The 137,728-nt window shown below is 34.3% G+C and overlaps 1 protein-coding gene across 2 annotated transcripts; it reads left to right on the forward strand.

Annotated features, from left to right (window-relative positions):
• The first annotated feature begins 11,489 nt into the window (after nucleotides 1–11,489).
• Nucleotides 11,490–97,614, forward strand: LOC100875226 (octopamine receptor beta-2R). 2 transcript variants are annotated; one of them, XM_076539940.1, is made up of 5 exons: nucleotides 11,490–11,887; nucleotides 38,903–38,954; nucleotides 92,143–93,390; nucleotides 94,251–94,506; nucleotides 97,508–97,614. In XM_076539940.1, exons 3-4 carry the CDS (start codon nucleotides 92,405–92,407, stop codon nucleotides 94,495–94,497), a joined length of 1,233 nt encoding a protein of 410 aa, XP_076396055.1. In that variant the 5' UTR covers nucleotides 11,490–11,887; nucleotides 38,903–38,954; nucleotides 92,143–92,404; the 3' UTR covers nucleotides 94,498–94,506; nucleotides 97,508–97,614. The 2 variants fall into 2 exon arrangements, with proteins under 2 accessions (XP_076396055.1, XP_076396054.1); XM_076539939.1 differs by having other exon boundaries at nucleotides 94,251–94,481.
• Nucleotides 97,615–137,728: the final 40,114 nt, after the last annotated feature.

The following is a 137,728-nucleotide window of genomic DNA, read 5'->3' on the forward strand; positions in this document are numbered from 1 at the left end:
AATTCATAAAATTCATAAAATTCATAAAATTCATAAAATTCATCAAATTCATAAAATTCATCAAATTCATAAAATTCATAAAATTCATAAAATTCATAAAATTCATAAAATTCATAAAATTCATCAAATTCATCAAATTCATCAAATTCATAAAATTCATAAAATTCATAAAATTCATAAAATTCATAAAATTCATAAAATTCATAAAATTCATCAAATTCATAAAATTCATCAAATTCATAAAATTCATCAAATTCATAAAATTCATCAAATTCATCAAATTCATCAAATTCATCAAATTCATCAAATTCATCAAATTCATCAAATTCATCAAATTCATCAAATTCATCAAATTCATCAAATTCATCAAATTCATCAAATTCATCAAATTCATCAAATTCATCAAATTCATCAAATTCATAATAAACTTAAAGGTGAATATTTAAAATAAACCTAACCTCTCTTTGCAGTAGAAGTCCACAATTAAAAATTAGTACCTTGAATCCGCAGTAGCATGAATATTTAAAATAAACCTAACCTCACTCTGCAGTAAAAGTCCACAATTAAAAATTAGTACCTTGAATCCGCAGTAGCATGAATATTTAAAATAAACCTAACCTCACTTTGCAATAAAAGTCTACAATAAAATATTTGTACCTTGAATCCTCAGTAGCATGAATATTTAAAATAAACCTAATCTCACTTTGCAGCAAAAGTCCACAATAAAATATTTGTAGTTCAAAATTAAATTCCCTCCCAGAATTTCTGATCATATTCGAAACATTCTTTCATTAACCACGCACTTAAATTCGCAATTTTAATTCCTGCATAGTTGAGGCGCAAACGAAATTAATTCCTCTTTTATTTTATTAAAAATTATTCGAACTAAAATGAAAAAGATAATTTTGGAAACTCGCATCTTCCATTAAATTAAACCCTGAATTTCCGTTAAAGGCTCTTTAATTAAGAACGCGTTCGAAATTTTGCTTCTTTCGCTCGGCAGCTTAGAAACAGCTTGTATCTTACTCTAGCTTCGATCCATCAAATAAAGCCGTGTCGACACAACCAATTTTCGCATCAGTGCCACTTCAAGATTCTCGATGCAAGAAGGCAATTTTATACCGGATGTCAGACCATTTCTGTACACACGGTGCGAGCTCACAAGACGGCTGATGAGAAAAAAGACCCTTTAACCCTTTGACACCGAAGCGTTTCTAAACTCAATTTTGCCAATATGCAAAGCAAATTTCACTTTAGGCGATTTATAGAGTAATTTAGCTTCTTTTATATGTTTCATAACTTAACATTTCGACGACCAATATGGCGTATCTGCAATTTTGGTAACGAGGAGTTATGAAATTTGTCTTTGATCCAAAATAAATTCTTTGAGAGAACAATTTTATACTGAAGCATTCTCAAACTTAATTTTGCTAATATGCAATGCAAATTTTACTCGTGATGAATTATAGAATAATTTAGCTTCTTTCAAATGTTTCATAACCTAACATTTCGACGACCAATATGGCGGATCTGCAATTCTGGTAACGAAGAGTTATGAAATTTGTCTTTGATCCAAAATAAATTCCTTGAGAGAATAATTTTATACTGAAGCATTCTCAAACTTAATTTTGCTAATATGCAATGCAAATTTCACTCGTGATGAATTATAGAATAATTTAGCTTCTTTTAAATGTTTCATAACCTAACATTTCGACGACCAATATGGCGTATCCGCAATTTTGGTAACGAAGAGTTATGAAATTTGTCTTTGATCCAAAATAAATTCATTAATAGTGTAATTTTATACTAAAACATTCTCAAACTTAATTTTACCATATTACAATGCAAATTTCATTCGAGGTAAATTACAGAATAATTGATCTCTGAAATATTTCATAACCTAAAATTTCGTCCAGCAACGACGTATCTGAAATTGAAAAAAAATGTAAATATCTACCTACTAAATCTATTTAATCATTTTATTAATAATAATTAGAATGCGATATTTTTCGAATATATAAATTTGCAAAATCTCTGCAATCTCGAAAATCTATTCTTCGTCAAATTAATGGACCATCCGACATATTTCTTTCGCTTTTTCTTCCAGACTTCTCTGCTGCTGTATAAACTTTCCAGATATCTCGCTCGTTTTACAAACTTTTTATTAACCTTTACAGCTGCAAATTTATCTTTCCTCTTCACGTGTTTTAGAACCTCGGTTCCTTTATTCCTTTTTTTCCTTTCATCTTCTATTTTCTCTTTCCTCGTATTTCTTTCTGCTCTACATACGCACGACTATAAATAATAATTTTTGTAGAGGTATCAAGGTTATCTTGCACATTTTTTTTTCGATTAAAAATTTCAGAAAATTGTCGTAAAAAGAGTACTTAACGTTTTGAATTTAATTATACAATTTCAAGAACTTTAACATTTTTTAATATTCCTTTATCATTCTTTAATATTTCAAATTGATCACATTTTTTATATTTTATGTAATTTTATTATATTTCATGTAGTATAGATTCTTTGAATAATTTTAGTTAGAGTGTATGATTTTATTTAGTATGAATTTATTTACATTGGTTGATTATTTCTTTTTCCGGCAAGTGAATTAGTTTTTACGATACTATCGCTTTTCCACCTATAAAATTACTTGGTTTACGCAAAAGTTCAGGCACGCGGCAAGTTGTAACGATAATATGTTAGCTGAAACGATCTTACGTTACTTGGATGCCACGAAACGCCAATAAACCGCCTAAAGACGTGCCTCAACCATAAATTCGCGTTGAACGGGAAAGCAGGAATTTTCGGACGTTCCTGGTGCATATTACTCTACTAGCTATCCCATTTCTTGAAATTTGATAACGCTAAATAACTTCAATGCTTTCTACTTACATTCATCAATTAATTCCACTAATTCGTTTAAATTCTCACAAATAAATTCATTCAAATTTCACAACTATTCTCACATAACCTACAAATCATGCTGCATTATACCTTGAAATCTAGACCTCGGTAGTGATGGGTTTAAGCTATTTCGCCAAATCGTTCTGACTATAAAATAGTCAGATTTTCAAGACAATAGAGAGAAAACAAAGACTCCTCGTTTAAACACGATATAATATACCTATAGCGAAGATTAAACTCTAAGATGGAAGTTTCTTAATACCGGAACCAAAATGGTCGATTTCAGGTTTCGTATTACAAAATTTGTCGCCGTTTGCCCAGATGTCACACTCTGTCGAGATAAAGAATGGTTGTACAATCGATGCATCGGCCTATTCATTTTTCCACTTTATTTTCGATCGAAAAGTAAGCGTTAACGCTGCCAGTGCCAAGATATTTGTTCAAAAGTTTATCAAAACGAGTAGTAACAATTTATACCTTGATCGTTCACGAACGGTGAACTTTGCGAATGCTGATACACATTTCTTTGTAAAAAAACGAATTGTGAAAAGTATACATAAAGCAGGCAGCATAGTTTCTATACTACGATAAAAAGTAACTTATGTTATAAAAGAGCACGTCCCCTTTTATAGCATCTATTCGTTTTACTTCACAGTAAAAAAGTTAAGAGTGAAGAACACGTGGGTCTTAAAGCCTACTTTACATTGCAAGCGTAAATAGCGAAATATACTAGCGCGAGTAACTTGCCTCTCTTTTCAGCAGTTCGAGTATCGCATTATTAATTTGCTCGACTCTACTAAATATACACGATTCAAGTTTCTGAACCTTTCGCATTTTGCTGTTATTAATAACGTCATTTGTTACATCGGAACGGATTAGAAGCTTCAAATCAGTTTTACTTTAACATCAAAAAATCAACACATCTCTTGAAATTGTTATACACTTGAAGTGAAATATTTCCAACGTTTCATATGTCACAGTTTTGTACACATGTGGAAAACGTATACACTTGTGGATTTTAGTATTTACCGATGTAAACTGGTCGTACCGCGATTTACAATTCAATATGCAACTCCCACTCTAACTTGTTAACATTTCACAATACCGACTCCCTGAAACATTAATTTCCCTTAAGAGCAACGACGACAATCACCTTAGAATTTGCGAACCTCTTCCCGTAACTATAGCGAATCCAATCAAACCACAGTCTGACCAAACTTTATCTCCACTTCGATTCCTCTATACAAATTACTGCAATCGGTATACAAAGATTTTGAATATTTTTAAACAGAAAGTTTAAGATAATTTCCTGCTGTTGGGGCTGTATGAGTATTTATAAAAAAAATTCACAATTTTTGCCTTATTAAATTGACAAGTTTGTAAATTTCCAAAACGTAAAATTTTGAAATTGCAAACTTGTTAAAATTGTTTCTAATTTTTAGATTATTTAAGCGTGGAAGATTTTTCTATTAAAAAGATCTTTAATCTTGAAGTTGAAATCTGAAGTCCTGTCATTAAAATCAGAGTTAAAATCTCCTTCGATAAAATCGAAGTTAAAAACTTCAAATTCCGCCAAGATAATTTAAGTTGAAAGAGTTCTAGATAAAATTGAAGTTAAAAATCCTGTTTGAACAAAATTAGTTACATTTTAGTCACAAATACAGTTTTGTAACTCTTGACCCGAAATCCAATTAATTTTTCAATACTGTATTAACATTGCCTCATTTAAAAGTGCGTTAAAATTCCGCAATATTTCTTTAGCATTCGGTTCTTGCAAACAGGAGGGAAAAATAAACTCGTTTAATTTCGAACGAAGGGTAAATGGAGTTCGCAACGAGGTTAATCACTCTCGAATAATTTTATTTAAACAATGCAAGTGGAGTTCGGTTTTCGATCGAATTGGTCGAATGACGCACGCGAACCCCGCGGTTTTTTTTCTTTCTTCGAAAGCAATTAACGTGTCAGAGTCACACAGCCGATATCTTCGAGCATGACACGCGATTATGCAAAACGATTATCATCGGTTCCCGTTTTTCCATCGTTTCCGGACCAGTTTGATCGCGCTCGTTAAAATTACTCGGAGACCGACTTAAGGACGATCACATAATCCAAAGCCGGCTGACGTATTTATTAATGTCAATAGGCCTCGGTTTTGCCGTGTCATGGCCGGCGAAAATGTTTCGCGAGCAAAAAGCTACAAGCTCGTAAATATTCATACGCCGCGAACGGAAAACGACAATGTATAGACTGGCCGTAAAGTGTACTTCTGCGGCTTTTTCGCGAGAAAAAAAATCAATAACTCGCTGCCAACGATGTTCCGATGAGAAAAGTAGATTTTGTTGCTACAGCTTTTTTCCGGCTTTGATATTAACCTTTTGCAAATGAACCACTCTGAGGCTTCACGCGGTAAAAGCACCTTTTATTTTGACATTTATTCTTTTCCGTTATGGCGTACATGGATTATGATTCACTCAATTTTTAATAACTTTTATGTATTTCAAAAATATTTACATAGTTTCGTATTTTAATAATTCATTAAATTTAATCTAGTCAATATTTCATCAAGTTTAATATTTAATTTAATGTCATGTTGAGAATCCTAACCTCATCAGTCAAAATTAGTGTACGTTCTTTGTATGAAAAAGTATACCTTTGAGAATATGTGTCCTATGAAGTTTATATACAGTCGAGTTGCTAAAATTCTGAGTTTTCATGAAAATAAATGTATAAAGTGGCACACTTTCAGAAAATCGTTGCTGGACGCCATTTGTTATCCAAGAGACCGTTTATGATGCAGTCAATTTCTTCCACGCTTCTGCGTTGAAGGTTATTTCCATATATTTTGTTTATTTTTAAAATACAAGTGTTTGGTGTTATACAAGATATTTCGATAAATTGTGTGCTGTCTTCGAGTATTGATATCAAACGTTTGTTACCAAAAATGGTGGACGCCATTATTTATTGGTGCCATTTCTCGTATTTGTGATCAACTTAATTTTTGGGTAATTTAGTGCAAAAGAATTGAGAAAATACTAATGCTGAAATTAAAGGAGTGGAATTTTTTAATTTTAGAAATTTTCATTTTAGAGATCTATGAATTCTATGACTTTGGAATTTTCAAATTCCTCAATTTCAAAATCCCCAAATTGCTAATTTCTCCAACCTCTAAACGCTCAAAAATATGACGCCAACTTGTCCGAACATAGGAAAGGTATTGTACCAACAATACTGTGAATAGCGTCTAATCCAACTTAACTTAATCCAGCATAACTCAACTTAATCCAGAATCCGGTATACCTTGTATACAGATCTAAAATAACATTTCTTGCGAATATCTAGAACTAACCGAGTCCGACTACCCCACGGAAAAAATGGTTCCATCCACGGTATTTTCAGGTCATGAACCTCGGAGGTATTCAACAGAATTACCATATGAACTTCTTGGAAATCCATTGAATTTGTCGTCCTCAACAATTGAAAGCGCCGAAATGATGAACATTTCTAACGGGTCACGATACGTTTCGCATTCACAGCAGCGCGGCCGTTTTATTGATCTAGGAACGGGACAGTACGTGACGATGCCATTATCAATTCGTCGTCGTCGTTAGTTCGATCGGGGGAGCGGTCGTTTATTGGGGATAAAAAAGAACCGACGGTCCGGTCGTTAATTCGGGTCTCGTTGAATGGTAGTCGGCAGAACGGGGAATTGCATCGGTCGCGACGCGATTCAGCTCCTGCCAGAACGCAATTATGCGAAACTTAATTACAATCTGCAGATACGGGATCTATTTACCGGCGTTGACACGCACCCGTCGTTGCTGTCTGATAATTCACTGCGATCGGGGATGAAGGGCGTTTCGATCAAGAAGCGGGAAGATCTGAAGGGTGCAGAGTTTCGAAATTTCGTTGGAAGTTGGAGAGTTTGGGCAATTTCTTTATGCATTTGGATCAGGGTGTCGTGTATCATGAAACCACACGAAAACAATTAATACCGATCGCTACCGTCAACGAATAATCAGTTTGAACCACGTATAGATCGAAAAGCGTCCAGATTGGGCTAGAAGACACGGAAAAGTGATTTTGCAACACAACGCCGCATCACGCACAGAAAACGGTTAAAGGCACAATTCCTGCACTTGGTTGGACTCTTGCCCTACCCGCCATACTCACCAGACTTGGCCCTTTCGTACCACTTGTTTTCATCAATGGCTCACATTTCCAGGAACACTTCAACAATTAAGATGTCGAAAAATGGCGGATGGCTGGTTTCTCTCGAAACGTGAAGAATTTTTTGGGAGGGCACAATTTGAAGGGCTGATGCGAATGTCTAGCGATGGTACTTTGAATAAAGCATTTTTTCCCCGGAAATTCAAATTGTTTTCTTAAAAAAAAATTAGTAGCACGAAGTCAAATGTGATTGCCGTATAATTTATTTATCGGGTGCGTCATATTTGAACTGTGGTGCGTCACGAGTCAAAAATGTATAGCTAGCGATGGTACTTTGAGTAAAGTATTTTTTCTCAAATTTGAATGTTAAGAATTATTAGCTGGTACACCTGGTGGATGAAGTCAAATGTGATTGTTGTATAATTTATTAGGTGCGTCATGCTTGAACTGTAAGTGCGTCACGAGTCAGACTTAAATTTAAATTTTCTTAAAAAATTAGTAGCTTGCAATCAAATATGATTGTCGTATAATTTATCAGGTGCGTCATACTTGAACTGAAAGTGCGTCGTGCTTGAATTATGAGTGCGTCACGACTCAGACTTAAATTAAAATTTTCTTAAAAAATTAGTAGCTTGCAGTCGAATATGATTGTCGTATAATTTATCAGGTGCGTCATACTTGAATTATGAGTGCGTCACGAGTCAGTTAAATTTCAATTTTCTTAAAAAAAAAATTAGTAGCATGAAGTCCAATATGATTACCCTCTAATTTATCAGGTGTGGCATACTTGAATTGAAAGTGCGTCATGCTTGAACTATAAGTGCGTCACGAATTAGATTTAAATTTAAATTTTCTTAAAAAAGAAAATTAGTAGTATGAAGTCAAATATGATCGCCGTATAATTTATCAGGTGCGTCATACTGGAACTATAAGTGCGTCACAAGTCAGACTTAAGTAATGATTTATCAGGTGCGTCATACTTGAACTCTGAGTGCGTCACGAGTCAGACAGAAATTTAAATTTTCTTCCTAAAAAAAAAATTAAGAATTATTAACATCAGCTAATAGTTAATTCCCTGTATAGTTAAAAACAATCAACGCCAGCCATGTCGATCTAATTTTCAACCTTGAACATTTTTATTACACAAGAATGAAACTAACGACATATCTCAGCTATCGTGCAAAGTATCGTATCACCATGCAAACGCTTGATTATTTGTTAAAATCAGAATCATCCAAGTTTGCGTGATTCTGAATAAGCCGCTACGTCTCTCACTGGACGTAATGGCCAGTCAATCAGAAGTCACGAACGTGTTCATTGTTCGCGAGCCACGGATGCCTTCGTTGCAACTGTATCGAGCAAAGATAACACAGCTTGCAACTTCTGGAAATTGGCAATCGGCCGTAGCATCGTGCCAAAACGAACCTGCGATACGTTCGAGTTTCGCGACGATATATCGATCGGTGTTCTCGTTCGAGAAGCATCCCGCGGATTTCGGCGATTTAAGACTCCCTCGAGTTACGGGGTTGTGTCTAGAAGCCATTCGTTCCACTCTTTAATACGGTTCTTTCAAAATGTACGTCGCGTGTTAGAACTTGAAAGCTACTTATAATAAAATGAATTACTTATAGAATGCTACCTATAATAAAATACGTACATACTTTGACGAAATATAAATTTTGTAAAATTTCTCTAATACTGAATATAACTGTAATCTAATTTTGCTTTGTATTCTAACCTAACTTTGCTTCGTATAACTCCAACCTAATTTTACTGTTTATAACTGTAACTCAATTTTACTTTGTACCATAATCTAATTTTGCTTTCTATAACTGTAATTTGATTTTGCTTCGTATAACTCTAACACTCTGTATAACTCTAACCTCTAATACAACTTTCCGTGGGTTCTCAGCTGCATCTAAACAGAATTGCAATTCCAGTTTTAGAGGTATAATTAATGAGAGGTTAGTAAATTTCTGTTCTCCACTTTCCCTGCCTTCATATTAAGTTCGCTGTAAAAGTTTGTTCAATCACGTATGTAAGCACAACTTAATCACGTGTAAACATGTTTACAAAATCACGACCCTGTAAAAACTAATATAAACATTACCTCTCCAGAAATTTTGGACTTTTTACCTCGTTAACCTAACCGTATTCTAGAGCAGATGAATAGCGTACAGCAACACTGAGCCGACATCGTATAATTCTGTCCCGCCATAATAGAGCGAATCAGTTAAAAACTTTCTGTGTGAGATCGGTTTTCAGTCATGCATGAGTATCGATGTCGTGGGCTTTCAGGGTGAGCTCGATAGAGCCGCACAATAATGCACGTCGTGGGGGATTGAGTGTCGTTACAAGTACATCTATTATGGGAATCTCGATAATCGAACGTTTTTCTGAAATAAGTAGCTTCCAATGCCTCCTCTGCATAACTTGACGTTTCCAAGACGATTTCAATTTTTCGAGCGTTGGAAACTTCACACGTTTGGAGATCGATGACCTCTGATTAAATTTCTTAGGGGAGTTTTATGTCAAAAGTTTTGTCTCGTTAAATCGGGTTGGACTAAAAAAAGATTTATTGATCAAATAAGCACCCTAATGCTTTGGTGACGGAATGAAGAGGTCCTGATATGTTTTTTTAAATATTTTATAAATAGTTTTAAATATTTTGTTGATATCAAGTATTAAATATTTTGTAGATATCAAGTATTAAATATTTTGTAGATATCAAGTATTAAATATTTTGTGAATATCAAGTATTAAATATTTTGTAGATATCAAGTATTAAATATTTTGTAGATATCAAGTGTTAAATATTTTGTGAATATCAAGTATTAAATATTTTGTAGATATCAAGTATTAAATATTTTGTAGATATCAAGTGTTAAATATTTTGTGAATAACAAGTATTAAATATTTTGTAGATATCAAGTATTAAATATTTTGTAAATATCAAGTTTTAAATATTTTGTAGATATCAAGTGTTAAATATTTTGTGAATATCAAGTATTAAATATTTTGTAGATATCAAGTATTAAATATTTTGTAGAAATCAAGTATTAAATATTTTGTAGATATCAAGTGTTAAATATTTCATAAATATCAAGTATTAAATATTTTGTAAATATCAAGTATTAAATATTTTGTAGATATCAAGTATTAAATATTTTGTAGATATCAAGTTTTAAATATTTTGTAGATATCAAGTATTAAATATTTTGTAGATATCAAGTATTAAATGTTTTATAAATATTAAATATCAAGTATTTTATAAATATTAAATATCAAGTATGTTATAAATATTAAATATCAAGTATTTTATAAATATCAAATATCAAGTATTTTATAAATATTAAATATCAAGTATTTTATAAATATCAAATATCAAGTATATTATAAATATTAAATATCAACTACTTTATAAATATTAAATATCAAGTATTTCATAAATATCAAATATCAAATATTTTATAAATATTAAATATCAAGTATTTTACAAATATTAAATATCAAATATTAAATATTTTAGAAAATAGTTACTCATACAAGACATCACTCAAAATATTGTAACTAAGAAAATTGTCCACTATTAGTGAAAATTATTCGCATTCTGTCAGTTTACCAGAAATTATAGCTGCCTTTACATTTTACCTTAAACTTTATTATTCGCCCCCGGCGTTTAATTCTACGTTTAACTCTCCTTTCTTGGTCTTTTAATTTCTTTTCTAATTTATGTAGACTATTTCAGGTCCTTTATACACATTTTTTGCTATTCCTTGTTACTCCCTTTAAATCCTGATAATCATCTGTATCTTCTGTGACTCACCTGCTCTTTGAGTTACCCTCTTCCCGGGTCAAATTTATTTTCCTTCTTTCCTTCCTCTTAAGGGCGTAATTCTACTTTATCTTCCCGTATTTTAGTTACATTAATTCTATCGATCAATGCTGACATTTCTTGCCGACAATTTCATTTCTTTTGTTCAGTGTTCTAATTTAATTTCTATTTAAACATTCACTATTTTTGCACTGTCTAATTTTTCTTCGCTAATTCTTCCTTTTCAATATTATTTTTATGATAACATCGTTTACTCCGTTGTTTTCACGTACCACTTCCCGTTATTTTTATGGTCACTTTCTCTCCTTAATTATTTCCCTCCCGTAACCCGATATTACATTTTTCCCCATTCGAATTTTACGTCAAAACCAAACAAGAAAGTTGTTCAAGTTTATTCAAAGAATTGACTATTTGAAAAATACATTTTTTGCGATAAGAAACGTAATATTTTTATTTGAAAGTCTCCCTCGCGCGCATTCACCCTTCCCCCACCCCGTCGCCTCACTGGTCGTCTTACTCGCCCCACTTCGTGCGTCTTCGTCCGTCTTCGTCGCGCAGCCACGCTCATTCAAGCCCGACGCGTCCCGAGTCGAGTCGACTCGATTCAGTCTCGGCTGACTCGCCACGCCGCGAGCATTGTCAATCACGTGTATATTTGTTCTGTTCGTTCAAACGTTCTCCTTTTGTCACTGTGATCAACCCTCGAGCCTCTTCGAAATAAAAGAGAGTAACAAAACCGATAATCGGTGTGTCTTGTTCCGTGCTTTTCAACCCCTATCTCGGTGAACCTCGAATGATACGCTGTTTGGGGGACGCGTGTTCCATGGTGAAACAGGTGCAGATGTTTTATCGATGAAGTTTTTGGATAAGTGTGGTGAAATGAGACGTCTGGTCCTAGTCGATAGGGCGACGGTGCTCGTGAAATTGTAACGTGTGAAGTGTGCAGTGAAGTGAACCTCGGTTTGGGACTTGTTCTTGGTAAGTAAATTAAACTTTACTTATCTAAACTTTAGATAATTTCCGAATTTTATATTTTTTTCTATTCTACAATTTTAAATAATCTTTCTTCTGTTCGAACATTGTCAAAGCTAACCTAAAACGAGTCAGACCGGTCGTGAAAAACCAGTTCATTGCGTCAATTAATGCTAATATCAGAATACAAACTGCCAATTAGTCGTGAAATAACTGTGGAATGATCGATCGAAAAATTCGATGAATTTATTCAAAATTTTCGCTTGTCATTTTAACAATTTTCGGCGAATTAATTCGACGCAGGTTTTCCGCGGTTTGATTAACGGCAGGAGTAATTCTCAACGGAATTGTTATTTGAATCTGTACTGTCAACACGCGTGTTATGCATCGTGAATCAGTTATCTGGAAACAGCGGCTTAATGAGATCGGATTCTTGCGATTTGTATCCAGAATTCTGATAATGCGGAATTATATAATTCCATTGTTAGGTTTAAAATAGTTTAATTGTCATTCGAGTCTGATTTTTGAAATGGAGGCGGAGGGAAAATGGCGGAAGGGAAAATTTCTTTAATTTGTGGAAGCAGAAATTCTACTGTGGATTTAAATGATTGATATTGACGATAGTTTAGGACCGTGTACTGTTTGTGTATGTTATTGGAGCTGTGTCAAACTGCTATTTAATTACCGTGTTTAGGATTATGACGTTTGGATTTGAGGCTCACCTTAGATTTTAGGCAGAAACGAATTCTAACCTACAAATTAATTTTTTTGGAAATTTTAAACCCTGTGACACATTTAAGTTGAATTCAAGGTTTAACTAAATTTAATGTAAAATTGATTCTCGACATTCTTCGACTTACCATAATAAAATTTTGAAGTTGAATTCAAGGTTTAACTAAATTTAACGTAAAATTAATTCTCGACATTCTTCGACTTACCATAATAAAATTTCGAAGTTGAATTTAAGGTTTAACTAAATTTAATGTAAAATTAATTCTCGACATTCTTCGACTTACCATAATAAAATTTCGAAGTTGAATTCAAGGTTTGACTAAATTTAATGTAAAATTGATTCTCGACATTCTTCGACTTACCATAATAAAATTTTGAAGTTGAATTCAAGGTTTGACTAAATTTAATGTAAAATTGATTCTCGACATTCTTCGACTTACCATAATAAAATTTTGAAGTTGAATTCAAGGTTTAACTAAATTTAATGTAAAATTGATTCTCGACATTCTTCGACTTACCATAATAAAATTTTGAAGTTGAATTCAAGGTTTGACTAAATTTAATGTAAAATTAATTCTCGACATTCTTCGACTTACCATAATAAAATTTTGAAGTTGAATTCAAGGTTTAACTAAATTTAACGTAAAATTAATTCTCGACTTACCATAATAAAATCTTGAACTTGAAAATCGATTAATTAGCGCAGTAATATGTCTTAGCTGAGATATCTATTTTCCAGTCAACGTGTAATTAGGTGAATGACACATTGATTGCCCTAACGGCAGTGGCTTGAGCGATAGCTCTAATTTACATTAATTATTGATTGGTGTATACAGCTGTAATTTCCGAAGAAACTGAGTTTCAACAGCGGAGATTGTAATCGAAAATTTCTCAACTGTGATTGTGCATAGATTTTTATAACGTTAATGAATGCATTATTCAAATGAAGGTAGTTAGATCATCGTTTGGTTAGCGAATTAATTACTCCGATCATGATTCAGTGTATCTAAGATCTTGATCGAGATATCACACTGGCTAGTGTGTTTCTATGATTTCTAATCAGGTGCTATTTATGCCACGGTCGAAGTGTAAAGTGTGCTGTTACTTTTATGTTTTCAGGCTTTCGTATGAGGAGGAATGTATTTTATCTTCGAGGTTTATTTAATTTTGTAGATATTGTTATCTGTTAATTGGTTGACAATTGACTGGTTGGTAGTTAGTGATTGATTGATGGTGGTTGATAATTTGTAATTGATGGTTGGTTATTTGGTAGTAAAATTTATAAATTGTAATTGGTAATTAGTGTTTCGTTAGGGGTAATTAATAACTGAGAAGTAAGTGTGAATTTGTAGTTTATAATTGGTGATTGATGATTGATTGATTGATGATTGATTGAGTGATTGATTGGTTATTGATGGTGATGATTGATTGATTGATTGGTTATTGATGGTGATGATTCATTGATTTATTAGTTATTGATGGTGATGATTCATTGATGTATTAGTTATTGATGGTGATAATTGATTGATCAGTTTATTGGTTACTGATGGTGCTAATTGATTAATTGATAGTTATTGATTGATTGATTTATTGATGATAACTGATTGACTGATTCATTGATGTTTTTTCGATGATGATAATTGATTGATTGATTGATTAATTGACGGTTTATTGATGGTGATTGATTGATTAATTGATGTTGATTGATTGATTGCTTGATTGATTGACTGACTGATGGTTTATTGATGATGATGATTGATTAATTAATTGATGGTTTATTGATGATGGATTGATTGATTTGTTTTATTGATACTTGATTAGTTGATCCATTAACAGTTGGCTGATGATTATTTGATAGTTTGATGGTTTATTGATGATGGATTGATTGATTTGTTTTATTAATACTTGATTGGTTGATCCATTAACAGTTGGTTGATGAATAATTGATTGTTTGATGGTTTATTGATGATGGATTGATTGATTTGTGTTATTGATACTTGATTGGTTGATCCATTAACAGTTGGCTGATGAATAATTGATTGTTTGATGGTTTATTGATGATGTATTGATTGATTTGTTTTATTGATACTTGATTGGTTGATCCATTAACAGTTGACTGATGATTAATTGATAGTTTGATGGTTTATTGATGATGTATCGATTAATTTATTTGATTGATACTTGATTGGTTGATCCATTAACAGTTGGTTGATGATTAATTGATTGTTTGATGGTTTATTGATGATGTATTGACTGATTTGTTTTATTGATAGTTGATTGGTTGATCCATTAATAGCTGGTTAATGATTAATTGATTGTTTGACGGTTTATTGATGATGTATCGATTAATTTATTTGTTTGATACTTGATTGGTTGATCCATTAACAGTTGGTTGATGATTAATTGATTGTTTGATGGTTTATTGACAACGTATTGATGGATTTGCTTGATTGATAGATGCTTGGTTGATTCATTAATAGTTGATTGATGATTATTTGATTGATAAATTGAACGAATTTATTGGCTATTAATGGTTGATTTATAATCGATTAGTTATTGATGGCTAATTAAAGAAAGCATCCTAAAAGTTTGTCCAGGTCCACACCTCAATCTAAAAAGCCGAATATTAAAATAATAATCAATATTTTAACAGTCAAATTTTCCTCTCCAGTCAAGCATAAATACACGTTCCCAAATTGGAACGTACTTTTCTTTTCTTTTTGTACTATAAGCGCGATATCTCTGCTCCGACCAGCTAAAAATAGGAAAATCGATAGGTTTTTTCTCTTTCTCTCATCTGCTTGTCTCATCTCCGAATAGTCAGATTACCGCGATTAATTGCCGAAGGAACAGAACGGTCGTTACCGGACGATCGATCGACGTCGGTTAGAAAGCATCTTAGCGATTCTACCCGTGAAAATCTGATCCAGGTTTAGCCGGTCGCCAGAATTTAACTGGTTCTAGGAACGTGTTGTAGGCTAGTTTCTATGGAAACACTTTTGTCCATTGAATCAGTGTTACAGTCATTCAGACTGGGCTTTCATTGGAGAATTTCGATACCTTTGATCATAGGATGGATTTCAGAGCAATTACGAGTTAGATCGTTCAATAGATACTAATCAGTGGATCAATCAATTTTATGGGTTTCGATGACATTTGAGTTTTAACATTCGTTGCAAACGATTCTCATATTTTGTAAACGAAAAAATGTCAAAGGTTTGATTATTAAAATTATTTGAATTGATGATTGATTAATGATTGACTGATGATTGCAAATTGACGATTGATTGATGACTGATTGATGATTGCAAATTGATGATTAATTGATGATTGAAAATTGATGATTGATTAGAGTTCAATTAATTAATGGTCGATTGACGATTGATTACTGATTGATCAAGGCATGATCATGATTGATAACTGACTGTCTGATTGATTGATTGATTGATGATTGATTGACGAACAGTCTATTGATAACTGATTGATTGATCGATGGCTAATTGATGATTGGTTGATTGATTGATTGATGAACAGTCTATTGGTAATTGATTGAGTGATTGATGGCGAATTGATGATTGGTTGATTGACTGGTTAATGACCAGTCTATTGGTAACTGATTGATTCATTGATGGCTAATTGATGATTGGTTGATTGATTGATTGAGGAACAGTCTATTGATAATTGATTGATTGATTGATGGCTAATTGATGATTGGTTGGTTGATTGATTGATGAACACTCTATTGATAATTGATTGATTGATTGATGGTTAATTGATGATTGGTTGATTGATTGATGGTTAATTGATGATTGGTTGATTGATTGATAGTTGATTGGTAATTAGCTGGTTGATTGATAGTAGATTGATGATTAAAGAAAATTAGGTTTTGATAAACTGCTTAAATCAACACATATTCATCTGAACAAAAGGAAATATAATTAATCACAGAATTTGTAAAAAATTTATGAACGAAGGTCTTTGGCAAGAATTTCCTCTATTTCATTAAAATTCCGAATACTCGATCGATTTCACGTTAAAAAATCAAACCTCATAATTAATAGATGAAATCAGTCAAAATTGAGAGAATTTTCAAGAATTAAAAATTGAATTAACATCGAGACGATTAAAACGAACGGAATATAATGATATTAATAATCTGTAGGTTTTTAATAACGGCATCATTTCAGTGTTTTTAATATATCCGCGGGAAAAATAATATTTCACGGGCCAGAATTTTCGACACGTTTCGTCGTTATGAAACGAACAGATTGAATTTTATTTCAAATAAGCCGAATGAAATTTATTCAACCGAAATCACGCGAAATTCCGCTGGAAACAACCCATTGATATTTACTTTTTAACGAAACTTCGCCGTTTCCATTCTTCGCGCACTTCTGAATATCATTCCGCTCGTGACGATTCGGAAAATTACGCAAGCCGTTTCGAATAATCGAATTGCAGGAAACTTCTGAAACAGAGGTATTCGACTTTATTTTTATATTATTTTATACCAGAAATTGGGGGTATTTCTAATAATTGTGGGTTGATTGATCAATTATTTTGTATTTGGGATTTTGGGGATTTTGGGGATTTTGGGGATTTTGGGGATTTGGGGACTCGGGTAGTTGGGGAGTTGAGGATTTGGGGATTTAGAAATGGAAGAGTTAGAAATTTGCTGACTTGGGATTATGGGGGTGCAAGGATTGAGAATGCAAGGATTTGCACATGTGGGGTTATGGATATGTGGAGATTGGAATATGTGGGATTTGGACATTGGGGGGTTGACAAATTTGGGGATATAGGGATTTGGATATGTGGAGATTTGGACGTGTGAGGATTTGGATATGTGGAGATCTGGACATATGAGGATTTGGATATGTGGAGATCTGGACATATGAGGATTTGGATATGTGGAGAATTGGACATGGGGAGATCTGGACATGTGGAGGTTTGGATATGTGGGGATTTGAATATGTGGAGATTTGGACATGTGGGGATTTGGATATGTGGAGATTTGGACATGTGAGAATTTGGATATGTGGAGATTTGGATATGTGGGGATTTGGATATGTGGAGATTTGGACATGTGGAGATTTGGATATGTGGAGATATGGACATGTGAGGATTTGGATATGTGGAGATTTGGTCATGTGAGGATTTGGATATGTAGGGATTTGGATATGTGAAGATCTGGACATATGAGGATTTGGATATGTGGAGAATTGGACATGGGGAGATCTGGACATGTGAGGATTAGGACATGTGGAAATCTGAATATGTGAAGATCTGAATATGTGGACATTTAGGTCTGTGGAGATGTGAGAATGTGAGGAGTTAGAAATGTGAAGATTTGATAATGCGGAGATTTAGAAACGTGAGGATTTCTATATGCATATGCAGACTATGTCATGTGTAGATCTGAGCATGTAAGTCTTCACTAATATGAAGATTTGCATATACGTATATATGGATTCAATATATTCATTTGAAAGCACAAGAACTTGCAAATTCATCAATTTCCAAACTTCATCTACAACAACCGAAACTGTCACCTTCACAACTTCAAAAATAAAGAATTCCCAAATTCAAAAACATAAAACCTAAAAATTCCTACTCTTCCACTATCAACTCTCTTAGGAATAAAGCAATCACAAAAATGTAAAATAGTGCATAATTAAAAGAGTTTCAAAAGTCCTCCCACAAATATTATCAAAAAGCTTACGTCGCAGTGTAGAACAGGTGTGCTTGGACAAATATCCGAGAACACTTTACTTCAGCTGTCACGCGAAACGATATCGTGCAGGGTGATACGATCTTATTTGCTAAATAGAATTTTCCTGTGCGGCACACGAGGCCGGTAAACAAAATCGCTTTGTAGGCCCGTCACGACACTCTAACCAATGTCACCATATTTCACTGGAGAAATTGATATCGACTGATTACTAATGCTTCCCGTTACATACAATGGTTGGCCAAATTATTGTACTTCAACGACTGCTCTTGTATGTATTTTATGTTCTTAATCGATGAAGCTGAGGTACTTTCTAAGAAATAGGTCCTTTGGTTGCAATTTTGTATGTGTGCTATTTTTATTAGGTGTTTTTACTATGTCGTTGGTCTTCAGTTATATAGTTTTATGATGGAGGTGCTTTTGGATTATATTTTTGTAGTATGTTTGTTGTTGGAGTGCATTTTTGTGGAGATTTGAATATGTGAGGATTTGGGTATGTGGGGATTTGGATGTGTGGGGATTTGGATATGTGGAGATTTGGACATGTGGAGATTTGGATATGTGAGGATTTGGATATGTGAGAAATTGAATATGTGGAGATTTGGACATGTGAGGATTTGGATATGTGAGAAATTGAATATGTGGAGATTTGGACATGTGAGGATTTGGATATGTGAGAAATTGGATATGTGGACATTTGGATATGTGGAGATTTGGATATGTGGAGATTTGGACATGTGAGAATTTGGATATGTGAGAAATTGGATATGTGAGGATTTGGATATGTGAGAAATTGGATATGTGGATATTTGGATATGTGGAGATTTGGACATGTGAGGATTTGGATATGTGAGAAATTGAATATGTGGAGATTTGGACATGTGGAGATTTGGATATGTGGAGATTTGGACACGTGAGAATTTGGATATGTGAGAAATTGGATATGTGGAGATTTGGATATGTGGGGATTTGGATATGTGGGGATTTGCATATGTGGTGATTTGGACATATGAGGATTTGGGTATGTTGGGGTTTGGGTATGTGAGGATTTGGATATGTGGAGATCTGCACATGTAAGGATTTGCATACGTGGAGACTTGTCATGTGAGGATTTGAATATGTGGGTATGTGGATATCCACAGATATATTCTTCCAACACATTTTCCCAATATATCATCACAATACATTTCCATAACATATTTTTCCAACATAATTATCATTGCATCCCACTAAAAATCATACAAAACACAATACAAATAACTATCTTCCTCTTCCACAACCAAGTTGCACTTGCACACCTGCACAAAAAAAAAAATTCGAAAGTAGAAAAGTAATCAATCTCTACCATCCCGCATAGATAGTTTCCCCAAGGTACAATCGATAGCTTTGTAATATGTTACCGAGCTGGACAAGTAATCTTCCGAACAGAGTAACAAGTTCCAGAAAGGAGCATCATTCAGCTATTCCTTTGTGAAAGTTATTCCCTGTGATGCCGACTGTAAACTGAGAAACAACGGGAACTTCTCTAATTCCATTTGCAAGTTACAGTAATTCGAGTCTGAAGGTGTCAGCTTCCGGTAGTCAACCATCGTCGTTCAACTTCGGTTGATCAATCTTCATCGATCAAACTCTAACGACAATCCAGAAATTGTATCTCCCGAGCAACTTATTCGATGGTCAATAAATTAAGGACGATTTGATTGCGATTGGTTGTTGTTTGAATTGTTTGGGTTCTTGTGTATGATCAATTTGGAGGAGTAATTGCATTGGTGTTTAGTAGAGATTGTTGAGAATATTTTGGGGATTTTGGTTAGGTGAATGTTTTGGGGGTTTTTGGATTTTTTTTTCTACATTTAAATTTGCAAATTTTGGAGATTTGAATATGTGGGGAGTTGGATATGTGGAGATTTGGACATGTGAGGGTTTAGACATGTGGGGATTTGGATATGTAGGGATTTAGGTGTGTTGGGATTTGGACATGTGAGGAGTTGGACGTGTGGAGGCTTGGATATGTGGGGATTTGAACATGTGGAGATTTAGATATGTGGGGATTTGGACATGTGAGGATTTGGATATGTGGGGATTTGGGTGTGTAGAGACTTGGATTTGTGAGGATTTGAATATGTGGAGACTTGGACATGTGAGGATTTGAATATGTGGAGATTTGGATATGTGAGGATTTGGATGTGGGTTGTTTTGGATATGTGAGGATTTGGATATGTGGGGATTTGGATATGTGTGGATCTGGACATGTGAGGAGTTGAATATGTGGAGATTTGGACGTGTGGGGATTTGGATATGTGTGGATCTGGACATGTAAAGATTTGAATATGTGGAGATTTGGACATGTGAGGATTTGTATATGTGGTGATTTGAACATGTGAGGATTTGGATATGTGGGGATGTGGATATGTGAGGATTTGGACATGTGAGGATTTGTATATGTAGGGATCTAGACATGTGAGGCTTTGAACATGTGGAGATCTGAACATATGTGGACCGAGACATGTAGAGATCATTATACAATATTGCACCTGCAAATTTGCAAGCTTTCGATTTTCCAAACATAAAATTTCTAAACCCCAAAATTTTCAAATCTCCAACCCCCAATCACTCAATCAAGCTTCCAACATGTTCACTATTAAACCTAGCAGATACAATTACACCTAGCCTCCCAGTTACACAAATACGCACCAAAAAATGTCACTACACAAACAATATATACAAGCATATTTCGTTTTCCCCACACAAAAACATTTGATCGAGTATAAACCGTAATAGTGCGTTTCAAGTTTTTGTTTGCCTCAATCACTGAAAATTGCGACCATTTATTGATTGGAAGTCTTTAATATTTACTCTACTTTATTTACAAAAAAGAAAATAACCGATTGTTTCATATTTATCGAACATTTTACGTCACTTAAATCTATGCTTCAATTATTTTATATAAATATTGCCATTGCAATTTCCTTATATTTCATATAAATTACAGTAATGTTTCTTATATTAAACGTTTCAATTTACTGTATTGTACAACGAATAATTATTATGTATTTGAAATAGCTATCAGTTCATTAGAGTATTAAGAGTGGAATAGCATTCAAACTTGCTGAAAGTTTTACTTTGTTAATATACTGCAACATGAAACACTTGAGTCTGTGTTGAAGGTTCCTGATAAAATGAAGGTCGAGGAGGAAATAACAGTTTAACTTAACATAATCGTTTTCACTAACTACTACCAATTATTAATGTTATACAATGAACTTGCCAATTAAAAGATAGTGCATTTAGAAAACACGTATATGTAATTTGTTGTGCAATAGTATGTTCTTGCTATTTTTGGAAGCTATTTAGAATAGGCTGGGATCTCGTGTTGGTAGAAGTATTTGTATGGAGTTATTGTGGGGTTGGGAATTGGGAAATTTGAGATTTGGGGATTTGGGGATTTGGGCATTTAGGGATTTGGATATGTGGAGATTTGGACATGTGGAGATTTGGACATGTGAGGATTGGGATATGTGGGGATTTGGATATGTGGAGATTTGGATATGTGGAGATTTGGACATGTGAGGATTGGGATATGTGGGGATTTGGATATGTGGAGATTTGGATATGTAGAGATTTGGACATGTGAGGATTGGGATATGTGGGGATTTGGATATGTGGAGATTTGGACATGTGGAGGTTTGGATATGTGGAGATTTGGACATGTGGAGATTTGGATATGTGGAGATTTGGACATGTGAGGATTTGCACATGTGAGGATTTAGATATGTGGAGATCTAGACATGTGAGGATTTGGATATGTGGAGAGTTGGACATGTGGAGATTTGGATATGTGAGGATTTGAGTATGTGGGGATCTGGATATGTGAGGATTTGGATATATGGAGAGTTGGACATGTGGAGATTTAGACATGTGAGGATTTGGACATGTGGGACCTTGGGTATGTGAGGATTTGAGTATGTGGAGATTTGAATATGTGAGGATTTGGATATGTGATGATTTGGACATGTGAGGATTTGAGTATGTGGAGATTTGGATATGTGGGGATTGTGGTATATGAGGATTTGACTATGTGGAGATTTGAGAATGTTGGAATTTGGGAGTGTAAGAACTAGCATATGTAGGAATTAGGGGATACAAGAACTTGAATATGTGGGAATTTGTATACGTACAGTTTTCATACTGAAGTCTCCATATTGAATTCTTTATGTAACCCTTCAATCATGACATAACTCCATTAACACTATAGCTACCTCTGTCAAATTCACCCGTTTCAAACTACGTAAGTTAATGATTGGTATGTCCTTACCCTACATCCCCATTTTCCTCTACATGTATTATCTACTTAGGTAATAGATCTTGCTATTATTAGTAAATCTTACCTAGCTACCTATCTCCCTATATCTTGCTATTACTAACTTTACTTGCTATTACTACACTTACCACATTTTACTATTAGTAAGACACCCAATTAATATTTAACAGCTATCTTACTGTCAATGAGACATAAGCCAAGCAAGATTTAAAACATCTTTCCCATAATTCACGAAGAAGAACACTGACCACCACATATTTCCCATCAAAAAATCAGCAAAAATCCGCGATATAGAAACGAGAGGTTCGATTATTTGATCGTCCGACAAAAAGGTCGAGTGGTTCGAGTGGTCGATCCATTAGAATTAAAAAGACGTCGTTGAGATCGCCTGGCGAGCGTAACTGGAAATTACCGTAGACGTTGTATTTAAATGAAGATGGCCCAGGTAGCTTGCTAGTAAGCTCAGTTAAGCTCAACGACGCTTTTCTTCTCCCTTTGCCGGCTCGTTTCGCGCTTTCCGGTGCTCGAAGAAATAAATAAAGCAACAGCGAACCAAGGGGATGAAGATTACTTCTTTAAGGGTGTCCTATCGATTCTACAGGCGTCGTTTGCTTCTCTGTAACCGACTAACTTTTTCCCCCTTTTAAATCCTTCTTTTTTGGACAATGATCGTCGGTTGAATAAATTGTACGTTGATCTCTTTAAATTGGGTACTATTAATTATCGGAATTATCAAAACGGTGGCATATTTGTTACTTAATGTTTCTGTTTAAGTGAGTATACTTTGCACAATTGTTCTTTCACATAACCTAAAAATCACGCTACATTGTTCCATACTTGAAAATAACATTAAATAACTTCAATGCTTTCTACTTACATTCATCAATTAATTCCACTAATTTATTTAAATTCTCACAAATAAATTCATTCAAATTCCACAACTATTCTCACATAACCTACAAATCATACGGCATTGTTCCCTGAAATCTAGACGTCGGTAGTGATGGGTTTAAGCTATTTCGCCGAAATCGTTCTGACTATAAAATAGTCAGATTTTCAAGACAATAGAGAGAAAACAAAGACTCGTTTAAACACGATATAATATACCTATAGCGAAGATTAAGCTCTAAGATGGAAGTCTCTTAACACCGGAACTAAAATGGCCGATTTCAGGTTTCGTATTTGTCGCCATTTTCCCCAGATGTCAAACTCTGTCGAGATAAAGAATGGTTGTACAATCGATGCATCGGCTTATTCATTTTTCCACTTTATTTTCGATCGAAAAGTAAGCGTTAACGCAGCCAGTGCCAAGATATTTGTTCAAAAGTTTATCAAAACGAGTAGTAACAATTTATACCTTGATCGTTCACGAACGGTGAACTTTGCGAATGCTGATACACATTTCTTTGTAAAAAAACGAATTGTGAAAAGTATACATAAAGCAGGCAGCATAGTTTCTGTACTACGATAAAAAGTAACTTATGTTATAAAAGAGCACGTCCCCTTTTATAGCATCTATTCGTTTTACTTCACAGTAAAAAAGTTAAGAGTGAAGAACACGTGGGTCTTAAAGCCTACTTTACATTGCAAGCGTAAATAGCGAAATATACTAGCGCGAGTAACTTGCCTCTCTTTTCAGCAGTTCGAGTATCGCATTATTAATTTGCTCGACTCTACTAAATATACACGATTCAAGTTTCTGAACCTTTCGCATTTTGCTGTTATTAATAACGTCATTTGTTACATCGGAATGGATTAGAAGCTTCAAATCAGTTTTACTTTAACATCAAAAAATCAACACATCTCTTGAAATTGTTAAACACTTGAAGTGAAATATTTCCAACGTTTCATATGTCACAGTTTTGTACACATGTGGAAAACGTATACACTTGTGGATTTTAGTATTTACCGATGTAAACTGGTCGTACCGCGATTTACAATTCAGTATGCAATTCCCACTATAACTTGTTAACATTTCACAATACCGACTCCCTGAAACATTAATTTCCCTTAAGTGTAATATTTTATCTATCTCACAATTTTTTTAGCTCACAAGTCCTTAAATTCTAAAATTGTGAATATCTATCTTCGAATTTGTTCAATTCTGAAATCTCCAAATATGAAAATCCGTGATGGCCTAAATTGTTAAATTATCGTTGAATCCCCGGTACTCCACGTGTCAATAAACATGGAAATTGATACGAAGTGAGTCATGCTTTCCGCCGTGCGTTGTCACGGAATAATCGACTGTTAAATAATAGTTGCTATCGCCAGTTGCGAAATGTAATACGCGTCGAAACGGTCGAACGAATCGCGTGCTGCTCGCAACAACGAAAAACAAAGCTCGATTTTTGTCTGGACGACCGACGAGCAACTTTCAGGGGAGAAAATGGGATAATAGAGGGAATAGGGACGGGAAAGTTTCGAGCATCGTGTTTCGAAATGTCGAGAGAGAGGCAAATTTCGAAACCGTTTGCTGTAAGTTGGAGTTCGCCAGTTTCATGATCTGTTTTTAGCGATACCCGGAACGATGGTTAATTGTCCGAATTACCAAATTATTTTGTTATAACGTTACTGAAATACGACGCTGAAAATTTATTTTATTTCATTTCAAACTTTTCGCTTTTTATTGAATGAAGCCCTCGTTGTGCATTATTCTCTTTTATATTTACAAATCGAAAAATATTTAATTTTATTTCTCGAAGTTGAAAAACTCATAATTGAACAATTCACAAATTTGAAGGCTTGCAAATTGAGAAATATTTAATTTTATTTCTCGAACTGCAAAATCTTATAATTAAATAATTTAAAAATTTGAGAACTTGCAAAAATATTTAATTTTTTTTTTAAATTACAAAATTGTCGAATTCATACATTTCAAAGTTTAAAGATAAAAAAATTGAAAAATAATTTATATTTTTCTAAAGAAAAATTGTGAAGCTTGAGAATTAGTAATCTGGTATATTTGTAAAACAAAATTGCAAACTATTGTTAGATTTTAATTACGCAAGCAGCGAAGGAATTCTAAAAGGAAATTTCGCGGTTAGAGGAAGTTTTTAATACGGTGCTTTTATGCGTGGAATAAAATGGCCGATTCGTTCGGCGATAAGTTGTATAAAAATAGGATTTAATCGGTCGTTTCGTTCTTCTTCTCGTATCAGTCTCGACTATGTTCCCGGAAAGAAGAAGCGCGATTTGCATTCTAAAACGCAGCCAAGATTGATGCACCGTGCAAGGTCAAGGCAATTTCGATTATGCAATGCATCGCGCACGAGAAATCCGAAATGAAATTGCAAATCTCGACAAATCTGTTACTCCCTTCTTCATGTATCCAATAATAATAATAATAACGATAGGTTTTGGAAGATTGGATGCTAGTTTAATTTAGGATCTTTTGGATTTTGAGATTTGGGGGGGGGGGTTAGAGTGTAGAAATTTCAGAATTTGAAGATTTGGGCATTCGAGAATTGTGGAATGTGAAGAATTTGGAATTTGGAAATTGTGGGATTTGGGAATTAATGTCAGTTGTATTAATTTTATCAATTTTATCAATTTTATGCTTTTTATCAATTTTATGAATTTTATGAATTTTATCAATATTGTGAATTTTATGAATTTTATCAATTTCACTAATTTCAACAATTGTTTCTGTCTTAATAATTTCATCAAATTTATCAATTTTATCAATTTTATCAATTTTATCAATTTTACCAATTTTACCAATTTTATCAATTTTATCAATTTTATCAATTTTACCAATTTTATCAATTTTATCAATTTTATCAATTTTATCAATTTTATCAATTTTATCAATATTTTGAATTTGATGAATTTTATCAATATTGTGAATTTTATGAATTTTATGAATTTTATAAATTTCACCAATTTCAACAACTTTATCTGTCTTAATAATTTCATCAATTTCAAGAGTTTCATCGATTTTATCAATTTTATCAATTTAATCAATTATGACAATTTTATCAATTCCATAAATTCTGTCAATTTTATCAATTTCATAAATACTGTCAGTTCTATCAACTTCATAAATTTTGTAAATTTTTTCAATTTCATAAATTCTGTCAATTCTATCAATTTCATTAATTCTGTCAATTTTATGAATTTCATCAATTCTGTCAATTTTATGAATGTCAGCAATTCTGTCAATTTTATGAACTTCATAAATTCTGTCAATTTTATCAATTTCATAAATTCTGTCAATTTCATCAATTTCATAAATTTTGTCAATTTTATCAATTTCATAAATTCTGTCAATTTTATCAACTTCATAAATTCTGTCAATTTTATCAACTTCATAAATTCTGTCAGTTCTATCAACTTCATAAATTCTGTCAATTTTATCAACTTCATAAATTCTGTCAATTTTATCAATTTCATAAATTCTGTCAATTTTATCAATTTCATAAATTTTGTCAATTTTATCAATTTCATAAATTCTGTCAGTTCTATCAACTTCATAAATTCTGTCAATTTTATCAACTTCATCAATTCTGTCAAATCTTTCAATTTCATCAATTCTGTCATTTATATCATTTAATCAATTGCACCAATTTTATCAATTCTACAAATAACATCAATTTCACAAATATGTCCAGTTTTACCAATTATATAAACCTCCCAAATTACATAAATTCATCAATTTATCAATTCCCACCTCGCTAATATACCGTCTCTAAAACCTTCTCGCAACCAAGAAATTCCAAATAGCAAAACCGAAGCATTTGTGCACCGACTAATTACACATGCAGCATGTATTACACATGACCGTTTCCACTGCAGTATTTAACGTGTTAATTGCTCGAGAACCATGCGAGTTCGTTGCCTTGTTTTTGCGAAAATTTCTCGTTCCACCAAATCGCCCTCCTCATTCCGCTTCTATGAGACAGCGGATTAATCGAGAGATTAATAAACTTTTAATTAACACGTCGACCTTCCTCGTTGCTAATTGAATCGGAGAGAAAAGAGTCATCGAATTGCTGCAATCAATTGAATCGAAAAAAGGAACTGTAGTAGATTAGTTTCTTCGTACTTTAGGTATTTGCAGCAACAATTTTCTTGAGAATAATATTTTCTTTTTATAAAAATATCAGGTCTGTAATTTTTTATTGTATGTGTACAATAATTTGTACTAGAGTGTATGTGTACAATAATTTATACTAGAGTGTATAATGTACAATAATTTATACTACAGTGTACAATGTGCAGTAATAATAAACATCAATAAATAATTTCACTAAAAAACACAAAGTAATCTCTGGTAATAGTCCACAATATTACATAACATTTTATGTCTGTAAAAAAGGGGAAAGATTAAGTGAGGTCAGAGGTGAGCAGAAAGCTAAGTGATTTTTAAAATAATAAATTAAACCTTGTGATGATGTGTTTTAAAGCAACTGGACTCCTGAAGTTTGCTTTAGTTACTAAAATAACAAATGTTGCACTAAATTTTCTGTACGTTGTTCCAAACCTTCATAAAGCTTTAACTAAATGTCCACATCTCATTCTGGGTACATATGCTTTTTGGTATATTTTATTGTAACGTATAAGTGTCCAATAAAAATGTTAAGGTATTTGGAAGACGTATTAGCTATAATAATAGTCTTGAATCGGTGGTTTTTTTTTAATGTTTGACTTTTCCTGTCATCTTTAAACTGCTTGCAGCTTTCGGACAGATCGTGAAAGGTTTCAGCTGAAGCCCAACTTAACCGTTTTTGCACCTCATTTAAATCACCCTAAGGCTGCAGAAATACTTGTACATCTCTTTTGAGCTCCTTTTTCAAACCGCTGCCCTGCTTTTACATCCCTTCCAGGCCATCTTTCAACTATTTTTGACCCTCTTTTTACGCCACGTTTATGCAAAACAGCACCGAAGGACCTTTCCGATCCCATTTTAAATTCGCATTCTTTTACAGTTATTTTTTAACTAAAGCACTCTTTATGTCCACTTTGAAGTTTAATTCGTTTTTAATTCGCTTTCAACTTTGACCATTAGCAAGTTTATAAATTCACTGCACTTCCTTTAAACAGTGTAATTACCTTTCTGCTGTTTAAAATTCCATTTTGTCAGGTTCTGTTAGACACATTCTCTTTTAAACGCTGCTTTCGACTTTAATATATGGCGAGACTATCTTAAGTATCAAATTTTCTAGCCGCGCAAATTCTAAGGTCGACTGTTCCTTGTGCGAAGTAATCCTTTCATTATGTACGGAATGTTAAATCCTTTATAAAGTTTCAACTAAAGAGGATTAAGCGTTGAGTTATTCAATAACTATGCACCCTGTTTAATAACTTCGGAACATAATTTATAATAATTGGAGTTTAAATTAAAAACAGCCGAGCTCTACATGAACTTCTATTTTAGGGATACAAGAGCTGAGGGCTCTCCGCTCCTCAGATCTTAGGTTAGTCATCTTTCGGTGCTGTTGACAACTTTTCTAGGGGTTTTGGCACATTTTGAGCAACTTTGGTCCTTTGGCAGAATGTCGTATCTCTCACGGTTTGGCCTGTGTGCATATAGGCATGGGTAGATGTGATCTTATAGGACTTTGATTCGCAATCCGTAATTAGGGGTTCTCCGCGTACATTAGTCACTTCTGACAATTTTTCTAGGGGTTTTGGACCATTCTAAACAAGTTTGGTTCTATAACAAAATGTCGTATCTCTCACAGTTTGGCCTGTATGCATGTAGGCATGGATGGTCGGATGTGATTTTATAGGACTTTGATTCACAATCCGTAATTAGGGGTTCTCCGCGTACATTAGTCACTTCTGACAATTTTTCTAGGGGTTTTGGACCATTCTAAACAAGTTTGGTTCTATAACAAAATGTCGTATCTCTCACGGTTTGGCCTGTATGCATATAGGCATAGGCGGTCGTATGGAGTTTATAGGACTTTGACTCCCTTTCACTTGCTATGGGTCCTGCGCCCCCATTAGCGACTTCTGACTGTTTTTCTAGGGGTTCTGGCACATTCTAAGCAAGTTTGGTTCCTTGACAAAATGTCGTATCTCTCACGGTTTGGCTTGTACGTATATAGGCATGTGGTTTGATGGAGTGTCATAGGACTTTGACTTACTTTCGCTCGCTAGGGGTCCTCCGCTCCCATTAGCGACTTCTGACAATTTTTCTAGGGGTTTTGGCCCATTCTAAACAAGTTTGGTTCTATGACAAAAAGTAGTATCTCTCACGGTTTGGCTTGTACGTACATAGGCATGAGTGGTCGTATGGTGTGTCATAGGACTTTGACTTACTTTCGCTCGCTAGGGCTTCTCCACTTACATTAACCAATTCTGACAATTTTTCTAAGGGTTTTGGCCCATTCTAAGCAACTTTGGTCCTCTGACAAAATGTCGTATCTCTCACGCCTTGTCCTATACGTTGACAGGCAAGACCTAAGTATTCACCCACTTACTTAACACAATCTTCCCTATTAATTTTTATCGACCCAATTCTTTGCACACTATTCACACTTAAGCAGTACCACAATTTCCTACCAGTAGATTATACAAACGCTAAAAAGTTACAAGTGAACGATCACGAAACAGGCGAATTCGGATGGTCAACCTTCGACAACGCTGAAAATAACAATAATTCGATGACGACACTTCTCTCCCTTGTGGGTCCGTGCGTTTTCGTGGTGTCTGCCAAAACAAAAACAGCTGAGTGCTATCAATAAACATCGCGATGCTATGCAAATTTAATTCGGGCACTGCTCGGCCCGCTTATGAAGCTTCGAGGCAGACCAAATTGACGGATCGCTCGAGAGGTGTATACGTATCCTAGAATTTCCTCCGCTAGATGTTAAATTTGCGAGAAAGCAGCTGTTCGGAGATGATTGTTTCAAGCTGGATTTAACAGGTTCGAGAAATTAATTGTTGCTTTCCGGGAAAATTTAGGCAGGTTTATAGCGAATGCTAACTGCGAAGCGACTGCATAATTGATTTATGTTCATCTAGCTTTTCTTGTTATTATATCGATATTAATTATATAACATTTTTTTTGGTAACATTTATATTAACTTCACTGAATTTAATTTTATATTAAAGAATGATTGGTAATACACTTATCTTGAAACTGATTCTTTGAACTTTCGTATGTTTGGACACTTTATGATCAAACATATTAAACATTTTGTATGTTTGAAGCATCTTATCGTCGATTTGTGGATCACTCATAATTTTTGTAGTCTTTAATTTAAAATAGTTAACAAAATTTTAACGTGGATGTATAAGTAACATATCAGTATTTTTAAAATTGTTTAAATATCTCTTTCGCTATCTAGACTGAAATGTAGAACACTAAGTGCATTGATCAGGAATTTCGTTTGTACATTTCAGGTTCCGTAGCTTTTCATTCCTAAAATTCGCGACGCGACCGATTTAATGTACGTGGATCGCAGACTTCTCTGTTCTCGTTACATATGCCAGGAATTTGCTGCGATATTATTTAATAAGTACCTACACTACCGTCCATAAGTATCCGGACGAAATATGCATTCGCGTAGCATGAAAGTTATTCAAGTATCTGCAACTAAAATCGATTTTTTTTCTGCGAAGGTCAGAATACTGGAACGTTTTTCGATTGATAATTCTCGTTTGGAACTCGTATCTCGATGGAAAAGAAGCTACAGACGAACTAAACCGAAACTGTCGAGTGCGTAGCGTTACCTCCATTCTTATCTCGATTGAGGGAACCTAAACGTCTACCAACAGTTTACAAACACTTGAAACATATCGAAGAACCCTCTGAATACGTTCTGCACAATAGAAACGAAACACAGTAGAAATGAAAATTTTTTTTAGAATCGAAAGCGTTTCATTAGATTCACAAATTTGGACTTTGTACTTCTGGACATGAATTTTACTTTCACACTATCATTGTATAATTTGTACTTAAAAATTAATTCTATTGCGTTATGGCACCTCAGAAAAGATAATAATAATTATTGCAAATGATATGATAACCCTAAATATCTTTCGTGCAAAGTTCGACTATGTTTTATGTAACGAAACCAAGTGTCCGGATACTTATGGACGGTAGTGTACATAATAATTTTTTAACATAACTTTGAAGTATACAAAGTATTGAAGTATACATGTATAAGAAACGTCCCACTAATTTTTTTGTATTTCATATATGAAAAACATCCCATGCGAAATAACATATCAGACACATTTTCTGTTACGTACAAATCATGGAAATAAAATTTCATAATATTTAATGGGAATAAATGACCAGCTCGGATACGAAATTGACGAAGGGTTGTTCTCCAGAGGGTTGTACCCTTGCTTCGATATCTCGATGATAAATCGCGCCTTTTGCGAGATTTATTCAGTGGTCGGTTGTAATAATTCTTACACTGGTTCAATTTATCACAAACATCTAAATTCGTTGTTCGTGGAACGCGTTCTATCGGTATAACTTGCGATTGATTTATTGTCGTTGTAGATTATTTTTCCATCACCATTTTGGACGCGTTTTGTTCTTTTTTATGTATGTCGCATGTTAATTAGGAATTATTTAAATTGGCAATAAATAATGGGGATGGAAATTAAAGTTGGGGCAAATTTAATTAATTGTGGAATTCATTTTTTTATATATTTTGTGTTATAAATCTTGTGGTTTATTGTAATAAGTTTTAATAAATTTTGATCTTGTGTTTCATTGTAATAATTTTTAATTAATTTTAATTTTGTGTTTTGTTGTAATAATTTTTAAAAGATTTTGAACCTGGGGGTTGTTTGTTATAATTTTTAATAAATTTTGATCTTGGGTTTTATTGTAATATTTTTTAATAAATTTTGATTTTGTGTTTCATTGTAATAATTTTTAATTAATTTTGATCTTGTGTTTCATTGTAATAATTTTTAATAAATTTTAAACCTAGGGGTTGTTTGCAATAATTTTTAATAAATTTTAATCTTGTGTTTCATTGTCATAATTTTTAATAAATTTTAATCTTGGGTTTTATTGTAATATTTTTTAATAAATTTTGATCTTGTGTTTCATTGTAATAATTTTTAATTAATTTTAAACCTAGGGGTTGTTTGTTATAATTTTTAATAAATTTTGATCTTGTGTTTTATTGTAATAATTTTTAATAAATTTTGATCTTGTGTTTCATTGTAATAATTTCTAATAAATTTTAATCTTGTGTTTCATTGTAATAATTTTTAATAAATTTTATACCTAAGGGTTGTTTGCAATAATTTTTAATAAATTTTGATCTTGTGTTTTATTGTAATAATTTTTAATCTGTTATGTATAGTAAAAATTAAAATTATTATGTATATAAGAGAATAAATTTTGTGTACTTACATTGTAAATTCTACATATATAAAATTGTATAATAAAATTAATATAAATGTGGATCATTTATTTTTTGTAATTTTAAAAAGTCACCCTCTGCAGAGATTCAATTATTGTGTTGTTATGGTGTTATTCAAAGCTGTTATTTTTACAATAAAAACATCATAAGTTCTACATTTTGTTTTACTTTCCCAAGTTTCTCTCCTGCATTAAACACCTTATTATTTCACTAAAATAATACATCTCGTGAACGACAATTTATTTTCACATAAATATAAGTATAACGAATAAAATTAGTTGACAATCAATAATATAACAATAGATAATAATTGTAAAAAAAAATTCTACTCTACATTTAAACACATCCAGAATCCAAAAAGCTCGTTTCGCTGGCATTAATCCGCTACCATAAATAACGGTAAACAAACAGAAAGAAAGCTTTTAATAAAAATAAATGACCCAGCAAAACGAGTAGAAAGAAGAAGACACCCTCTGTTTCCTCGATTCTCCACAAATTTACGGGATAAACCGTGGTCTACGCTTAATTAGAACAGTCTGTGCGCCCACAACCCCTAACCTCCGACTGTGACACTCTTAATCCACCCCTAATCCAAGGCACGAAGACAGAGGTAGTTACGCGGCCGCCAGTGGAATCAAATGGAATTGAATTTCATAGATCATCAAAGTTTAGGAAAATTTAGGAACAACGTCATATCTGATATGTTACTACTTCGATGGGTCACAATCCAAGAGCAATAAATCGGTCAATACCGAATCTTCCGTCTCCGTTCCGAATAACGACAGTTCAACTTTCCATCGCTCCAATTTTCGATTCGAACGCTGCCTTACGAAATGAACCCGTTACGACGAACGAACCGTGCGCAGGGAAAGGTACGAATACGAGACGCGGCAGAAATACGAGGCACGAAGGTTTTCATTTACGTGGAGTACTCGAGTCTTCAACGATGACCCAAAATGAAGTACGAAGACTGTAAGGCTCTATCAGGTTGTCGCGCACAAAATGGCCGATCTCGGAGCGTCGAATGTCTGACGCGATTCGATGACACTAAAGCACTATCGGCACTTACGATACATCGAAGCTTAAAGTCTGCTGAAAACGATCGTAAACTTTTCGTAATCTTTTTAGCACGAATTGGCTGTCGGAAAATCCGATTTCTCTGTGCAATGTTTGTCTAACGATTAACAGTTACCGATATTAGATGATTTTGAACGAACCAAGCTTTAAATTGAGCAGGTTACGATAATTTTATATAATCAAATTGTGCAGTACAGGTATTTACGATGGTTTTGTCAAATTGTTTCACATTTTGAAATCGTTGATATTTGATATAAGTTGTGATATAAGACATACTGTGTGGGAGGGCTCCTTGAGTACTAGCGAGAAAGGCAAGTCTCATGCGCCGCCTAGTGGCGAGCGTACTAACCACCGCAACTTTAATCGGTGTTAGAGTAACGTTCTGTAAATCTATTCGTTCTATCTCACAGTAATGATCGTTGTGTTTTGTAGAAGAGGTATACTGTTTTCAGATAACATGTTTTAATAAATGGCGCTATTTCTTTAAACTTAACAATTGTGCAATACAAGTATTTACAATGGTTTTGTTAAATTGTTTCACATTTTGAAATCATTGATATTTGATACGAGTTGGCCTTTGATATAAGGGATTTGATATAAGTTGTACATATTTCAAGTCTAAAAATACTGAATTTCGCTTGGTAAAATTAAAAAATCATTATTTTATCCGAAAATGAGGAAAAACTCTTTTACCTACAACGATGAATATTAAAAGGGATATTATTCGTCACCGGTAGCTTGAATAGATAAAAAAACAATCCATCAAGCCGTTGTTTGTTTTGAAAGCGCAGCAATAACTGAGGCATTGTTATTAACAAGCTGCACGTTCGCTTAAAAATCAACTGCAAAAACGAATTCATCGCGAACTCATTTACAATGCATATAAGACGAATAAGAGACGGACGGAAAATTTAAACAGTATAACGACGATACTGATTATTCACCGGTTCTCTTTTACTATTTAAATTTATGATTCGGCTCGTTTTCCCGAGATGTTCGAATTTGCATTTCTTGCTCTTAACTTTTAAGCCAGCGCTTCGAACTTCGCCAACTATTTCCTCGTTGCTCGTTTATTGGAAAAATTAGGAAAATTATGTGGAAATTGGCGACCGGGAACTTCGGGGTTAAAAGGACAAAGTGGGAATTTGAAAAAGTAATCTTTTCCGATAGCGAAACTTTTCAGATTTAGGTTCATGTAAAAGATTGCAGAAAATTCTTAAAATTTGTAAAAAATAAATTATTTTTATATTAGTAAACTTTCATGCTAATCCACATTTGTTCACATTTTTCTTAAAATATTAAATTTGCTTCAAATTTATTTCTAAACAAGCAACAAAATTTTCTAAAAACAAATTTTACAAATTTCTTTAAAAATTAGTTACAAAATTCTATGAAATTTAGAAACGAATTCAACAAACAGTGAATCGACTGAGTTAAATTTTTCAACTCGCTAATGGAAATCCGACAGTATTGCTTCTTTCAAATTGTATCGATTAAATTCGCTTTCAAACGTGATCGAACTTTTAATACTTCATCTTCGATCGAGCTTCGAAAACATTCTCCAATTTTGATCGAGCCGTTTAAAAATCGCTCGAACGTGCATCGAATTTTTGATCATAGTACGCGTGAAAAATAATGCAACTTGTTGGAATTCAATTTTAAGATCAATAACGTAACATCCATTTTTAACCGAACGTTATTTTTAATTTTACCAAAATTTATATTAATTGTATTTTGTGTAATGAGCAATCGCGATTTTCGGCTGTGCGCTGCCAAAATCGCATTAAAATCAAGCTACATCGTTCACAGGCACTCAAGTCATTAAAATGATGTATGGCTGGCGTCCAAAAACCCGGCACTTGCGGGCACGTACTCAAAATATAATTTTCGCGCTGTTCACTAGCCGAGAAAATTGTACTCTAATTGTCGAATTAATAAATGACGTCGCTTAATTGACATGCGGTGATTTCTGTACGAGTTTCAACAAATATTTATAATATATATTTATGCGGTACATATTTTTGCTGTATATATTGTCTTTCGTTTTTGGTTAGGTTAAAAGATTGATATGGAGTGGTTGTTTAAGTAAAAATGGAGTAGTAGTCTTAATAATGAAGTTTTAGTTCAGGTTTAGTTGAGGTTTAGTTCGGAATATATTCGCGTGGGAAATAATATATTGGCGCGCAGAATTAGTACGCAAGTTTACTGTGCAGGTTTACTACGCACGCTTAGCGCGAATATTTACTACGCAAGTTCACCGCGCAGGATGACTGCGCAGGTTTACTACGCACGCTTAGCGCGCATATTTACTACGCTAGTTCATCGCACAGGTTTACTACGCACGCTTAGCGCGCAGGATTACTGTGCACGATTATCACGTAGGACTATCGCGTAGGACTACTGCGCAAGATTACTGCGCACGACTATCGCATAGGAGCACCGCGTAGGACTACTGCGCAAGATTACTGTGCACGACTATCGCGTAGGACTACTGCGCAAGATTATTGCGCACGACTATCGCATAGGAGCACCGCGTAGGACTACTGCGCAAGACTACTGCGCACGACTATCGCATAGGAGCACCGCGTAAGATTACTACGCAGGATTACCGCGCACGATCAGCGCGCAATTATTTTTCCACTCTCCAACATTAAACTTCCATGAAGCGCCTATTGTATTTGAATCAATCACTGTTTTATCGATACTTATTTCCACGATTTATCGAACTCCCCATCCTCAATTACCGCACCTCTCCACTGTTTTCTCGGATCAGCTGATCGCGCGATAGTCGAACAGCATGAATCGAGCGTAGCAATGACAAAAGGTGTCCGGAACGATGGACGCATGTCCGTGTAATGGATTCCGGTAATTAATCTGAACGCTGTGTGTCAAGCACGGAGAATGCCAGACGGGCAATTAACAATACTGCGGTGTCAGCTCATACGTGATTGAAGAGTGACTCTTGTTACCGAACGTATTGTTCGAGGCAAGATGTTTAAATGTATTTCGGAAATTTGGATGAACTTTTCAAATGTAAAGGCGTTTAATATACTGTTTTGAGTTGATTCAATAATTGGGTCTAGATAGAGTCTGAATGTCATGGAAACCCATGGAAAAGGTCCATCAATCAAATTGCACGTTGTGGTTGCTTCCTCTCCGTGAAATTAACCAACTATTGAATTTTTCTTTCGGGAGAGCGATTGTTTCATTCGGGGTGATGTATGGTGACGTTTTGAATGAGCCATACGTTATCCGTGTTCATATCATTCGATCTGAGACGAAATAGGGGATAACCACAGAGGGATAATTTGATGATCCATAAGTTTCTTGCTGTGTATCGAAATTTGAATTTTAATAACAAATAACAATTTAAAATTAGAAATTAGAAAATTAAAATTAGGTTAAAACTGAGCTTAAACTAGGAGTTGGTAACAAATTCAAATTTGGTATACTGTATTAAAATAATCAGAACTGCTACTTCAATATTAATAGATTTGAATTTTCGCGCCACTCGAGGTTCAATGGAGACCAATATGGCGGACATTTTCTTATCGCTCGAGAAACATTCATTTACATTTTTTAGAAATATCTGTCAGTGACAAATGAAGATGTATATTAAATAATTTGTTAAAAATGAAACACTTTATACCACAATTATTTATATAAACTATTTTAATTTAATATTCAAGTAAAAAGTTTAATAACAATGTTAACACCTGTTAACGTTCTAAAGGAAGATTTTACTGAAATCTTCAGGTTAATTATTTTTAATAAAGTTTCTTTCAGGGCTCCTTCATTATCGCGATTAAACTAATTTGTTTTTCATTATCATTAATCTTAAAGTCAGGAGCGACGAAAAATAAATCAATTTGTCTCATATAAAATTTAGAAGAGAATGCAGTTACTTTAATGAAAACTTGAAAGTTAATTATAGTAATTAATAGTCTATGGGAAGAATGGAGAATGATGGAGGTGGTACCTGATTTTTATATGCAGCTGATTAGAAATCACTGTTTGTGGTTCTTTATTTTTGTTAAAATTTAAACTATTTTTTTTTATGTATTTTTAATGCAATATATCTGATTATTTATTTATTTATTATTGTTATTTTTAAAATTTATTATTATTTATTTTCTTATTTATTTTTATTTGTGTTTTATTTTTTTTATTTTTCAATATATTTTTTTTTTGGTTAATATTAGTTATTGATTAATAAATTATAAACATTATTTAAATAATGATCAGTGACAACGATAAATACATTGTAATAATTATTTAAATAAACAATAAATAAAAGTAGAAAATAGAAGTTCATCGTATCGTAAAGAATTACGAAAATTTTTCCCAACTCATTCAGTTATTATCTATTCACTTCTATTCTAATTTCAACCAAATGTTTTCAACTTGTTTCCTGATAATGTTTCCAACAACAGTTCACATACTGCTTTAAAAACAAATATATGCGAGGAAAAAATCGAAAAAGAAATTGCATTTAGATTTTTAAATTTATAATTTCTCCAATTTTCATATTTGCATTTCTTATTTTACAAAGTAAGCGATATGTAAATTTTAAAATTGATAAGTTTGTACTTGTTAACTGATGAAGTTACACATTTTTAAATTACCTAATTTTTAAATTTTTTAATTTTGCATTTTACTAACTTGCAACAAATTAATTTGCAAATTTGCAAATTTGATATTTTTCTATACTTGTGTGGTTTTAAATTTTGAAATTCTGAATTCTGAAAAATTCCTAAATTTACCTAAGTATATCAGTTCACGTAAAATACATTAATTTTTTTTCTTGTTTGCAGATGCTGTGCGGATAAACAAGAGTAAATGCCGTGCAGATAATGTGCATCATTAGTAAGTTAAAAAGTTTCTATAAAAACTATAAATAAACTTCTTGCTCTATTGACTCACTGTCCATTTTCATCGCCAAACATTTACATACTTATATTTCATACTTAAGAATCTGAAAATATCTTACGTATAAAAATTTGCATAACTATTACATATATTATTTTATGCAAACGAGAGCTATATTTTATCTAACAATAGTCAAAACCTATTGACGCAAAATGAAATTTTTTAACGGAAGGTTTAAATATTTCATCTGAAATATTTTTTTTTAAATTTCATCTTTAACTTCGTCTCATAAAATGGATACAAATAGCAGAAATTCTATGAACGTTTCAGGAAAATAAATGTATTAGATAACGTAACCTCGATAGATAATGTATGGACATAGATCGTGCTAGCTGCAGCCATTGCTTGAGTCATTGACATCGCACATACAGATAATTGATTAGTATAAATAGAAATGATTTTTGTAAGCGTAGATAGAATAATCATTCAACTGCACATTTATTGTGGAAGCATATAAAATAATTTTATTCTGTTAGAATTGATTTCAGTATTGCATTGAAATAACTATTTTATTATGAAAACTATTAATTTTAATGATAAAAAATAAAACCTCTGACAATTAACTAATCATTCTAAAATTAAAGTGAAAGCAAAAATTATTTAAACATTACAATGCAGAATTTAAAAATTGTTCATAAAAATTTACTCAACGAATTAAAAAATAATGACAACATAAAAAATACATGAGAAACAGCTATAAAAGCTTGATACAAACTCCGAAGAAACTAAATTCAAAGAAACCCCGATAAGATTATAAAACGAAATCGTAGAGTAAATAAACGGATCAAATGTTTCTTTCTTCCGAGCGGAAGAAAATCGTTCGATGAAAACCAGGGAAGAATCGCAAATCCATAATTCAATAGTAATTTCTGCAATCCAATAGCTTCGTCGTAATCTTCGCAGGAAATAACTTCGATTTACTGTTTTCCTTGTTAAATGAAAACTGTATTTCCGGAACTCTATTAAGAATCACGTCACGAATCATTTTCCATTTATCTCCGAAAAATTATTAATGGAAGCGTCGGGTGTTATTATTATTATTAAGTAAACACATCGAACGATGGAATTATCGGGAACTGATGATAAACAAGCAGCTTCGATTATGGGTCTCAATTAAGCAAATCATCAGTTCATTGAGCAAATTCATCAGATGTTCAAATTCTTTATCTTTGTTCAAATTGATGGATGTTATTTGGACATTCATGAAAATTTATTTTTGTTTGATTAAGTTTGTTAGGTGAATGCATCCTATGAGAGAGGTGCACTTCCAGGTCTAAGTAATAGATCTAAGTAGTAGGTTCAACTTTTAGGTCTACGTATTAAGTTTAAGTAGTAGGTCTATCTAGTAGGTTTAAGGACTAGGTCTAACTACTAGGTTTAAATGCAAGGTCTAACTACTAGATTTAAGGATTAGCTCTAAGTGCAAGGTCTAACTACCAGGTCTAACTACTAGGTCTAAATGCAAGGTTTAACTAGTTAGTCTACATGCAAGGTCTAACTACTAGATGTAAGTGCAATGTCTAAGTGCAAGGGCTAACTACTACGTCCAAGTGCAAGGTCTAAATGCAAGGTCTAAGTGCAAGGTTTAAGTGCAAGGTCCAAATGCATGGTCTAAGTACGAGGTTTAATTGCAAGGTCTAAGTGCAAGGTTTAAGTGCAAGGTTTAAGTGCAAGGTTAAAATATAAGGTCTAAATGCAATGTTAAAGTGCAAGGTTTAAGTGCAAGGTTTAAGTGCAAGGTTTAAGTGCAAGGTTTAAATGCAAGGTTAAAATACAAGGTCTAAATGCAATGTTAAAGTGCAAGGTTTAAGTGCAAGGTTTAAATGCAAGGTTTAAGTGCAAGGTTTAAATGCAAGGTTAAAATACAAGGTCTAAATGCAATGTTAAAGTGCAAGGTTTAAGTGCAAGGTTTAAGTGCAAGGTTTAAGTGCACGGTTTAAATGCAAGGTTTAAGTGCAAGGTTTGAAAGCAAGGTTTAAGTGCAAGGTCTAAGTGCAAGGTCTAAGTGCATGGTCTAAATGCAAGGTTTAAGTGCAAGGTCTAAGTGCAAGGTCTAAATGCAAGGTCTAAGTGCAAGGTTTAAGTGCAAGGTTCAAATGCAAGGTTTAAGTGCAAGGTCTAAGTGCAAGGTCCAACTACCAGGTCCAACTACCAGGTCCAACTACTAGGTCAAACTACCAGGTCCAACTACTAAGTCCACCTACCAGGTCTACCTACTAGGTCCAAGTACATTCACACAGAGAGACAATGTTAGGTCTTAGAATGCATATTGCAACGAGAGGATTAGACCCCGGTACAAGTTTCCAGCGATACAATAGTATAAAGGTTTTTCGTTCCTTCATTTGTAGTTTCAAATCAATTCCCCGCAGCAGCAACAAGACCCAAGGAGTCACATTCTAGCGAGTATTTTTTTATTGTCAGTCACATCTGGTGAACCCTTAACCTTAGCAGTAGAGTCTTTTGTTTGTGAACTATTCGTGTCGAGGTATCGCTTTTATTACTTGCTTAGGTCACTTTGGGTAAAGACTTCATACGTCACTTGCATTTTCATCTCCAGCCGAATTTTGGCTGAACTGATAGAAAATTGAAAACTGTTTACCTCGGCGGTGTCACAAAAATTGTAGCGAGCTTTTGTGAAACGTAAAACATCGGAGACATAAACTCTAGTTCGAAGAGTTAGTATAGTAAACTCTAGTTTGAAGTGAAATTTATTTCTTAGTTCACTTATCTCTTATTGGGAATCCTATTAATTCCTATTAATCCTATTAAATTAATATTCTGACGCTGCGAGGCACAATTAGTGGAGTATCGAGAACATATGTTATTAAGTAATAATGCGCAGTTGTGTTTGCGCATGTACGTGCTTCGATAATAGTTGCGTATTTTGATAAAGTTACTGTAATTATTGAATCCTGGTAAACTAATGTTGTATGATGTGATGCTTTTGTATCGCGTTGCCAGAGTTTAATAATTGTTTGAACGCTGGTGTTCCAAAAGTTTCGAAAGTTATAAATTAATTAATTTTGGTCATTTGTTACTGAAATGATTCGGTAATTCATAGGGTTTCGTAAATAAAGACTTACAAACTCTGCTTTACTGTTATTCAATATTTTTATATTTTGCGGACTTGAATATTTTTTTCTTCGAATTCACTTTGAGAATTTTTGAAAATTTTCCAAAATACAATTATCCATTTCACCATTATCATATTAAAATCTTTTACTTCAGCATTTTACTAAAGTCACATCAAATGATTAAACACAATTTCTTCTGATACAATAGCTTTTGAAATTCATTGCCTCAGTTTTGTGGTTTATACTGAACCCTGTGTATTAATCCAATATCGATACCAAGAAATTCGATCACTTACCGGCGCAAATCATACTGAATCACCTATAAATCATAATCGTACAGTTATGAGGTACACCCTGTATGTAGGGAAGAGAATGAGTATCCTCAAGTGAATAATGGCCACCCTATAACCATAGATTAGGGTTAGAGGCTCAGAAAAAGTCAATAGTATATCGATTATTATTTATAGCTTTCGTTATTGGAAACCATTAACGACTTTCCGTAATTAATGATATCGATGGTCACATAATTGTCTTCATTTCTTGCGGAATATTGATTGTATCAATTTTTACATATTAAGTTAAGTTTTATATATTGTCGAGTTTCACATATTGTTTTGTTTCACATATTGTCAAGTTTCACATATTGTCAAGTTACACATATTGTTCGGTTTCACATATTGTCAAGTCTCACATATTGTTAGGTTTCACATATTGTCAAGGTTCACATATTGTTAGGTTTCATATATTGTCAAGTGTCACATATTGTCAAGGTTCACATATTGTCAAGTTCCACATATGGTTCAGTGTCACATACTGTCAAGTTTCACATATTGTCAAGTTTCACATATTGTTGGGTTTCACATATTGTCAAGTCTCACATATTGTTAGGTTTCACATATTGTCGAGTTTCACATATTGTTAGGTTTCATATATTGTCAAGTGTCACATATTGTCAAGGTTCACATATTGTCAAGTTTCACATATGGTTCAGTGTCACATACTGTCAAGTTTCATATATTGTCAAGTGTCGCATATTGTCAAGTTTCACATATGGTCAAGTTTCACATATTGTCAATTTTCACATATTGTTAGGTTTCACATACTGTCAAGCCTCACATATTGTCAAGTCTCACATATTGTCAAGTCTCACATATGGTCAAGTTTCACATATTGTCAAGTTTCACATATTGTCAATTTTCACATATTGTCAAGTTTCACATATTGTCAATTTTCACATATTGTTAGGTTTCACATATTGCCAAGCCTCACATATTGTCAAGTCTCACATATTGTCAAGTCTCACATATGATCAAGTTTCATATATTGTCAAGACACACATATTGTCAAGTCTCACATATTGTCAAGTCTCACATATTGTCAAGTTTCACATATTGTCAATTTTCACATATTGTTAGGTTTCACATATTGTCAAGCCTCACATATTGTCAAGTCTCACATATTGTCAAGTCTCACATATGATCAAGTTTCATATATTGTCAAGACACACATATTGTCAAGTCTCACATATTGTCAAGTTTCACATATTGTCAATTTTCACATATTGTTAGGTTTCACATATTGCCAAGCCTCACATATTGTCAAGTCTCACATATTGTCAAGTCTCACATATGATCAAGTTTCATATATTGTCAAGACACACATATTGTCAAGTCTCACATATTGTCAAGTCTCACATATTGTCAAGTTTCACATATTGTCAATTTTCACATATTGTTAGGTTTCACATATTGTCAAGCCTCACATATTGTCAAGTCTCACATATTGTCAAGTCTCACATATGATCAAGTTTCATATATTGTCAAGACACACATATTGTCAAGTCTCACATATTGTCAAGTTTCACATATTGTCAATTTTCACATATTGTTAGGTTTCACATATTGTCAAGCCTCACATATTGTCAAGTCTCACATATTGTCCAGTTTCACATATTATCAAGTTCCAACTTTTTTCCTGTTATCTCTTACGAAACCATTAAAATTCGTCGAAGCAACAAAATTTTAATTAGCAAACCTCACAAATTCTCCGTCAACATTTCCCGGCACCGTTCAAAATTATTACACGAAGCTTACTGGGAACTTAAATTACTATAACAGCACGCTTTTCGTGGTAAGCACTGGCTGTACATCCTTTGAACAACTAAGCGAGATTTTGATCTTTTGAATTGAATTTCTGTCGTGTTTCCTGGACGTCCACGATTGTATATCCTTGCCTGTCCCTTTGTCGAATAAATGGATTTGTTGCGTCTCCGACAGACCGTAATGAATCTGAGTTGCTTAATTTCTGTGTCGGTTACTGCTTCATTTCCAAAATGGATGCTGCGTTTAAAGGAACGTCAAAGGACGAGGGAACGGCATTGATTCATTTTCAGATACCATTGAATGGACAGTTTACTCGGCTTGTAATTAACTTGTTTCTGTGACGTTAGTTGTGACGTTATTTGCTTTGTTATTGTAAAATTTGGAGAATAAATGCGTGGAGATTAAATGTAAGGGGATTTGGTGATGTCGGAAGTTGAGTGTGGGATGATGGAGATTTAGAGGTATGGAAGATTGGAAAATTTTAAGTTATAGAATTTCAAGGTTTGCTCGTGTCGTGTGGAAATTTTGGAAGTGATTGGAAATATCGCAAATTGTGTTTTTGGAAAATTGGAAATTGGAGTATTTTAGATTTGGGGATTTAGGAGGTTGGAAATTTGGAAGGTGGAAAATTTGGAAATTGGGAAATTTAGAAGGTGGAAAATTTGGAAGTTTAGGTACTGGAGAAATTAGGAGGTGGAAAATTTGGAAATTGGGAAATATAGAAGGTGGAAAATTTGGAAATTTAGGTACTGGAAAAATTAGGAGGTGGAAAATTGGGAAATTTAGAAGGTGGCAAATTAGGAAATTGAGAAATTTGGAAAATGGAAAATTTGGGTGCTAGGAAATTTGAAAGGTGGAAAATTAGTAATTTGGGAAATTTAGGAAATGGGACATTTAGAAGGTGGAAAATTAGGAAATTGGGAAACTTAGAAGGTGGAAAATTAGAAAATTGGAAAATTAAGAAGGTGGAAAGTTTGGAAATTTAGGTACTGGAAAAATTAGGAGGTGGAAAATTAGGAAATTTAGAAGGTGGCAAATTAGGAAATTGAGAAATTTAGAAAGTGGAAAATTTGGGTACTACGAAATTTGAAAGGTGGAAAATTAGTAAATTGGAAAATTTAGGAAATGGGAAATTTCGAAGGTGGAAAATTAGGAAATTGGTAAATTTCGAAGGTGAAAAATTAGTAAATTGGGCAATTTAGGAAATGGGAAATTTCGAAGGTGGAAAATTTGGAAATTGGGAAATGTCGAAGGTGGAAAATTTGGAAATTGGGAAACTTAGAAGGTGGAAAATTAGTAAATTGGGAAACTTAGAAGGTGGAAAATTTGGAAATTGGGAAACTTAGAAGGTGGAAAATTAGGAAATTGGGAAATGTCGAAGGTGGAAAATTTGGAAATTGGGAAATGTCGAAGGTGGAAAATTTGGAAATTGGGAAACTTAGAAGGTGAATAATTAGGAAATTGGGAAATGTCGAAGGTGGAAAATTAAGAAGTTGGGAAATTGAGAAACTTGAAAATTTAAAAATTAATGAATTCAGAAAATGGAAAATTAAATTATTAAATTTTAATATCCTAAAACTTGAAATCCTAAATTCAAAAATAGTACAGTCACTTAAACACAGTAACTTTACCTGAATCTCACATGAAATTTTTATGTAACCAACAAGTGACAGTAGGTCATAGATGGTCAGTGTTCGAATCTTTCCGTACATCAATCGTCGAAGGACATAAGTGACACTCGATCGTTTATAGTTGGATATATCTTGAAGACATCTATCTTTATACACGTGCCATCCATCTTCGAATAGATCGATCACCATAGAATGTAAGTGACACGGATCGTTTATGGTCAGACGTAAGTAGCTTGTGCTCGAAAATTCGTGTATACTCTGCGGTATCTATTTACGCCCATTCGGTGTTCTGTTATATTCACTCTGTGAAATATTATTCTGCTATAGAAGATATATTATCGTTTTCTTACTGTGTGTGATGTTGAGGTAGAAAAAGATTTGGAAGAAATTTGAACTACGTTAAATATATGTTGAAATTTAAATTAAAACTGTGCTGTAGAAATGTTGATGTTGTAATACAAATTATAATAAAAAATTATTAATAATAAAATTGCGATATAGAAATGTTCAAATTGAAATTAAAATTGCAGTATAGTAATTTTGAAATTGAAATAAAAATTATAGGAGAAAATGATTAAAAACAAAATTTTAATACAAAAATATTGAAATCAAAATTTTAATACAATGTTAGTAAAATTGAAATTAAAATAGCAATATAGTAATTTTAAAAATAAAATAGAAATTTTAGTAGTGAAATACTGAAAACAAGATTTTAATAGAAAAATATTAAAATGAAAATTTTAATACAATGTTAGTAAAATTGAAATTAAAATTATAATATAAAACTGTTAGCCTTACAACTACAAGTATGTAGAAATTAATATTAAAATTGCAGTACAAGAATATTAAAATTAAAATTAAAATTACAGTACAGAGATATTAAAATTAAAATTGCATTACAACAATTAAAATTAAAATTAGTATTATTAAATGCTTAAATTAAAATTATGGAATTTGGGAAATTTAGGAAGAGGGAAGATTTGGAAATTGATAAATGTTGAAGGGGGAAAATTAGGAAATTGGAAAATTTAGGGAAAGGGAAATTTAGAAGGTGGAAAATTAAGAAATTAGAAATTCAGAAGGTGGAAAACTTGGAAATTGGGAAATGTAGAGGGTGGAAAATTAGGAAATTGGAAAATTTAAGAAGTGGGAAATTTAGGTGGAAAATTTGGAAATTACGAAGTATCGAAGGTGGAAAATTTGGAAATTGGGAAATGTAGAAGGTGGAAAATTGGGAAAATGAGAAATTTAGTGAGTGGGAAATTTAGAAGGTGGAAAATTTGGAAATTGGGAAATGTCGAAGGTGGAAAATTTGGAAATTGGGAAATGTCGAAGGTGGAATATTTGGAAATTAGGAAATGTAGAAGGTGGAAAATTAGGAAATTGGGAAATATAGGGAGTGGGAAATTTAGGAGGTGGAAAATTGGGAAAATGGGAAATGTAGAAGGTGGAAAATTTGGAAATTGGGAAATGTAGAAGGTGGAAAATTTGGAAATTGGGAAATGTAAAAGGTGGAAAATTTGGAAATTCGAAAATTTAGGGAGTGGGAAATTTAGAAGGTGGAAAATTAAGAAATTGGAAATTTAGTAGGTGGGAAATTTGGAAATTGGGAAATGTCGAAGGTGGAATATTTGGAAATTAGGAAATGTAGAAGGTGGAAAATTAGGAAATTGGGAAATATCGGGAGTGGGAAATTTAGGAGGTGGAAAATTGGGAAAATGTGAAATGTAGAAGGTGGAAAATTGGGAAAATGGGAAATGTAGAAGGTGGAAAATTTGGAAATTGGGAAATGTAAAAGGTGGAAAATTTGGAAATTCGAAAATTTAGGGAGTGGGAAATTTAGAATGTGGAAAATTAGGAAGTTGAGAAATTTAGAAGGTGGAAAATTGAGAAAATAGGAAATTTATAATTTAGGAAATTTAAAAGATGGAAAATTTGGAAACTGGGAAAGTGCAAAAATCTTGAAAATAAAATCTCAATAAAATTCCCCTAAAAACAACAAATTTCAAAAATACCAGAAGTCATTAAAATAAATGTAACCAATAAAAAACAAGAATTGCAGTAACAATTGCGATTCAATTCTTCGAATATAATCGCGGAAATCGCTGGCAGCGTTCGTTCCATTTACAATGCTTCTCATTAAACCCGTTCGTCCGGATTTTTGCATTAATTAATGCCAGAAGCGCACGATCCAAAAAATATTTCACGCGGTGCTACAAAACGTTCGAGTGGCCGTTTTTTTTCCAGGGGGAATCTCTGTAAAATTGTAGGCTTAACGATCGTCCAGGATTTAACGTTGACTCGATGTTCAATTTTAATCGACCGATTACCGAGAGGCGAAGCGATTTTCAATGGAACAGCGACAAAAACGGCGTACCTGGATTAATTTTGATTTTTCCAAGAGGAAAAATTCGGACTGACTGCGCGAAAGGCGCTTTTAGAGATTTCAGAGTCGAGGGATTTGTAGAAGCGTCTTTTCGAAAATTGCCTGGCTCCGAAGGAGATTGGTAAGAGTCTCTGAAAAGGGAAAGAATTTTAAAGTATTCGACTTTAGCGGAAGACGAATCGGAGAAAACAGGTCAACCGGGAAATGGAAAAAATTCGGGGAAACAAATTCAATTTTCGACAGATTTTTAGCAATTTTAGGACGAATTTTATTGAGTTTTTATCCTACGGTTTGCTATTTTCTTTCCCGCCATTTTTTCGAGAATTATAATCTTTATAGTTGCAGAGTTTTATGTCTATTTTCTATTTGTAAAGATTCTACTTGTGTTTTCCACTTGTAAAATTATAATATTTTTCATAAAACTTGTAAGTCTTTCTATAAAGTGAATTTTAAAAAAAATTTATTTGTGGATCCACTATTTTTTAAGAATGTATTTTATAGAATATTCAGTTTTGTGAAGAGGAGCCTGACAGTATTGGTATACACTGATCTGAAGTTATTAAGTTATTTATTATTATAAAATTCGTTGAAAAATATTATTAAAATTATTGACACGAATATTAAATAAAAATATCATGTAAACTATGTCAGAATTAATATCATGTACTTTATTTATTTAATTGTCAATCATTTTGTGAAGACCATGTATTTAATTATTAATTTCATTGACATCATGCATTCAATTAATTAATTATATCATATTATGTATTTAATTATTTATTCATATTATTATCATGTGTTTAATTATTTATTCATATTATTAATGTCGTGTGTTTAATTATTAATCATGTAGTTGATATCATGTACTTAATTATTTATTCATGTTACTGATATCATGGTTTTAATTATTAATCACGTGGTTGATATCATGTGTTTAATTATTTATTCACAGTATTAATATCATCTGTTTAAATATTTATTCATGTTATTAATTATTAATTATGTAGTTGATATCATGTGCTTAATTATTTATTCATTTTATTAATATCATTGTTTTAATTATTAATCATATAGTTGATAACATGTACTTAATTATTTATTCATGTCATTAATATCACAGTTTTAATTATTATTCATGTAGTCAATGTTATGTGCTTAATTATTAATCATGTCATTGATACCTTGTATTTAATTATTAATTATGTCGTTAATATTATGCATTTAATTATTGATCATGTCATTGACTCCATATATTTAATTATTTATCATGTTGTTAATAGCATGAATTTAATTGTTCATTCACATTATTAATATCATGTATGTAATTGTTTTTGTTCATATTGTTAATAGTATGAAAGTAATTATTTATTTATGTTAACAATATCATGTATGTAATTGTTTTTGTTCATATTATTAATACTATGCATGTAATTATTTATTCATATTATCAACATCATGTATATAATTGTTTTTGTTCATATTATTAATACCATGCATATAATTATTTATTCATATTATCAACATCATGTATATAATTGTTTTTGTTCATATTGTTAATACTATGCATGTAATTATTTATTCATATTATCAACATCATGTATGTAATTGTTTTTGTTCATATTGTTAATACCATGCATGTAATTATTTATTCATATTATCAACATCACGTATGTAATTGTTTTTGTTCATATTGTTAATACTATGCATGTAATTATTTATTCATATTATCAACATCATGTATGTAATTGTTTCTGTTCATATTTTTAATACCTTGCATGTAATAGTCCCTTCATATAATTAACATTATACATGTATGTTATTGTTAAAATGTTCAATATAAATGTGATGACAAGAGCCCATTTTTCTTTTACTTCTTTCCACCCAACTTGAAAGAGTTTAACAGAGAATTTTGGACAGCCAAGGAATTCGGAAAGTTAGGAGAACAGGATTATGAAATATGAATTGATGTAGAAAATTGATGAGAGAAAGTTGCGGACTGAAACTCGAGAAATAAGAAAAAGTTTGGGGAATTTAATAAGTTCTGCAAATACGAGGACTGGAATGGAAAGCGCTGGGAATCGAAAAATTCTGAAAATTGAAAAACTGCGGAGGAAAGAGAATAAAAGTGAATAAAAATATGCGATTATTGTTGCAAAATATAAAACCTTAATACATAAATTGTAAGCAAAAACGAATGAACTGAATCATTTAATGAACGATCTGACGATGAACCACCTTTTTCAGAAACAATATACTTTTAGAATTATTATTTAATAACAATTGAATATGAAATTCAAGCATGCAAAATTTTAGCAGGATTTATCAAAAGTTCACTATTCAAAGTATGACAAGTTAACATAAAAACAAAATATCTGAAACTGTACTCAATTTAAGACAATAATGGCGGTCATCATTCACAAAAAAGGAACAGTAAAAAAAAGTCTGGAAACAAACAAAAAATGTATAGAAAACCGAGAGAATCACAACAGGTGTTCAGAAGTTGGAATAGTCGGCATAATGCCTTTCAAATCAAGTCGGAAGCGGATTTTCCGCGCGTTCACATGCAAATGCATCCTTCCGATGGACGGATCGCGTGTAAACATCGCGCGCGAGCGGATTATTCGCGTGTTACTTACCTGTCATCGCCGTTAATCGATTTTTCCTGCATCAAGTCGCATCCTTGCATTGCTGATTTCTAGCTGAATTCATTGGCTTCTACTACGAACGTTTGAAAAGAAAAAGAATTAATATAGCATCTTTTAACGTAGGACGCGGTCTGGTAGCATGAGTGGTCTATCATGCCTATGTACGTACAAGCTAAACCGTGGGAGATACGACTTTTTGTCAGAGGACCAAAGTTGCTTAGAATGCGTCAAAACCCCTAGAAAAATTGTCAAAGGTAGTTAATTGGGATGGGGAACTCCTTAGCTAGCGAGAACGAGGCAAAGCACTAGAGAACCTCATAGGACCAACCATGCCTACACACGTTCCGGCCAAACCGTGGCAGATACGACTTTTTGTCAAAGGACCAAACTTTCTTAGAATGGGCCAAAACCCCTAGAAAAATTGTCAATGGTAGCTAATGGGAGCGGAGAACCCCTAACTAGCGAGCGCGAGGTAAAGCACTATAGAACGTTATAGGACCAACCATGCCTACACACGTTCCGGCCAAACCGTGGCAGATACGACTTTTTGTCAAAGGACCAAACTTTCTCAGAATGGGCCAAAACCCCTAGAAAAATTGTCAATGGTAGCTAATGGGAGCGGACAACCCCTAACTAGCGAGCGCGAGGTACAGCACTATAGAACCTTATAGGACCAACCATGCCTACACACGTTCCGGCCAAACCGTGACAGATACGACTTTTTGTCAGAGGACTAAACTTTCTTAGAATGGGCCAAAACCCCCCGAAAAATTGTCAAAAGTGCCGAGAAGTGAATAAGAGACCATCTGGGAGGTGAAATCCCCAGCGAACGGAAATAGTCCATGTGTTCAATATATCAACCTTGTATAATCTTGTGAAATAGGTTTCAAAACTGCTATTGCAGATAATATTAGTAAAGAACGTAATAGTACCGCCCTCCAAGTGTCACCTCAACATATAAAATTCTGTAAAACAAAGGGAGTTATATTTATGCACAGTGAGTGCGTAATGGTGGGATCAAAGCGTTAATAATGATGCCTTTAATTCGGAATCACAGAGAGCGAATAAAAACAAACATTCAACAGAGTATTTTGTACTATATGCAATTAGCATACCATACGCAATTTTGTCCCAAACAGTTCGCAAAAGAAGTATTAAACAAAGAACGGCCATTCGTTTGCACAATGGGTAGTCCACAATGGAAAACAACGTCGCCAATCAATGAATACGCTCGCTCGTAATACAGCAAGAATTCTCCGCCTCATTATTGCCGTCCCGTTCGTGAAATATGTGTCCTCGACCAAGGGAAAAAAATTTAATACCATTCCACACGGGAATTTCATCGCGAACGAAAGCGAGAAAGAAACGAGGTCCACGCACAATGTCGAGGTCCGAATTGAGATCCCATTTCCTTGTTCTCGTATTCTTCATTTTTGATCCGACTTCGAAATGAAGTAGGTTAATCAGTTTAATCATCATACTTCTCTCTTGCGTGCTGGGTGATGTAATGTTCAGTTCTTCCGTATATTATGAGGGATGTTTTAAAAATTTTAACGCACATGAAAATTCATGAGGCGAGAGGTTAACCAGATAGCTGGTTTCACAAAAGACTCAATTCTACCATAAAATTATTCGAATATTAATTTCAATTTAAAAAAAAAAATGTTGTATGAAGTTTCTGCAAGTCTCGTATACATTCTCACTTTTTAAGTCAATAATCTCTGTAGCGGCGACAAAGTGAAACTCCGCAACAGTTACAAGTATATCGTGTTTCCCCTTGACGTTTCAAACTTTACACCATCCGACGGAATTTTCTGTCTGGACGATTTTATTTCCTCCGGAATATGTCCCGTTATACCGGCTGACAGTTTGTAAAGTAAATTTAGAGGGAAGACAAGATGATTTCGCTAGATTGATCACTGGGTTCAAAGCTCCTTTTTTACCTTCGAAATAAAGTTTTATTTAAAGAATGTAGGTGTCACAAGTGATTCCTAACTGATAGGTGGACTATAGGAGATGAATTCCTTAGAGTTTCTTAGATGAGGTTCTTACAGTTTACTTGTACTTAAACCTTGCATTTGAACCTTGCACTTAAACCTTGCACTCAGACCTTGCACTTAAACCTTGCATTTGAACCTTGCACTTAAACCTTGCATTTAAATCTGGCACTTAGACGTAGTAGTTTAAACCTTGCACTTAGTCCTTGCATTTAAACCTTGCACTTAAACCTTGCATTTAAACCTTGCATTTGAACCTTGCACTTAAACCTTGCATTTAAATCTGGCACTTAGACGTAGTAGTTTAAACCTTGCACTTAGTCCTTGCATTTAAACCTTGCACTTAAACCTTGCATTTAAACCTTGCATTTGAACCTTGCACTTAAACCTTGCACTCAGACCTTGCACTTAAACCTTGCATTTAAACCTTGCACTTAAACCTTGCATTTAAATCTGGCACTTAGACGCAGTAGTTTAAATCTTGCACTTAGTCCTTGCACTTAAACCTTGCACTCAGACCTTGCACTTAAACCTTGCATTTAAACCTTGCACTTAAACCTTGCATTTAAATCTGGCACTTAGACGTAGTAGTTTAAACCTTGCACTTAGTCCTTGCACTTAAACCTTGCACTTAAACCTTGCATTTAAACCTTGCATTTGAACCTTGCACTTAAACCTTTCACTTAAACCTTGCACTTAGATCTGGCACTTAGACCTAGTAGTTTAAATCTTGCACTTAGTCCTTGCACTCAGACCTTGCACTTAAACCTTGCACTTAAACCTTACACTTAGACCCTGTACTTAGACCTAGTAGTTAGACCCTGCACTTAATATATTGCCTTAGACCTAGTCCTTTGACGTAGTCCTTAGCCATAGTAGTTACACTCTGCACTTAAACCTTATACTTAAACATAGTAGTTAGACTTAATAGTTAGGCCTATCACTTAGACCTAGTCCTTAGACCTAATAGTTAGATCTAGCACTGGGACCTACTCCTTAGACCTAGTCCTTAGACCTAGCCCTTAGACCTATTCCTTAGACCCAGTACATGAACCTTGTATTTAAACCTAATACCTAGACCTACTATTCAGACCTAGTACTTACCTAGTACTTACTACTACTAGTACAATAAACATTTACCTATTACTTAAACCCAGCAATAAAAATTTCATTAGTAAAATGTCTCTAAATTGTCGCTGTTACACAAGGACGCCTACATTGTACGGTAACATAAAATTATAGCAAAGACCGTAAAGAAGCATAGCTGTTATCTTTACATAACCTTGTGACATAATACTTGAACTCTCGGACAATAAAGCGCTTATGATTACTTGCAAATTCTTAAAGGCCACGTCGATTTCATTTTTAGACGGAACTTCCTATAATACATACTAAAGGCCAAGGCAGTACTTTTTATAGTACACTTGTAAATGAGTTAAGCAATGATTTGCAGGACATTGTCGTGAACGATGATCATAAAAAAGGCAGGTTCCGTGTACGAATTTAAAATAGACATATCACGTGTATCTTGACGTCTTGTGACGTCAATGTGTAATCAATCGATTATTATTATACTTTGTTTACGATAACGACTGCATAGCAACCGATGATTTATCCTTTACTGTTGATAGGAAACACTTATTAGAGATTCAGATGTAATTATGAAATTATAATTTGATACAGATTAGAGTATAGTGACTCAATAAAAATTCATGAATGTTGATAATTTTATAAATGTCTTATAAGTCTTTTTTTCAAGTTTAATTCAACAAATGAAAGTTTTCAATAAAGAATTCTTCGGTCAGTATATTTACACAGCTTTCGAATTTTAACTCGAAACTTTCATACTTGATATTTTAATGAAGAAAGCAAAAATTTATTCAAACGAAAGTACCTATAGTTCTTAAGAAACAAAGATTTTTTAGGTCACTGGCTAATGGCAACTTTTGAATTTTAAAGCTTTCAGCCTTCTCCATTGCTCCTTCGGTTTAATGATTCACGCTGATCGAAAGCACACCCCTTCTTCGAAATTACACTTTTAAATCGAACTTCTGACAGTGATCGCGTGCATTCACGGTTCGAGGTCGATCTACGGACAATCAATATTCACGAGCAATTCAGAATCTACCACGATTGTTTTGTGAATTGATTTTCTGCGTTCACGATCGATCGTTCGGTGATCCCATTCCAAAGAAATTTTTCCACACGTGCCACATTAAATAAATTGATTTAAATGATTATTGGCTTGTAAATTAAAAATTTGAGAAATTGTGATTATTCAAATTCAGAGTTTGCAAAGTTTGAAATATTGAAATCAAGAAATTTGTAAATTTTGAAATTTGTAAATTTTTAAAGGTTCAAGTCTGGAAATTGTTATATTTGAAAGTTGTTAAATCCTCAAATTTAAATATGCTAAAATCCCCAACCCTCGAAATCCCATCAGAAAACCTTGAAACCATAAATCACAAAATTTGAAAAATTCTATTTGAAAATCGCCAACCTCGATCAATCGAAAACGACGGAATACCGGCACCATTTTCTCGAAGGATGTTCACCGGCGTGCAATAACCGCTATATCATTTACGGTCCCATACGACGGTAGAATTTTGATGGATCCCAAATCCCCGATAATACACCGTATAGCGCAATCTACCTGCAATATTTCCCTGACTCCTAATAATATCTCGGTGTTTAAGTCTCTCGTCTTTTATAGTCCACAGAAATTGAAAGACCGTATCGCACAATTTATGAATAATTACGCTTATCTTTCGGTTGCCTCGGGGACCGGCATAATAATCGGAGAAAAAACGACACGCCTTCCATTTCGAACCATCGAAAGAAGTAATAATAATAAAATATCGTGCCTTCGAGGAAGACAATCCCGTGAATGTCGACTAAAAGTTTCACGAGGGAGGAAGGATATCGCGCTATGAATCGAAATTTATGCGGGGAAACTTTCGGTTCGAATGCTTTCGAAAAACGGGGAGGGAATTTTTCTGTCGGTTGGTAATAAGCGAATTTCTGTGAGAACCACGTACTTGCGAGAACAGAAATGATTTGTTTAAGCTGGCAGAGAATGTATTTGCATAATATGAAGCTGGAAGGTGACGTTGGAAACCTTTTTTAAATAGGTTTAATTTGATAAAAATGTAAAATGATTGCTTTTGTGTCTTGGTCGAATTGCGAGGGTTATAGGAAGGTACAGTGCGTCTTACAAACTTTGTTCAGATAATTCAGATAGCTAGAAGGTGTCACTTTATGGAAATTGTCAAGAAGTCTCTTCTTTATAAGAAATCTCTTATGAAACCACTACTGTATACTGTCTCGTAAAAAATAATTTTTTTTTCGAAAAGTATTTAAGTATTTTTTTTTTAAAAGTATTTAAGTGGACAAAGTTTGAGACGAACTGTATTTCTGTTATTTAAAATAGTAACGCTTGTATTTATCTGTCAGGTGCGTTGGAAGTAGCTGTCCACAATGTTAGAACAAACAGTGGAAGTTAAAGTTATGTCAATATTATATTCAGTGATCCTTGACCATGCAACTTATAATTGCACGTAAACTTCAAATTAAAGCGTGTTTAAAATTTGAGGAAGGTCATGTTTGAACTGTGAGTGTTGGGAGGTAGACTTAAAGGTTAGACATATGTAGAACCATGCTACTTCATCACACGCGACTTACAGTTTCAACATACCAACTGCACCTTCCTATGACAACACGTATCAAGACACCTATGTTCAGATTTCGAATTACTTTGGTATCCAAAACGCAAAAAGTGATGGGTTGAAACAACCATTGACCGCAAGAAACACTTCGGAAGGAAGACAACTATGCATTTGGATCAGGGTGTCGCGTATCATGAAACCACGCGAAAACAATTAATACCGATCGCTGCCGTCAACGAATAATCAGTTTGAACCACGCGTAGATCAAAAAGCGTCCAGATTGAGCTAGAAGACACGGAAAAGTGATTTTGCAACACAACGCCGCATCACGCACAGAAAACGGTTAAAGGCACAATTTCTGCACTTGGTTCGACTCTTGCCCCACCCGCCATACTCACCAGACTTGGCCCTTTCGTACCACTTGTTTTCATCAATGGCTCACATTTCCAGGAACACTTCAACAGTTAAGATGTCGAAAAATGGCGGATGGCTGGTTTCTCTCGAAACGTGAAGAATTTTTTGGGAGGGCACAATTTGAAGGGCAGATGGGAATGTCTAGCGATGGTACTTTGAATAAAGCATTTTTTCCCCGGAAATTCAAATTATTTTCTTAAAAAAAAATTAGTAGCACGAAGTCAAATGTGATTGCCGTGTAATTTATTTATCGGGTGCGTCATATTTGAACTGTGGTGCGTCACGAGTCAAAAATGTATAGCTAGCGATGGTACTTTGAATAAAGTATTTTTTCTCAAATTTGAATGTTAAGAATTATTAGCTGGTACACCTGGTGGATGAAGTAAAATGTGATTGTTGTATAATTTATTAGGTGCGTCATGCTTGAACTGTAAGTGCGTCACGAGTCAGACTTAAATTTAAATTTCCTTAAAAAAAAATTAGTAACATGAAGTCAAATATAATTGTCGTATAATTTATTAGGTGCGTCATATTTGAATCGAAAGTGCGTCATGCTTGAATTATGAGTGCGTCACGACTCAGACTTAAATTTAAATTTTCTTAAAATATTAGTAGCTTGTAGTCAAATATAATTGTCGTATAATTTATTAGGTGCGTCATATTTGAATTGAAAGTGCGTCATGCTTGAATTATGAGTGCATCACGTGTCAGACTTAAATTTAAATTTCCTTAAAAAAAAAATTAGTAACATGAAGTCAAATATGTTTGCTCTCTAATTTCTCAAGTGCGTCATGCTTGAACTATGAGTGCGTCACGAATCAGACTTAAATTGAACTTTTGTTAAAAAAAAGAACTATTAGCATGAAGTCAAATATGACTGCCATGTTATTTATCAGGTGCGTCATGCTTCAATAGAAAGTGCGTCATACTTGAACTATAAGTGCGTCATGAGCTAGACTTAAATTTAAATTTTCTTGAAAAAGAAATTAAACCTGGTAGAAGCACGTTCCAGTAATCATCCCCATAAATGTTACTCAGCTACAAGAGTACATGATTTTGAACACGAAAATGAACACGTCCTGAATTTGTGTAATTACCGTGGAAAATTATATCGTGCAATAGTTTTCTGAGCAAATACCAGCTCGATTGATTAATATTCGCGGTTGGAACAATTCCAATCGTAAGCAAAAGTTTGTCCCGTTTATCCGTTGAAAATTTCCCCATGGTCTTAATTCAAGGGAAACTTGTTGAGCGTATCGCCGAGGAAAAGTTGCCGGGTCCAAGAACAATATCGGGGCTGATAAAGCGAGGTGAATTGTAAAATCGACGGAAGTAATAAGTTCCGAACGATCGATGGGTGTATAGGCCGAGAAAGGAAAACTTGCGAACGTTATTATAGCTCGAGCGATGTTTCAACACGAGCCGATCGATCTCTGAAACTTTTATTGCGCCTTATCTTTGCTTAATCGTTAGCCCGATTTGTACATCTCGACATGGATACCCCGTGAAACTTCGATGAAAACTTTTCGTGCAAATAATCATTGTTGCCCGTTGACGTAGAAATCGATTATTAAACGATGCCGAACGAGAGGTAGTTGAAATGATAAACGAAATTAACGATGCTCGATGAAATAACGAGTGTTGATTTTGGATAATTTAAATCTGTTTGAAGCGTACGGTTCAAAGCGACGGTAAATTAACTTTAATTTATTCGGTTATTGCTGACTGATTTATGAACGAAAACCGAGTGATGTAATTTCATGAATATTTAGGTAGAAATGTAAATAGTATTAGCGTGGAGGTCGTCTATGAAATTGTGCCACAAGATTCTACTAAAATAAGTTTATAAAGTTTATGTATATATTGTATATTTGTACGTTTTTGAGAAATTAAGTTCGCACTTAAATGTACCTCAGATGTTTAATTCATTGCCGTCCGATAAGTGGAAGTCCCGTTGTCTGCCGCTCGATAAGTGTCAGTCCCGTTGTCAGCCGCTCGATAAATGTCAGTCTTCTAAATAGCGACTATGTAACTGCAAATGCTTTCGACTTTAATCTGAATGCTTTAATTGCAATGTTATGCTAGTAAAATTAAAAAGTCATACAAATATTTATAACTAATATTTTATTTTTAATAACAAGCAAAGACTCAAAGGCAAAAAAATTTTAAAGTCCTTATTGTAACACAGCGTAAGAATAAATGAAAAGGAGCCTTGAAAATAATAAGAAAAATAAAGTAGAGCGAAAACGCGGGAAAGTGAAAAAGTCAAAGAAGAGATAGAGAAAATGCGCGGGAACGATGGTTTCCGGTCTGACGATCCTTCCGGTGGCTTCTTGCATAACCGGCGACGATGTTACTCGGCCACATCGTCTCAAGGTTTTCACGTTGAATCCATTTCCTGGCCATCGGCGAGAATATTACGTTCCTGGCAATCATTAAATCGACCGCGGACACGTTTCAACGATATGGAAAAGAGAATGGTGCCTCGACTTGCCTCTCAAAACGTCTTCATGCAAATTCACCGCGTTGAATCTCATTGCAGCTTGTTTGTCCTCGACTGCTTCTCTTTTCTCTACATTTCCATGGTTACTGACGTTTTCTACAATCTTTTCATTCTACGAATTCTTTTATTCATGCCTCGCTTCGACGTCTTATGAATTTTTTGCGCGGTAATATGAACTTTGTGGGAACTTGTTAATTTGGGGCGAGCATTTAATTTCGATTTTTTAATTTTTTAATTATTAAATTTCTTGGTTATTTTATTTTTAGGTAAGTTTAAATTGATATTAGTGGGCACTGAGATGGACTTTGAACGATAAATTTAAATTTAGGACAGTAGGAGTATTCACTTGTATCAAATCTTTAAATTTTCAATAGTTCCAATTACTGAACTTCTAAGTTCTTCAAATATTAGACAATTTTAAATGAACATTGTCTGACACCAAGATGAAATTTTTACAAACCTGTTAAATTTAGGGCAGTAGGAGGAGTATTCACTTATATCAAATCTTTCAATTTTCAATAGTTCCAATTACTGAACTTCTAAGTTCTTCAAATATTAGACAATTTTATATGAACATTGTCTGACACCAAAATGAAATTTTTACAAACCTGTTAAATTTAGGGCAGCAGGAGGAGCATTCCCTTATATTAAATCTTTCGATTTTCAAAGGTTTTACTTTATAAATTTCTAAGTCCTTCAAATGTTAAACAATTTTAAATGAACATTGTCGGACACCAAGATGAAATTTCTACAAACCTGTTAAATTTAAAACAGCAGGAGTAGCATTCACTTATATTAAATCATTCAATTTTCAAAGGTTTTATTTTCTAAATTTCTAAGTTCTTCAAATGTTAAACAATTTTAACTGAACATTGTCTGACACCAAGATGAACTTTTCATGAATTTGTTAAATTTTAAACAGCATGAAGGACCATCATTAAATTCATCAGAGAACATTAACAATAAATGTGATAGCATAAGTAGCTTATGAATATAATTTCAAACAAGAACACTGAATCATTAGCACCGAAAATGATACCAAAATAAACAAACAATACAACTAATGAAAATTTAAAAAACTTTTCCTCCAAAAAAGCAATCAGTAAAAAAATACTTTTTCCACGGAAAAAATCATCGAAGAGCATCACGAACAAAAGTTTTGGAAGTGTTCGAAAGAGGAACGAGGAAATTGGAAATTTTGGATTCGCCCGCGTGTTCGGTTGCTGCAATGCAGTTTCCTCTGTAGGGCCGCGATCGATCTAATGCGCGCGGTGCATAAGGCCGTGCACCCCGTTCCGGTGCATCAGCAACTCCGTGAAACGAATGCTTTTCGACTTTTTTTTTCACGCACCCCGACGCGTGTTTGATTGGAAATTTTCGACCAACACCCGCAAAACGAATTTCTCCTGTCTTTTCGAATATTACCGTCCATAAATAACTTTCTCTCTTTTTTTATTCGTTTCTGTGCGCTCGAGAAGTGCATGGGTGCTGCAATCCCGGGGGATGCGTAATTAAAAGCGAGCCATGGTGAAACTAAGTTTAATTTTGGTAATTGAATTTTTATTGGCTGTTAGTGAAATTGGATATTTTTAATTTATTGCTGGGTCTTTCAATTTATAATTAATTGTAAAATTGTGATTGGAGTTATTGTTTGAAATTGATTTGCAAAATTATGGTTTTGTGTGAGATATCATTTTGCGGAGTTAGGTAATATTATTTGGTGTAGCATTTAACTATATGTCATTTAACTGTATGTCATTTAACTATACGCCATTTAATGATATTATTTAATTATATCATTTAACTATGTTATTAACTATTTAACTATATTATTAACTATTTGACTATATTATTAACTATGTTATTTAACTATATGTCATTTAACTGTATGTCATTTAACTGTGTGTCATTCAACTATACGTCATTTAATGATATTATTTAATTATATCATTCAACTATATTATTAACTATTTAACAATATTATTAACTATTTAACTATATTATTAACTATGTCATTTAACTGTATGTCATTTAACTGTGTGTCATTTAACTATATGTCATTTAACTATACGTCATTTAACGACATAGTTAAATTATACCATGTAACTATGTTTTTTATCATTTTATTAACCAAAATATTTATAAATATATATACAGATAATTATGTAAAAAAGAAATATTATTAACTATGTCATTTAACTATATGCCATTTAACTGTATGTCATTTAACTGTATGCCACTTAACTGTATGTCATTTATTTTATTTTAATCAGCGAAATCTTTGAAATGAAACAAAGTGTCGCAGCAGTTAGTCACTGTGAAAGCAAAATCGAATAAATAAAATTACGAGATTTTTTTTCGAAAAATAAAATTTTCTGTTCTTGGCGAAAACTCGATGCACTCAGGAAAATTACCTCTTTCGATGGCCGGTTGCTTGGAAGTCAACAAACTTTTGCAATCCTGTTGCACCGTAGCAATGTAGATTAATCCGACGAACTTCATTACGAATCGCACTGATTAAAGAGTCACTGTGTTTCCTGTTCAAAATACGGATAGCCAATTTTCAGTAACGAGACGAGTCCTTTTTCCTGTCAAACAGGAGTAAAAAACAAGTTCTGCTGCAATGTAATCAACTGTTGTTTGCAGCTCGATTCTATCTTCATTATACGATGTATTGGATGAAAAAGGATGTTTAATAAATTACTTAATTCTGTCATTTATATTCATTCTTTTTATTTGTATCTTTTTTATGTTTGTACATTTTTTTTAATTTGAGGTTACTTTTTTTTAAGTGGTAAATTATTTGAAACCGATGGCGGGAATATTTTTTAAAATTCGTGGCAAGTTTTATTTTTGAACCATAACAAATTTTGCTACACTTCAACCATAAAAAATTTTGCTAAATTTCAACCCTAAAAAATTTTGTTAAATTTCAATCATAATAAATTTTGCTAAATTTCAATCACAATAAATTTCACCTAATTTGAACCGTAACTTTTGCAAAATTCCATCTTGTAATACAACGAATCAACTAATTTCCCAGCACGTCAAATTAGCGTGACGTCAATTTGTCAAGTGAAGAACAGAGTCGCAGTCTATCAATTTTTCGCGTAAACTTTGGATAAAGGAACTGTTTCAAGAAGCGGCTGTCGTCAGCTGAAACGTTCTTCTGATTGGAAAACTTATGAACTACGACCAGTAAAACTTTCGAACTCTTCCACGTTTTCCTCTGCATTAGACGAACGTCTGCGATAAACAATCGTAAAAGTTTGCTAGTGACATGCGTTTCGTGCAATCAATAATCGCGACCAAACGTTTCTTCCTTCTTTCGACATTTTGTTGGGTTGTTTTCATTTGAGAGTTGCTATTGATGTATTGTTTGGTTGAGTAATGTTCTTAGGATTTGGGTAAAGGTTAGGTTAATATGCAGAAATAATTAATGATATGCGATGAAGTACTTTTGAGAGCAGAATCAGATGTATTTTTTTCAAAATAGAATTGGTTGTGAATTTTAAAAAAATGGATTTTACTATGATTTTTTAAAATCAGCATCAACTACGAATTTTTAAAATGAGTATTTGTTGTGAATTTTTGAGAGCAGAATCAGCCGTGATTTTTCAAAAATAAAATTTCATATGAATTCTAAAAAATGCATTTTTCTATGATTTTTTAAAATCAGCATCAACTATGAGTTTTTAAAATTGGAATTTGCTGTGGATTTGAAAAAATAGAACTTGCTATAAATTTTTAAAAATAAAATTTGCTTAGAATTTTAGAAACTAGAATTTGCTATAAATTTTTAAAAATAGAATTTGCTGTGAATTTTAAAAAATAAAACTTGCCACAAATTTCTAGAAATAGAATTTATTATAAATTTATCAAAATCTGTTAACATTGGAATGTAGCAAAATTTGTTACGATTGAAATTTATCAAAATTTGTTACGACTTAAATTTATCAAAATTTGTTAACATTTTCACTATCAAATTTGCGTCTCGAAAGCATAAATTTCACCTATTCACACGTACCTCTACCTGAAACAGTTTCCTGTTCGACTTCAGCTCCAAAAAGATGTCCGATAAATAAACGAGAAGCCATTTTCATCAAAATTGTCGATCGCCGTTTTATCTCGTTAGCGTTAATTGCGACGTCCACGTGTCTCTCAAAATTTATCTTTTGACTTGTTAGCGGAAAATTCGTGGAATATTCGGCTGTTTTCTATTTTCTCGGTGCATGCAGTTTCGTAATCGAACGACACTCGCTTTTAGACCGTTCAAGAGTTTCCGTAAATAATGCAGCTTACGGCATCGCACGGTTGCGACACTGACCTTCGATTCACCAGCTTGAAGAAGCTTCCGAACCTGATGCCAATTTCTGGCCACCGCTTTCGTGCTCGTCCCTCGTGAATCAAGTTTTTGCCTTCGGAAGCCTCGGGCGAGAGTTGGCTAACGCTGACCTCAACGATCTTCGACGACAATACGCCATTATACTCTCCTTTTTATCTTCCAAGAACACGTAGGCTACCCTGGGTTAAGGGCACGCATTGTTCCTTTTTGTTCTTTTCGACAACTAGTGCCTTTCCATTTTTACGATATTTTCTTTTCATCGAGATTCTCGGAGGTATTTCGGATATTCTAATGGGTGAGATGGAAGAGATTTTTAACGTACTATAAGATAGAAAACAATGGAAAGTTGCATAAAAAAAGTTACATGCATCGTAAACAGTAATTGTTTCTTCAGTTCCTCGTATTTCTCTGTCTAAGAAATTTATTATCGTCGATTAAACCCGTAAATACAGTCCGAACTATATCGTGTTTGGTCTCGTTTCAATCGCAAAAATACCAGAAATCTATTGGTGAAAGTTTGACGACAAAAGAATCGAAAATAAAAAAGTTACATTTGCGGTTTGTCGTACGCCTCGGTCACGTGGTACTCGGTCACGTGACGCGCAGCCAACATGGCGTCTCGAGACTTACATCGACACTCCACTATTTCAATCCTCATTTTCTACTATACATAAACTTTTCGACAAATGAATATTGTAATAAATACTGTAATAACGAAATGCTTTAACAAATAAATTGAATCGAATAGAATAAATGCGAGACTTGTCTTCAGTGAAGGTACTCGATATAATTTTCTCGAAATCACAAATTCATAGCATCGAACGAATACACATTCGATACAGTTCAGATCAAGTTTAAAATTCAGAAATTAATTCCAGAGCCATCCATTTTTAAATCACCCCCACTGCCTCGTTATTTTATTTCGCTTCTCGCCATTTCGAACAAAGACTTCCAGCAATTCATTTTCCTCGGACAAGGTTTGAACATTGACTGAAGAAGTTTGATTCAACGAGAAATTAATTGAAGTCTAATTGAGCGTAGATTCACGGCTCGTTAAGCTCGAAATTATGACTGCAAGTTTTTCTCCGACGTCGTTGACGGACTTTTAATGGAACGACCGTTAATTTTGGTTTCTCAGGAGGATTTAATTGCAGACGGTGTAGCTGTCGTCGGTTCCCATGAAGCTGCACGATACGGACGCATACTAAATTGAAAGGTTCGCGCTGCCAGGATGTTCTTTGTTAGGCACAAATGCGTTCAAACGCGTTATGATTCTACGCGTTTCGAATGGAACCGTGTCACGTTCACTTCTTACTGGAAAAACGAGAAAATTTGCGCGATTAAAATATCGGGTGACACCGACTTTTCGAGTACATCTCTGACGTCATTGCGGTGCCTCAGAAAATTAAACCTGTACATTTTTTTTATTTTTTAGCTATTTTAGCTATTTTAACTATTTGGCTATTGGAAATCATTGCAGTTTTCTATTTCAGTGTTCCATCATTTTTTCTTGTTATGAAGTTTTATGTTATGTTATGTTAGGGTTAGGGTTAGGTCAGAGTTAGGTTAGGGTTAGGGTTAGGTTAGGTGTTAGGGCTGGGTTATGTGTTAGGGTTATGTTAGGTATTGGGGTTAGATTAGTCAGTAGGGTTAGGTGCTAGGGTTAAGTTAGGTGGTAGGGTTAGGTGCTAGGGTTATGTTAGGCGGTAGGGTTAGGTGTTAGGGTTAGTTTAGGTGTTAGGGTTAGGGTTAGATTAGGGTTAGGGTTAGGTGTTAGGGTTAGTTTAGGTTTGTATTAGGTTAGGTTATCATGAAGTTTATCTTTTCGCAAAAACAGCTTGTCCACTTAAATATTATTAGGTGTAATTATATTTCCTGGTCACTGATTAAGTTTGAACTAGCAATAAGTAAAATTCAACAAAAATTAGAAACTAGCAATAAAAATCACAATTTTATTTCTCGTGTTAAAATGAAAATAGTGGCAGTTTTCAAAACTAAAATAAAATCAAACTCTCTACAGCATTCGATATTTTATACGTGAAGTGTTTAGAAACGAAAGTGTTGATATTTCACGCTAACGTATCAAGTATTGCAACTTTGTTTGAAGCGTTCGATAAAAATTGAATATAAAAATTTCGAAAAATAAAAACGAGGGTGTAAAAACCGGGTGCGTTTCGCACATATAAATATGAATCTCTGTGAAAAAATTCGATGCGGAAACACGGGGTGAAGTTAAACAAGAAGGGAAATTAATCAAAGAGCTACTGTGATTACCTTCTGAATTTTTCAAACAGATGAGGTGTTAAAATTCATGTGTCGACAGGGATTGAAATATTGCTTTTCGACGAATGCATCATGTAAAATCAACAAAGCTCTTTTTGTGCAAAATTGAATTATCTTAATTTATTGCTTTATTTGATTCATTTGGGAAATATTGGTTTGTCAGGAAAATGTTATTGGAATTTTTTAAAGGAGAGGTGAATAATTTTGTGTTTATTTTTAGTATGAAATTGCATTAATTTATGACTTCTTTCGTGGTTCATTTATTATTAATAATTGTACTAGTGGTTTGTGATGAAAATACTGTAACAATCTGTTAGAACAAGAAAAAGAATGTCGTATTTATTTTTAGTAAAAATTGAATCAACCTGTAACTTCACTTATAACGTCACTTACGACTTCACTATAGCTCATCAAAATTTACTTCACTTATTATTAACAATAAGAATATTGGTTTGTGAAGAAAACATCATTAAAATCTGCTAAAACAAGAATAAAAAGAATGTCGTATTTATTTTTAATAAAAAATTGAATCAACCTATAACTTCACTTATGACTCCACTATAGCTCATCAAAATTTACTTCACTTATTATTAACAATAAAAAAAAATTGGTTTGCGAAGAAAACATCACTAAAATCTGCTAAAACAAGAATAAAAAGAATGCCATATTTATTCGTACCGAAAAATTGAATCAACCTATAACTTCACTTACGACTCCACTATACCTCATCACAATTTACCTAAAAATACTTCTCTATTTTCAAAACGATAATAGAATTTGTTCGAGTCAGCATCACCTTGACTCCATCCATTTAATTAAAAAATACCGAACGTTTGCAATTTTTTCGCACATGGAATGCTCGTTGGCCTCGGAATAACACACGAGATCGCTGATCCACGGATAGATAAATAACGACACGATGCGCGGCATTAATTAAGCATCACTTAACGAACGTTCTGTGTCACTGCCAAAGAGATGCAAGGTTCATTGTCACGGTTCAAGGTGCTGATCGTTGCAACGCCTATCAGGCGCGGATCACACAGTGTGTCAGCATCTTCACCTATTTTTGGCCGATCGATAAATTGCCCTTTTCCATTGTTCGTTCTCTTCTTCTAGAAATCTCTCGCTTTTTTACTATTATACTTGGAGCTACTGAAATTTAGGTGGATAGGAATTTTAGGTGGAAGTCAATTTTAGATGGAAATCAATTTTTATGTTGGGAAAATGAGATTGAGAAATATGTAGGAATTTTGGGATGTGAGGATTTAGGAATGTGGGAAGGAAAATCTAGGGATTTAGGTAGGTAGTGATTTGGGGTGTGGTAGGGGGTTCAGGAGGTTGGATATCTGGGGATCAAAGTTTGTGGATGTAGCGATTTAGGGATGTGGGGATGTGGGGATGAAGGGATTTGGGGATTAGCGATTTAAGGATACAGGGATTCGGGGATGTGAGGATTTGGATATGTGGGGATTTGGACTTGTGAGGATTTGGATATGTGGGGATTTGGACATGTGAGGATTTGGATATGTGGGGATTTGGTCATGTGAGGATTTGGATATGTGGGGATCTGGACATATGGGGATTTGGTCATGTGAGGATTTGGATGTGTGGAGATTTGGGAACATGTGAATTTAGGGATACGTGGATTTGGAGGTATGTGGATTTGAGGATATGTGGATTAGGGAATGTGTGGGTTTGGAGATATGTGGATTTGGAGGCATGTGGATTTGGGAGTATGTGGATTTGGGAATATGTGGATTTGAATGTATGTGGATTTGGGAATAAAGGAATTTGGAGATGTAGTGATTTGAAAATATAGAAATTCGGTAACGCACATATTTAAGCAAGCATAGACTCTCATTCATAAAATCTTTAACAAATTATAGCAAACACCATTCAATCTTTATATCACCATCTAGTAACCAACTCAACATTAATTTTTGGACCTCCATAAAATTGACACGCTCTCCTATTTTGATCATCAGAAGTACATTATGTATGGTTATAATATCATATAATTTTGTTTCTCTACATTTGATAAATAGAATCTGTAGAAATATTTCCCAACAAGCTGATACGAAGTTCCAGAATAGACGTTTCCGTTTTTCGACGTCATTGAAAACATCACGGACATTCGCGAGCGCGATCCACGAAGAATAATATCGCTGGTGAATGTCCATGACAAACTTCATATCTGCCGGATGTCCCCGGTTACAGCTGGCTACGAGTAAGTTAGACACTCGGGTCAAGAGGTGAAAAAAGGTCGAAATATTGGCCCAGCTCGATTCAAGAACTATCCGCGGTTCGATGGAGATAAATATTTTCGAGGGTGTTCGATTTATGCGGACTCGCAAAAAGATGCGATCGGATATGTGAATGTCTCTTGAAGCTTCAAGTGTATTTTCAATAGGTGAAATTGTGGGGATATTTGTCTTGAAATGTTTGAAATTGCGTTATAGGTTACTTTATTTATGTATAAATGATATGTATTTACAAATGGTTAAATTGATTGAAATTTTGATGAATTAGAAAGTGTGTAATGAAAATGATTAGAAATATATAGTGTAAGAAATTATATAAAAAATATATATTGCATCCTTAAAATATACAGGGTGTCTCACAACTAGTCCCTGAAATGGGGGTAGCTGACGTGATTCTGAATAAGATTTCCCTTTGCAAAAATGGGGTAGGAAGCTTCGTTTTTAAATTATTAAGGAAAAACACGGACCAATCAGAGCGCGAGGATTGCGCATGCGCAGACGCGAGAGCGACAGCTTCGAGCCTAGTGGCTGAGCGCGCGTAATCCTCGCGCTCTGATTGCTACGCGTTAGATTACCACACGTTGCATTAGTACGCGTAGAATTACCACGCGTTGCATTACTACGCGTTGGTTAACTACGCGTTAGATTTCCACGCGTTAGATTCCTACGCGTAGAATTACCACGCGTTGTATTACTACGCGTTGTATTACTACGCGTTGAATATGCACGCGCTGGATTACTACGCGTTGGATATTCACACGCTGGGTTACTACGCGTTGGATTACTACGCGTTGGATTACTACGCATTGGATTACCACACGTTGCATTAGTACGCGTAGAATTACCGCGCGTTGCATTACTACGCGTCGGTTAACTACGCGTTAGATTTCCACGCGTTAGATTCCTACGCGTAGAATTACCACGCGTTGTATTACTACGCGTTGGATTACTACGCGTTGAATATCCACGCGCTGGATTACTACGCGTTAGATATTTACACGCTGGGTTACTACGCGTTGGATTACTACGCGTTGGATTACTGCGCATTGGATTACTACGCATTGGATTACCACACGTTGCATTAGTACGCGTAGAATTACCACGCGTTGCATTACTACGCGTTGGTTAACTACGCGTTAGATTTCCACGCGTTAGATTCCTACGCGTAGAATTACCACGCGTTGTATTACTACGCGTTGGATTACTACGCGTTGAATATCCACGCGCTGGAATACTGCGCGTTGGATATTCACACGCTGGGTTACTACGCGTTGGATTACTATGCGTTGGATTACCACGCGTTGCATTACTACGCGTTGGTTAACTACGCGTTAGATTTCCACGCGTTAGATTCCTACGCGTAGAATTACCACGCGTTGTATTACTACGCGTTGGATTACTACGCGTTAAATATCCACGCGCTGGATTACTACGCGTTGGATTACTACGCGTTGGATTACTACGCATTAGATTACCACACGTTGCATTAGTACGCGTAGAACTACTACGCGTTGCATTACTACGCGTTGGTTAACTACGCGTTAGTTTTCCACGCGTTAGATTCCTATTTAATCTACTTAAATTGCTCCTCAACATCTCTCAAAACGTCTGGAATCTGAAATATCGAAAATCAAGTTTATGAGATATGTTTCGAATACAATGTAATATACACAGTTGAAATAATACATCGAAGAGGAAAGGTTTTATTGAACTGCATGACAAAAAACGTTTGGACTTCTTGATTGAATTGGAACCTATATATCGGCTACAGCAAATTATTGATCAACTGATTGCTTGCTCGGGAGAACAATTGCATTTCGGTAACAAATTCATTGGTAAAAGTATTGATACAAAATGGAATACGATAAAAGTAGCAACGGTAACAAAAATTCAAGTTTATAGGAAAACTTGACATCGCAGATTAAATTTCAGCGGAAAATTTTGCGATATCACAGATTCAATTTTAGAGGACAATTTTATCAAGATTAAATTTCACAGGAAAATTTTACATCACAGATTAAATTTCACTGCAATTGTACACTTTCAGAGATTAAATTTTATAGGAAAGTTTGACAATATCGCAGGTTAAAGGTAGTTTCATTTTGCAATATCAAGTATCCAATTTTACAATACCAGATTAAATTTAACTGGCAAATTGTACACTTTCGAAGATTGAACTTTACAGAAAAATTTGACGTCATGGGTTAAATTTGGTAGGTTTGTTTTACAATATCAAAAATCCAATTTTACGAAAAAAATGTACAACATCAAAGATTAAATGTTACAGAAAAATTGTGCAGTATCAAAGAATAAATTTTACAGGAAAATTTTACAATATCAAAGATCAAATTCGACAGTTGAACTTTACGTTAAAAATGAAATTTTGTATTCGCAAAAAAGCTGTCGAACAAAGAGATGTAAATGCAGAAATTAATAATAATTAGAATGAATGTAAAAATTACAGCAAATGGTAAAATAAATTGAAGCACGTGTACGCCGACGCGAAAAAATTCATATTAAAGTAGCTGTTGTATTATTCGAGTTGAATAGGTGATTACGAGCATAATAAAGTATCATTAAGGTTGAAGTAATCTAAATCCAATGAACAGGTGGTGCAGTGGTAAAATTGCAGCAAGAAATTCTTTAAAAACGAGTTTCGTGTGGGTTGAGAGACATTAATCGTATAGTATGAAAATTATGAACTTATTTTTGCTAATTACATCTGTAATCAAGTCGATGGAGGGTTTTTAAATAATTTATGTAAAATATTTGACTTTTGCTAATATTTTATGGTAATAAAAATGAAGGAGTAAAAATTAAACTTAGAAATAAATTAACAAAACTTAACCTAAAAATGAATTCGCAAAAATTAACCTAAAAATAAATTAGTAAGACTTAACCTAAAAATGAATTACTAAAACATCGCCTAAAAATAAATTAGTAAAGCGTAACATAAAAATAAATTAGCAAAACTTAACCTAAAAATAAATTAGCAAAAATTAACCTAGAAATAAATTAGTAAGACTTAACCTAAAAATGAATTACAAAAACATAGCCTAAAAGTAAATTAGCAAATCTTAATCTAAAAATAAATTACTAAAACATAACCTAAATATAAATTAGCAAAACCTAACCGAAAAATAAATTAGCAAATATTAACCTATAAATAAATTAGCAAAATTTAACCTATAAATTAATTAATAAAACTTAACCTAAAAATAAATTAACAAATCTTAACCTAAAAATAAATTAGCAAAGCTTAACCTACATATAAATTAATGAAACATAACCTAAAAATAAATTAGCAAAGCTTAACCTACATATAAATTAATGAAACATAACCTAAAAATAAATTAGCAAAGCTTAACCTACATATAAATTAATGAAATATAACCTAAAAATAAATTAGCAAAGCTTAACCTATATATAAATTAATGAAACATAACCTAAAAATAAATTAGCAAATACTAACCTAGAAATAATTTAGCAAAACTTAATCTACATATAAATGAATAAAACACAACTTAAAAATAAATTAGCAAATATTAATCTAGGAATAATTTAGCAAATCTTAACCTAAAAATAAATTAGCAAAAATTAACCTACATATAAATTAATGAAACATAACCTAAAAATAAATTAGCAAATACTAACCTAGAAATAATTTAGCAAAACTTAATCTACATATAAATTAATGAAACACAATTTAAAAATAAATTAGCAAATATTAACCTAGAAATAATTTAGCAAATCTTAACCTAAAAATAAATTAGTAAAGTTTAACCTACATATAAATTAATGAAACATAACCTAAAAATAAATTAGCAAATACTAACCTAGAAATAATTTAGCAAATCTTAACCTACAAATAAATGACTAAAACATAACCTAAAAATAAATTAGCAAATATTAACCTAGAAATAAATGAGCAAATCTTAACCTAAAAATAAATTGCTAAAACATAACCTAAATCATCAAAACCTCGAAACAAATCATCAAAACCTAACCTACAAATAAATATCTAAAAATGAATCCAGAAATAAATTCCTGAGAACGAACCTAAGAATAAATGACTAACAATAAACCCTAAAAATGAACCCAAAAGAATGAACAATTAACCAACACAAAAGCTTGTAAAACAAAAGGCGTATTTGTCAAAAAGCGATCACGTCGATCGTTTCGAGTCAAGGCTTCGTGTTCCAAAATTAAGCGAAGAAACCCGACGAAGGCTTAAGCGGATCGAGTTTCAAGACTTAACTTTCGAAGCACTGGCCTCGGTTCAGTCATCAATTACGGAGCTCGCCGTTGCCACGCGCTAATTCCCGCTAAAGAGAATATTAATTAGCTCACTCGAAAGCTGGGGCTTGATTCCTACGTCAAGTTAATATCGACTGCGGCTCACCCTCTACTCGATTGCGGACACGCGTTCATGAATCAGTAATCGAAACCCCGTAATGCTTATTTTTTACGGGTGAATGCACTCTGTTGGTTCAAGTTTATTGCCGTTCAACATTTCTCACGGAGGAACGCGACGTTAAATATTGCTATTGGAAATTTTATTCGAATAGGTGTCTGAAGCACCGGTTGATTAGATGTTTATGGAGTTGGATTTATGAGAGCGCGAGTTTGGTGAAGTTTGTTTGAATGCGGAGATTAACCCATCACTCTGACACGTGACTCGTTTACGGTGGCTCGGCGCCATCTTGTAGGTTGGATGCTCTGTGACTAAGTTTCCACAGGGTTAGAGTTGGGTTAGAGTCGGGTTGAGGTGAGCGCTCTTATGGTGGAAACACCAAAGTTGAACTCTACCCTATAAAATTGTAGGGTAGTTCAATTGAGGTTCAGTGGAAACGACAAAAGTCGAGTTCATGTTGCCAACATAACAAATCCAAATTGCTTTGTGTATCACGTGTTGTATTAATTGGTGTAGACAAGGTTATTATTACGTTTTGTCGGTGATCTTGTAATCTGAGAAATAATTTTTGTATGTTATTTTGATATTGTAAAATTAATATTGCTCTCCTTTACATGAATATGGTAGTTGACTTTGTGCAGTTGATAATGTTCAACCCTGCCGCAACTCTAACGTAACGTTGATCTGATGGAAACTGGCAAGGCAACTGAACTCTAACCCGACTCAAACCCGACGCTAACCCGATTTGAACCCTCGGTGGAAACTTAGTCTGTGACTGTGGTGGGATATTTGAAGGATTGGAGTTTTTTAAATTTGGGTGTTTGAAGGTACTGAAAGTTTGGAATTTTGGAAGTTTGCAAGGATGGAGGTTTGGGAATATGTTAAAGGCGAGGTCGTGGTCGAACAAAGTGTCGTAATAAATTATATATAGAACGATTAAACTATTTATTCAAAAACAATTACAAAATGCACAGTTAAATTACGTGAGGAAAATCAGAAAACAAAATTGAAACGAAATATACGAATGTAAGAAGAAATATTGATAGTGATTCATTGCGTTAGATGGAGACAAATGTAAATGTTAATTCGTGTATTGTTTTTATCGCCAATAGAATATTGAGATTAGAGGTACAGGAATTTGAAAATGTAGAAATTTGATAGTATAGAAATTTGAAAATGTAGAAATTTGAGAATATAGAAATTTGAAAATGTAGAAATTTGAAAATATAGAAATTTAAAAATGTAGAAATTTGAAAAAGTAGAAATTTGAAAAAGTAGAAATTTGAAAATGTAGAAATTTGAAAATATAGAAATTTGAAAATATAGAAATTTCAAAATGTAGAAATTAGAAAACAGAAATTAGAAAATTTAGAAATTCGAAAAAGTAGAAATTTGAAAATATAGAAATTTAAAAATGTAGAAATTTGAAAATATAGAAATTTGAAAGTATAAAAATTTGAAAAAGTAGAAATTTGAAAATGTAGAAATTTGAAAATGTAGAAATTTGAAAATGTAGAAATTTGAAAATGTAGAAATTTGAAAATATAGAAATTTCAAAATGTAGAAATTAGAAAACAGAAATTAGAAAATTTAGAAATTCGAAAAAGTAGAAATTTGAAAATATAGAAATTTAAAAATATAGAAATTTGAAAATATAGAAATTTGAAAGTATAAAAATTTGAAAAAGTAGAAATTTGAAAATGTAGACATTTGAAAATGTAGAAATCTGAAAATGTAGAAACTTGAAAATATAGAAATTTGAAAATGTAGAAATTTGAAAATATAGAAATTTGAAAATATAGAAATTTAAAAATGTAGAAATTTGAAAATGTAGAAATTTGAAAATGTAGAAATTTGAAAATATAGAAATTTGAAAATGTAGAAATTTGAAAATATAGAAATTCGAAAAAGTAGAAATTTGAAAGTATAGAAATTTGAAAATGTAGAAATTTGAAAATATAGAAATTAGAAAATGTAGAAATCTGAAAATGTAGAAACTTGAAAATATAGAAATTTGAAAATATAGAAATTAGAAAACATAGAAATTCGAAAATGTAGAAACTTGAAAATATAGAAATTTGAAAATGTAGAAATTTGAAAATATAAAAATTAGAAAACATAGAAATTTGAAAGTATACAAATTTGAAAACATAGAAATTTGAAAATGCAAAACCCTAACACCTAAAAAATTCGTAATTTGAAAATTGCAAATCTGAAAATGTATATCAAAAATTTTAAAAAAATTCCGAAAAACTAAATCTATAATTTTTTAAAATTCACCCAAAATGTAAAAAAAAAATTCATCAAAAATATTAAAAATTAACCTTGTAAAATTAAGAAAGGAGTAAATTGTAAAAAAAAATGAGAATAAAGAACTAGAGACTGTTTACGGATTCATGGAAATGCATGTAAAGTGAAAAGCAGATGGTGTATCATATCTTTCGATCCAGCAGAGTGTACGATTTTCGTGTTACATATATATTCGGTCTTATTTCACTGTCGTCGACAATGCCTGTTTCCATGAAAGTACTGACATGAAAAATCGGGATGGAAAAACGGTTGGGGTCCGCGCGAAAATATTTGTATCGCATCCTCGACCAGGGAATCCAACATTTGAAATTCAAATGACTCTCGAATATACTTGGCAATTGTTTGAAATATGCAGGTTTGCGCTGCATACGAAGCAAATATCGATCATTCGACGATATTCCATGCTGTTTCTCGTTTCTAATCAACTTCTGTCGTAGTTTGTTAGCGGGTGTGTTAACGCTGGTGAGCGATTGATAATTCATGAAATTTATTATAATCATGATGTGGTTTCGGTAATGATATTGCTACTCGATTTTGGTATATATTAGGTTAATAGAGGATGACAAAATTTAATGTGATTCTTGTACAAGTATTGTTGTAATTTGCTGAGGAGAAATTATATGAAATTTGTGTAAAATAAATGGGTGTAAAATTTGCACAAAATAAATAAATATAAAATTTGCACAAAATGAATTAATATAAAACTTGTACAAAATGAATTAATATAAAATTTGTACAAAATAAGTAAGAGTAAAAATTAGTAGAAAATAAATATTTGTAAAAAATAAAAATATGTAAAATTCATAAGACATAAAAAAATGCAAAATTGGTGCAAGATAAAAATATGTAAAATTCATAAAAAATAAAATTGTGCAAAATCGACATCAGGATGGAAATATGTAAAATTCATAATAAAGAGAAATATGTAAAATTCGTGAAAAATAAAAATTCCAAAGTTGATTCCAAATAAAAATACGTAAAATTGATTCAAAATAAAAAAACGTAAAATTCATAGAAAATAGAGAGGTGTTAAAATGAATGCGTTAAAAATTCTATCAAAAGCACAATTTAATAGAATTCTAAAAATCATTGTATAATCTTGAACACAATCGAAACAGTTTTAAATACAATCATATTTAAAGATAATTTATCTAAAAAGGTAGCAGAGTAGAAAAGCACGAAACGATATTTCTGGCTAGCCTAAGGGAGTACACGTCACATTGTTGATATAGTAGTGTACCTTTCGGAGTTATTACTTTCATAACAGATTTTATGATGATGATATTTACCCGGATGCATCTTAAAAGTATGCACCGCTACGTCAACCGTGTGACGCGTATCTCTTATGCAAATTACAAATTTTATTTCTTATATTCTTATTTTCTTTTAAATAGATTGTTTCAATAGACTTTGAAGAGGTGAAAAATTGTCAAGCTATAGAATATGGTAGGTGTATTGTGATTGAATGTGGAAATGATTACTAGATTTCATTACTAGATTAATTACTAGATTTGATTAATTGATAACTAGATTATAGTATTAGATTGTCAGAATTAATTAGACATTGATTAATAGATTTACGGACAGTAACCTAATTTCGAAACTAAATTAGAACAACTAAGGATTGTATACAGTTATTATTTAACTTGACATTTAGCACAAATTTTATGAATAGACCTGTATCAATCAATTCTATATTTCCGCATATTTGAAAGTACCACATATATTCAAAACATTTCTTCACATAATTCCCAAGCAATGCATATATATTATACAGGGTATCTCACAACTAGTGGTCCCTGAAATGGAAGGTAGCTGACGTGATTCTGAATAAGATTTCCCTTTGCAAAAATGAGGTAGGAAGCTTCGTTTTTGAATTATTAAGGAAAAACGCGGACCAATCAGAGCGCGAGGATTACGCATGCGCAGACGCGAGAGCGACAGCTTCGAACCTAGTGGCTGAGCGCGCGTAATCCTCGCGCTCTGATTGCTACGCGTTAGATTACCACACGTTGCATTAGTACGCGTAGAATTACCACGCGTTGCATTACTACGCGTTGGTTAACTACGCGTTAGATTTCCACGCGTTAGATTTCTACGCGTAGAATTACCACGCGTTGTATTACTACGCGTTGGATTACTACGTGTTGAATATCCATGCGCTGGATTACTACGAGTTGGATATTCACACGCTGGGTTACTACGCGTTGGATTACTACGCGTTGGATTACTACGCATTGGATTACCACACGTTGCATTAGTACGCGTAGAATTACCACGCGTTGCATTACTACGCGTTGGTTAACTACGCGTTAGATTTCCACGCGTTAGATTTCTACGCGTAGAATTACCATGCGTTGTATTACTACGCGTTGAATATCCACGCGCTGGATTACTACGCGTTGGATATTCACACGCTGGGTTACTACGCGTTAGATTACCACGCGTTGGATTACTACGCATTATAAGAAAAAATATACATCATATTCATTTTATATATTTTCTCACTTTATGTATTATTATAACACATATATTCATTGTAACCGTTCATAAAAATTATTAATTATAATTAAGTATCGAAATTTTCCACCGTAATTAAGTATACCATAAATAATTTTTTACATCACACAGAGTTTACGTTACAAAATATTTATGGACAAAGTGTAGATGATATGTAACGCCATTGTTGATAGACTATTCGAATTTTCTGATATCGTGTTCGCCTTATTACGTAATTATTAAATAGCTACGGGCATAAACTAACATTAAAGTTGCGTTATAATCGCAATATTGGAGCAGAGTTTGATGCTAAGCATAACTGAGAGCTTGCCAATACAGAACTTTCGAACAATATTCAATTTTTTAAACGATACTCGATATAACACCAAGTTTCTAGCACGGATATGTCTGATATTCCGTTTATAACGAATACCAATAGGAAAAAAGAATTAAAAGCTAATTTTTTTTCTCGAATAACTGACGTTAATTAAATATGCAACTTTAAATTATTTTCATTAGAATTTTGGGAATTTTGTAATGTTTGTGAATTTTGTAAATTTTAGGAATTTTGTAAAAGTTATGAATTGCAGGAATTTTATTAATTTTGGGAATTTTTAGAACTTAGAATTTTTACAATTTTATAAATTTGGGGAATTTTAGGAATTTTAAGAATTTGAGGAATTTTTATGAATTTTATAGCTTTTGGGAATTTCATCAATTTTATCAATTTTATCAATTTTATCAATTTTATCAATTTTATCAATTTTATCAATTTTATCAATTTTATCAATTTTATCAATTTTATCAATTTTATCAATTTTATCAATTTCATCAATTTTATCAGTTTTATCAATTTTGTCAATTTTATCATAAAACGTCTATCCATTACCTCTTTATCGCCACGAAATAAAAAACAGTACCAAATCCCCAAAACTTCAAATAACATACAATAACGTTACAAAAGTATACGATTGTTGTAAAAGTGTATAATACCAGGTGAAAACGTCCCCGTTAATTCCCGCGCCTCATTAAATCTGGAACATTTCGTTTTGTTCGAATTTCCCGTAGCAGCGATAAGTGTCGTAGCTCATACGGTCATTTAAGCCGTGAATAATCGCGGCGATAAGCAGAAGTAAAACGAACATTCGAGCTTATTTGCCTGTTATCTATCGGAAAAAGCTGTAACGAGGTTCCCTCAGACGGCGCAAAGCGACAAGTGAAATAATTCGGCCTTATCGCCGGCTATTAACCGCGGCTCGGACGTTTTTAGGACAAAGCCAAAACGACAGTGCGGCCCGCTCATTAGAGCCGTTATTGTTCGGATTTCGTGCTCATTATGGAGTCGTTTCACTTGGAATTTCGCGGTTCTAACAGGCAAGTTGTCGGCGGGACAACAAAAGCGAAATTTTGATACGGCTGGACAGTGTCGTTAATTTCGATTCTGTACACGCGACACGATTAACGGACACGGGCTTCATTAAATCGCTCGCGCAAAGTTTTCTACGCTTTTCCGGGAGATTACATGTGGCTGTCAATATTACCCTGGAAACCTTTTAAATTTTGTTAAAACACGCTTTCTATCACAAACCCTCAACATGAATTTTGTAACGCAATATTCTATCAAAATTATCGAACGCGAAATATTTCCAATATCGTGATATATTAAGATTGTCGTTTCTTATTTCGGATCTTATTTGTTCCTGTAACAGGCAGAAAGAATGTTCGAGACAGGAGCTCCAAGAAAATTCGCGAGGAAAAACGTTCGTATAAAGTTCTCGAGCTTGTAGACGAAAATGTATATTTATATAAATAAATTCCTGTAATTCTTCTTTAAATTCCTGTAAACCAATATTCTTTATAAACCTTGTAAAGAATAAATCCTTCTCTTGACAGAATATTCCTGACATTCTCATGGTTATATCGGTATTAAATTTAGTTTATGAAATATGTATTTATACGTTTAGTATTTTATTAGCTATTTTTAAATAAATATCATTTGTGTAGATCTTGTAAATAAAAGTAAATAAAAGCAATCAAAGTAAAATCTCAGTATAAGCAAAAATAATTATTGTGTAAAGAAGCTAAGAGGTTATTCCACTTAAGACGCCATATTGACTCGCCGGTTGTCACGTGACCCAACTTCGGTAAGTCCGTAAGACTGCAAATATAAAACTTTTTTATTTTTGACTCTTTCGTCATCAAACTTTTACCAATAGAATTCCTACATTTTTCCGATTAAAACGAGACCAAACACGATATAATTCGGACAATTTTCACCGGTTTAATCGACGATAATAAATTTCGAAGGTAAAGAAATATGAGGGACCCAACATACGCAGTCGACAATCACTGTTTACGATGCCATGTTGCTTTTTCATACAACTTTCAAAAGCTTCCTTTGTACCTTCCCACAGTACATTTATCGTACGTTAAAAAGAATCCCTTCTAAACTTCATCGATAGCATAATCGATGACAACAGCAATCTCGAACACGATATTACCTTGCTATATCCAAGAAGAAAGTTTCCGTGAAATTTATACAACTCCCGTATCCGAAGCAGGCTCTAATATTTCATCGTAGCATAAACGCGATAGCCGTTTGTTCGAGATCCAATAAATTCGGGAAATTTAAAGGGTCCGTTGGCTGGGACACGTTTCAGAGACCCGTGAACTCGTGCGGCGAACAGAATTTACGAGAACCGTTTCGATTTCTCCGTCTTTGTTTGATAAATTCTGCCTGGAAGGAAAAACGACATGATTCACGTGTATGTTCCGGGACATAAATGGATTAACTGCAACCCGATTTAATTCCCTTGCTTTCGTTTATAACTACACCGCTCAACTGGATTACTTCGATTTCCACCTTAACTTTAAACGATAACAACCTTGATATTTAACTAGTACAATTCTGTGAAAACAAATGTGATGCGCATGGAATATTGATTATAGAATTTAATGGAAATCTTGTGGTGTTCTTAGGATGCGTATTATAGCGAGGTACACTATAGTAAGTCTGAGTACTAGGACTGACTACTAGGTCTAACTACTAGGTCTAACCACTAGGTTCAAGTACTAGGTCTAACTACAAGGTCTGACTACTAGGTCTGGCTGCTAGGTGTAACTACTAGATCTAACTAGTAGGTGTAAGAACTAGGTTTAACTACTAGGTCTATGTGCAAGGTCTAAGTACTAGGTCTAAGTAGTAGGACTAAATATTAACTTTAAGTGCAAGGTTTAAACTACTAGGTCTAAGTATAAGACCTAAGTGCAAGGACTAAGTGCAAGGTTTAAGTATATGGTCTAAGTGCAAGGTCTAAGTGCATGGTCTAAGTGCAAGGTTCAAGTGCAAGCACTAAGTGCAAGCTCTAAGTACAAGGTCTAAGTGCAAGGTTTAAGTGCCAGGTCTAAGTCCAAGCTCTAAGTGCAAGGTCTAAGTGCAAGGTTTAAGTGCAAGCTCTAAGTGCATGGTCTAAGTGCAAGGTTTAAGTGCAAGGTTGAAGTGCAAGGTTGAAGTGCAAGGTTTAAGTGCAAGGTTTAAGTGCAAGGTTTAAGTGCAAAGTTTAAGTGTATGGTCTAAGTGCAAGGTTTAAGTGCAAGGTTTAAATGCAAGGTTTAAGTGCAAGGTTTAAGTGCAAGCTCTAAGTGCATGGTCTAAGTGCAAGGTTTAAGTGCAAGGTTTAAGTGCAAGGTTTAAGTGCAAGCTCTAAGTGCATGGTCTAAGTGCAAGGTTTAAGTGCAAGGTTTAAGTGCAAGGTTTAAGTGCAAGCTCTAAGTGCATGGTCTAAGTGCAAGGTTTAAGTGCAAGGTTTAAGTGCAAGGTTTAAGTGCAAGGTTTAAGTGCAAGATTTAAGTGCAAGGTCTAAGTGCAAGGTCTAAGTGCAAGGTTTAAGTGTATGGTCTAAGTGCAAGGTTTAAGTGCAAGGTTTAAGTGCAAGGTTTAAGTGCAAGAAAATTGGAAACTGTTTTCCCTCAAGTGACCTTGAAAACGTAACAGGAAAAATGTGGAAAGCGTGTACGCTATCGGTATTTATTTCTAATCAATCAAAGTCTATGAAACGCGTTGATACAACCCCATGGTGGATAATCGATCTCGGAGGAGTCGTATGGTTGAACATTTATCTTTTCGTTCGAACGAGCCGGATACACGGGCGAGAAATTATAGGATTCCGATAGCGATGGTTGTTTGAATAACGATTCGAGATCGTTTACGTTTACTTGGCTCGAATGGTCGATTTATTAATGAATCAGTGGCACACTGCGAAACAAATTGATCGTGGGGATTATTGACGAGTCAAATTGACGATACCCGCTGGCGATTTCACTTAATAATCATGTGAATTGCTTGAATACCTACGTGATCGATCGAGGTCTCGTTTATCGAACGTGGATCGATATTGCGATGAAACAGAAATGGTGGAGCTGTTTTATGAGGTTTTATTCGAGATTAACGTTTATACAGACTACAGTGATTTATTCGCTATTTGCACGTGGTTCTTCATTTAACCTTATCTTTTATACAAATTTTACAATAAAATTCATAACATTGAAAAATTCAAGAACTTAAAATTAAAAGATTCAGTAAAAATGACTGAAATTATTTAACGGTTCTTAAGCACGCTATAAAAAATTCCGCAAATCCTCGAATCTCTTGTATCAGACATTAAATATCTACGAACAAAAGGTACTAAGATAAAAATGATCCGAATACAAAGAATTTCCTGCGTTTAAACAAAGCTCGAAGGAAGAACTTCTCAACCAGAAGAGAAAATCCGTTTTTCCATTTGCGACGAAATAAAATTCCTCCTTCAAAAATTCTGCCGCAAGGAATCACGTAAGTTCTTGGTCGTCGTCATGTAAATGGCTCTTTTTTTATTCCTTGCTCTCGAGCGTCCGGAATATAAGTAGAATTCTCGACGACGAAGCCGACCAAGGACAGAAACCTCGCGGAATTCGCAAGATCAATGACGACGCGACCTCGTGCTTCATCGCCTCGTGGTTTAATGAGAATTTCTCGCATTTCCGATCGTCTATGAGCTCCACGCTTTTGTATCTTCGCTAATTTCGATTTTTATCTTAAACGAGCTCAATTTTTAAAACTGAATTTAGGGTACTTTTATATATTTCTATGTTATTATAACACTTTTTTATATTACAAAGCTTAGTTTTATATTTGTCGACTGTCTCTTTTTTACTCGTATTTCTCTGCCTTCGAAATTTATTATCGTCAATTAAGCCAGGAAATATAGTCCGAATTATGTAGTGTTTGGTCTCGTTTTACTCGGAAAAATATCACAAATCTATTGGTAAAAGTTTCATGACAAATGAGTCAAAAATAAAAAAGTTTTACATTCGCGGTTTATCTGATGGGTCCGAAGGGTCACGTGACACCGGCGAGCCAACATGGCGGCGCGGCACTGCTTTCCTGTTCGTATTTCGCACGTTTTCGCTTATATTAAGACTTGTATTAGTAGAAATAAAATCTCAGTTAGAAGTCAACTGTCACCTAAAATCTTTTAGCTAGAAATTCAGAAGAATATAGTAATTGAAAGTTCGTTTAACAAAAATTGAATATTCCAAAAGAACCGGCGTGATTTCAATATAGCTACTTCGCCACGAAGTTACGTGAAATTTTTGATACATCGAAATAGGGCATTCAATATGCAACAAGCAAATACGATGACTCTCGACAACCAATTCCAAATATTTATCAGCAAATACCCATGGCTCTCCCCAAGGCAGGTATTCGACTTCCATTTTCATTCCTTTTACGCATCAAAAATGGAAGAAATAGGATTCCCACGAAGCGTCAAAGCATTCGAAAAAATCCTTATTGCCGTATGAGTCAGCATACCGTCGTTCGTTCGAGCAGGACCGGTTCCCAAGCCGCGACGTGAGCTGCGTAGCGAATTTCAGATTTGCGTATCTACCCCTCTGAAAAATGGTGCATGATCCAACAGGCGGTGATCCCCCGTGAAAAATGTCGTCGATGCTTCTCGACAGATAACGCGCTCGAAAATTTATATTCCGTGGCTGTTTATCGCGATGCGGAACAGCTTTCCTGGGTTGTATCTACAGTTTTTCATGACACGTACAAGATTCCACGTTTAACGAACTTGTTAACCAAAATCGTGTAATTACCTGTGTATGCCACGATAAGGTCTTTGGATAAAGTATGCTTCAAAGGTTTTATGTTACTGAGTTATTAAATATGGAGGGTAGCAAGTTTTTAGGTTTCAAATCCCTGTATTCTAAATCTTTGAAGTCCAAATCCCCATGTAGCCCAAGTCTTTAAACATCCTAAATCTTTGGATGTTTAAATCTCTATTTATCTCAAATCCCTGGAGCTCAAACTCCCAATCTTGCAATATTCCAACTTCTGAAATTCCCACTGTATAATTTCAAATTCCTATTTGCACTCGGTGCATTTCCTAAAATTAACTCATCGATGTATTATTTCAACCACGAACACCTGAGAACACATTTCAGCAAGAAACAACGTACGAACCTATAAAATTCCAGGAGCACAGAGGTTTTTTACCTAAGTTCCGATAGAACGAAGCGTAACATGAATTATGGATGAAATTCAATGAAATTTTCAAGTCGAATCCTCTCTTTTTCGTTCGACTGTATCGACGCTGCAGAGAAAATCGAGCAGAAAATTCTTTTGTCGAAATTCGCGGCCAAAGAGATAACGAAGTTTCGTATTATCTCTGTCGGTACAGTTTGAAATATGACAGGATTTATTGGCCTCCTTTCGAACCATTTCTTTTTTGCTACGCTCTTTTGATCACGACGACGAGAAAGCCACTGGGTTTAATATGAAACGAGGGTTTATGGTTTCCCGACATGCGAGCCTGTTGATTTTCCTCCGTTCGTCTCGAGTTTCCACGGAAACTTCAGGGAAATATTGCGCCAGCCTTCCGGGGAAAGGGATTGAACGCGCCTGTAATTGACGATTATACGTTTTTTATGATTCATCTCGGTTATTCGAGATCTTGTAAATGATTTAACGGCACAGATTGAACCAATGATTCTCGTTTCTTATATTTCCGTAAAGGATTTCTTTTGTGTCTAGCGAGAAGAAAAATGAAGGCGTGAACGTAGGTTCACCATAAGTGGAAGAATGAATTTCACTTCGGACTAGAGTGCTATGTTGATTCGAGTGTCTCCGATGTTACGTTTCGCAAAAGCTCAATACAATTTTTGCGACACAGCCAAGGGGCAACAGTTTCCAATTCTCTATCGGTTCAGCCAAAATTCGGCTGGAGATGAAAATGCAAGTGACGTATGAAGTCTTTACCCAAAGTGACCTAAGCAAGTAATAAAAGCGATACCTCGACACGAATAGTTCACAAACAAAAGACTCTACTGCTAAGGTTAAGGGTTCACCAGATGTGACTGACAATAAAAAAATACTCGCTAGAATGTGACTCCTTGGGTCTTGTTGCTGCTGCGGGGAATTGATTTGAAACTACAAATGAAGGAACGAAAAACCTTTATACTATTGTATCGCTGGAAACTTGTACCGGGGTCTAATCCTCTCGTTGCAATATGCATTCTAAGACCTAACATTGTCTCTCTGTGTGAATGTACTTGGACCTAGTAGGTAGACCTGGTAGGTGGACTTAGTAGTTGGACCTGGTAGTTTGACCTAGTAGTTGGACCTGGTAGTTGGACCTGGTAGTTAGACCTTGCACTTAGACCTTGCACTTAAACCTTGCACTTAGACCTTGCACTTAAACCTTGCACTTAGACATTGGAATTAAACCTTGCATTTAGACCATGCACTTAGACCTTGCACTTAGACCATACACTTAAACCTTGCACTTAGACCTTGCACCTAGACCTTGCACTTAGGGCTTGCACTTAAACCTTGCACTTAGACCTTGCACTTAAACCTTGCACTTAAACCTTGCACTTAAACCTTGCACTTTAACATTGCATTTAGACCTTGTATTTTAACCTTGCATTTAAACTTTGCACTTTAACATTGCACTTAAACCTTGCACTTTAACATTGCATTTAGACCTTGTATTTTAACCTTGCATTTAAACCTTGCATTTAAACCTTGCACTTAAACCTTGCACTTAGACCTTACACTTAGACCTTACACTTAGACCTTGCACTTAGACCTTGCACTTAGACCTTGCACTTAGATCTTGTACTTAGACCTAATAGCTTAAACCTTGCACTTAAAGTTAATATTTAGTCCAACTACTTTGACCTAGTACTTAGGCCTAGTAGTTTAAACCTTGCACTTAGACCTTGCACATAGATCTGGTACTTAGACCTAGTAGTTTAAATCATGCACTTAGACCTTGCACTTAGATCTGGTTAGTAATTTAAACGTTGCACTCAAATCTTGCACTTAGACCTGGTAGTTTAAACCTTATACTTAAATCTTGCACTTAAATCTAGTAGTTTAAACCTTGGACTTAGAGTTAATATTTACTGCCACTACTTAGACCTACTACTTAGACCTAGAACTTAGGCCTAATGAGATGTACCTCTCTTGCTATAATAGGCATTCTAAGAAACCGTCCTAACACACTTACAACACAGTAACCTGATCATACCACCTATAATAACCCAAGTGCTAAAACACGACCAGTCATATAGAAAAAAAGAATCTCAATCAGTAACAACGAATTGAATGAAGTCAATATCCACTCCTTCTCATCAAAGTGACAAGTTCAACAGCTTATCATCTTGTCAAATAAACCTAATTCTATGAAAAATACCAACGAAGAAAAATGACTTTTTAACGTGATGCGGGGGTGCAAACGCGTGGAGCTTATTTATCACGCGTAATTCAGAGCGAGAAATGTCCCGGAGCGTGTATCTGTTACGTTGACAAATTACGTTTCATTTGCGAACGGTGTACCGGCATATTTAACGGATAAACGGTGACATAATACTCCTATGTTCGAGTGGTGTGTAACACTTGGAGCAACGTTAAGATATTACTGTATCAGGTTGTTGGGTATCGAATGACTGATTACGAAACATGCGGGATCTGTCAGGATTTGATGGCGGAAAGGTATCGCGAAATACCGCTCGTGGTGCATCAATCTTCGGCTTAAAGATTACATAAATTCTTGATCGGTCTTCTGGATATGAGATGGCTGCTTGCCAGTCACCTTTTTCGAGAGACGTATTTGTCTAACGGCTTTTGAATACAGGGACGTTCGGTGACAAAAGTGCAAGGTGAGCTCAAGGTAGCACGTGGCGCATCTGCAGCTTGAAATTTGATGAAGACATTGTTTTTAAACTGACCTCTAAATTCAGAATGAAATGTTATAAGAATGCAACATTATTTAAGAGGATTTCACATTCTTGAGAGAGCCACATTCTTGTAATAAAATAAAATTTGGAGGATGACAGAGTTTATTTGTTCCGAATTACAGTCTCTTGATACAAAATTATATTTCATTCTTTTAATAAGAAATTTTATTCGAGTAAGATATTTCTTTCGATATACCCATTCTTTCGATACAAAGTTATGTTCTTTACGGAATTCTGTTTGGTTCTTTTGACAAGAAATTGTACTTCAATCTTCAGAATTTTTCCCTTCTTCCGTTTCTGCTTTTCGTCGAGTTCCGAAGTTGCAACCGATAAAATTAAGGTTTATGGGAATAGTCTTCAGGTGGGTGTGTTTAGCAGCATACAAACATAACGAACTCCGAATTTACGTGGCGGAAACTTCGCGTGTGTACACAAGAACGCGAATCGCACACACGGAAACCGAGTTTCTGCAAACTTCGATGAAGGTATAGGAAACTCGTTGCGTAGAACTTGGAAGGTACTTAAAATTCAAATAACAATTTTCCATAATTGAGCGGGCGAATTTTGGTGCCACAAAAGTTTGTCATCGCAGAAATTCTTTTAAGGAATACTTTCAGAGTTTGATGAGACAAGAAAATTCCTGTTGTGAAATGTGAAAAAAGAGCTCGGAGTTTATTTTCCATTTTGAGGCATTTTTATAAAAATTTCGAAACAATTTTTTATTAAGAAAATTTTATTTTGTTGGTGAGATATGATGATTCTAATTTAATAGTGCGATGATTCTAATTTAATAATTATTCTAATTTAATATTGTAAATTTTCATAATAAATTTTGTAATTGAATAATGTACATTTTGATAATAATCTTCATAATTTAATAATGCAAAATTATAATAATGATTGTAATGCAAATTATGGCGGTTAAAATTTAACTAGGAGTTAAATGCACATTTACTTTCAAATTGAAAATAAAGTAGAAATTTCACTTCACAGACCCTGCATTCGATTTTATGACGTATTAAAATAATTATAAATTGTTCCGCCTACTCTCCCTAAAGGTCAGTTTGCAGCGAATAATTATAACGGTTTAATAGGCAGCTCACTTTAATGTGCGTACCTTATCGACCTTAAAAAAGGTGAAAGAATATTTATTAATGATTCTGCTAGTGATAGAATTATACTCTACCATTTTATCTTGTGACAATTATAAAATGGTCCATTAAACCTTGACACACCTGATGCGTCATCGATCAATACACCACAAAATTAATTATAAAGAATGCAAGATATTTACTCCCCTTGTTCGTGGAAATAAAGATTCTATTTAAATTTTGCATATTTCGTTAAAAAAAGAGTGTATCCTTTGGTCAAACGTGTTATGTTAGGTGCGGTAACGGCTAATAAAAATCCTCTGGTAAGATCCGCGCGATCCGGTACGCGGGTCGATTGTTTCTCCAGGCGAGAAGTAAATTGGATTTTGTCGAGATCCGACGCGATTGGATACGCTTTCAGAAAATCGAGTTCTACGCCCCGTGAAATAGAGCAAGCGGATCACGCGTTTCGGACACTGCGGCGCGAAATTTGCCCCGATGAATCGTGTTTCAACCGGAAGGTAAATTGGAAACGATCGCGGCCTTTCCAGCCAGGTGACATTATCAAATTTTTTCGGCCGGGATCCTCTTTCTGCTGGTTCGATCGCGTTAACGGTTTATCGGTCGACAACCGAGACCGATGGGGAATCAATTGGGGAAACGTTACAGTAAAACTTTGGACGCGTTTCCTTGCTCGATTTCATCTCACTCGGTAAAATTGCTCGACTCTGTCGAGATATTTGCGCCAATTGCTGTTTCAAAATGATGGCAGTTCCATTCGCTTCTGACCCTGTTTTTGATGTATCTATACACGAGCGATAACTGTCTTCTTCGTGCAAGTGCTCGATTAAGTTTGACGGTTTGATTGATTGATGTTTGTTTGATGAACTTTGGATGGGGGGATCGATTTGGTGCTTTTCACTCGGCTATTTACGGATGCAGAATAATTAGACATTTTGAGGGCTACTCGAACAGTGGTCGGGAGTTGATTGAAAATTTTTGAAATCCTGTTTTGATTTACCAGGTGTATCGAAGCAATTCTTAATTGTTACGCTGGATTGAGTTAGCTTCATATTTTTGTGGTATGTCCTCTAATGAGCAGTTGTAATCTCACTCAAAAGAAAAACGAGTGTCGTCTTGTGGAAAACGATGACCTAACGTAATACACGTGTCTTCGTTCTACTTTGATACCCAAACGCAAAAAGTGATGGGTTGACACAACCATCGACCGCAACAATCACTTCGGAAGGAAGACAACTATGCATTTGGATCAAGCTGTCACGTATCATGAAACCACGCGAAAGCAGTTAATACCGATCGCTGCCGTCAACGAAAAATCAGTTTGAACCACGCACAGATCGAAAAGCGTCCAGATTGGGCTAGAAGACACGGAAAAGTGATTTTGCAAGACAACGCCGCATCACGCACAGAAAACGGTTAAAGGCACAATTTCTGCACTTGGTTGGACTCTTGCCCCACCCGCCATACTCACCAGACTTGGCTCTTTCGTACCACTTGTTTTCATCAATGGCTCACGTTTCCAGGAACACTTCAACAGTTAAGATGTCGAAAAATGGCGGATGGCTGGTTTCTCTCGAAACGTGAAGAATTTTTTGGGAGGGCACAATTTGAAGGGCAGATATGAATGTCTAGCGATGGTACTTTGAATAAAGCATTTTTCCCCGGAAATTCAAATTGTTTTCTTAAAAAAAAATTAGTAGCATGAAGTCAAATGTGATTGCCGTATAATTTATTTATCGGGTGCGTCATATTTGAACTGTGGTGCGTCACGAGTCAAAAATGTATAGCTAGCGATGGTACTTTGAGTAAAGTATTTTTTCTCAAATTTGAATGTTAAGAATTATTAGGTGGTACACCTGGTGGATGAAGTCAAATGTGATTGTTGTATAATTTATTAGGTGCGTCGTGCTTGAACTGTAAGTGCGTCACGACTCAGACTTAAATTTAAATTTTCTTAAAAAATTAGTAGCTTGCAGTCAAATATGATTGTCGTATAATATATCAGATACGTCATACTTGAATCGAAAGTGCGTCATGCTTGAATTATGAGTGCGTCACGACTCAGACTTAAATTTAAATTTTCTTAAAATATTAGTAGCTTGCAGTCAAATATGATTGTCGTATAATTTATCAGGTGCGTCATACTTCAGTAGAAAGTGCGTCATGCTTGAATTATGAGTGCGTCACGTGTCAGACTTAAATTTAAATTTCCTTAAAAAAAAATTAGTAGCATGAAGTCAAACATGTTCACTCTCTAATTTCTCAAGTGCGTCATACTTGAACTATGAGTGCGTCACGAGTCAGACTTAAATTTAAATTTTTTTAAAAAAGAAAATTAGTAGTATGAAGTCAAATATGATTGCCGTATAATTTATCAGGTGCGTCATACTTCAATAGAAAGTGCGTCATACTTGAATTATTAGTGCGTCATGAGATAGACTTAAATTTAAATTTTCTTGAAAAATTGGTAGCTTACAATTAAATACGATTGCCGTCTAATTTAACAGCTGTGTTAGAACTAGCCATTCATGGCTACAATATTAAACTGGACCATATAAATTATAATTGAACTCAAACTTGAAATTGAAGCGTATTAAAAATTCAAATAACATTTATTACAACTCAGACTCGTTAACAAAAAAGTACCTCTCTAAAATGCCCAATAGCAATATATTTTATACAATAGTCAAAGAACTTGAACTTCAAATTAACTTTAACTTCAACTTCGTCGTATCCTACTATAGCTAACAACGTCGATTAGTACAAACCTAATCTCAACAAATCCCCCAGCAGATGTTACCACTCGCAAACTAAAGATCACAACAGCCATTTCTCCATCGATCCACCGTCCAACCGTCATTAATCAAAGGCACTTCCCACGGATCCTCGAAGGCATCCCTGAAACTCCGAAGAAGATCGTTCGCGAAACGCGCGAGGAACGCGGGCGCGCGAGAGCCTCGAGACAAAATGGCGAAGGACAAAGGAGAGTGCAGGCTGAAGTAATCAAAGCTGGCCGTCGAGACGCGAATTCCTGGTCCCTTTTAGTAGTTGTCTATTTCGCGAAGAAATAAAAGTGGCGTTCTCGAGGGCATTCGAGCGTGGGACGTTTTCTTTTTTTTTTTTTGTTTCCTTTTCATACAGTCGCGAAGGCAGAATCGCGTTTCACGTCGCTCGCCGTCGGAATAATTGACCCAAATGTACCGCAAAAATAGCGGATCATAAATTACAGGGACGGGAAGGGGAGTGCACTTGACACGGCCCTGTCGCGACACGGTCAACGAAGCCGGAGAGACAGACGACGCGGCAGAAAAAGAGGGTTCCATTCAAGGTTACTCATTCTTCCGGCGTGTCCTCGTTTCGAGTGGTGACAATCGGGAAACTCGCACAAAGAAGGGATTGAGGGACGTAGGAAGTTGGACACCCTGGGGACTGGAAACGGATGATGAACGTATAGTTCGCTCGGACGAACGGGGTTGAAGTTTGTTTTTGGGGCGTACCAAGTTTTCGATTATGTTCTTCATATAAACCATTTCTAACGCCACAACAATTTGTTTCTCTCACTTGCATATATTTTAACTGTACTGATAATTAATTTATAGCAACGACTTATCCTTACTGGACATCCTCATCATCATCCTTGTCCTTATTAAAATATGCAACTACTGAAATAATTTTTATTAACGTGTATTTGAGGATCCTTTATTATCGCAAGCTCTGAATGTACTAGAATAAACCTTGAGCTCTAAATAATTTTACCAATATGTATGCACAAGAACCTTTATTAGCATTGTAAGCTCTAAATAACCTTACTAATTCCCAGTATACATGGTAAACACGACGTGTCAGGGATGTTGACCCTGCGTCCATATCTGGGATGACTGCGACCCGGCTTACGCTCGGCGCACGTAATATTAAAATACAACAAACTGAAGTCACACAACAAATAATTTTTGCTGAACATAAATATTTTTCACGAAACTCGACCTGTGTTCTACAGGGATCCCCTAAAATTTCCTCTCTGTAAAAAATACCAGAAGCAATATAAAAAACATGTCAAAAGTCAAAGCGATCTGATAACCAAAAAATGAAAGGTCAAAGCAATTCGACACGCGAAACACTCCGTTAGTCAAAGAGAGTTGTGACAGTTTTAAAACAAAGTTCGATAGTGAAAATGTAAGCAGATGAATTTCTGTTTGCAGGTGACTGAGGCAGTCATGTAACAGTGGAAAACTGCCGACACCGCAAGGTAAACCGGTGTACCCTAGTGTCTATATCAGCGCTAAAGCTGGCAATCGTCCGAGGGGACAAGAAACTTGGCAAGAGGCGTCGCCCTTATCCCGTAGCGAAGATGAAGGCCAACCTGGTACGTCGTCTGGTTGGCACGTCCGTGACCTAAGGCCTCTGATCGGGTCTCTTCCGGTCGAAGAAGAGGAACAAGGCCAAGGTGCAACGCTGCTGAGCATGACGACGATCGTGACTAGTTCCGAGGCAACCGAGGTGTCCTCGGTGAACGTGACTACCCTGTTCAACGCCATCTCCGAGGACAATCAGTTCGTAAACAGCAGTTACTCGAACGAACAGAAGTGGTCGGTGCCCACCACCATAGCCAAAGGCTGTCTGTTAGGCTCCATCATCGTGACGGCGGTGTTCGGTAACCTGCTGGTGATGGTGTCCGTGATGCGCCACAGAAAGCTGCGCATCATCACCAACTACTTCGTGGTCTCTTTAGCGTTGGCCGACATGCTCGTGGCGATGTTCGCCATGACGTTCAACGCCAGCGTGCAGATGACGGGCAGATGGCTGTTCGGTTACTTCATGTGCGACGTCTGGAACTCGTTGGACGTCTACTTCAGCACCAGCTCCATACTCCACTTGATGTTCATCTCGGTCGACCGTTACTACGCGATCGTGAAGCCGCTCAAGTACCCCATCATCATGACCAAGAGGCTGGCCGCCTACATGCTGCTCGCCTGTTGGATCATGCCGGCGTTCATCTCGTTCATGCCCATATTCATGGGCTGGTACACCACCGCCGAGAACAGCGAGTACCGGCAGAAGCATCCGGAGCGCTGCGAGTTCAAGGTGAACAAGGTGTACGTGATATTCTCCTCCAGCATCTCCTTCTGGATACCCTGCACGATCATGACGCTCACCTATCTCGCGGTCTTCAAAGAGGCCAACAGACAAGAGAAACAGATGCACAGCAGGATGGGTAATGTCATGCTGCTCAGCCACAGGCCCAGCAAGGATCTCAACAATCTCAACGGGGAACTCAACAGCGCGGGATCCTCCAAGACTTTAACTCTCAACGAGATCAACACTGATCATTTGCATACACCTACCAAGGATAAGAATATCATGAAGATGAAGAGAGAGCACAAGGCTGCTAGGACGTTAGGCATCATTATGGGTACCTTCATAATCTGTTGGCTGCCATTTTTCTTATGGTGCGTTCCATCTTGGGTACCGTGTGTGAATGTGATAGGGATGTGATCTCTGTGTATTATGTGTCAACAAGTTGTTTTCTGGTACTCCGGTTTGTGCTTTTTATTTCAACTTATATTTTTCTAATTCTGTTTTGGGTTCTGGTTGTCGATTCTGGTAAGACACTTCTTTTATTTCTTAATATTTTCTGGTAACAGTAAGAGAAAGAACTGTCCCCTGTGTCGAGAGTCTTCTAGTGAGACGTACATGGAGTCTCTGTAGAAGACACTGTTTACGACTTTGGTCTTGTTTTTTGTTATTTAATTTCTTGAGCATGATTTGCAAATCTCGAGCAATTAATGTCAAAGGCAAAATTGAATTAGAAGAAGTATTCATGTTGTCCTGGTTTCCTTTCCGTTTTTGTTTGCTAATTGTAACTTTCAAGTGGTTTAATGTAACATGGAAATTGAAGAGACCGGTGACGCACATGGCATCGTGCTCGTTTAATGGATTCAATTGCCCTCGTTAGGATAAGAAAACACAATTAAGTAAATACGACCGTGGAGAATAATTTTGTGTGAAACAATTTCCATTGTCCTGTTTCGAAAAAGCTGTCATTCAAACTTTTAAAAACCGTTCAAAATATTCAAGCATTTGAATGCAATTATCAAGGAAAAATTGAAACAAAATCATGAAAGAACGTAACATACTGAAGTTTAAGTCCACAACTGTTTCCTGGACAAAGGGCCGAGTTATCTTGCCCTCCGGGCACAATTGCCCATCCGTGTTTCACCGAGTTCTCCGCAAGTTTCCCTGGTCCAAAGGGTTAAACTTGTCGATCGAAATTTCGAACATTGTCGTAAGTCGAAATCTCTGTCTGTAGGTACGTTATCACGACATTGTGCGGCGAGGATTGTCCGTGTCCCGACATCGTGATCGCGTTACTGTTCTGGATCGGATACACGAACTCTGCGCTGAATCCGCTGATCTACGCGTACTTCAACCGTGACTTCCGAGAAGCCTTTAAGAACACATTGCAGTGCGCGTTCTGTTCGCTCTGCAGACGAGAGCCGTCCGACCTCGAGGCGCTCGATTTCCGTCGGCCGTCCCTAAGGTACGATCTGGTCTGACACATCGAGGTACGCACTATGTTCTATCGCTTTCTTTCTTGCCCTTCTATATTTGTTTCCCTTCCTGATTGGACAGAAAAGGATCTTGTACTCTGTTCACGGTAATTCATTAGTAGTCTTCGTATGAGTAGGCTAATAGCCTTACATTCATATAGGAGTAGTAGGCTACTAGCTTTATATTTACGTAAGTAGTCTTTATATAAGAGTACTAATAGACTACTAGCCTCACATTCACATAAGCAGTCTTCTCATAAGTTAGTAGGCTACTTACATTCATATTACATAAACAATCTTCACATAAGACTATTATTCCACTATTAATAAATAGATAATAAATACAAATAAATAGATCAACACTAAAATAATAAGTACATCTTGAAGTCTCTTTTGATTTCAAACTCATAATAAACAACCACATCGTAGACTTATTAATATAAGTCTCAATATAAAATAAAATGCGCGGGGAAGTCCGACTCGCGCCGCCATCTTGTCCGCGCGCCGAGTCACGTGACCCGTCTTCGGGTATCTTCGCCCCACACACCAATGTAAATATCAAAACTTTTTTATTCTTGATTTGTTTGTCATGAAACTTGTATCAACAGATTTGTTATATTTTTCCGATTAAAACGAGACCAAACACTATATAATTTTTACTGTATTTATTAATTTAATCGATAATAATACACTCAAATATGACTAACCTATTTGCACCATTGTGTTTCAAGTTATAATTATAATTTATACAATAAAAAATCTCTAAATACGAAACATACCTTTTTTTATTTTAATATTGTAATAATAATTAGTTGAAAAATCATGTCACCTGTGAACGTAAAAACGTCTTAAAATCTCCTTAGAGACTAAAGATTGAAAGCTTCTTTAAAGATTATTTTTACCGTGGACAGAATACCGACTCTGAAATATGTTTTATTAATGAAATTAATGTTCCTGTCAGCAGGCTTTAATTTTGAAGCTATCGAGCTTTAAAAATACTGTCGTTAGAATGACAGGTATAAATTATTAGGTTGATAATCTTGTTTAAAGTGTTGAATCAAATATTTCAAAATAATAAATTTAACATATTTCAAGGTAATCCTCTATGACCAAATTTCTTCTTCGAAGCTGTTCTTACGCAAACGCCGTGAAATAGGGGTATCGTTCGATCGAACAAAATAGGAATTTGAGCCACGTGTCCCATTTTTATTTACGTCCAGCAAACGAGACTCGTAATTACTGATTCGTCAACATCTGAAAGTTCGTTCAAAGCAAAATTTATAAAATATTTTTCATCCCGCATTTTTCATTTATTTCCCCCAGCAATATTTCGCGGAAATCAATGGTCGAAAGTTCAGTTTCATTTGATGTTCGAACTTGTAGTTTATTTTTCGTCAAATTTTACGACCAACTTATCCCCCTATCTCACGCGGAAATTGCAAACACCGAAAGCCATCCTTAAAATACATCCACCACCCTGTGTTTACCTTGATGAAAATGTATCCTCGATAGAAAGTTGATCCGCTGAAATCCGATGGGTTGTTTTGACGGTAATTCGAGTACGCTGCTGATGCATCTTTTGTTTAAACAAAAACCATTTTGGACGAAGATGTCCAATCGACAGAAATCGTTGATGCGTATTTTACTGTCCGTTTTCCCGCTTGTTTAACTTGTGCTGTAATGAAAATAAAGTACCCGAAAGCTGCGACCACGTAACGATAACATATTGCGGCCATTTGCAATTCGCGATGTGTAATTGTGAGATTAAGAGCTCTGCGAAAGTCATTTTCCTGAAACTTTGTAGTCTTTTATAACTTCATATGTGTACAAATTTTAGGACAAGTTAATTTTTATAGATTGTATAGAAAATTTGTTGAGCCTTGCATTTTCACTTCTGTCTAATATTTTTCATTTATTGATCAACTATAATTTTCACTATGCTCAGCTTATTTCTAGTGCTTGATAAAGTTATTCAAGCTTAAAGTTACTCAAGTTTCTCATAACATCATTTGTTCGAACACGACGCGACTCGAAGCCATCACTACCCGTAGATTAACGACAATCCCCGCGACAAAGGATTACAATCGCAGCTTATTTCAAGTGCTTGATAAAGTAACTCAAGCTTAAAGCTGCTCAAGTTTCTCGTAGCGTCATTTGTTCGAACAAGACGCTACTCGAAGCCATCACTACCTGTAAATTAACGACAATCTTCACGACAAAGGATTACAATCGCAGCTTATTTCAAGTGCTTGATAAAGTAACTCAACTTAAAGTTATTCAAGTTTCTCGTAGCGTCATTTATTCGAACAAGACGCTACTCGAAGCCATCACTACCTGTAAATCAACGATAATCTTCGCGACAAAGGATTACAATCGCAGCTAATTTCAAGTGTTTGATAAAGTAACTCAAGCTTAAAGCTGCTCAAGTTTCTCGTAGCGTCATTTGTTCGAACAAGACGCGACTCGAAGCCATTACTACCTGTAAATTAACGACAATCTTCGCGACAAAGGATTACAATCGCAGCTTATTTCAAGTGCTTGATAAAGTAACTCAACTTAAAGCAACTCAAGTTTCTTGTAGTGTCATTTGTTCGAACAAGACGCGACTCGAAGCCATCACTACCTGTAAATCAACGACAATCCCCGCGACAAAGGATTACAATCGCAGCTTATTTCAAGTGCTTGATAAAGTAACTCAAGCTTAAAGCTACTCAAGTTTCTTGTAGCGTCATTTATTCGAACAAGACGCTACTCGAAGCCATTACTACCTGTAAATTAACGACAATCTTCACGACAAAGGATTACAATCGCAGCTTATTTCAAGTGCTTGATAAAGTAACTCAACTTAAAGCAACTCAAGTTTCTTGTAGTGTCATTTGTTCGAACACAACGCGACTCGAAACCATCACTACCCGTAGATTAACGACAATCCCCGCGACGAACGATTTCAATCCCAGCCCGCATGAAAGCAGTTTGAACAAAACGTATTGGTGCCATTCTGTGTTTCTGCTTGCAGGTACGACGACCGCACTAAGAGTATATACTCGGAGACGTACATGAAGCACGTCGACCGACGAAGATCGAGCGAGTTTGGTAGCAGTCTCTGAGATGAGAGTCTCGTCTTTGTACCGTAAAAAAACCGCATCCGCGAAAAAGACACGTATAAATACGTACACCCACCTAAACACATCCGTACCGTCGCCTATATACGCACGCAACAAAATGGACGCGTACAACTCGACTGTATACGTACAGAACGTGTAGTTCACCTCCGCCATCTTGCCAAAATGAGAAGGACTCGAGTACTCGCGTTTTTCGGCCTCGTGTGCTTACCACTTACAACGTTTTCATGTAAATTACTTTCAAGGTATTTGAAGGTGAAATTTATTTGAAGATCAAAGTCATTTGAATGTCAAATTCATTTCAGAGTGAAATTCATTTGAAGATGAAATTCATTTCTAGGTGAAATCTTGAGTTTTATGTATTGTCGTTCGGGACCATCTGTCAGAGATTGTTGTTGATTAATACTCAAACGAAAGTATTGAGGCTGATGGTGTTTTGTATACGATCGCAACAGCATCAGTCGAGATTTCTACCTTTGTCAAGGTTGAAATTTAGAGTAGTGTTGAAACTACTCAAAGTACAGTTGAGGTTTCCCGAAATATTTCAATGTCTGATTTAGATAAGTGACATGATGTACAGATGGTCTCTTATGACAACGCAGTTCAACGTGGTCCAAACTTGCTTCACATAGTGGCGCCAGTTCAAATAACTGTGTCCTGCTAACTGAAAGTAATATCAGCAAATTACTAAACATACTCAGAAAATTGTTATATTCAGACAGTAAACTGACAGCAATATTTGGACACCAGCAATGAAAGTATCATCCACAACTGATGTATCCAGACTAACTGAAAGCGACCTAACCAGAAATACTCAGACATCAAACCAACCAACAGCATCGAAACATCAAATCAGTGCATCACAGTAAAATAATGAACCACATAATCCAAAATTGAACGTAAACGTTTACAGCCCCAAAAAGCAATAAACATACAGAACAAACAATCTGTCAGTGCAAACACGGTGCACAACGTGAAATAACTTGATAAAAGTTCGCTATGTAAACGTTTACTGACAACAAGAGCTGATTTCGCATCGTCTCGTTAAGCAAAATCAGTGCTCATCAGACCACACATGAATGATAAAATGTAGCTGTTGAGAGCGGGAGCACACGTGGCCAGAAAGCATAGGGACACACGGGAACCGGGTAACACGTACACACCTGGAACGCATCATCATTGCCAAAGATAGTATTTTTAAGCGAACTTTACACGGATCAGGAGACACGTTTCACGCTGGAATCGATCACTCGACGAGCAAAGTACCCCGGAAATCAAGGGATAATTTCGTTCATGAACCAATTTCCAGGCTGTATCCTTCGTAAGGGGAAGATGGGTGAACTGGTTTGTGGGATTCTTGGGGATTCGAGGACGGTAGTCAGAAGTTGGCGTAACTAGGATCTTTGAGGTGGATGTGGATGTGGGTGGATGGACGAGGATGTGGGTGGATTGATGAGGATGTGGATGGGTTGATGAAGTCATAGTTAGGTAGATGGTTGAGGGTTGAGTGGGGGATTTGGATATGGGGAGATATGAGGATTCCTAAGTCTCCAAGTCTGCATATTACCAAATCTCTATGTACCTTGTAGTCTACAACCACTATAGTATGTACCCTATCTCTATACTCCACATGTCCAGAACTCTATAGCACCATAGTCCACATATCCACATATCCACATATCCAAAACTCTATATCCTCAAACCTGTATATATTCTGTACTCCACACCTGCAGAATTCTATATCTACATACTCTATCTCTATACACCACATGTCCAGAACTCTATATCCCCAAACCTCTATATACTCTGTACTCCACATCTCCAAACCTCTATATCTACATACTCTATCTCTATGCTCCACATGTCCAGAACTCTATAGCACCATAGTCCACATCTCCAAAACTCTATATACCCTGCACTCCACATCCCCAGAGCTCTATATCTACATACTCCACATCTTCAGAACTCTATATCCCCTTAGTCCACCTTTCCAAAACTCTATATCCCTGTACCCCACATCTTCAAACCTCTATATTCACATACTCTACATCTTCAAAACTCAATATCACTGTAGTCCACATCTTCAAAACTCTATATCCCTGTACTCCACATCTTCAAACCTCTATATTCACATACTCCACATCTTCAAAACTCAATATCACTGTAGTCCACATCTTCAAAACTCTATATCCCCTGTACTCCACATTTCCAAAACTCTATATCCACATACTCCACATGTCCAGAACTCTATATCTGCCGTGCTCCACATCTCCAACACTCTGTATCCCTTGTACTCCACATCTCTAAATCTCTAAATCCCCAGTACTCCACATCTCCAAAATTCTATATCCTTTGTACTCCACATCTCCAGATCTTTATATCCCCGATATTCCACATCCCCAAATTCCTATACCTACAATTTTCTATATCCCCAAATTCCTACACCCCCAAATTCCCATATTCCTAAATTCCCATATCCCCGAATCCCTATACTCCCAAATCTCTACATTCCCAAATCCCCACACCTCCAAATTCCCATATCCCCAAATCTCTATACCTCCAAATCTCCACATCCCCAAATCTCTGCCTCCCTAAATCCCTATACCTCCAAATTCCTATACCCCCAAATCTCCACATCCCCAAATCCCCATACCTCCAAATTCCCATATCCCCAAATCTCTATACCTCCAAATCTCCACATCCCCAAATCCCTATAGCTCCAAATCTCCACATCCCCAAATCTCTGCCTTCCTAAATCCCTATACCTCCAAATTCCTATACCCCCAAATCTCCACATCCCCAAATCCCCATACCCCCAAATCTCTATACCTCCAAATCTCCACATCCCTAAATCCCTATAGCTCCAAATCTCCACATCCCCAAATCTCTGCCTTCCTAAATCCCTATACCCCTAAATTCCCATATCCCCAAATCTCTGCCTCCCTAAAACCCTATACCCCCAAATTCCCATATCCCCAAATCTCTATACCTCCAAATCTCCACATCCCCAAATCCCTATAGCTCCAATCTCCACATCCCCAAATCCCTATAGCTCCAAATCTCCACATCCCCAAATCTCTGCCTTCCTAAATCCCTACACCTCCAAATTCCTATACCCCCGAATCTCCACATCCCCAAATCCCCATACCTCCAAATTTCTATACATCCCAGTATCCTTACATCCCCAAATTCCTCTCTCAATTCCTCACACCTCAAAACCTCCACCTCCCAAAATTTCAACCCCTTCCAAATTCCCAAACTCTCCAAACCCCCCCATATCACAGTTCCCACATCCTCCTATTCCAATATCCCCCATTCATACCAAAAGTTGCTTAGTCAAGCATTTAAAACGCATCACGCATGACTCACCGCGTATTTTTGCAAGAAATGTGGGTCATACCGGTTCCTATCTAGTTACGCCAATGTCCGGGCCTCGAATCTCCTCCACTCCTTTTTTTCTCCTCTCCAAGCGAATGCAAATGTATATATAACGAAGGAGAGCGGAGAATCTCGTGTTTATGGAACAAGCTTTTGAGTTTGATTGGCAGATCGAGAGCTCGGCGCCCGCTTTTGACGATCAAGTGGATGGTGCATGCAATAAATAAAGACGAAGCGAATAGATAACCGTTTCCGACGATCGAATATCGAAGGGCCAGCGTGGAAAAGTCCGATTCTTCGACGAGAATTCTCCCGTTTCAAATGCTCGAATGTTTTATGTTCGTTGTTGTTTGTCGTTCGTTTCCCCCCTGATCTGATCGATACCGTTGTTAATCGCGTGTCACTAAACTCACGTTCTTTCTTTTCTTTTTTTTAGCGAATCGAAAATTAACTGTTTTCTTCTTTTAATACGATGTGATAAGGTTCGTAGGACCTGTCTTTAGGAATTATTGTTTTTTTTATTTTTATCGTTGAAACATTGTCTGGTTTGAACAGTTTTGTATGGAACAGTTTCTATTTTATCGGGAATGTGTGTTTGTGGAAAATATGCAAGTAGGATCGAGATGGAGATTGTTTAATCTGGAAAGATTTAATTGTAAGAAGTTATTATGTTGGATTTATTTTGTATTGGATTGGGCATGAAATTAAAATGTGAGATTTTGTGTGCAGTCCAAATTATGAAATTTCAAAAATTCCCGAAGTTACGAATTTCAAAAATTCCCAAATTTCTAATTTGCCAATTTTACAAAAATTCACAAATTCCAAAATTCGATAATTTCAAAGTTCAAAAATTCCCTAGTTCCTCAGTTCCCTAATTCCCCAATTCTCTAGTTCCCCAATTCCCTAGTTTCAAAATTCTCAAGTTACCAAATTCCCTAGTTGCCAAATTCTCTAGTTCCAAAATTCCCTAGTTCCCAAATTCTCTAGTTCCCCAATTCCCTAGCTCCACAATTTCCTAGTTCCACAATTCCCTAATACCAAAATTCTCAAGTTTCCAAATTCCCTAGTTGCCAAATTCTCTAGTTCCAGAATTCCTTAGTTCCCAAATTCCCTAGTTCCACAATTCCCTATTTCCCAAGTTCCCTAGTTCCAAAATTCTCAAGTTACCAAATTGCCTAGTTCCAAAATTTCCTAGTTCCCAAATTCTTTAGTTCCCCAATTCCCTACTTCCACAATTCCCTATTTCCCAAGTTCCCTAGTTGCCAAATTCTCTAGTTCCAGAATTCCTTAGTTCCCAAACTCCCTAGTTCCCAAATTCTTTAGTTCCCCAATTCCCTATTTCCCAAATTCCCTAGTTCTAAAATTCTCAAGTTACCGAATTCCCTAGTTCAAAAATTTCCTAGTCCCCAAATTGCCTAGTTCCATAAGTTCCTAGTCCCCAAATTCTCTAGTTCCCGAAATTCCCTAGTTCAAAAATTCCCTGAACTTGAAATTTTCTGGTCTCCAAACTCCCTAGCTCTAAGATTCCCTAGTTACCAAATTTCTCAGTTCCCCAAATTCCCTAGTTTCCAAAATTTCTTAGTTCCCTATATTCCGTAGTTCCAAAATTCCCTAGTCCCCAAATCGCCTAGTTCCAAAATTCCCTGCTCCTCAAATTCTTCAATTGCCAAATTCCTTAGTCCCAAAATTCCCTATTTCTCATATTTTCAAGTTCCAAAATTCCCCAGTTCTGAAATTTCTAGTGATTTTTGTTTTATTACCAAATTTGTTGGGCTGTGATATTAAATGTTTGATGATAATATTTGCATATTTTGTGGAAGCATACGTTCGTCTTAAAATACAATCTATTTTATACCGATAATGTAATTATTAAATGGTAGAGATTTGAACGTAAGACAGTGTATGATTTGAAATCGTTGTTAAATGTTTGTTTATTTTGAAAGTTGCGTCTGTTTCGAAGAAATTTTTATATTTTATCGCGGTAGTGTTTACGATCGATTGTTACCTTGATTTTAAGCGAAGAGATATTTATATTAATAATAATAATAATAATAATAATAATGATCATATCAATGATTTCTTGTTACGTATTTTGTAAAACGGGCTTCCTTTCAAGAAATTGCTGTTATCGTGTAAATTTATTGAGAAACGACATAGTGATAATTAAATGTGATTAAATTTACTCTTTTATTGATTAATTTATTGATTAATTTATTGTTAACGATGGTCCAGTGGAAATTTCGCGGTGGTTAGATATCTGTGATCGACACGTTTTGCGTGCTAAGTGTTTGTAATTGTTTGGAAGTAATCATTTGGAAGGTGTTTTTTTAATTCAAGTTAAGTAAACTTTAAGGTGAATTAATTGAACTTTGATTCAATTTGATTGGACTTTAATTTTAATTCAAGTTAATTATACTTTAGATTTAATTTAAGTCTGATTGAACTTTAGTTGAAAGTGATTGAACTTCAAGTTTAATTCAAATTAATTGAGCTTCAATTCAATTCTGGTTGAACTTTAATTGAAAGTAATTGAACTTCAAGTTTAATTCAAATTAATTGAGCTTTAATTCAATTCTAATCGAACTTTAATTGAAAATGATTGAACTTCAAGTTTAATTCAAATTAATTGAGCTTCAATTCAATTCTGGTTGAACTTTAATTGAAAATAATTGAACTTCAAGTTTAATTCAAATTAATTGAGCTTTAATTCAATTCTGATTGAACTTTAATTGAAAGTGATTGAACTTCAAGTTTAATTCAAATTAATTGAGCTTTAATTCAATTCTGGTTGAACTTTAATTGAAAGTGATTGAACTTCAAGTTTAATTCAAATTAATTGAGCTTTAATTCAATTCTGGTTTAACTTTAATTGAAAGTGATTGAACTTCAAGTTTAATTCAAATTAATTGAGCTTTAATTCAATTCTAATCGAACTTCAATTGAAAGTGATTGAACTTCAAGTTTAATTCAAATTAATTAAGCTTTAATTCAATTCTGGTTGAAGTTTAATTGAAAGTGATTGAACTTCAATTTAATTCAAATTAATTTAGCTTTAATTCAATTTGATTGAACTTCAATTTCAATTCAAATTAATTAAACTTTAACTCTAATTCAACTTAATAGAACTTTAATTGAAATTGATTGAACTTTAAGCTTAATTCAAATTAATTGAATTCTGATTCAAACTAATTGAACTTTGATTCAAATTAATCGAACTTTAATTCAAACTAATGGAACTTTGATTGAAATTAATTGAACTTTCCCTTTAATTCAAACTAATTGAACTCTGATTCAAATTAATTGAACTTTCCCTTCAATTCACACAAATGAATAAAAACTATCAAGTACCACAAAAGAAAATAATTAAAAAATGAACGACGTGAAACGAACAGAACAAATACAAAAGACAAACGAAAAAAAAAAAACGCAACAATGTCGATAATAAAATCCGGCGATGAAAGAAACCGGCGATATAACAAAGCTGAAAGAGCAATGCAATAAAACGTCGCTTCGTTAGGTTATCGTTAGATAAGGCTTGGCATTAATTTAATTCCTACACGTACACGTACTTTAAGTCGCTAATTAACGTTAAATTAATTTATACCTCATCGTCGAAACGTCGATTAATGCGTATTCGTTTCGTATCGAAGTCTGACAATTGAATCCGTGACACTGTTATCTTGTTTATCGTGTTATTCCCTATTTTTCCTTTCTTTCTTTTCTGATTTTATTTCACTTCATACTCATCGTTTCTCTGTGATAGAATTCCGCGAACATCATCGTACACACATTTTGTAAATAGCTTGTAAATATCAGCGTCGTTTTGTCGAAACGGTGCTTTTCATGGAAATATTGTAGTCTGCGTGAATCATTAGTTAATAAAACAGCGGTGGAAAGTGTATCGAACGGAAATCGTGTTTCGTTGTAATTTTTAATAAAAAATCATTCATGTTTTACGTTGCTCGATACGCGAGAATGTTTTTAATTTTATATCTGTATTTATTCGTCGATTCTTTGTAAGAATTTTTGGTGAAATTGTTTTGTTTAGAATTTTTGTTTTTGGTGCAATATTGTTATTTCAATTTAATTTAATTTTATGTTTAGTTTTATAAGAATTTCAATTGTTATCAAAATTCAAGTTAAATTAATTTCATTTGATTTTGGATTATTTTGTAAAAATTTTCATTCTTGTATGAATTGCAATTAAATCAATTTATATTTAATTATTTTATTTTATAAAAATTCTCATTCTTGTAAAAAATCAGGTGAAATTAATTTAATTTAATTTTATGTGATTTCATAAGAATTTAAATTCTTGTAAAAATTTATACTAAATTAATTTCATTTAATTTTATGTCATTTCATAAAAATTTCAATTCTTGTAAAAATTCAGAGTAAATTAATTTAATTTGATTTCAATTAATTTCATAAGAAATTTCATTCTTACAAAAATTCATACTAAATTAATTTAACTTGATTTCATTTAATTTCATAAGAAATTTAATTCTTGCAAAAACTCAAACTAAATTAATTTAATTTGATTTCATTTGATTTTACAAAAATTTCAATTCTTGTAAAAATTCGAGTTAAATTGATTTAATTTGATTTCATTTAATTTCATAAGAATTTTAATTGTTATAAAAATTCAGACTAAATTAATTTAATTTGATTTCATTTGATTTTACAAAAATTTCAATTCTTGTAAAAATTCAAGTTGAATTGATTTAATTTGATTTCATTTAATTTCATAAGAATTTTAATTGTTACAAAAATTCAAACTAAATTAATTTAATTTGATTTCACATAATTTTATAAAAATTCTAGTTATATCAATTTAATAAGAATTCCAATTAAATTAATTTAATTTCACAAGAATTTCAATCAAAATTCAATCTTAATTTAATTAAGTTAAATCAAGTTAAATTAATTACTGCTCTTATGAAATTAAATTAACACAATCAAAATTCTTATAAGAAATTATCAAATTATTCATATAAACTATTCTTATAAACAATCTTAATTTAATTCAGTGAAATCAAATGAAATTAATTAGTATTCTTATAAAATTAAATTACCATAATATTAAAATTAAATTAAATTAATTAAATTTACTATAATAAAATTAAAATAGTTAAATTTATTAAAATAAAATTATGAACTCTTATAAACAATTAAAGAACCCCAAAAAAACAATCAAAGAATAAAAATTCTTACAAAGAACAAACCAATCAATCATAATTAATAATAAAAAATTTATGTATGATTTCAATAATCGAAACGAGTTTGTTGAATTTATTTTTTACAATTATACACCGTCGAGTTTTCTTTTCTCCTCGATTAAGATTGTGTGTAAATTAATTCAGTTGAATTTATGTAACTTTTGTGATAATCACCGATTGATTTTTCATTTTGTAAACTTTCCGGTTGAATGTATATACATATATATATATACTAATTTTATTTTCGTTTCGTTGATGAAATTTTAATACCGCGGTGCGAAGTATTCTCTGTACAATCTACATATTTTGCATGTAAACATACTCTCATTCAGAATTTTTAACAACGAAGATATGTTATGGAATATTCATTGTTTCGTATTCATCTCTTTTTTTGTATCGGTTCGATGAAAATAAAGCTTGATTATATTTCAGTCTGCATCCTTGGTTTTCTTTTTCTTTCATTAATCATTGCGTTTCTTTTATATTTTTATTTGTGCTATTTTGAACAATGTATTTTGTTCTTATTTTCAACATGAGTTTTTGAAAAAATTATAATTTTGGAGCTAGTTAAAATTTTCTTTTCAAAGTTTCAAAGTTACTATGTTTGATGTTATAAAAATTTAATAAATATTTTAATCTGACGAATTTTTGTTAATTAAAGAATTTTTCAAGTTTAACGAATTTTTGCACTGTTTCATAAAAATTAATTTTTATATAGGTAAATTCATTTTCTAAATTCCTAAATTGCCAAATTTCCTATGTTCCCAAATTCTTAAATTACCAAATTTCCTACATCCCCAAATTGTCAATTTCCAAACATGGAAGTTTACATCAAAATGTTTAAGCACCTGTAAGAATGTGTTAATTTAACAAAATCTACTGAGCAACAGAATCAAAATTGAAAAGTTTACACGAATAATATTGACTGTGGTAAATGTACAAATGTGAGTACAAATATGTGCAGAGCTACGAGTGAAGTATAATTATTCGAGCAACGTTTCTCTATGAGAAACTTGTTAAGCTAATTTTACGTCTCTGATAAAATCACGCTTTCCTTAATGTTCCTTGCAATCTTTAATCATTTTCATAATATCTAGAAATTTGGCAATTTAGAAACTTAGAAGTTTAGAAATTGGGGGTATAAGAATTTGGAAATTGAGAAATTGAAAACTTGAAAAATTGGATACTTGAAAAATTGAATAGTTGAAAAATGGAAAAGTTGGAAAATTGAATACTTGAAAAATTGAATACTTGAAAAATTGAATACTTGAAAAATTGAATACTTGAAAAATTGAATACTCGAAAAATTGAATACTTGAAAAATTGAATACTTGAAAAATTGAATACTCGAAAAATTGAATACTTGAAAAATTGAATACTTGAAAAATTAAAAACTTGAAAAATTGAAAAATGAAATACTCGAAAAATTGAATACTTGAGAACTTAAAAGCTTGAAAACTTGAAAACTTGAAAACTAGAAAACTTGAAAGCTTGAAAACTAGAAAACTTGCAAATTAGAAAGCTTGAAAACTAGAAAACTTGAAAACTCAAAAACTCAAAAACTCAAAAACTTAAAAATTTAACCTACATTTCCCCAAATCTACCAAAACCCTACTAACTTTCCCTACCATCCTTTCCCAATTCCCCAAAACCAAATAAATCGAAAGGCACATTACTCAAAAGACAAATATAAAATCAAAGAAAAATTTGTGTGTCTGAATCATGCAAGAGAAGCGATTAAGCGGATGAATAAGCGGGACAGGCCCCCAATAAGGATAATTGTCACGACTAATTAATGTGATCAAGCTGACATGGACGACGAAGAGGCGGTGACAAACTGTTATCAACGAAATTCAATGATCGAAGCAGCTAAAAACGTGTGCTTCAATTCTCCGGGAACTCGACCTGTAAACTCTGTGAAGTAATAGAACTCTTGATTGAACTAATTGACACGTTGACTGCCATTCTGACAAAACTGATAAAAGATACTGTAATAGATACTGCTATTTTAGATATTAATTATTAGGAAGTTATTTTCAAGATTTATTTTCATTTTGGTGGGGATGAAGAATTATATTATTTTAGTGGGTGATATATTCAAGTTTCATTTTTTTTTTGGTGGCATAACAAGATTGGTGTAATATTGTACTAAGTAATATTCTCAAATTTAATTTTTATTTTAATAATTTCTATTATTCATACAATTAGTATATCATGCTAAATAATATTGTACTATATGAAATTTTTAAATTTCACTTTTATATAGCTAACCTAACAAAATTATTATAATTGAACATTTATAAATTTAACTTTCATACTTACAACCTCACAAAATTAATAAATTTTTCTACTACCTTACATTCTCAAGTTTAATTTCTACAGAGTGTCTCACAACCAGTGGTTCCTGAAATGGGAGGTAGCTGACGTCATTCTGAATAAGATTTCCCTTTACAAAAATGGGATAGGAAGCTTAGTTTTTGAATTATTAAGGAAAAACGCGGACCAATCAGAGCGCGAGGATTGCGCATGCGCAGACACGAGAGCGACAACTTCGAGCCTAGTGGCTGAGCGCGCGTAATCCTCGCGCTCTGATTGCTACGCGTTAGATTACCACACGTTGCATTAGTACGCGTAGAATTACCACGCGTTGCATTACTACGCGTTGGTTAACTACGCGTTAGATTTCCACGCGTTAGATTCCTGCGCGTAGAATTACCACGCGTTGTATTACTACGCGTTGGATTACTACGCGTTGAATATCCACGCGCTGGATTACTACGCGCTGGATATTCACACGCTGGGTTACTACGCGTTGGATTACTACGCGTTGGATTACTACGCGTTGGATTACCACACGTTGTATTACTACGCGCAGAACTACCACGCATTGCATTACTACGCGTTGGTTAACTACGCGTTAGATTTCCACGCGTTAGATTCCTACGCGTAGAATTACCACGCGTTGTATTACTACGCGTTGGATTACTACGCGTTGAATATCCTCGCGCTGGATTACTACGTGTTGGATATTCGCACGCTGGGTTACTACGCGTTGGATTACTACGCGTTGGATTACTACGCATTAGATTACCACACGTTGTATTACTACGCGCAGAACTACCACGCATTGCATTACTACGCGTTGGTTAACTACGCGTTAGATTTCCACGCGTTAGATTCCTACGCGTAGAATTACCACGCGTTGTATTACTACGCGTTGTATTACTACGCGTTGGATTACTACGCGTTGAATATCCACGCGCTGGATTACTACGCGTTGGATATTCACTCGCTGGATTACTACGCGTTGGATATTCACACGCTGGGTTACTACGCGTTGGAATACTGCGCGTTGGATCACTGCACGTTGGATTACTACACATTGGATTACCACACGTTGCATTATTACACGTAGAATTACCACGCATTGCATCACTACGCGTTGGATTACCACGCGTTGGATAACTACGCGTTATCCGAAGCTGTCGCTCTCACGTCAGCTATGAGGGAAATCTTATTCAGAATCACGTCAGCTACCCTCCATTTCTGAGACCTACACTAGTTGTGAGACACCCTGTATATCATTAACCTTCATATTAATGCCCTCCACAAAATTTTATTTATCAACCTTCATATCGGTGCCCCCCAAAAAGGTTGAATATATCAACCTTCATATTGTCACCCGCAAAAAAGTTAATATTCCATAATTTCTCATTCTGTCTTAATTATACAATCAGATTCAAATAAACTAGAAGCATAAACAGCTCAAAAGTCAGAGGCAACAAGGTAATTTCACCACTCGAAATCGTGAAAATGGAAAAGAAAGAAGAAAACAGTTGCTATTGTAACGAAACAAATGAGGCCGTAGTTCCACGGAATGTTGGGTAAAAATGTGTCGAAAGGTATTGTTAAAAATTTGCTTTGTTTCTGTTGAAAGTTCCATGTGGTTACAACGCGAAGAGTATTAAACAAGTAAAATACAAGGCCTAAGTTTTAAACAAACATTATCAAGCGAAATATTTATTAATAAATTAGATTATACGCGTTATTTGCCATGAATTCGGAAACTCGTATGTTTTAATCAAAATTTGTTGAACTAACAAGATATTCTCTCGAAATGTTTGATTAAATTACCGGTGGCTGTTCCTGTTGGAACAATGCACCAATTTCCCAGCGATTATGGCTGACAATCGGCCATTTTGCATTCAGAATATTAATCGAAGGTTTATGTTGTTATTTACTGGACTTTGTATTGACATCGTGTGAAGGTTTTGCTCGAAATTGGATCTTTGTTCTGGCCGGCATTTTGTGTCGGTTTTCATCGAAATGACGAGGAATAACTCTTTGTTAAATTGTAATAATGTATTTCGAATTTATTATTATACGTTTGTTATATACATTTAGTATGTGTCATTAAAATTATACACTTTGTTTTATAAATTATATTATCTTCATAATTCGATGAATAAGAGGTTATGTTATTGAGCTTCGAATTTCAAAATCAAAATTAATGTCTTTGCTATTATCCATGTATAAATATTTATAAATATTTTATGTACATTTTATGAATTAGTATTAGACATTTTATTTTTAATATAATTTTAAGTTTTAAGGTGAAGCTGCTTTTTTAAACCTGTAATTTGATGTAAAACATTCAACTTCATTCAAGAAGATAAGCCCTGTTATTTTAAATTCCTATTTTACTATTTCGATCCCCTCTAGAGCGTTTGAAACGTGATTGCAAATTATCCACTTCGTAATGTAATATCAACGATAAAAGAGCATTTTCCTCGTTCACGTTGGGTCCCTGTGATTCCGAACGACGAGCAAGCAATAATACGATAATGTGTGTGATAAGTAAAGTAAGCTGTTTCGAATCATCGCCAGTTTATCGTCTATTTGTAATGCTAAGAGCGCGTGTCATCGGCGGCCATTTTGCGAGCACTTTCGTGGTAAAAGCGTCGAGATTAAAATTGTACAGGAGGTATACAAATGTTTCGACAGTTGAACGTACTTTTAGGGTAGGTATTTTAAATGTGTCGCAATAAATACATTATAGGAGATCGTGAACGTCGATATGAAAGTTTCGGGGTTTGTTGTTGTAAGAAAATGGCGGTCGTACGTCGAGAAGAATTCTGGGATGCTTTGGACAAATGTTATAAGTGAAATTTTTCACGTGTGATATCAGAAATTTAGTTTGGGAATTGAATTCTTATTTTGGACTTGAATTTTAAGTACAATTTCAAAAAATTATTTCAAACTTGAAATTCAACTTAAACTTCAAGACAAAAATTTTTATTTTAAACTAGAAATTTAATTTAAACTTCAAGATGAGAACATTAATTCCTACCTTGAAATTTAACTTACAGTTCAAGCTCAAAATATTAACTTCAAACTTGAAATTTAACTTAAACTTCAAGACAACAATTTTTATTTTAGACTTGAAATTTTATTTGAACTTCAAGATGAGAACATTAATTCCAACCTTGAAATTTAACTTAAACTTCAAGCTCAAAATATTAACTTCAAACTTGAAATTTAACTTAAACTTCAAGACAAAAATTTTTATTTTAAACTAGAAATTTAACTTAAACTTCAAGCTCAAAATATTAACTTCAAACTTGAAATTTAACTTAAACTTCAAAACAAAAATATTAAATTTGAGGTTAAGTTTCAAACAACTAAAAAAGAAATCTTTCTTCCATCAAATTTTAATTTAATTATTAATTGAATATTTACTTCAATATTTAACAAATTAATTGGTATAAATATCCTTGAAAAACATGTCAAGTTTATATTTCATAAAACGATTATGATTTGAGGTTAGAATGTCATCGAAAGTTATTCTTCTCGGTGTGCGATATTAAACGTGTTGCACATTGATTCGCAGAAACTGCAAGCACAGAATTTACGAGTATACTGGAAATTTTGCAGCATTAATCAAAACTTTGAAAACTTCCCGATTGAAAAATATTCGCTGTTGTGTGGTAACATGTTGCATTCAGTTTATGTTCGTTCGTTAATACAAACGGTGCACGCGGGAATTACAGGAGTTTCCAGATTTGAAAATATACTGATTAAAATGAATTTATGTTAAAATTTTTTAGAAAGTTAAACACAAAAATTATTTTACATCAGTAATTATTTAAACATTCAAATTTTAAAAAATTTCAAAATTAATTTTCTTTGTCTCATAAATTATTGCATCTTTAATTTCGAATATTTGTATATTATTAATATAAATAATTTCTATTATTTTAAATTGTAAAAAAACAATGCTTCCCGTGTGCTCAAAAGAAATCTACCACAATTAAAAAATCCTTCAAACATACAATAACTAATAGCAATAATAGTAATAGCAATCTATTTATAAAACTACAATTTCTCACACAGCGAATTAATTTTTACCGACTGCTGTCTTTCATCCTTCCTTTCAACCCCCTTAAGTATATAAGTTAAAGAAATAGCGATTTCCATCGTAAAGAATACTCGAGGGTAAGAAAATTCCTCCAAATGAGATACTGCCAGCCACAAAAAAATACAAAGACTCGGGTCTTATTCCGCTACGCGAAAATACAATGGCTTTTTGTTCCCGTTAAATCCGACGCAGACGATTCGCTGTTTGAAATGGAGACGTTCTCACGAAGAAATATTCTCGCTTGCAAACAGTGAAAACCCCTGTAGAATGAGAAAACATTCAGTAGCAGAAAGTCGATGAAAAATTCGCGTTTCCTTTGTGACAGATTATTTCAATGGGCTCGATTGTACGCCGAGCTTGTAATTGCTTGTTCGCTGTATCGTTCTCGAGTGTATTGTGTATTCGTTCGGTGCTAGGGAATTAGCAATTTCAAGAAAATTATATCGAGTACCTTCACTGAAGACAAGTCTTGCATTTATTTTATTCGATTTATTTGTTAAAGCATTTCTCTTATTACATTATTTATTCACTGAAGTATTTATTACAATATTCATTTGTCAAAAAGTTTATGTACAGTAAGGAAAATGAGGAGTGAAATAGTGGAGTATCGATGTAAGTCTCGAGACGCCATGTTGGCCGAGCGTCACGTGACCGAGTGCCACGTGATCGAGGCGTACGACAAACCGCAAACGTAACTTTTTTATTTTCGATTCTTTTGTCGTCAAACTTTTACCAAAAGATTTCTGGTATTTTTGCGATTAAAACGAGACCAAACACGATATAATTCGGACTGTATTTACGGGTTTAATCGACGATAATACGTTTTGAAGGAAGAGAAATACGGTGAGCGAAAAGGAGGCACAGTCGACAAAGAACTTTTGTAACATTTACGCTGCTAACGTGCTTTTTTCTTTTCAGTTCTTTTTATACAAGCTTTCCCAAAAGATTTGTGACATATTTTTGATTAATGACGTAATTCAAAATTTATTTGTAATTGTTAGAGCAAGACTTGGTTGAAACAAATCGAAAGTCCTGTTTCATTTTAATCAGTAAAATATCAGAAATATTTTGGTAAAAGTTTCATAAGTCAAGTATCTATTTTCGATTGTAATGTTGTCTTGCGATTTGCTGTCTTGCAGTTTCATGCGAAAAGAGAAAATGGCGGACATCTAGCTGTAATCGTACGTAATATACTATAGACAATCAAATGCGTGTTACAACACGCGATCGTATCGCGACAAATATCGCCTGCATCGTTCGATTTCGCGTGCTGCGTTTCTAATAACGATAATAAATATTGATAACCGTAATGATGATGATAATAATAATAATAATCGATCGGTGAATATTATCGCAATAAACGGAGGTAACGGCGAAGGAAGCTAAATGAATGTCTTGTAAATAGTAAGTGTATAAAAATCGTCATTGTATAGCGATATTGTAGCTGGATATACGATTGTATTTTAAGTGTCCATTTCGTTTTTGTTATGAATCATTTAACGAGAATCAGTCGAAATAAAGATTGTTTTTTCGAAATGACTCTGTCTTTTATTTTTTTGTAAGAGTGACTTTAACGAGTGGATGACGATAATTTAACAATTTGAATTTTTTATTGGTACTGTTATTTTTTTTTGAGGTTATTTTGAATTGTTATGTTTTTTCTTTTGTGGGGAATTTTTAGTATTTGAGGGTGGAATTTAGAAAGTGAAAATTATAAAAAAAAATAAATTTTGGTTTTATTTTATTTTGATATGTTGGTTAGGTTTATTTAATTATTTTGGATCCTTGCTATCAATTTTAAACCTTGTTATTATTACTAATTATGAACCCTGTCACTGTTATTAATTTTACATGCCACTATTATTAATTGTAAACCTTGTTATTATTATTAATTTTAGAACTATTGCTATTATTAATTTTGAACCCTGTCACTGTTATTAATTTTAAACCTTGTTACTATTATTAATTTTGCACCCCATTGCAATTATTAATTTTGAACCCTGTCACTATTATTAATTTTAAACCTTGTTACTATTATTAATTTTGCACCCCATTGCAATTATTAATTTTGAACCCTGTCACTATTATTAATTTTAAACCTTGTTACTATTATTAATTTTGCACCCCATTGCTATTATTAATTTTGAACCCTGTCAGTATCATTAAATTTAAACCTTGTTACTATTATTAATTTTGCACCCCATTGCTATTATTAATTTTGAACCCTATCAATATTATTAATTTTAAACCTTGTTACTATTATTAATTTTGCACTCCATTGCTATTATTAATTTTGAACCCTGCCACTATTATTAATTTTAAACCTTGTTACTATTATTAATTTTGCACCCTATTGCTATTATTAATTTTGTACCCAGTCACTATTATTAATTTTAAACCTTGTCACTATTATTAATTTTGCACCCCATTGCTATTATTAATTTTGAACTCTGTCACTATTATTAATTTTAGACCCTATTGCTTTTATTAATTTTGAACTCTGCCACTATTATTAATTTCAAACCTTGTTACTATTATTAATTTTGCACCCCACTGCTATTATTAATTTTGAACCCTGCCACTATTATTAATTTTAAACCTTGTTACTATTATTAATTTTGCACCCCACTGCTATTATTAATTTTGAACCCTGCCACTATTATTAATTTTAAACCTTGTTACTATTATTAATTTTGCACCCCACAGCTATTATTAATTTTGAGCCCTGTCACTATTATAAATTTTGCACCCCACTGCTATTATTAATTTTGAACCCTGCCACTGTTATTAATTTTAGACCCTATTGCTTTTATTAATTTTGTACCCAGTCACTATTATTAATTTTAAACCTTGTCACTATTATTAATTTTGCACCCCATTGCTACTATTAATTTTGAACCCTGTCACTATTATTAATTTTAAACCTTGTCACTATTATTAATTTTGCACCCCATTGCTATTATTAATTTTGAACCCTATCACTATTATTAATTTTATTTTTTATTGCTATTAATACCTTTTCACATAAAAACCTTCATTCGAATTTTTCCTCATACAAATCTTCCTTGTATCCATAAAAAAAGTATTACCCCCCTTAAAAAGACTGAAGGTGACCTTCACATCTCATCAAAAGACCCTACCAAAAAGTATCACCGAAAAGATGCACAAATTCAAAATCGTCACAGATGAAACATAACCTAACTCATTTTTCATCCCGACAGAACGCACCATATATTCTCTGACGAGACCTTAATATATTCCCCAACTTACACAAGAAATTTCAAGTTACCTGCAAAGTGTACACCCCGTAACATTAAACAACAGCTATTTAAAACAAGTTCGAATGAGAAACAAGTCTATTTATAGCGAATTATAAGACAGTAATAAATGTTTGTTATACTTTGTTGAACTTCTGTCGAGCTTGGAACGTGTTCTTTACAAATACCTCTGTAAACATTCTTGAATAAATGTTCTTGACACCGATTCACCAGCGTTGTTCCACTTTTTCAAATTCATACAGCAAACAATACTGTGCACGTGTTTAGTTACACTCGGAATGTAACACGAAAATGGTTCACGCATTCAATGCAAAATGAAACAATGGAATACAATGAATTACAATGTAATTAAAGGTTTATGCGTTCCATTGTGCGAGTGGGTTTCAATCGGGGTGCAAGAAGTACTCGAAGATTAAATATTAAAATCGATGCATATTTATGTGAATAATTTATTTTGGCGCCATAAAGCAAATTGTGAAATCGGTTTCGTAAATCGGGGGTTAAAAAGAAATGACTGTTTTACAATATTCTGTTCAATTTTGAAATGTCAAATAAACTGGTGATAAAAGAGTAAAATATTTCATTTTTTTTTTTAAGAATAAGTATTTGAAACTGGAGTGTCTTTGAAACAACAGGTCTTCCAGCGGTCAAAAGTATCCTTTTGTTCCGAATATCCTCCGAGCTGTCTTAATTACCTCTCCCTGTCTCTCGCAGTCACGACAAGCTAATTCGTCATACGAAACGTTTAATGAAATTCCTAAATACAGTTGGTGAAACAGCGTTGGTCCTAGCGTGGCCGTTGCGCATTGCAGCAACCCCACTACAAACACCCCTTCGAGCTGCATGTAGTAAATGCAGCAGCCGGCATGCAGTGCAGTTACAATTCTGCGAAACCAGCCTCTTTGATTGCAACGTGCACCAACGACATCTAATTGAGCAAGTTATTCTTTCGTACAGTGCGTTGCACACGCTTTGTATCTTCAATGGTTGGTATTCCTGAAATATGTGGGTGATGAATAGATTGTGTGGAAGAAAATTAATTTTGAATGAAATTGATAATTGTAGTAGGTAACTGTTTAGATGAGTGGGTTGGTCATGCCTATGAACGTATTGGCTAAACCGTGAGAGATACGAATTTTTCTCAAGGGACCAAATTTGTTTAGAATGGGTGAAAACCCCTAGGAAAAATGTCAGAAGTGGCTAATGTACGCGGAGAACCCGTAACGAGCAATTGCGAGTCAAAGTCCTACGACACCCCATCGAACAACTCATGCCTATGAACGTATTGGCTAAACCGTGGGAGACACGACATTTTGTCAGAGGTGCAAACTTGTTTAGAATGGGCCAAAACCCCTAGAAAAATTGTCAGAAGTTGCTAATGGGGGCGGAGAAGCCTACAGCGAGCGAAGGCGAGTCAAAGTCCTATGACACTCCATTGAACCACATGCCTATATGCGTACAGACCAAACCGTGAGAGATACGACATTTTCTCAGAGGAGCAAACTTGTTTAGAATGGGTGAAAACCCCTAGGAAAATTGTCAGAAGTGGCTAATGTACGCGGAGAACCCGTAACAAGCAAATGCGAGTCAAAGTACTATGACACCCCATCGAACAACTCATGCCTATGAACGTATTGACTAAACCGTGGGAGATACGACATTTTCTCAGAAGAGCAAACTTGTTTAGAATGGGTGAAAACCCCTAGGAAAATTGTCAGAAGTGGCTAATGTACGCGGAGAACCCGTAACAAGCAAATGCGAGTCAAAGCACTATGACACTCCATCCAACCACATGCCTATGTACGTACAGGCTAAACCATGCGAGATACGACTTTTTGTCAGGGAATCAAACTTGCTTAGAATGAGCCAAAACCCCTAGAAAAATTGTCAGAAGCAGCTAATGGCGACGGAGAAGCCCTCAGCGAGTGAAGGCTAGTGAAAGTCCTATAACACTCCATCCCACCACATGCCTATACACGTACAGGCCAAACCGTGAAAGATACGACTTTTTGTCACAGAACCAAACTTGTCTAGAATGTGCCAAAACCCCTATAAAAGTTGTCAGAAGTGGCCAATATCGACAGGGAGCCCCGCAATAAAAGCGAGTCAAAATACTGTAAGAGCCCACCCCAACCACTCATGCCTATACACGTACAGACCAAACCGTGCGAGATACAACATTTTATCACTGGACCAAACTTTCTTAGAATGATCCAAAACCTCTAGAAAAGTTGTCAAAAGCACCTAAAAATGACTAACAACGCATCTGGCGAGTGGAGTCTCCAGGGACCGAAATTCTCTAAGTACTCCCTGTGTCCAGCTTCAGAAATGTTACCTTTCTAACAGTCTTAGCATCTGCTGTGCATGTTAACGAATCAGTATTTAACTACGTACAATTTTCAACCCAAAATTCAGATTAATGCAAACAAGGGTTACATTTATGCAACGTAGTTTCGCTTCGCAGACGAAATGCTGCGACTCCGAATTTCGTTCCCGTTTATTTACGGCGATAATTAAAAATGTACGTAGCAGAAATTAACCGTAGAATTACATCCACCAAAATTTTTGGTTTCATATTTATGAAGTCCAATTTTTAATTAAGCTTGCGTTAACATACTATAATTACCTTGCCGCTATTAAAAATGATAATAATAATACATAACAGCATCATCAATTTTGATCCGTTACTCCATCGATCAGCGTCCGTAACTCCAAGCAAACTATGCAGAAAGCTAAGTAGCAAACTATTCGATCGAAAACAGTTACGGCTACAAAGTTAATGGAAACAATTTGTGTTAATCGATATTCGTAGTCGAAAAGTTGGAATGCTCGAGTAAGAAGCTTATTTACGTCAGTATGTATAGTCGATGGGGCTGAAATATGTGACCTTGACGACGTGGAGAGGGTTGATTCCTGTGCTGATTAAGCGCATGCAAGACCCCTTCCATGATGACCTCGTATGATGCATTTAAAGCGTGCTCCGAATGTTGCAGAAAAATGTTAGATGACAGCTATTTGCGGTTATGACATTGCGCTGTCGGCGCTATCTGATGTACCCGGCTCCAACATCCTTCTCGGTCGTAAAACTGATATATGACAGTTCGCAAATTTCACTTGTACATTTTTCAGTCCCTAAATTTTCTTGTTACAGTTCACAGTTAAAATATAGAAAACAACATTACAGTTTAAAATACAGAAAACAAATTTTTCCCAGAAAAATCTAGAATTACTCTAAAAGATACAATCAGTCCGTCATAAAATTTCAGATGTTCCATAAAAAGCAGTACGTATCTCGTCAAAATTTTCCCATTTACAGCACTGTTTCACCTCGAAGTATAAGTTCGGAAGCATCGAGTTTCGTTGAAGAAATACGAAAGACACCGGTAACCACGGGCATCCTTACGGAAGTAGGTCGACTATAAAGAAAAACGAAAGAACCCCGTAACGGCGACAGAAATTTACGACGATACGAGATCATCGAACGAGTCGGTGGCCGATTTTCGCATCTCCCTTTTCTTCCGTCGTTAAAACCAAAGGAAAGAATCGAGAAATTGCAGCGGACGCATCGACTACCCTGGCACGGCTTTATCATCCTCCAGGCTATCGATACCTCCATCTTCCACCTACTTTTCTTCCTTCGATTCATTGCTTTTCAACTAACGCTATGGTTTCATTTCGGATTTCCTTCGTTTTTCGATCCTTGCGTTTATGTCTTTTTGGGTTCATTTTTGCGGCTTCGGTTTCGGGAAATTGACTTCTGTGGAGGGAAACCGATATTTTAGTTGTGGAGACTTTTTTGGGAGATTTAATGGTGCTGTTGTTCAAATTGTTTTAAATGATGAGAGAGGAATTTATGTACTTATCGTTTTAATCAGTAAAATGTCAGAAGTTGTGTAAAAAAATAAAGCATTGATGTGATAATGAAGCTTTGACATTGTAAGACAGTGGTCTTTCAACCGTTTCTTCGTTCATCGTATTTCCCATCCTTTAAAATTTATTATTAACGATTAAATCGGTAAATATAGTCCGAATGATATCGTGTTTGGTCTCATTTTAATCAGAAAAATACCAGAAATCTAATAGAAAAAGTTTCATAACAAAAGAATCAAAAATAAAAAAGTTTTACACTTGCATCGCTTTGTCCCCCTGACTCGGTCACGTGACACTCGATCACGTGACGCTCGGCCAACATGGCGTCCCGCCTAACTTTCTCTCTAGCGTTTTCGTATCAAAACTGTACAAAGTTAAACTACCGTACAAAGTTCTTCCACAAATAAAACTATAAAACTCAACGTTTCGTTCTAAACGAAATTATTTAAAATTGACACGAGTCCCAGTCGTCATAAAAAGAAGACAAACAAGTAATTTCACACTGCCACAGGAACATGTGCCGCGGACCGTCAAATAAGAATCCGAGGCTCGTTTCTTTTCCATTTAGCTCCGACTTTCTCGAAACGCAATACACTTCATTAGAATTCTCGAGCCGCGTCCTGATATCTTTCAACCGGGAAAATCGTTGCAGAATACGGGCACCCTTTCCTTCCCGTATCTTTTCGCTTTTCCGTGCTCGCTCGTCTTTCTATTCGCCGGACGTCCGTGTCGAATCCACCCAGTGAAAGGTAAATCGAGTTTGTTTATGCAGCTGCAAGGCTCGCTCCGTAATTGAATTCTCGTAGGCCACCCCTTATTTGCTACGTAAACGAAACGGTCCGATCGGCGAAAGAAATCTGATATTCGATCGATCGGCCGAGAAAAAGCGTGAATATGTAATCAACAATGAATCAGACGATTGTGTGTGTCTAACTGAATCGGCAAGAATTATGCAACCAACCCTGTGCCTGATTGACGATTGTTGCTTGTCACGTGGAGGAAAGGATTCTTTTGTGGGATTGATAAGCTGGATGTTGTGCACGTTTATGCAATGTGCAGCTGTGAGGACTATGTACTGGCGAGAATGTATTATTATAAACAACTATTAACCCTTTGCGCTCGAGATGTGACTCTCAGTCGCCATTTTATTTAATACAATAATTTAAAATAAGCATTTTTTAAACGGTTCTATGATATAACACGTGAGATGTATAAACACAGTGAAACAATAGTGGGAATTATTGGTAGAGAAATAATAACCTCAAAAGAATTCGTTTAAATTTTTAAATGAGTTTCAAATTTGCTGTTTGCAAACAGTCAAATTCTTTGCAAACAATCAAATTGCAAACAGTCAAATTCGTTGCAAACAATCAAATTGCAAACAGTCGAACTTTTAAGTGCTTCGAGTGCAAAGGGTTACATTTGTTATAAACAATTATTACAGCAGAAAGTGTAAGGAGGCAATGAATTATATGAAAGCGACTACCGACGCCAACCGAGGCAAGGGTACCAATTCTATTACAACGCGGGGAATTACGGTGCCTGGAATAAGGATGCGTGGAACTACGACGCGTGGAATTACAACGCGCGGATCTACGACGCGGGGAATTAATAACGCGTGGAATTGTAACGCGTGGAATTATGACGCATGGAATTAAGAACGCGTGGAACTACGACGTGTTGAATTACAACGCGTGGAATTAATAACGCGTGGAATTATAACGCGTGGTATTATGATCCGTGAAATTACGACGCATTCAATTAATAACGCGTGGAAATAATAACGCGTGGAATTACAACGCGTGGAACTATAATGCGTGGAATTATGACGCACGGAATTAAGAACGCGTGGAATTGCTACGCATGGAACTACGACGTGTTGAATTACAACGCGTGGAATTATAACGCGCGGTATTATGATCCGTGGAATTACGGCGCATGAAATTACGACGCATTGAATTAATAACGCGTGAAATTAATAACGCGTGGAATTACGACGCGTGGAAATAATAACGCGTGGAACTACAACGCGTGGAATTACAACGCGTGGAACTATAATGCGTGGAATTATATTTTCGAACCCGGTGTTCAAAAATAGTACCGTTAGCGCCATCTACTAAAGTATCTTACAAATACGATAAAATTAGGCTTATATACCTACAGTAGAAACAATATATTCAAGAATAAAAATAATTCTATTTTATCGACAAAAAAGTGTTTAGCCATCCAGCAGTGAAAGATGGAAACTAATGAAACTAAATTTTAAGTACAATTTATTTTTTGACTTTTCCCGTCAGATAACACTGTCAGATCGTTCTAATATTAATTAATATTGCTTTTCGAAGAAACTTGATTCGTACTATAGTAAATTATGCAGTAAAATCGATATTAATTACATTTTTTATAAAAATAGTATTAGTGGCGCCATCTCTCCGGCGAACAGGGTGAACTACACGGTTTTGAAACAGCTGGTTCATTAGTTTCGCGCTTTGTCGCTAGACGGCGCTACGTGTACCGTTTTCGACTCAATCGATATAAGTGATTTTATTATTATGAGAATTAAATGAATTAAATTGACTATTTTATGAATTACATTATATCGAAGTGCAAAACTAGGTAACTTTGCAGTGTTTTTACTTTAATTATTATAAATTTTTAACTATTTTCAAGATAATTCTAATTATCATAAGAGTTTATATTTTGTGTGTCGCCATCTAGCGGTAGAAGATGAGAACTAATTAAAGAGCTGTTCCAAAAGTGTGTAGTTCACCCCGTTCGTTGGAGAGATGGCGTCACTAGTAAAAAAAAAAATTAAAATTAAAAAAATGCAATTTAAAAAATATTCCAATACAGAATTTTATTCCTTCTATAAAAGCAGTTTCCTAACTTTATTATGTCCACAATTTTCAAGATACCAATAAGTATAAATTTAAATATAAATAAAAATAAATGCCTTACTTTACAAAAAGTAGTAATTCTTTGTACAAAAATTCACAGAACTAAATCTATTACATATCTAATTTATATAAAGTAAATTTTGTGCATGCTATGCAATTTAATTTTATTATCTCACAATTAAATTTTACGTATATTGAACAATCTAATATATTAGAGGTACCGAAAAGTATTAAAAATATCCTCAATGATTTCAAAGTTTTTCTATGAAGAATTGAAAGACTTTTTTTAAGAAAGGAACAATTGCCTTAACGCTAAGTGATGGAAATTATTTTGATGATTTAAGATTTCTTTAATAAATAAATATTTTTCGCCAGCAAACAAAATTTTGATTACTTTTCGGTACTCCTTATATTGCACCCTCCATACAGCACCGCTCTATAATTTAAAATTCCCAATTTCTAAGTAATGACAAAAATTAAAAAATTTCAATCCGTTCCTATTTAAAACTTGATCCCAAGTTAAGAACCTTTAAGTGGTTCATTTTAAAAGCGGTAAGAAGATTAAAAATACTAACGTGCATTGTGTATCGGCAAATATTTACGCGAAACGACCAGCAAAATGGTGGAACGAGACGTCTGAGACTTACCCGCCATGGTTAATTGACAGAACCGGGTCAAGCGGTGTCTGTGTGATTTTACAAGGCTCATTCTTTCCGTAATACGAAACTAATTACCAGTTCAATGGCTGTTATTGATTACCGTCTGCTTTCGAGCACTCTCCAATTTCCGCGAGTTTATCTGCCGATTGAATATTAAACGGAATCGACGGATAAACAGGCAGCGTTGATCTTTAAGCTTCACGGTTCGTCAGATTTATTATTGTTAAATTTAATCGCGAAGGAAGCTGAAAAATCGAGCGAAAAATAAATTTATTTTAATGCATTTGAAATATAAAAAACAGTATACTTGATTTTATAACATTCTTAAAATTTGTAAAGGCACTTTTCATTTTGTTATTCACAGTTTAATTTAATTATACATATAGGGACTTTGTTGAGGTTTTATTTGTATTTTTAATAAATTTCTTTTGACTTGCTTTCAAATGAATTTGTAATTACATTCTTCTGATATACAGGGTGCTCTCAGTTTTTTATTACACTTTGGTACACTTTGTTATAGTTTGTTATACTTTGTAACGAGGCATATTTTCATTGTTACATTTTATTACACTTTGTTGCACTTTCTATGATAAATAGAATTTCTATGTGTACATAATAGAATCTTATTTAGTAAAAAGTTGAGAAAATTTTACCTTGGAGTTGACATAAAAAGAAAATTTAATTTATTCTGTTGATGACATTGCCTTAAAGTTTTTCTAAGTTGGTAAACTTGTCAAAAGTTGTACTAACAGTTGGTAAACTTGCCAGCAGTTTTGCTAAATTGGTAAACTTGTCAGTAATTGTTCTAAGTTGATAAACTTGTCAACAGTTGTCCTAAGTTGGTAAACTTGTCAACAGTTATTCTAAATTGGTAAACTTATCAGCAGTTGTTCTAAAATTTTATAGTATTGTATTCTATTTTATTTCCTCATAGAAGATGGCGTCTGAGAGAGACTCTTCTCATTTTGCCCAACTCTAAAATGGTAAACTTGTCAGCAGTTGTTCTAAGTTGGTAAACTTGTCATCAGTTGTTCTAAATTAATAAACTTATCAACAGTTATTCTAAATTGGCAAACTTGTCAGCAGTTGTTCTAAAATTTTATAGTATTGTATTCTATTTTATTTCCTCATAAAAGATGGTGTCTGAGAGGGACTCCTCTCATTTTGTCCAACTCTAAAATGGTAAACTTGTCAGCAGTTGTTTCTAAGTTGGTAAACTTGTCATCAGTTGTTCTAAATTAATAAACTTGTCAACAGTTATTCTAAATTGGCAAACTTATCAGCAGTTGTTCTAAAATTTTATAGTATTATATTCTATTTTATTTCCTCATAAAAGATGGTGTCTGAGAGGGACTCTTCTCATTTTGTCCAACTCTAAAATGGTAAACTTGTCAGCAGTTGTTCTAAGTTTGTAAACTTGTCATCTGTTGTACTAAATTAATAAACTTGTCAACAGTTATTCTAAATTGGCAAACTTGTCAGCAGTTGTTCTAAAATTTTATAGTATTGTATTCTATTTTATTTCCTCATAAAAGATGGTGTCTGAGAGGGACTCCTCTCATTTTGTCCAACTCTAAAATGGTAAACTTGTCAGCAGTTGTTCTAAGTTGGTAAACTTGTCAGCAGTTGTTCTAAATTAATAAACTTGTCAACAGTTATTCTAAATTGGCAAACTTGTCAGCAGTTGTTCTAAAATTTTATAGTATTGTATTCTATTTTATTTCCTCATAAAAGATGGTGTCTGAGAGGGACTCCTCTCATTTTGTCCAACTCTAAATTGATAAACTTGTCAGCTATTATTGACAAACTTGTCAACACTTGTTCTTTCCCGCCAAAACAGAAGCACCCTAATCAAACCTTAAGAAATAAAATTAAAAAAAAGTGTTATTCTTCCTTCTTCCATCTTCTACCAAAACAAAACCAATACAGCAAAACTTTTTGACAACTCCTGCACAAACAAAATCAACAATCCTCCAAAAACATAAAAGTACCCACTTTCAGAACCAAAACTCTGAAGTTAAACAGCGTAAACCGTGACAAGTGTAGAGATATAAAATTGAAAGGAAACAATGTATTAATTCGCAGGACAAATACACGACGTCCTTGGCAGAAAATTGACTTTGCTTCCTGTCAACAGAGATTTCGTAAACAGCCTCCCAGGATCACCATATTAATGGAAGCGTGGCTCTGTCCGTGCTCGAATATCAGTCGGCATTAATCAAACGTTAAATCGCAGTAAATCAAATCGTATCACTAATCTCAGCGATTATCTTCTTAACCGATCAGCCTGCAGATTGACAATGATATTCGCTCTGATACTGTATTTGGATTTGTTTCAATCGTTGTTGAAAAATGTATTATTTAGATCATTGTTAGAACTATGTAGTTTTTGTTCTATATAAATTGTGTGTAGCTTATTTTGTCTAAAATTACAAGTTTAATGTAATTTGTATGGTTGCAAAATTTAAATTATTAAAATGTAGTAGATTTGAAGGTTCTGTGTAGATTGTGGTATAGTTAATTTTATCAATAAATGTTATTTTAATATAGTTAAAAATTACGTTCAATTACTTATAGTTGAAAGTATGTTATTCACATTATTATTGCAATTGTATAGTTTTTGTTCTGTGTAGATTGTAGATTGTGGTGTAGTTGATAATTTATTTCAACACCTTGCAGACTTTCATTTCTTTTATTTACCAACAACATAATTTGCAAAGTAGATCAAGAGAGTTTGCAATAAAATATATTGCAGATAGGTTGAATATATTTTTCATTTATTATAACAAACAAAAATATATTCAACCTATCTATTTATCTGAATTATTTATAAAATACAAATAAATATGATATCAAGCCACGCTCCACATAGAAGTGTTAAGGATTCATATAATTTTTATGGTTCTACATAAACTGCAATGTTATTAATGTTTTTAATAAATAAAGAAAATGTTTAAAGAACTGTATCTTAACTTTTAGTTCACAAACTTTTAGATCACAGTGAGCGACCACTTAAATTTAAATATTTGATCTCAAACTTCAACAGGATTTTTTTACACCATCCTGTATTTTTAAAGGGTGAAAAAATATTCTGTTTGAGCCAGTCTTTCACTCTTTTGCATTCCAAATTCTTTCACACCCAAAATTTGCATGTTCCATTTACTTTTTGGTGAATAAAGTTGTGTGAAATTTTGACAAACGCAAAATGGGAAATTTAATGTGATCAAGAGGAAAGCTTGTAGGTCTTACATACCTTTTTACAAATGAGATTACATGAAATTTTGACAAGGGTAAAGTAGAAATTTATATAAAAGAAATAAGTAGAAAGAAATTTATATGAAATTTTGACAAATGTAAAATAGGAATTTTATTGAAATATTGTCAAGAAAAAGTTTGCGGGTTTTACTTCTTTTTTTGCAAATGAAATAATATGATATTTTGACAAATGTAAAATAGTAAATATAGTGTGATTTTATCATGAAGAAGTTTGTATTATTCATTTACCTTTTTGCAAACAAAATAATATGAAATTTTGACAATAGTAAAGTAAGAAATGCCGTATGATTTTATCAGAAAAAATTCTGCATCAATCACTTACCTTTCTGCAAAACAAATAATGTGAAATTTTGACAAATGTAAAATAGTGAATATAGTCCAATTTTATCAGGAAAAGATTTGTATCATTCATTTACCTCTTTGCAAACAAAATAATATGAAATTTTGACAATAGTAAAGTAAGAAATGTAGTATGATTTTATCAAAAAAAATTTTGCATCAATCACCTACCTTTCTGCAAAAGAAATAATATGAAATTTTGACAAATTTTGACGAATCGCTTCAAACACCTTTAGTCACAGCTGCTTGGACTTCTCTTCCTATGAAGAAATTACGGCGCGTGGTATTACAACGCGGGGAATTACGATGCCTGGAATAACGACGCGTGGAATTAATAACGCGTCGAACTACGACGCGCGGATCTACGACGCGTGGAATTAATAACGCGTGCAATTGCAACGCATGGAATTATAACGCGTGGAACCACGACGCGTCGAATTATGGTGCGTGGAATTACAGCACGTAGAAATACGGCGCATGGTATTACAGCGCGTGAAAGTACGGCGCATGGTATTACAGCGGGCGGTACTACGATGCATGGAATTACGACGCGTGGAAATAATAACGCGTGGAATTACAACGCGTGGATCTACGACGCGTGGAATTAATAACGCGTGGATCTACGTCGCGTGGAATTAATAACGCGTGGAATTACAGCACGTAGAAATACGACGCGTGGAATTAATAACGCGTGAAATTACGACGCGTGGAATTAATAACGCGTGGATCTACGCCGCGTGGAATTAATAACGCGTGGAATTGCAATGCGTGGAATTACAGCACGTAGAAGTACGACGCGTGGTATTAATAACGCGTGGAATTACGACGCGTGGAATTAATAACGCGTGGAATTGCAAAGCGTGGAATCACGGTGCGTAGAATTACAGCACGTAGAAGTACGACGCGTGGAATTAATAACGCGTGGAATTAATAACGCATGGATCTACGACGCGTAGAATTAATAACGCATGGAATTACAACGCATGGAATTACAACGCGTAGAATTATAACGCGTGGAATTACGGCGCATGAAATTACAACGCGTAGAATTATAACGCGTGGAATTACGGCGCATGAAATTACGCCACGTTGAATTAATAACGCGTGGAATTACGGCGCATGAAATTACGCCACGTTGAATTAATAACGCGTGGAATCGCAATGCGTAGAACTACAACACGTTCACCTTCTGTATTTACCTTTCCACAAATAAAAACACATAAAATTTTGACAAATGCAAAGTAGTAATCTTATTGAAATTTCAAGAAAAAGTTTGGACACGCAATATATCTCTCGGATACTTCTTCTGCGATAGATTCTTTTTTCGCAGCAAAAAAAGAAACATTATTCCTTGATAGCTGGCATGATGCCCGTATAGTTACGGAAAGGTCGTCGCGTGCTCTTGGAAACTATCCTCCAGCTTAACGTACCCCTATCCCTCTTTCTATTTATACGAAATCTCGTGTTTTCGATTTTCATTTACTCCTGAATCATTGATACCGAAGCGACCAGCCGAAAGTAATTAAACTCGAATTTGCGAGCTGATCGATGCATTTAATTGTCGATCTCTGCGCTCTCTCAAGTATCGATCCATCTTTCTCTCCGCTGAAAATTCCGATAGAATTGTAGCTTCACAGTGGTCTCATTAACTCTTATTCGACTTGCAAATTCTGGTATAATTTCAATCTCCCTGTATCCGATCAAATGAAGATATATTCCACTTTTTACTGTTCTAACAGTGCTTCGAGTTGCGAGCGACATTTTATTTTCCGGACAAGTAATTATTAAACGTAACATTATTTTTGGTTAACTTTCTATGGTTTAAAATTTTATGTTAATCGAAAATGTGGTTTTAATCATTGTTTTATTTCCTTTTTAATTTAATAACCTTTGTATTAACACTTGAATGCTTTTACACCTTTTTAATTTAATGGTTTTGAAAATTTTATTACTTCACTTTATTGGATTTTATTGATATTCAAAAATTTTATTATCTGTCTTAATATTTGTATTAATAGTTGAATATTTTAATATCTGATTTAATTATTATTAATTTGTTTTAATTAATTTAATTGTTTTTCATTTTTGAGAACAATGGTTGACAACTATTGACAACAATTATTGAAACGAAATTACGAAATTAATTTATACTATTTATAATTGTGATTTCACTACACACTGACAGTTTATAAAACAGTAAATATTAACAATGATTATAAAATTTGATTATAAAATGATTATAAAATTTGAGGAGCACTGATCCATAAGACGAAACTAAAATTAAAAATACTTTTCATTGGCATAAGAATAGGAACCGAAGCCTATAACATCAAGGTTCGACGATTGTTCGAAAGAAGCGAAAAGTGGAGCAAAGCGAAACTTTATATGAAAAATTGTCGTTCGATGTTCGGCGAGAATGGACCCGGAGGAACCTTTTTCGAAGAAATTTCACGAAAAATGTGAAACTCTCTCGCCGGCCTTTAATTATAACTGTGAAGGAAAAGTTGGAAGGAAACGCGGCCGAGTTTCCAGACGAAAGTTCTTCTTAGATCAAAGTCTGTTGAATGGGGAACTTCCAAAGATTGGCCTATCTCTTTTCCTCTTTACTTCTTATTACGTAACGAACTCGTAACTTTTTTTTTCTTCAACGGCTGTCGCGATATTTTAGCTTCTCTTTAAATTACGAAATGTCCTTCCTCAAAAATAAACCAATGTAAATTTTGACTATTACATGCTTCTTCAGTTTCTAGCCATTTATCAATTGCTTCTTTTTTGGAACGGTTTTATTTGAGGAAGATTCTATTTTTAATTTTGGGTGCGAAATCAGTGAAATTAACAATTTTTTAATAGAACTGTTTTGCAGAGTTGTTCATAATTTTTACTATAGTTAGTTTATTTTGATAGTTTATTTTGATAGTGTAAGTCCATTTATTTTGAGAAAATTAGTTAGCATAGGTATATGTCAATGAAGAAATTAATTATATCACATATAACACAACAATTATATAACACAATTAAGCAGTTTTTTTACTGATTGATCAATATGTAATTTGATTATGCAAATTTGTTCTAAATGACTTAACTAAAATGTTAGTTCATGCAAATAGACTTACATCACTTTCAAAATAAATTGTCCATTTAATTCTTGCAATATCACACATTTTATTCTTGCAATATACATTTATGTAGTATTGTACATCGTAACATTTATTAAGAACTTTTGTTATTATAAATAAAACTGATATCTAGTTTCATAAATAAGCTGTTACGTTATTACCATAACTAGCATAGATAAGAATAAAAGGAACACAAGATTTCCTACAGAGCTTACCTCTAAATTTACTCTTAATGCTAATATTTATTATAACATTTATTATACATTTTCTGTTATAACATCTAGTTTAATAAACTGTGTACATAACACAGCCAATTTGCAAATACACATTTACAGATTTATTCAAATTGCACATCTAATTTGTTTTAAGTGAATGTCATTTGATGAACAAAATAGAATAAATGACAATAAAATGAATGACTATCTTGAATGACAATAAAATGAACGACAATAATATCTTGAATGACAATAACATGGTTCCACCCAGTTTCATAAATAAACCGTAATCCAACGAGCTTAGATAAGAAAGCATAAAAAGGAAAACGAGAAACAGTTTGCAAGATTTCATCCTTCCTGCACCGCTAATGACAATAATTATCGCTGAACGGTCGTTTCACAACGGAAGCGCACGGTATCCTCGAGGCTTTAAACCGCAGTAAGGTCGCTTAAGCGGCGCGCAGTCGATTGTCCCAATTCCAGCTGGAAATCGATAGCGACGCCGGAAAATTTATTTGCAAACGCGGGCCAGATATGCCTGGCAAAAGTGACGACCTGCTGGTTATTGCGTCCCGTCGCTGGAATCCTGCTAAAAGCGCCGAAAATTCGACCGAGATACTCAAAGGCGATCTCTAGTTTTTCCGAAAAGTCATCCTAAATTAAACCTGACAATTTTTAGTAGTACCATGGTACTCTTTTGTTATGTGATCCATAAGTAGTATTTTTTTTTTGCGTTGGAGACTATACACACTTTGTTAGGCGTCTTTTGGTACTTCTAACGATTTTTCTGGGGGTTTTGGCTCATTTTGAGAAAGTTTGGTTCTTTGGTAAAAAGTCGTATCTTGCACGGTTTGACCGGTACGTTAGTAGGCATGGTTCGATGGTACTTTGAGTCGCATTCACTCGTTGGGAGATTTGCCGTTCCCATCAGTTACTTCTGACAATTTTTCTAGGGGTTTTGGCTCATTCTAAGAAAGTTTGGTCCTCTGAGAAAATGTCGTATCTCTCACGGTTTAGCCTGTACGCGTACAGGCATGGGTCGTCCGATGGGGTGTCATAGTACTTTGACTCGCATTTGCTCGTTACGGGTTCTCCGCGTACATTAGCCACTTTTGACAATTTTCCTAGGGGTTTTGGCCCATTCTAAACAAGTTTGCTCCTCTGAGAAAATGTCGTATCTCTCACGGTTTGGTCAGTACGCATATAGGCATATGGTTCAATGGAGTGTCATAGGACTTTGACTCGCCCGTGCTCGTTGAAGGCTTCTCCGTTCCCATTAGCTACTTCTGACAATTTTCCTAGGGGTTTTGGCCCATTCTAAACAAGTTTGCTCCTCTGACAAAATGTCGTATCTCCCACGGTTTAGCCCGTACGTGTATAAGCATGGGTCGTCCGATGGGGTGTCATAGTACTTTGACTCGCATTTGCTCGTTACGGGTTCTCCGAGTACATTAGCCACTTCTAACAATTTTCCTAGGGGTTTTGGCCCATTCTAAACAAGTTTACTCCTCTGACAAAATGTCGTATCTCCCACGGTTTAGTCTGTACGTTCATAGGCATGAATGGTCCGATGGGGTGCCACACTACTTCGACTCGCTTACGCTAAAGTCAGCCCTAATGTGCGCATAATTTCTAATCCAAATAAAACATTATTTCCTGAAAACACTCGTATTATACAAACCAACATAGAAGTTTATATCACTTGTCAGTGATTCCGTATAAACAGTTCTGTATAATGTAACACGTAAGACAAGAAAAATATCCCGACTGCAAAACGTTGCAGTTATTTCGTAATTCGAAACTGTCGTCATCCACAAATCAAATAAAGAATGTCGTGGATTTTATTTTGAAAGAAAAAGCAGCCCGCAATGTAGACGTTGACAAACAGCAATATGTTTGGTGTCCAAGTTCTCCGCAGACCGTGGAAAGTTTCGTTCGTCACCTTGAAGCTACATCTCGAAGAAAAACGAGATGTCATTTACATTTTTCTTCCGCACTCGTACGCAACCAGTCACTTACCAGCCACGAAAATCTTTTTCTCCCGATCTCTTTTTCCAACCGTTTTTCTTCAGCTTTCACTTTTCCCTCCGCCATCGCTGGTCATTTTTCTCCGCGACCCCTTCATCTCTGTACTACGTGCTAAGAAGAAACCGTTTGATATACAACAGAACTTCGATCCTTTTCACTGAAATACTCCGCATCATAATGGAAGCTTTTCCATTAATAAAAACGTCCGCTTGATAAAATACCAACGTGAGTGGCAGCAGAAGTTATGTGGTAATTTATAGAAAAATGGAAATCTTTGAATTTATTCTGTTTTTCTGTTATCGAGGATGGAACCTATATTTATCTGTAAAGTGGTTGAGGAACGTTTTGTGGCACCATGCGTCGTAATTCCACGCGTCGTAGTTCCACGCGGCGTAATTCCATGCGTGGTTATTCCACGCATCGTAATTCCACGCGTTGTAATTCCACACGTTATTAATTCCATGCGTTGTGATTCCACGCATTCTAATTCCACGCGTTATTAATTCCACGCGTGGTTATTCCACGCACCGTAATTCCACGCGTCGTAGCTCCACGCATCATAATTCCACGCGTTGCGATTCCACGCGTTCTAATTCCATGCGTTATTAATTCCACGCGTTGTAATTCCACGCATTCTAATTCCACGTGTTATTAATTCCACGCATCGTAATTCCACGCGTGGTTATTCTACGCGTGGTTATTCCACGCACCGTAATTCCACGCGTGGTTATTCCACGCACCATAATTCCACGCGTCGTAGGTCCACGCGTTGTAATTCCACGTGTCGTAGTTCCACGCGTTATTAATTCCACGCGTCGGTATTCCATGCGCCGTAATTCCACGCGTCGGTATTCCGTGCGCCGTAATTCTCCGCGCTGTAATTCCACGCGCCGTATTTCTACGCGCTGTAATTCCACGCACCGTAATTCCACGCTTCGTCGTTCTACGCATCATAATTTCCCGTGTTATTATTAAGTCCGCGCATCGTAGTTCCGCGCATTGTAATTCTACGCGTCGTAGTTCCACGCGTTGTTAATTCCACGCGTCGTAATTCCAATCACCCGAATTCCCCGCGCTGCAATACCACGCGCCGTAATTTCTTCGTAGGAAGAGAAGTCCAAGCAGCTGTGACCAAAGGTGTTTGATTCCGCGAAACGACATAAAAAAATCTATGTCAACGTTGTGCGAGCCCAGTGATATATTAATGCGAATGTATTTTGAATAAAAAAAATGAATTTTGACCAAATAACTAACTTTCTCTGTCTTATTTAAAAAGTTGCGGTTATTTTTCCGACATGCCGTGTATGTAACTACACTTTTAAAGTAGAATATACTTTCTAAAAGAATAATAAATAATGCACAAATATCAGTGAAGTATTTAAACCTCCCCACTGTTTGAACAAAGCGCGATAAAGATAGCTAATAAAATCGTGATAATAAAACACGACGAAGGCGTGTTTAAAATATACGTTCGTTTCACGCGGAGGGGTTCTGGAAACATCGGCTGTTACTTTTGTATGCACGTAACGCGTTTAAGAATTATTGTCATGGCTGAAAGCGATGCTTTCAGCTTCGAATGCACGTCGGAGCGAGAAGATGGCGTACGCGTCGAGTTTTGTAATAAAATTTTCATTCGGTAATAGAGCAAGAATAACAAAGCGTGACGGGGGTAAATTTAATTATTCTGCTGCTGGATTGAAATGGTTCGATAAAGAAAAGATCTTTTTTGCAATCACTGTGTTTTGTGCGAAAGCTTGAAAAATGTGATGGAAATTTTTTTAATAAAGCTGCTTAATATTTTATTTATTTTGTGTTTTGTTGGAAATATTTTTAGGGGTTCGTTCTGAGATTTTATTTTGTGGAAGTATTTTTGAAATAATTTGACAATAAATTACTTGGGGCAGTTTTTTTAGAAATATTTTAGTTTGAGATCAATTTTAAAATTAATTTACAGTGAATTACTACCATAACTGTTAATTGCTCATTTTTTATTTTTTATTTCAATTTAGTTAAATTTTCATAATTATTAAATTTTTAATAAGTTAAATAATGTTTCTCAGTATTCATAAATTTCTTCTTGTTTAAATTTGCAAAAAAAATATGTAATTTTAATTTTGTTTTAATATATTATAATGATGGGATTATCTTAATGATTTAACAGGTGGTTTAACACAAATAATGACGTTTCATAAACATGAATTATTCAGAGCAATCTTCATAAAAGAGTGATTAAAACAATTTTAACAATCGTCATTTTATAACATATTTATTTACTTATTATTTCTTATAAATTACAATATTTACAGAAATTATTCAGAATAATTTTCATCCTCTATTTATTGTACTTTTAATTGAAATTCTCATCGGACGTAAATCTCATGTTGACATAACCTCACTTTGCATTATTGAAATAAATGAAAATTGTACATTATACAGAAATAATTAATTACAAGCTATTTGTATCGTCCAAATAAATTAGGTGCGTAAAGTAAATTAATTATGCTATTTATGCAGCTCGTATTTAACTCTTGCACCGTAATAAAGTCAAATTTAATCCAATTAAAATTAAATCTATATAAATAAATCGGTAATTAAATCAATGTTAATTAATAAAATATTTAATATTTTCTGTATATATATTTCACTTAGAGATGCTTTTTTCTGTACTTTACTCAGAAATGAATAAATAATTTCATACAATATTTTTTAGCATAGAAATAAATTTTAACAAACACTTAATAAGTTAGCAAATAAAAGCAGAAGTTATGTGGTAATTTATAGAAAAATGGAAATCTTTGAATTTATTCTATTTTTCTATTATCGAGGATAGAACCTATATTTAAATTGAGGAACGTTTTGTGACATAATGCATCGTAATTCCACGCGTCATAATTCCACACGTTATTAATTCCACGCGTCGTAATTCCACGTGTTATTAATTCCACGCGTTGAAATTTCATGCGTCATAATTGCACGCATTATTAATTCCACGCGTCGTAGTTTCACGCATCATAATTCCACGCGTTGTAATTTCATGCGTTATTAATTCCATGCGTCGTAGTTCCACGCATTATTAATTCAACGCGTTGTAATTCCACGCGTGATTATTCCACGCACCGTAATTCAACGCATCATAATTCCATGCGTTGTAATTCCACGCGTGGTTATTCCACGAACCGTAATTCAACGCGTGATTATTCCACGCACCGTAATTCAACGCATCGTAATTCTACGCGTCGTAATTCCCGGCGCTGTAATTCCACGCACCGTACTTCTACGCGCTGTAGTTCCACGCACCGTAATTCCACGCGTCGTACTTCCACATGTCATAACTCCACGCGTTATTAATTCCCCGCGTCGTAGTTCCGCGCATTATTAATTCAACGCGTCATAATTTCATGCTCCCTAATTCCCCACGCTGTAATACCATGCGCCGTACTTCTACGCGCTGCAATTCCACGCACCCTAATTCCACGCGTCCAAAAAACCCAAAACAACCAAATTACATAAATAAAAATACACATTAAATAATAATAATAAAACAGAAATAAATATCTGAGTTGCACTAACTCCAGACTAACTACATATTTAAAAAACGTCCTCTTTCAAATCTCATCCCTTCAGTTTATTTCCGCGATTCAAAAAAATTCCGTTTCATACAAGTATCATTTCGTTTAAATGCCATCAAAATTGAATGCACAACGTGCGGATGTATAAAACATGTTTCAATGCCACCTCGAGATGGATAAAAAACATCTCGTGGAAAGTAAAAAAGCACTCGCGTCTCTCTTCGTATTTAAACAGTGAATTTTCGGTACTTTTCACGGAAACTGCGACATATATGAAATTCTTCAAACTCGATAAACATACATTTCGCATGAACAATTTAGAAAAACCTTTGCAAGGTTTGACTCGGAGTTGAAAGATTTATCGTATATGAAGAGGATTTACTTTGTTTTGAGGATCCTTTTCGAGTTGATAAATAAAATATCAAGGTGTATTTCTGTGAGCACTTTATTTTTCCTCGTATCAATGATTATAAAAGGAAAACCGTGTCTGTTTGGATTTAACGTTGGATTCGACGGTGACCGGCACATTTCGGGAGAAATGTACGCAGTTAGTTGGTTTCGTTCTTTATTTATCTTTGAGGAATCTTGGTTGGAAGGAGCAAAATATGGCATCGTTTTTTATTTGAAGAAATTTAGGGATTTGGAAATTTGGAAAATTGGAAAATTGGAAAATTGGAAAATTGGAAATTGGAAAATTGAAAATTGGGAAGTGTGGAAGATGGAAAATTGGCAAATTGGAAAAGCGGAAAATTGGAAAAGTGGAAAAGTAGAAAATTGGAAAAGTGGAAAATTGAGAAAGTGGAAAATTGGACAATTCGAAATAGGAAGATTTCGAAAGTGGGAAATTTAGAAGATGGAAACTTGGAAAATTGGAAAGTGGGAGATTTGGAAGATGGAAATTTGGAAAATTGGAAAATTGAAAAATTGAAAATTGGGAGATGTGGAAGGTGGAAATTTGAACAATTGGAAAATTGAAGAATTGAAAAATTGGGAAAATGGAAAATTGGAAAATTGGAAAATTGGAAAATTGGAAAAGTGCAAAATTGGAAAAATTGGAAATTTGGAAATTGGGAGATTTGGAGGATACAAATTTGGTAATTTGGGAAATTTGAAAGATAGAAATTTTCTCCTTTAATTTTTAACTAAATTTAGTGTTTTAGTAATTTGCAAATTTGTAAATTTGGAATGTTAGTCCTTTTCCTTTGCTTCACCCTTCACCCTGCCCACCCACTCATCAAGCCCATTTTCTTCGTCATTTAAAAATAACCTTCAATTGCTTAAGTACTTCATTCAATTACAATCCTTATATATAGAAAGGATCACTGAACCTGTCCTTCAAAATGGAGGCCATAACACGAGGGTCAGGGTCGACCATCGATCAATCACCTTTCTTATCCACCATCGTGAACAAACGACGCGTCATCTTTCCCCGTCACCCTGTCACTTTCATATTAATCCGAGATCTGTCATGTTGTATTCACCTTTGATAGACGTCTGAAGAGTTTTCTGTGAACTTGTCGCCATTTTGATGCTTCGCTGCAGTTTGCGCGGGAAAAGTGAAAGGTGGATGTAGATGATTTTATTTTATAAATGCTTGATTGTTGATATATCGATACCTTGCAAATATTACTATTATTACTTTGCAGATATTATAAATTATAATATTTATGTTCCTCGAATTAGCAATTTTGAAATTATAATTTTGGTAAGAAAATTTAATATTTTACTTATTGTTCCTTTGATTATTTTTGTAGACAATTATTGGCCACTGTATTTTATTAATTACTGTATTCAATGAAATTGTAAATTATGCTAAAAATATTAACTACTCTTTGCCACAATAAAATGCAAAA

The sequence above is a fragment of the Megachile rotundata genome, chromosome 15 (genome assembly GCF_050947335.1).
Source record: "Megachile rotundata isolate GNS110a chromosome 15, iyMegRotu1, whole genome shotgun sequence".
Lineage (NCBI taxonomy): Eukaryota > Metazoa > Arthropoda > Insecta > Hymenoptera > Megachilidae > Megachile > Megachile rotundata.

Bases quoted from the DNA above. Each gene is read 5' to 3' on its own strand.
- LOC100875226 (XM_076539939.1), top strand. From the start codon at position 92,405: ATGACGACGATCGTGACTAGTTCCGAGGCAACCGAGGTGTCCTCGGTG. The intron at 93,391-94,250 runs GTGCGTTCCATC...CTCTGTCTGTAG, and splicing joins TGGCTGCCATTTTTCTTATG to GTACGTTATCACGACATTGT. The intron at 94,482-97,507 runs GTACGATCTGGT...TTCTGCTTGCAG, and splicing joins TTCCGTCGGCCGTCCCTAAG to GTACGACGACCGCACTAAGA.